Source organism: Sapajus apella, unplaced genomic scaffold (genome assembly GCF_009761245.1).
Source record: "Sapajus apella isolate SASKATOON/1434 unplaced genomic scaffold, GSC_monkey_1.0 scaffold106, whole genome shotgun sequence".
Lineage (NCBI taxonomy): Eukaryota > Metazoa > Chordata > Mammalia > Primates > Cebidae > Sapajus > Sapajus apella.
In genome coordinates, this window is record NW_022437046.1 from 2231966 (window position 1) to 2371641 (window position 139676).

Sequence of the window (139676 nt, forward strand, 5' to 3'; positions counted from 1 at the left end):
GTGCTAGCCCTGGTCCATACAGGCTCCCAACTGCTGGAAGTATGGACTGGCACAGCAACATCAGGGTTGTACAGAGGGAAGCATGGCTGGGGGGAGGGGGTACCCAGAGTGTGGCCATGACCCAGTCCAAGGAGTCAGGAAAGACCTCTCTGAGGAGGGAACATCTGAGGTAGGTGTCGAGGGCTGAGTGGGAACTTGGCAAGCAGAAGTGGGGAGCACTTTAATGCAGCCCCGGTATGCTCTATGCATATCCAGTCGTGTCAGCCTCATGCTGGGCTCTGCCCTGGGCAGACAGAGGACCGGAGCGGAGGACACATGCCCTCGATTGTGTGAAAGCTGAGAAAAGGGGAGCTGTGCCTCAGTCACCCTCCAGACAAGGGCAAGAGTTGGTCAGATGCTCCAGGCTGTGGGAGGTCAGTGGAGGGAGCAATAGCGTGGAGCTTCTTAGAAGAGGCAGGAGGCTGCCGCTGGGCACAGTGGCTCGTGTCTGTAATCCCAGGACTTTGGGAGGCCAAGGCGGGCGGATCACCTGAGGTCAGGAGTTCAAGATGAGCCTGACCAGCATGGAGAAACTCTGTCTCCACTAAACCTACGAAATTAGCTGGTGGCACATGCCTGTAATACCAGCTACTCGGGAGGCTGAGGCAGGAGAATCGCTTGAACCCGGGAAGTGGTGGTTGCAGTGAGCTGAGATTGTGCCATTGCACTCCAGCCTGGGCAACAAAAGCGATACTCCGTCTCAAAAAAAGAAAAAGAAGAAGAGGCAGGGGGCCAAGTGTTCATGTGCTCGTGCCTGTAATCTCAGCACTTTGGGAGGCCAAGGCAGGAGGAATGCTTGAGCCCAGGAGTTTGAGACCAGCCTGGACAATACAGTAAGACCCTGTCTCTGCAAAAAAATTAAAATATTACCCTGGTATGGTGGTGTGTGCCTGTAGTACTAGCTACTCAGGAGGCTGAGGCACTGAGTTCAAGGTTACAGTGAGCTAGGATCATGCCAGTGCATTCCAGCCTGAGCAACAGAGGGAGACCCTGTCTCTAAAAAAATTAAAATAAGCCAGGAGTGGTGGCTCATGCCTGTAATCCCAGTTCTTTGGAAGGCCAAGGCGGACGGATCCCTTGAGGTCAGAAGTTTGAGACCAGCCTGGCCAATATGGCAAAACCTCTTCTCTACTAAAAAATACAAAAATTAGCTGGGTGTAGTGGCAGGCGCCTGTAGCCCATGCTACTTCTGAGGCTGAAGCCCAGGAATCACATGAACCTGGAGGGGGAGGTTGCAGTGAGCTGAGATTGCACCACTGCACTCCAGCCTGGGTGACAGAGCAAGACTTTGTCTCAAAAAAAGAGAGAGAGGAGAGAGACAGAGAGAGAGAGATTGGCTGTAAAGCAACAGCGAGTTTCAATTAAATGGGGGATGGGCAGGCTGGGGTGGGGCCTGGGTGTGTGGAAGGGGGCGGCCAGGAAAAGAGCTGGATAGGGCCAGAGCAGTCAATGCAAGGATGAGCCCCAGATCCCTCTCCTTCATCCACCTCTTCAAATGTGGTTCTTTCAACTGTGGGGTATCTTCTGTATCTAGGGTACCTCCACCAGGCCCCAAAGTGAGGGGAAACAGCCATTCAACATTGCTTCATTCTAAACGGAGGAGCCAGCAGCTTGAGAGCCTCAGGGCCATGAGGAGGCTCCTTTGTGGAGGTCCCATGGCTGGAAATCTGCTGACTGGTTTCATGACAGACTGTTCCGCTGTGTTCCACTCCTGCCCTCTCAGGCCCATCGTTCTGACCTGTGGGTACCCAGAAAGCTGCCTTGAGGCCATCTCATAAGGAGGCAGGTCAAACACAGATCTGAGCCTTAAAAAGCCTTGGAAAGGCATCTTTACCAAAGGTCCCTGGAGGAGACAGCAAACTGGAATTGTAGCACGCAAGACCCCACACCCAGCTGGGCGCAGTGGCTCACGCCTGTAATCCCAGCACTTTGGGAGGTCAAGGTGGGCGGATCACAAGGTCAGGAGTTCGAGACCAGCCTGACCAACATGGTGAAACCCTGTCTCTACTAAAAATACAAAAATTAGCTGGGCATGGTGGCTCGGGTCTATAGTTTCAGCTATTTAGGTGGCTGAGGCAGGAGAGCCACTTGAACCAGGGAGGCAGAGGTTTGCAGTGAGCTGAGATCACGCCACTGCACCCCAGCCTGGGGACAGAGAGATACTTCTGCCCCGACACTCTCCACCAAATCCTCTTCCCCTCTGAGAACCGCCCCTCGGCCACTCCTTTGCAGCTCCTCATTCTCTCTGCCGTTTTTTCTCATTTCTCCTCCCTGACTCCTCCCCATCACTTCTCCTCCAGTCCTTGTGCCCTCCTCCCAGATCTGATTTTCTCATGTAGAACAATCTAGCCTGCCCTTGGCTGCTGGTGCACCACACAGACCCTGTAAGCCAAGAACAAGCCCTGGCTAACAGTCTTTTTAGAAGGCAAAGCATGGAGGGGAAAGACTGTATAGTTTATGCAATATTTTTCCTTTAGCTCCACCTAGTCCCCAAGGCTACTGGGCAGTAGGGTCATTTAGAGAGGGGCATTGGAGGAGTTAACTCCATGGTAATGTCACAGGTGTGCTTGCAGCTGGCTGAGGAAGTGGGAAAACCAGGCCCAACCCACCCTGGGAAGCCATTCAAAGTTTCCTTGCTAGAGAGGCAGACCATTTGGACAGAAGGAACTTTGACTCATAACCACAGTGAGAGTGGCGTGCGTTAGAAGACAGAGGCTGGTTTCCGTTCCCTGTACGGTGCCCTGCCATGCCAAGCAGGACACATAGGACCCACCTTGCATCTAGCTCCAAGTCTCAGACCAATCTTCTCAGTTGCCTGGGATGGGGGCTAGGGGATAGTGAGAGCAAGGGCAGAGGACAGGGCCTCTGCCCATAGCCCACCTGAGCCCCTGTAGAGAGTCCCAGATGACTGTCCCAGCCGACTTCCAAGAGCTGTGACCCTTTGGTTAGTCTTCCAGGAGTGGAAATTGTGACCCACAGGTAAATTCCATTTCAAGCTTCCCTTTGTGAGGCTGACTAGCATGGAAGGTGCAGACTCCAGAGCCAGATCATCCGGGTATGTGTCCTGGCTCTACCATTTACTAGCTCTGTTATGCTTGGCAAGTTATTTATTTCTATTTATTTATTTATTTTTGAGACAGAGTTTTGTTATTGTTGTCCAGGCTAGAGCACAATGGCGTGATCTCAGCTCACTGCAAACCTCTACTTCCTGGATTCTAGTGATTCTCCTGCCTCAGCCTCCCAAGTAGCTGGGATTACAGGCACCTGCCACCATGCCCGGGTATTTTTTATATTTTGGTAATGACGGGGTTTCACCATGTTGCTCAGGCTGGTCTCGAACTCCTGACCTCAGGCGATCCTCCTGCCTTGGCCTCCCAAAGTGCTGGGATTACAGGCGTGAGCCACCATGTCTGGCCTGGGCAAGTTATTTCACCTCTTTGTGCCTCATTATTATTCCCATAACATTATTATAAATGTCTATCTTTTTAAAGCCACTAGTTTTTTGGGGCCTTTGTTACCCACAGCCAAAACTAATACCTTTATTTGGGTTCCATCCTGAGATGGTGGACCTTAGGGGCAGGCCAGGCAGTGACCTGGACTGAGGAGGGGCAGGGCCTAGGCTGTGGTGGGAGCAAGGAGTCAACAAAATCTAGGGACACCCGGGAAGGCTTCTTAGAAAAGATGCAGATCCTGGGGAACAGTGAGCCCCAAAGTGGCTTGAGCTTGAAGGGGTAGATGGGCATTGTGGGAGAGAGAGTGGGAAAAGGGGAGGAGTTTTGGGAATTCCAACATTAGGGAGCTGAGGAGAAGGAGCCAGAGATGTGGACGGCAGCGGCCGGGGGTCTTTGAATGGTGGAGGCATGAGGGGGAGTGGAGTTTCTGAATGGTGGTGGCATGAGGGGGAGTGGAGTTTCTGAATGGTGGTGGCATGAGGGGGAGTGGAGTTTCTGAATGGTGGTGGCATGAGGGGGAGTGGAGTTTCTGAGTGGTGCTGGCGTGAGAAGAGTGGAGTTAGTGAGTGAGGGAGAGGCTTGAGGGAAGGAAGTGGGGGTGGGAGGTAGAGGAGAGAAGAGAGAGGAAGATTCCAAGAAAGGCCAGGCCCAGGGACGGAGCTTCCAGGATAAAGCTGTTGCTGAGAGTTGGCTGGTGGCAGCTGAGGACAGAGGCGGCGGTGGGGTGGGGGGTGGGGAGGTAGGAGCAAGGATTGGGAAACTAGAAAGTCGGGAATCAGGGCCAGCCTTGGGGAAATTTCCATTCCAAAAAGGAAAAGCCCAGGAGCATTTGATCTGTCCTAGCAATGGACACAGCTGGCCTCTTCCTCCCTCACTCATTTGTTCAACGAACATTGGCTGGTGTTTCTGAGATGAGCTCTGATCCAGACCCTAGTATGGGGAAAGAATCCAAACAGTTTGGGGTGCAGATGAGGAAACAGTTCATCCAGTAAACAATACTTACTAAGCACCTCCTATGTGCCAAGCACCATGCTGGGCCCTCATGGAGGAGACAGGTAATAATGAAACACATGCATACCTGGATCATTACGGCTGGGGAGGAGAGCTCAGATCATAAAGAGGACCCAGGCAAGGAAGGTCTCACTAGGAAGATGATGAGCTCCTGGAATGGTCCATGGCCAAGAAATGCTAAATACCAGAGGGGCCCTGACCTAGCTGAGGGGCAGAAAAGATTTCTTAGTGAGGCCTGGAGCCTCAGAAGGCCTCAGAAGGCATTAGCTCAGTGCAGAAGGGCTGCAGCAGAGTCTGTGACTTTGACCAAGCACCTTCACTCCTCTGAGCCTCTGTTTCCTTACCTGTAAAATACTAGAGCTTCCTAAGCCACCAGGGGTATCAAGGGTTAGAAAAGTTAAAGCAGAAATTTCATAAAGTACTAAACATACTATAAACCAATAAAAAAATGGGCAAGAGGCACAAATAGGCACTTCATATAAAAGGAAACAAAGATGATCAGAAAACATAGAAGAGAAATTAGATCCTAGCTTGACAATGCCTCCTAATGTTGAATCAGTTGCCAGCCCTGTGCCTAAGCATTTCTGTCCATGTGTACCTGGAGTCATGCACAATGCTCAGCAAACACCTGTAAACACCCAAATGTGCATCAGCAGAACAGTGGATCAATACGCTGTGATATATTCACACATTGAAATAGTCCAAATGGCCAGAATGGACTATATGGGCATGTGACAATATGGGTAAATCTTAGCAGTATGACATTAAGAAAAAAGAAGTAATAACAAATTATGTACAGCAAAATGCCACCCCCCTTTTTTTGAGACAGTCTTGCTCTGTTGCCCAGGCTGGAGTGCAGTGGTGCAGTCTTGGCTTACTGCAACCTCCACCTCCTGGGTTCAAGCGATTCTCCTGTCTCGGCCTCCCAAGAAGCTGGGATTACAGACATGCACCACCACACCCAGCTAATTTTTGTATTTTTAGTAGAGACAGGGTTTCACCATGTTGGCCAGGCTCATCTTGAACTCCTGGCCTCAAGCAATCCACCTGCCTCAGCCTCCCAAAGTGTTGGGATTACAGGCGTGAGCCACCACGTCCAGCAGGATGCTCTTTTAAAAAGTTAAGAACAACTAAAATGAAAATATATAGTTTGAAGGAATATGTAGATGCAATAGAACCATATAAAAAGGAAAGCAAGAGAATGCTGAACACAAGATTTGAGATGATTTTCTGTGTGGTGGGACAGCAGGAGGATGGGGGAAGAAGAACCATATAATAAGAAGTGAATTATTATAAAGGTCCTACTTGTATTGTTTTGCTTCTTGGAGAAAGCCAATTAAATAACTGATAAGATTATATCAGGAACAAAATATAAAAAATCAAATCCTATGTGCTTAAGGTCTAATTATATAGGAAAAAGGGCAATCTCAGATAGTTTCTCTTTAGCTTTGGAATGGAGTCAGAGGAGTGAGATTTCCCCCTAAGACAGTTCCTTCATGGAGCTCATTGCTTCTTGGGGTCCCCACACTAGTCATTTATCTCCCTCTTAAGTACAGTTACTCCTTGACTTACAATGTGGTTACATCCCAATAAACCCATTGAAAATATCATAAGTCAAAAAGTCATTTAATACACCTAGCCTACATCAGAGCTTAGCCTAACCCACCTTAAACAGGCTCAGAATGTGTCCATAGCCTAGAGTTGGGCAAAAATCATCTAACACAAAGCCTATTTTATAATAAAATGCTAAGTATCTCATGTAATTCATTGAATACTGAAAGTGAAAAACAGAACGGTTGCATGTGTGTTTAAAGTATAGTTTCTACTGGATGTACATACCTTTTGCATCATCATAAAGTCAAAAAATCATTAAGTTGAAACCTCATGAGCTGGGGACCATCTGTACCTGAAGCCTCATTGGCCATGAGGTGTAACCTTCAAAACCTTCCCATCTTGATTCTCCAAGGGATTCCATGGTCCTCGCCTCACTAGATCACCATGACTCACTGGGTAGATGGGCTATTGTTTTCATTACCCTTTCATAGATGAGGAGCTTGGGGTCCAGAGAAAAGGAAGTGAACACTGGAAACTGAGCTTCAAAACCCCAGCAGAGTGTTTCTCCGGTGCCCAGTGCTCCCAGCTTCCTACCAGATAAGTCTTCTTGGAGCTAAAAATTGCCATACATAATTACCAAGCACCATAAAGATTCCAGAACCCCTCTGTTCATGGAAGATAACTTTGTCTTATCCTGGATCATAAGGAGCTGGGTGGGGGTGGAGGATTCATGAAACACTGGAAGCAACCAAGCCACTCTCAGATTAGGTGAGCTTCCCTTTGGACAGAGACTCAGTCTAGATCCTTCCCTCCCCACCAAGAGGATTCCTGAGCCAAAGGCCCCAGCCAGTTCACCTCAAGGCCAAGCCACAGGACTCTGGGACCCCGTTACCTGAACCTCCACTCCTCTCTATCCATTTGCCCATCTGTGATATGGGATAAAGGATTCTCTCCCAGAAGTAACAGGGAGGTGGAAAAGTACAAATTTCAGTTGGTAGGAGTCATTATTATGGGGACAGAGAGTGACTCCTGGAATGAGAGTCCTGTCCCCCATCCCTCCACAACTCACCCCTCCCCAACTCACCCCACAACACATACCAAAACATGCCCCAAAGAGTAGAAAGAAAATACTAAAGGAGGTGAGAGTCTGACATCAAATGCCAGAGTCAGAGAGGGCACCCTTGGGGAAACATGACCCACTCCTCACTTTTCAGACACAGGCAAGTGCCGGGATTTACTCAAGGTCACAGAGTAAGGCAGAGCTGACAGGCACAGGCCTTTTTTTTATCAGTTTCCTAGAGTAGACGGAGAGATTGACTCCTTGGCCCCCTGGAGGAAGAGCTGAGATGAGGTTGAGGTGGGGAACTCCCTGGATGCTAATCTCAACTCAGAGAGGAATGGTTTTTCTCGCTACAGAGAGATATTTCACAACCCAAGAGGCTGCCCAGAGGGTGGAGAGTGGCCTCCTCATTCTGGGGATATATGAGTAGCAAGCAGGTTCTGGGTGTCTCGGCTGAGTCCTCCCTCTCTCATTCAGTAGTCCGGCAATCCTTGGGTGTCTACCAGCCTTTTCTACCCTCCTGCCTGCCCCTCTCCTCTGAACCCCACCTCTCAGCCTAGTTGGCCCAGCTACAGTCTCCTTGGCTGGACCGGGTGGCAGTGGGATTGGCTGGGTAATGCACAGACTGCTGACTTAACCATGTGTCCCTGAGGCCTTGCTACTGGGGATTGGAGGGGCCAGGGCAGTTTGACCAGGACTGAAGAAGGCTGGGCAGGGTTGGAGGGGCATGGGTCAGACCAGGTTATCCTCTGTTCCTGGGGAGAGTGAGCTCAGGCCGAAGGAGGAGAAGAAGGTGACTGGGGGCTCAAAGGAGTGAGAACCTCCTATAGAGGAGCATGGTGTTTGAAGCCCCTAAAATCTGAATTTTAGCAGGAGCTCCTATTTCCTGACTTGCATAGTGGTCAAAGTTACTTCTCCTTCATGGCCCACAGGGAAGGGCTAATAATATCTATTCCCGGCCGGGCGCGGTGGCTCACGCCTGTAATCCCAGCACTTTGGGAGGCCGAGGCGGGTGGATCATGAGATCAAGAGATCGAGACCATCCTGGTCAACATGGTGAAACCCCGTCTCTACTAAAAAATACAAAAAATTAGCTGGGCATGGTGGCTCGTGCCTGTAATCCAGGCTACTCAGGAGGCTGAGGCAGGAGAATTGCCTGAACCCAGGAGGCGGAGGTTGCGGTGAGCCGAGATCGCGCCATTGCACTCCAGCCTGGGAAACAAGAGCGAAACTCCGCCGCAAAAAAAAAAAAAAAAATAAATAAAATAAAATCTATTCCCAAGGGTGGTTTGTGGATTAAAAAAAATAAGTGAAATAACATTGCCCACACATCATAGGTACACCACACATTTTCATTTGTTCCTTCATTCATATATAGGGTCATGCATTTGAGTTGTGGAGTTAGGATGAATGGGATCTAGAGGTAGGTTGGGGTGGGGAAAGGGATGATGCCCCAATACCCAGAACACTGCGAGACGCGCCATAAGGGGGCAGGAGCGGGAGGGGAGCTCAAGCGAGGGATCAGCGTGAAGCCGGAGAAACAACCTACACTTTCCCTGCCAGGAAGGTAGAGCAGCTGCAGGGAAGAGTATAGGTTTGGCAGTGGGAAGTCAAGGGCGTTCCCGTCAAAGCTCCTTTTGTGTGTAAGGCCTAAAGAGGAGCAGTGCGCTTTGCGAAGGTCTGAAAAAGACTAAGGGGATTAGGTAACGACTGAAACGAAGTTTTCCTAACTCCCCGCTTTTTTGAGGATGGGGTGCTGCTTTATCTGTCCAGGACTCCGTGCGTTGGGAAAATCAGACCGCGAGGGGGCGCAAGAGCCGCGTACTCAGGAGCCCGGAGGAAAGGGGCTCCGGGATCCAGGCGGAAAGTCCAGAAGCGCAGCCAGGCGGCGGGGGCAGGTGGGAGGCGTGGCAGCTGGAAGAGTAGGGGTGGGGGCGCGGTCATGAAGGGTGGGACTTTGGGAGCGGCGTTGGGCGGGTTGGAGGCTGATCGGAGCTGGACTGGCGGCATGGAGGAGGGACGGGCGGGACGTTTGGGAGCCAGATGGGGGGGCAAGGGCGTGGCTTCAAGCGAATTCGTCGCAGAGGGCGCGCGGGGAGGGGGGGGGGAGCGACCGGCCCTCTAGTCCGCCCACCGCTCCGAGTCTCCGGCTGTAGCCGAGTCCCACCCCTTTCCCGGCCCAGAGAGTGTGCGTCTGCGTGCACCTGAGTGTCAGTGTGTACGAAAGTTTGTGGGTCCGACGTTGCCATGTTGGAGCCCCTCGGGCAGGAGGTGTTTCCGCGCGGAAGCGGCTGGCCCGCGGTGGGCGCGGCGCCCTGGCTACGAGTCTGCGGAGCTGAGCACGCTCAGCGGATGCGTATATCTCAGCGAGTCCCCGGGGCAGCTCGGCCCGCTGGGCTCCGGAGGGTCGCCCCAGCTTGCAAGTCCTCCAGCAGGCTTTTTCTTCTTCGGCTCCTCCCCGATTCCCTCCCACCAGCGGGTTCCCAGGCTCGCGCACACCCGGAGCCCACCCCCTCTTTTGGGCGCGAGGCCCCGCCCCCCGCCCCCTTTCCTCTGCCGCAAAGTTTATTTGCAACAAAAGGGTGCCAGGAGTGCGCAGCCAAGTGGGAGGGAGCGGGAGCCGGAGCGGGAGAGCGAGGCCGCTAGGCGGGCGGGCGCAGAGTCGAGGAACCGAGCGCTGGGATCCCGCCCAGGCGGAGCCGCGGTGTCCCTGGTCGCTGCGGCCGCGGCGAAGGCTGGGCCTAGGGGTCGGAGCTGAGGCGGGAGGGGCCGCCGGGGATGGAGACGTTGCGGCTGGTGGCCACAGAAACTTGAGCCGCGGCAGGGAAACCTCTGCTCGGGTCTCTGCGCCCTCCTCCCACACCCCCGCGCGCTGCTTTGGGCGCGGGCCGCTGCGCTCCTAAGGAGCGGGGGCGCAGGGGGGGGTTGGCCGCGGCTCCCCGAGGCCAGCCCCCCCGGAGTGAGTGCCGCCACCATGGCGGACGGGGCACCCCGGCCCCAGCTTTACCGCAGCGTCTCGTTCAAGCTGCTGGAGCGCTGGAGCGGCGGCCCCGGGCCAAGGGAGAAGGACACGGACACCCCCGGCTTGCGGCGCCGCGCCTCGTGCCGGCCGACCACGGCTGTGCCGGACCAGCCCTCTCGGCGCGTGTCCAAGCTGGCGTCGGGGCCCCCGGCAGCCCCCGCGCAGCCGCGCCCGCTCCGCAGCCTCTCGCCGTCGGTGCGCCAGCTCTCCCGGCGCTTTGACGCGCCGCGTCTGGACGACGGCTGTGCTGGGGCCCGGGACGGGGGCGTCTTCCCCGGGGCCACGGAAGAAGCGGTCGAGGGCGCCGCTCGAGGGGCCTGGCCCAGCGTCACCGAGATGCGCAAGCTCTTCGGCGGTCCTGGCTCCAGGAGGCCCAGCGCCGACTCTGAGGCCTCGGGAACGCCCAGCCCCGACGGTGCCGCGTGGGAGCCTCTGTCTCGGGAGTCGCGACAGCCACCGACACCACCTCCACGGACATGCTTCCCCTTGGCGGGTCTGCGTTCGGCGCGGCCACTGCCCGGGCCGGGGACCGAAGGGAGGCTACTCCGGCAGCAGCAGCAACAGGAGCGGGCGCAGCGTCCAGCGGATGGTTTACATTCTTGGCATATCTTCTCCCAACCGCAGGCCGGGGCCCGGGCCTCCTGCTCCTCCTCCTCCTCCATCGCCTCCTCCTATCCTGTCAGCCGCAGCCGCGCTGCCAGCTCCAGCGAGGAGGAAGAGGAGGGCCCGCCGCAGCCGCCTGGGGCCCAGAGTCCGGCCTACCACGGCGGCCACTCCTCGGGCAGTGACGACGACCGAGACGGTGAGGGCAGCCACCGCTGGGGAGGGAGGCCGGGGCTCAGGCCTGGAAGCTCCCTATTGGATCAGGACTGCAGGCCTGACAGTGATGGGTTAAATCTGAGCAGCATGGACTCAACAGGGGGAGCCGGGAGCCCCCAACCCCCTACATCTACAAGAGTCCCTAGGGAAGAAGGACTCCGGGAGTGGGGTAGTGGCTCTCCGCCCTACGTCCCAAGTCCCCAGGAGGGACTTCGGCCTACGTCTGACTCTGTGGGAGGAGCTTTCCGCGTGGCCAAGGTGAGCTTTCCCTCATACCTGGTCAGCCCCGCAGGCTCCCGCGGCAGCAGCCGTTATTCCAGCACGGAGACCCTCAAGGATGATGACCTCTGGTCTAGCAGGGGTTCCGGGGGCTGGAGCGTGTGCCGCTCCCCTAGCTTTGGAGCTGGGGAAGGGCTTCTGCGGCCTCAGGCTCGAACTCGTGCCAAGGGACTTGGGGGCACCACTAGGGCATTGAGGGATGGAGGATTTGAGCCGGAAAAGAATCGTCAGCGGAAGTCCCTGTCAAATCCAGATATTGCCTCAGAGACCCTGACGCTTCTCAGTTTCTTGCGCTCAGATCTTTCAGAGCTGAGGGTCCGAAAACCTGGTGGGAGCTCCGGGGACCATGAAAGCAGCCCCCTAGATGGCAGAGACTCAGCATCCGCAGGTGGCCCCGTGGGGCAACTTGGACCCATACCGGTCCCAGCCCCAGCATCACCTGGCACGCGCCCCACACTCAAGGACTTGACAGCCACCCTGCGGAGAGCAAAGTCATTCACCTGCTCCGAGAAGCCCATGGCCCGCCGCCTGCCCCGTGCCAGTGCCCTGAAGCCCAGCTCCTCCGAGCTCCTTCTGGCAGGCTCTGGTGCTGAGGAGGATCCACTGCCCCTCATCATCCAAGACCAGTATGTGCAGGAGGCCCGCCAGGTTTTTGAGAAGATCCGGCGCATGGGTGCCCAGCAGGATGATGGAAGCGATGTCCCCCCTAAAAGCCCTGACTGGTCAGGGGACGTCACCCGAGGACAGCGGTCCCAGGAGGAGCTCTCGGGCCCTGAGTCCAGTCTGACGGATGAGGGCATTGGGGCGGACCCTGAGCCCCTTGTTGCAGCCTTTTGCGGCCTGGGTACCACAGGGATGTGGCGACCCCTTTCCTCATCCTCGGCCCAGACGAACCACCATGGCCCTGGAACTGAGGACAGTCTGGGTGGGTGGGCCCTGGTGTCCCCTGAGACCCCTCCCACACCAGGTGCCCTCCGCCGCCGACGAAAAGTCCCACCTTCAGGTTCTGGTGGGAGTGAATTGAGCAATGGGGAGGCAGGTGAGGCCTACAGGTCCCTGAGTGACCCAATTCCTCAGCGCCACCGGGCTGCCACCTCTGAGGAGCCCACTGGGTTCTCTGTGGACAGCAACCTCCTGGGCTCACTGAGCCCCAAGACAGGGCTCCCTGCAACCTCAGCCATTGATGATGGCTTGACCAGCGGTCACAGTGACTGGTCTGTGGGCAGTGAAGACAGCAAGGGCTATCAGGAGGTTATTCAGAGCATAGTTCAGGGGCCTGGCACCCTGGGGCATGTGGTGGACGACAGGGTTGCTGGCAAAGCCCCCAAGAAGAAATCCCTGAGTGACCCTAGCCGCCGTGGGGAGCTGGCTGGGCCTGGATTTGAGGGCCCTGGAGGGGAGCCCATCCGAGAAGTTGAGCCAGTGCTGCCTCCATCCAGCAGTGAGCCCATCCTTGTGGAGCAGCGGGCAGAGCCAGAACAGCTGGGTGCTGCCAGGAGCCGGGCACAGTCTGAGAGGGCTCTACCCGAGGTTCTGCCTCCCCCCACCGCTGCCCACCGAAACTTTCACTTTGACCCCAAGCTGGCTGACATTCTGTCCCCAAGGCTAATCCGCCGAGGCTCCAAGAAGCGCCCAGCTCGAAGTAGTCACCAGGAGCTTCGGAGAGATGAGGGCAGTCAGGACCAGACTGGTGGCCTGTCTCGGGCCCGGCCTTCCTCCAAACACGTTCGCCACGCCAGTGTGCCCGCCACCTTCATGCCTATTGTGGTGCCTGAGACACCAACTTCTGTCGCCCCCCCTGTGGCTGTGCCAGAGCCCATGGGCTTCCCTGCCCGAGCCCATCCCACGTTGCAGGCACCATCGCTTGAGGACGTCACCAAGCAGTACATGCTGAACCTGCACTCGGGCGAGGTCCCTGCCCCAGTGCCAGTGGACATGCCCTGCTCGCCTCTGGCTGTACCCCCCTCTGCTGAGGCCAAGGCCCCTGAGGCAGCTCGGCCTCCAGATGAGCCTGCCCCTGCCAGCAAGTGCAGCAAGCCACAGGTGGTGAGTCCTTTGTGGGGAACCTTCAGGATGGGGCCAAAGGAGGGCTGTGGACGCCGACTTCACTGGGAGTCTTTTGCATTGTACTCACTGGGTAGGTGCCCAGGTGCTTTTCTGGTCCTGAAACTGCCCATGCAGTTTTAAGAGTGTTAATGACACAGGGTCCTGTCTACTCCAGCCCTGTAGAAGTGTCAGTTTTCTGCTGGTGCTAATGGCAGAGGTGCTCCTCTGCTCCAGGTGTTCTGGGTGGTTCTTATCTTGTCCTTTGGATGTTTCTCAGGGACTGGTTTTGGAGATCCCTGTGTGGGTGCTTGTTGGAGGAATGAGTGTGATGGTATCCAGCACAGGCTCAGTCCTTTCTCTGAGGCTTGCTGCTCTGTTGGCCAGACCTTTGATAGGAAATTTGGCTCAGGGGCTACGGTGGACATGGGTTTGCTCTTCCTCGTGTGGCTTTCCTATGACAGGTCATAACATAGATGTGTTCCTGGACCTGGGAGAATTGCGGAGGTACAAGGCTTTACTTTACGGAGTAGCAGAGGGGGCTCGGGGTTCTTACCGCAGTTCTGTTCTGGCTGTGTGACATTGGCCTCTCTCTGTGACTTAACCTCCCCATCTGTAAAATCAGAGGAGGTGGGTGGACAAGTGGTGCCTTGTTTCCATTCAGCTGGCACTGCGCAGGTTTGGGGGAGCCTATGGGTTTCAGCTGGGGACTCTTGGGGCCTGAGTTCTGCCAGAATCTCTTCACATAAAAGCTTCTAGATGGGGGACTTCTAGGGGAGGATAGAGGTAGGGTGGGGGGGTTGCAGAGGCTGAGCAGCCAGGGCCCTTTGGAGAGGTCAGGGGTGGTTCTGGGCCCCATATTCAGTGCCACCTGTATGGGTCCAGGGCGGGGGGGCAGTCCTTGTTTCCCTATCCTGTCTCCTTGCATCTTTTCCCCACTCTACCCCCTCCCTGGTGACTCTGAGATGTACCCCTTTTCTGCCAGACCCCCGACCCTGGGGGCTCACTCTCCCTGAGACCCTTCCTTCTACTTTCTGGCTTCAGCTATCCCTGGAGTTTAGGCTGTGGATTCAGATGGGATCCAGATGGCATATGCCCTGGCATCTGGGCTGGGAGCTAGATTCCAGGCTCTGGATTCTGGGCTAAGCTCAGGGATGGCCAGCGGTTATTTCATCTGTGGCCTGTACTCCCACTGCGCTCCCTGACTGTGAGAAGCCTGGAAGCTATAAACCCTGGACTGATTTGGTCAGTCCTGTTCCCAGCGCTCTCACAGCCCCTCTGAACTTCTTTTCTCTTTGTTTCTCTCTCCTTGTCTCCAGTTCCCCTTGGTCCTGGCTCTGGAGTTTCTCCTAGAGGCTGTGGAGAGAGTCAGCAGGCAGGGAGTGAGGAGCAGGGGTTTTGAACCTTTCCTTCCTTCTGAGTCCTAGCAAGGGCAGCTCAGGTGCCCCTGAACTCCAGTACTGGTTCTGTCTTTGGAAGGTGGGGGAGGGGAGGGAGAGAGCAGGGCTGGCTCTTGTCAGGGGTCTCCTCCCCGGTCTCCTGTTCCATATAATTATCTTTTGTGGAAGCCTTGAAGGCTCAAATGTGGGAGAGGACAGGAATAAACCATGGGACTCAGTGAGACTGAAGGTGGGTCAGGGGTGCTCCTAAGAAGCGGCTTTGGGACCCAGAGAGGAGGTGGGAAATTACAGAACTGGCCCCACCTCCCTTCACATTCACGTCTACACCCCCTAACCCCTTTCTGGAGCTCTAAGACAGGACAGATGTGCTGTAACATGGGCTTCTCCCTGCCGTGAACAGAGGCCTCTGATCTCCAAGCCTTTGCCCACTCCAGGCCTCTCACTTTTCCAGGCCCAGCTTGATGTCCTCTTAGGGGGAGGGAACTGGTGAGTCTGTCATTAGAAGAGTAGGGTGTTTGCCTTGCTCTTCTAATCGTTACGCGGTCTAGGATCCATCACATCCCGGCTTTGTGCCTCACTTTCCCCTTCCGTAAAATGAGGGTAATGGCTTCTGCCTGGCAGGCTCTCGTATGGTGAGTGGGTGGTGTGATCATTCCCTCCCTGGTAGCAAGAAAAAAGAAAAATGCAGGCTGCACTGCCCAGCTGCTTCTCAGCCACCAGGCTTGGCTTCTGAATACAGGGCTTGGTCCTCCGGGGCCTCAGTATAACCTGGTGGACTGCAGTCGGCTCCAAAAAGATCCATCATCCTCCAATTTCCCACCTCCTCATAAAGCCTGGAAGTTCTCTCATCTGCTAGCTTGAACCCCTCCTGCTGTCCCCTTCCTTCTGGCTCTGGGAAGATGGGGAGCAGCTGTCTATCCACCCACTCCTGGTGGCCTCTGTTGAGGAGACAATGTTCCCTTGTTCCAAGCCTGAGGCTCCAGTCACGCTCCCTGGGCCATGGGTGGAGATGGTGTGATATGGACTCCAGAATAAAAAGAGACGGGAGGAGCTGTCATTCTTTGCTTCTGACAGTCCCTGGGGGCTGAGAGGACCCCCGCCCCTCACCAGACTCTGGGGGAATCCCACACCCTTAGGTCTATATTCACGCTGTATGTGGCGTTGCCCCCTTTGCTGGGAGGTGGGAGGCCTGGTACCAGGCCTTGCTCAGCCTCTGACTCACTCAGACCTGGACAGAGTCATCTTTGGCCCTCAGTTTTCCCATCTTTGGCCCTCAGTACAGTGGGAGGTTAGACTGCCTGGTCTGTGAGGCTCAGAAGGAGGGAGTCTGTGAGGCTCAGAGGAGGGACTCAGCCTATAGGGGGTATCAAGTGAAATGGGAGGAGCCAGAGGTGTGGCTGGAGGGGAGAGGAAGGCAGCTATCTGCAATAGCTGTGTGAACCCAGGAGCACAGGCAGTAAGGGATCGCTCATTTATTCTAGGAACGCGTGTGTATGTGCTGGGAGGTGAGGAGGCAGAACTGTCTGGTCTCCCTGCCCCGCCCCTCCCACACCCTTGTTACCTCCACCGAGGCCCACCGTAGCCTGGTTGGTCAACAACACTTCTTGTGAGGGAGGCTTCCCCCACCCCAGCCCCAAGTGCAGAATCTTGCAGTCCCACCTTCTGCCCTCAGGTCCCTGGTACCTGTTTGACACATGCTACAACTGTAGCCCGAAGCAGGGAGTGACTTGTCTCTCAGCATCATAGGCGGATGACTCACAGAACTTTTTTTTTTTTTTTTTTTTGAGACAGTTTCGCTCTTGTTGCCTGGTATGGGGTGCAATGGCGCAATCTGGACTCACCCTAGCCTCTGCCTCTCGAGTTCAAGTGATTCTCCTGCCTCAGCCTCTCAAGTAGCTGGGATTACAAGGCATGTGCCACCACATCCGGCTAATTTTGTATTTTTAGTAGAGACAGGGTTTCTTCATGTTGGTCAGGCTGGTCTTGAACCCCTGACCTCAGGTGATCCGCCCACCTCAACCTCCCAAAGTGCTGGGATTACAGGCATGAGCCACCTGCGCCCAACAACTCACAAAACTTTAACATATTAGAATAGCAGTAACCATGGCCAACATTTATCAAGTGCTTACTATATGTCAGATACTGTCTGTTTCATTCTTCAACTGTGAAAACTGTTGATATCTTACAGTGCAGACTTAGACCCAAAGATTGTTGAATTCACCCTAAATCCTAGCATATCAATGTCTTAGAGGTGAAGGGACCCAAGGGGATTGGCCTGCCATCTGAGTAGGGGGGACAAGTCAGGGACAGTTGGGGTGTCACCTCCATATCCCCAGCAGCCTGAACACTTTCATAGTTAGTGGTTATTTAATTCACCAGGGCCTGGGGTTGGGATGGGAAGAACTTTGAGACCCAGAAAGGGAGAATGCTAGTTCTAAGGTCACACAGCAAGGCTGGGCAGAGCCAGCCCCAGGCACCAGAACCCTGGCCTTGTTCCTCTCCACTCAGATCTACTCCCTACCTGGCCAGCTCCCTGCCTTACTGGCCAGCTCCCTGCCTTACTGATGAAGGTCTAGCAACAGCTCTTCTAGTCACCCTTCTCTGTCCCCCCTTGGTGGGGAACCCCCAGGGGTAGGGCTTCTTTCCTTCCCCTTCCTGGCTCTTTGTGTGATTTTTCCATGGACTGGTTCTGGGGGGAGGGGAGAAGGCGATTAGGACACTTGGAATTCTGAGCGGTACCAAATATCTATAATTAAATGTCTTGTCACCAACGGGAGGGGGAGGACAGGCAGAAGGGCAGTCCCTTTCCTCTGTTTATTCCACATGTCTCCTCCCAACTCCTTCCTAAGGGCCCTGAGCTCTTGTGGGAAACGCTGTCCAGGAATGAGTCCTCCCCAGCAAGGAAGGGTTGGGGGATGGACTAGAGTTGAGTCTGACATTTTCCAGCCCCACGTTTCCAGGACCAGCTGGGTTTGGGAGGCAGAGAGGCTGTTGCTACTCCTGTCCCCAGCCCCCTCTCTCCATGTAGGGACTTGCCTCTCCTGCTTCCCTCCCTCCCTCCCATCTGTGATCTCTCTGGCTACACATTGCTGCCCCACAGTGGGGTGGAGGCACCCCCAGGCTTTCTGGGAGCTCTGAGACACTCAGAGAGTTTAGGATCTAGAAGCTGACTCAAAGGGGCTTAGGATGTTGAGGGACTAGCCTGGGAACTGGGTGGGGGCTTCCAGAAGAGGCTTTGCCTGAGCTTCACCTTGAACACTGGCAGAGAGGGGCTCCATGAAGAGGGCACAGCTTGAGCAGAGGCTAGGAGATGGAAAGGAATATGGCAGGTTGTATGCAGAAAGAGTTTGTTTCGGAGATTTGGGTTGCCTTTGATAAGGTAACACATTCATCCATTGAACAAATACTGTATGAGCAATGAGACATGTCAGGCACTCCTCTAGGCCTGGGAATACAGCAGCAAACAAAACAAAGGCCTGCCCTTGTAGAGCTTCCAGACGAGGGAGGAGGCCTGTCTGTAAATGGAGACATTCTGTGTCAGGGAGTGGTAGGGGCTGGTAGAAAAATAAAGCAGGATAAGGGAGTAGAGAATGATAAGGTGGGGGTACGTTAGATCAAGAGGCTGGGAATGCCTGTCAGAGGAGGTGACATTTGAGCAGAGGCCTGGAAGAAGTGAGGGAGCAGGTCAGGTGGCTGAGGAGAACAGCATTGTGAACAGAGAGGAACAGCAGGTGCAAAGGCATTGAGGTGTTTGAGAAACAGTCAAGACGACTGTATGGATGGAGCAGAGAAATAGGAGATCAAAGGTGGGTGAGGGTGAGGAAGATCATGTAGACCAATAGGAGGACTTCAGCACATGCTCTAAGTGAGATGGGACAGGCACTGTTGGAAGGTTCTGGTAGAACAGTGGCCTGGTCTTACTTATGTGTTCACAGGTCTGCTCTGGCTGCTCCATGGGGGTAGATTGCAGGGAGTCAGGTGGAGGCTGTGAGGCCAGTCAGAAGGTTACTGGGATAATCTGGACAAGAGATGATGGTGGCTTGGGCCCGGGCAGAGATGGTGGGGTGGTGGGTTTCTGCTGCAGCCCCAGGGGCTTCTCAAGGGCCTGGACCACGACGTTCAAGGTGAACACAGAGCTGTAACTGCTTGCATGGCTGGGCAGTGTGTGAGGGGTCACTTAAGGTGGGGAGGGGGAGTTTGACAAAGTCTCCAGAGTAAATTGGGCTTTGAGCTACATGGCCACCCCTCGAAGACCCACATTGGCTTGGCTGAAAGGCTAGGAGAGTGGAGCCGCCACAGGGCCCCCGTGAGGCAGGTGACAGGGCCATATCCCACTGGTGTCTCCTCTGCAGCCACCACCATGACACCCATCTAGCTCCAGCATGCATGTCTCCTGGGACAGGGAGCTCACGCCTTCCCCAACCCCCAAGGCAGCCCCATCTCTCCCATCTGATCCTCCAGCTAGGTGGGCATTGCCGTGGCTCCAATAGTCTGATAAAGAAGCAGGCCCAGAGTGAGCAGGGTCTGCCCAAGGCCCCAAAGCTCGCGTATGGGATTTGGCTCCAGGTGTCCTGACTCCCAGAGCATACATCGGCCCCACAGAGTTCCCACTAAGCAGAGTTGGCAGGGATGGTGGTGGCAGGGTGGGGGAAGGGGGAGCCCATGTTTCCCAGAAAGGCTTGAAGCCCTGGTGTACTTACTGGGAAATGTGCCCAGGCAGCCTGGCGCCTTGCTGGCAGGCCCTGAAATGGGGGCCCTGGTCCCCTGGGAAGCAGGAGCCTATTGGAGCTGATGTCTCCCCATGGGAGTTGATTCCTTCCCCCCGCCCCAGTGTCCTCCCTTTAATTCTTACCTTCCAGGGTCTCTGGGGCATTCTGGGGATTGGGGGAGACAGATGCAAAGGAAAACTGTCAGGCTGCTGGCTCTGTGCAGCGTGAGCCTCAGTCCATGAGATGCAGGGGTTTGGGGCCCCAACCAGGGTGCCTGAGCACCTGGAGGGACTTCAAGGATCCCACCCTCCAGTAGCTCAAGGGTTCACTAGGGACAGCCTGGTGGATATGTGTATAAATGTATTCACATGGACCTCTGCATGAGGAGTCAGGAGACCTGGGGTCCAGCTTTGCCTCGCCACCATTCTGGTGTGAGGCCTTCAATAAGTTCTGTCCCCTCTCAGAGCCATAGAGCTTTCCATGCTCTTGAGCACCAGGATAAACCTCCTCCCAGGGCTGTTGGGAAAGGACCCAGTCTGAGGAGGATCTCAGCTGCAGAATGCAGTGCTGGCAGGGAGAGACCCACCGCCCCACTAGGCTGCTGAGAAGGCAAGTTCAGAGTGGTGCCGGGACTCAGGCCTGGGTCTGCCGCCAACTTGCTTTCCCCACCACTGGCTTCTGCTCTGGGATCCCCCCACCCCCAGATGGGGTCTTTCTCCACACTTGTGGCAGGCTGTGGTGCTCACTCTGGGGCCTGTCCAGAAGTGTGGTGTTACAGCTGATGGGACAGTAAAACTTCTTCTGGGCCAGGTGTGGTGGCTCACCCCTGTAATCCCAGCACTTTGGGAGGCTGAGGTGAGAGGATTGCATGAGCCCAGGAGTTCGAGACCAGCATGAGCAACACAGGGAGACCTTGTCTCTACTAAAAATGAAAAGCATGTGTGTGGTGCAGATCTGTGGTCCCAGCTACTTGAGAGGCTGAGGTGGGAGGAGGGCTTGAGCCCAGCAGGTTGAGGCTGCAGTGAGCTGTGATTGCCCAACTGCACTCTAGCCTGGGCAACAGTGAGACTGTCTCAAAACAAAAAGCAAAAACCAAACAAACAAAACCTCCTCTGGTTTCTTTCCAGTGGGGCTTGGAGAAGTGGCCAGACAGGAACAGGATGAGAGGGGTGTGCAGAGCGCAACTGAGGTAGGCAGACCTGTGCTGATTGCAGAGGTCTGGGTCAGCCGATGAGTGATGTATTAGTGTCCTGTTGCTGTGGTAGCAAACCACACACATCCAGTGGCTGAAGGCAACACAGATCTCTTACTCTGCAATCTGGAGGTCAGAAGTCTGAAGGATTTCACTGGGCTAAGATCCAGGTGCTGACACGCCTGCCCACATCTGGAGGCCCAGGGAAGATCAACGCCCTTGCCTTTACCAGCCTCTCGTGGCTGCCAGCACTCCTCAGCCTGTGGCCCCTTCCCCCATCTTCCCCAGCATCTTCAAATCTCTTGATTACCCTGTACCTCTTTCCTCCCTCTTTAAGAACCCTTGTGATTCATTGGGCCCACCTGATAATTTGATAATCTTCCCCTCTCAGAATCCTAAGTTACACCTGCAAAGTCCCTGCTGCCAGAAAAGGTAACATTCGCAGGTTCTAGGGATTAGAATGGGGATGTAATGGCAGCAGCATCATTCTGCCTACTGCACAGATAGGCAAAGGATCAGGATGTTGGCTTCTGAGATTTGGAGTCCCCCGCTGGTGCTGCTCCTGGGGCAGAACTTTTGAACTCAGGCCCACTGTATTTAACTTGCCATTTCTTTCCCTTTTCATTTGTCATTCGTTCATTTAGCAGTCAATCATTGAGCCCTGTGTTGGGCAGTGGGGACACACAGGGAAAGCTTGGACACCATCCCTGCTTGCTAGGAGCTTTCACCAAGGGTCCTAGCGCCCTGAGTTGGGTGAGGTCCAGAGGTAGGCAGAGCCTAGGCCTGGTGGGGCAGGGACAGAAGTGCCAATGTGTTCCTGGGGCCAGGCCTGGCTTCCAGAGGTGGCAGGCCCTAGTTTTGCTGACTAGAAGTGGGATGAGGCAGCTCCCAAGAAGGGTGGTTGATCGAAGAGTTTAAAGCCAGGGCAAGGAGGGAAGGTGGGGGCCTAGGGAGGAGGCAGGATCATGTCTCTGCTAGGCTGCCCCAGCTGAGGACAGAACTGAGAGCCCGATGGCAGAAGGAAAGAAGCTCTGTCACCCCATGTGCTGGGAGTTCCACGTAGGGATTGGTGTCCTTGGTGCTGTCTGATCAGAGTACCTGTCAGGTCCCTTCATCCCTGAGAGGCCTAGGGAGGCTTCAGGGAGGTGGCAGGTGGAAGGTGAAGGGTGCTGTCCAGAATGCCTTCTGCCTGCATGCTGGTTTTCAGACCCAGGCAAGTACTTACTTACTCCCCTGTGGCTGTAGTCGATGGGGGTATCCCCTAATTCCACAGAGGATTATTGTTAAGATTATTTTTAATTAAAAAAATTTTTTTTAATTATTTATTTATTTTTTGAGATGGTGTCTTGATCTGTCACCAGGCTGGAGTACAGTGGCGCAACGGCAGCTTACTGCAACCTCCACCTCCCGGGTTCAAGCAATTCCCCTGCCTCAGCCTCCTGAGTAGCCCAGATTACAGGCTCAGGCCACTACTCCCAGCTAACTTTTTGTATTTTAGTAGAGACAGGGTTTCACCATGTTGGCCAGGATGGTCTCGAACTCCTGACCTCATGATTCGTCCTCCTCAGCCTCCCAAAGTGCTGGAATTACAGGTGTGAGCCACCATGCCCAGCCTATTTTTTATTTTTTGAGATAGGGTCTCACTCTGTCATTCAGGCTAGAGTGCAGAGGGTCGATCACAGCTCACTGCAGCCTTGACTTCCTGGACTCAAGCAATCCCTCCCACCTCAACTTCCCAAGGAGCTGGGACCACAGGAGTGCACCATCATGCCTGGCCAATTTTTTTTTTATTTTTAGTAGAGACAAGGCCTCACTATGTTGTCCAGGCTGGTCTCGAACTCCCGAGCACAAGTAATCGTCCTGCCTTGGCCTCTCAAAGTGCTGGGATGACGGACGAGAGCCACTGCGCCCAACGACTGCTGAGATTAAGTGAGAGCATGCCAAGAGGGCTTGGCACACAGTAAGTGCTCAAAAAATGTTAGTTCCTCCCCTCATGACAGATACTAAGGTTTTATGATTCTAAGATTCTTGGCTGCTGGGCATCTCTTTCCAGCTGTGAAGCAGAAGACAAAGCTTGAGACTGGAGGGCAGGTTGGGGCCTGGCTACACCCACATAGAGTCAGTGGCTCCAAGCCTGGTTCTCCAGAGGTGGGGAGGAGGGAGAAACCGGGGCTGGAGGCTGAGCCACATGCCTGCTGTCCTTGCTCCTCTCTCCAGCTCTCACTCTACTTTTGTTGCCACCAGCCCCACCCTGGGACATGTCCAGGATAGCTCAGCACACATGGTGGGGAGAGCAGAGCAAAAGCCCTCTCTGCTCAAAGCCGCCCCTCAGTTGGAAGTGGCCTGTGAGGTGGGGCTCAGGGAGTCAGTGTCTGTGTGCCTGGTGAGCTTTGGGGTCAGACTGATGAGGGTTAAAATCACAACTGATTCTGACTCCCTTTGCTGGGTGATATTAACAAGAGCCATTGGATCCCAACTCTGAGCCTTAGTTTCCTGCTCTGTAAAATGGGGGCACTAAGGAGTTATGAGGGGCAAAGAGAGAAGGCTTGTGGAGTGCTCAGCCCAGGACGCTGGCTCCAGACAGCTCTCAGAAATGTGGCCACTTAGTGTGTGCTTTTGAGATTGTCACTCAAGAGGCAAGAATCCTGTGGTTTCAAGATGAAGGATTCTGGGTTCTTTTCCAAGAGCCCAGACCTCTTAACTTGATTTTATTTGTGATTTTGAGACTGTGACTTCTTGGTTCTGACGTCCTGTGGTCCTGAGACTGGGGTCGGGAGAGGCGTGGCAGGTCAGGGGCCAGTGGGAGTGCAGTGGGAGCAGTGTGATGGAGGGGCCAGCTGAGGGAGCAAACACAAGGTTGGTGTCTGCTTCCTGTTTATTGGTTCCCAGGGGGTGAGCAGGCCCAGCTCCCGTGCAGTGCTGTGGAGCAGGAAGGAGGGGAGGCAGGGTTCCTGGCTGCCAGCCAGCCCCACAGCTGGGCCTCAAGGGACTGCTGGGACCCTACTCCCCAACCCCCTGGACAAACATTCAGTCCTTTCCCAGGACAGGGCACTGGAGGTTAAGGAGCAGATGTGGAAGGGAAGGGGTGGATGGATGGGGAGGGATGCCTTCCCCCAATAAAGGTCCCGATAGCTCCAGCTTTCTTAGCTGCCTGCATTACTGAGGTCTTGCCACAGGTTTCTTGCTATCCCCCATCTTTCCCTGTCTCCCTGGAGTGGGGCCTGGTGATGAGATGTCCAACTTGGCAGGCCAAAAGGGCAGGAGAAAGAAGAAAAGGGCCAGGGACTTTCATGCCAGAACTGTCTACCTGGAAAGACCCTTAGAAACCAGCCATGTTTTCTAGCCTTCCTCACGCCTGCATCATTCAGATGGGGAAACTGAGGCCCAGCAAGGGGCCTTGCCCAAGGCCACACAGTAGTGGACCAGAGCCAGAAATCCTCCCCACACATGTCACCATTGCTCCAGCCTCGCACTGTGGAAGGGGCTGCTGAGAATTCTCAAGAAGAGCAGTGATATGGTTCATCTGACATTTTAGGGAAGTTGTCTGAACCAGGGCAGAAAAGGGAAGCCCCTGTATGTGTCTGACGCCTAGAGGGGCAGGGAGGTCTCAGTTTGACCAGAGCACCTGAGGAGAGGCTCTGTGTGGGCAGGAGCCAGGCTAATAGCCTCAAGTGCTGAGTTACACAGCATGGGCAGAGGGGAACCATGGGAGTGGAAGGGCAGGGAGCACTGCCAGCTTTGCACATCACAGCATCCTCTGGTTGTGAGGTGATGATCTGACTTGAGGGTCCAGGAACGTGAGGTGCCTGAGCTTAGGGAGCATAGGATATGGAGCTGGCAAGGGGAGAACTGACTGGGAAGACAATTTGGAGGTAGAATCTGGGGATCTGAATTTAGGTTCAGGGGCTCTATCAGAAACGGTGTTGGAGGAGCAGAACTCACTTCTCATCTGGGAAGAACTTTCCTCTGCATTCTGAAAGAGTGAGGTGGTTGTGAGCCCTGCCTCTGTGCCCAGTAAGCCTCCGCCTGACCTGAAACCCTCTGCTCCAGTGGAAGTGCCCTGCCACTGAGGGGGGTCCCTGCAGAGCAGCAGAGCTCCAGGCCGCACCTGCAGCCCGGCCCTCCTGGGAGAGGCCTGATGGAGCGAGTGTGGAAGGGAATGAAGAAGCAGGCTTGGGCTGACTTGCTGGCTCTAACCCAAAATAAGTCCCTCTGCCTTGATTTCCCCATTGGTGAAGTCGTCCACAGTCCCAACAGAGCTCTAGAATATGCAGCTTTCAGGAACTGGGGGAGAGGAACTGGTTGGTCCACAGGCAGGCATTCTTGCCAGCAGCCCTCGTGGCCGGTCCTGTAGTCAGAGACAAAGAATCTTGTGATATTTGTACCCAAGATCCTGAGACCAGTGCTATTCTGCAGCCCCGCAGACCTGGAGGCCTTCCTGAGGAAGAGGAGGGCCACAGTGTAGGGAGAGGAGTGCCTCCTGAGGGGGGCCTGAGCAGAGCCTGCTTTCCCCATCAGATGCCTGTGCACTCTGGGAGCTCCTGCTGCTCCTGGGCCCCTCCTCCCCTCCAGCCTGGACCCGCCACTTCCAGGCTTCTCCCCAAGGCCAGCGGGGGCGTTGCCTGGGGCGGGTGAGGAATTTCCGAAAGATGGCTAAATTCAGCCCCAGCTAAAAATAGTACCGGGCCTGGCCCCAAGGCTGGTGGAGGAGTAGGAGAAGGCGGGCTGGCCTGCTCCATCTCATCACCTGGACGCAGGCCTGGGTAGTGGAGGGCCTCTGCTGGCCTCCTGGGCAATGCGTCTGTCTTTGTTCCAGCCACTCGCACCAGGCTTTCCTCTGACAGGGGCTTCTTGCTTTCTTCTCTCTTCCCGTCCTTTGCCCTGCTCTCCTCCCTGGGTCTTGCCCCTCTGCCTGTCTCTCGTCTCCTCTGACCGTCTGTGTCACCCTGCCTCCCTTTAGAGAGCCAGACAGAGACCCCTGGCCAGGGAGTGGCCTTTGGAAAAGGGCCGTGTAGGGCGGAGCCCCCTCCGCTTCCCAGCCCATATGTCCAGAACTACCTCTGTCCCAGGATAAGCTGTGATTGCAGCTCCTCTCTGCTTCGGGGGTAATAGACCTTTAAGGCTCTGGGGTGTGGAGATGTGGGTGGGAGCCCCCAGTTCGCGCTGTGACCCAATGCTTGGCTCTGGTCAGGTGGATCCACCCATGCCAAGCCCTCCTGTTCCTGGCACAAGGTGGAGCCTCAGCACACATTTATTAAATAAATAATGTGGGGGAGGCTGGAGGAGGACAGCTGAGCCCTGCCCTGGGGGAGTGCCCAGGCTCCCCTCAGCTCCCCTCCCCACCCATGCCTATGCCTAGCCCAGTGTTTCTGCTGCCCTGCGGACCAGGCAGGTGGAAGCTGGCAGATGGGCAAAGGGTGCTGTCCCAAGTCGGCACTGATTGGGGGTGGGTTGGAAGCAGACATGGGCCCAGAGAGGGTGAGGGTGCTTAGCTCAGATCACAGAGCTTAGAAAGAGGTGGTATTCCAACCAGGACAGTCTCACTGGGTGGAGTTCAGACTCAGATGGTCTGACTCGAACCCGTGCCTAGGCCCCTGCCTTTCAGGCCTGCCTGAGTGGGGGGCAGGGCCATCACCAAGGTGGGCATAGGAGGAAAGGCTGGATTTTGCTTTGGACATAGTGATACTACTGGATTCGCAGTCGATAGTCTGAGTCCCAGGAACCAGCACATAGTAGTTGCTCAGTAAATATTAGTTGAATGGCTCAGTTCCACTTGAGGGGCCCTATGGGGAGTGGGAGGAGGTGACAGGCACAGAAGGAATGAGTGTTTCCTCCTTTCATGGGCCCTGAGACCCTTCTCTTGGTGCTGGAAAGCAGCTGAGGTGGGTGTTGGGCTTTCTGCTGGCAGAGATAACTCAGCCCAGGAGTTTGGGAAGGTACAGAGATGGGCCACAGGCAGGGAGGGGAAGGGGAGACAGGCAGTGTGGCGCAGTCCCATCTGTAGTATCTGGAAAGCAGATCTCTTGGGCCATGGCCGGCGTGACTCAAATGAAGACCAAAAAAACCTTCCATATTTGGACAAAGAGCCCAGAGAGGCCCAGACCCGCAGCCAGCCCAAGGCTCCCCAACCCCCAGCCTCCTGCCCTGACTCCCTCTGGGCCCCTAGCCCTGAGCCCTGTCCCATGAGTTTAACGCTTGGGCCTCAGTCATCAGGTCGCGTCCTGTGTGGCCAGGCCTGGGCTGTGGGTGCTGGGGAAGAAATTTTCTTGCAGGGCTGGGCCTTGTGCTTGCGCTGGAAATGTAGAGAGGAGCCCTGGGGAAGCCTGCAGGCTGGAGGTGGACACACTGAAACCAACAATTCCCACACTGTGGGGTAAGCTGACAGCAAACCCACACCCATCTCAACACAGGCAGACTCTGAGGAGCACAGCATATAGGCATTGTACACACACACACACACACACACACACACACACACACACACACACACTTTTCAATCTGTGCAGCTATCAGGAGTGAGGACTGAGCCTGAGACCTTCCCTGGAGCAACCTTTGATGACAGCAACGTTGGAGTCAATTGGGGCAGCCAGATGTTAACAAGTAATATAAACAGGCATTATCCATCTGGAGAGATGTGAACAGAGCAATTTGCTCCTGTACCACCCTCTGAGTGTCCAGCAAGGGGTGCGGCTGGGCAGTGGATGCCAGAGCCCGGTGAGTGGGGAGAGGGCTTAGGCCTTTTCCTGCCTGGGATCAGACGTTGCTCCCATGGGGACGCCCAGCCATTTGACTGAGAACTGGTGTGTTCACCGTCATTGTAGATTGACTGAGTGCTGACTGCACAGCTGCTCCTAACTTTTCTAACAAGTTCTGGATAATTAACTCTGAAGTAAGCTCTGAGTGGTGGGTTGGGGGAACCCAGGGGAACCTTTAAAATTCAATTGCACTTTGGCCCACTGGTACCTGTATATGCAGGGTTAGCATGGGGGCTGCAGGGTGAAGGAGAAGGGGTTCCTGAGAACTGGGGGTCAGAGGAGGCCAAAAAGGGTGAGGGCAGGGGAGGCTAACTTAGGGCGGTGGCTGGAATATTGAAGGACTAGTGGGGCCTTGACAGGCAGAAATGAGCCAGGGCCCTTCAGGCAGAGAGAACTGCTAAGGTAGAGGCCTGTGATGGAGTAGTCCTGGTGTGTCTGGGTTACCATGAAAGCTCCCTGGTTCTCGAGAGGTCAGGTGGGCCCTGGAGCGTCCTAAAGGCCAGACCTCAAAGCCTGGGCTTGATCCTAGAGTGGTAATTTCCAAGCTTTTAAAAATAGTGAAACTTGGCTGGGTGTGGTGGCTCACACCTGTAATCCCAGCAATTGGGAGGCCGAGGCAGGCAGATCACCTAAGGTCGGGAGTTCAAGACTAGCCTGGTCAACGTGGTGAAACCCCGACTGTACTAAAAATACAAAAATTAGCTGGGCAGCTACTCGGGAGGCTGAGGCAGGAGAATCACTTGAACCCAGGAGGTGGAGGTTGCAGTGCACTGAGATCGCACCATTGCGCTCTAGCCTGGGCACCAAGAATAAAACTCCATCTCAAAAAAATTAAGTAAATAAATAAAATAAAAATAGTGGAACCTTTTCTTCTGGAGGAATCTTGACACAGAAGTATAAAGCAGGCTGATCTCATTGATTTAAGTGAAAGTAGGGGCATGTCTGCCCCCTGGAGCTCATCTTCATGTACTTCCATGGAGCCCCCAGGGACTTAGTCAGGAAATCTCTGTTGTGGGCAGAGGGAAGCCCTTCCTGTTGGGAAGTGTTAGAGTGGGACAAGCTTCTCCCTTCAGCGTCTCTGCAGGCTCAGAAGGGCAACCAGCCAGGCTCCCTGGGCAGGGGCAAACTCTGTCGGGGGCCAGGTCTCCAGAAGCAACCAGGCTGATGGAGCACACTGCCCATCCTTGGTGCTCCTAAGAGCAGGCAGCACCCTCCACCTGGGACCTGGAGCTGGCTGGATCACAGTTGATCAGGAGCACAACCTGTTGGAGTGGTGGGAAGATCCTGCCTGCCCACCGCTGCCACCTGGAAGGACACAGGTCCTTTGGAGGGAGGTAGGAGCTGACAACCAGCTATGCTCCCAGAATGTGCACCCTGTCTCAGCCCAGCTCAGTCACACTGACAGGGAACAGGCAGGAGCACATTCCTTAGAAGCCCAGGAGTCCTTCTGACTCCTGTAGGGTGAGTGAGTTAGGTTAGAATCAGGAATGAGTTCCCTAGAGTTTGGAGTGTGTAAAAGGAAGAGTGTGAACAAGTGTTGGCGGGAGAAAGACTGAGCTCTGAGGCTGGCAGGTCTAAGGCCCTGCAGGACCTAGGCCTTGCCCTGCTTGTTACCAGCCTGCCTGGCCCACCATACAGCCTAGGCTCCCACTTCTTTGGCCACCAAAAATATAGGATGAGTAGGAAATTGCCAAACATAAACATAGGAAGCTCCACCTGGTAGAGACCAGCATATGCAAAGGCCTAGGGCATAAGAATGTGATGGGCTGGAGGAACTGCTATGGCCAGAACATGGTGCAGCCAGAGCGTGGTAATGGTGGGGAAATTTGATGCCGGTGGGTCAGCAAGGGCCTGCTCATTGAGGTGTCTGGGTACAAGTACTTGATCTTATATCCAGCTGAGTTGGTATAATGGTGAGAATAGACTGAGGCCAGATGGCTTTGGTTCAAATCCTGCTCTTCCTCTTAACTTTGTGGGTAGTCCTGGGTAATTATTCATGGTAAAAGCTAAGTACTAACAAGTTAGTACTTAGCCCCTCTGTGGCTCAGTGTATGCACCTGTAAAATGGAGATGATGATGGTGGCACCTATTATAGAGTTATTGTGAGAATTTAAGGTGATAATGTCTGTGGTGGCTGGGCTGGACCACAGGCCACTGGGGATTAGTGGGAAGCCATGAAACAAGTTGGAAGGGAGGGAGGGAGCTGACCTAGCTGGCTGAGGAAGAGCCTCAGGGATGGAGAGAAGGGGATGGGGTCACTGAGAGTAGCTTAGATGGTCTTCCTTGGTAGGGGGATGAGCTGAGTTCCCTGAGGGAGGCTTGGAGTTCCCCACGGGCAGTTTCCAAAGGAAAGGAGTGGGGCTGTGCAGGAGGGATGGGACTCTGTGGGCTGGGGGCTTTGCGGGATTTTTGCTAGCAGAAATCCCCACCCTGTTTTAAACTTGCCCATCACCGACTCTGGAGCAGCTGGTCTGTGTTCCTCGCCATACAGATGGGGGCCCAGAGAGGGACAGGATTGCCAGTCACCCAGTGACTTCTGACCCCAGGGCCTTTCTCCAGGCTGGGTATTCATTTTGAAGCTCAAAGCCCAGCGCTGAGGTTGCTCTACCTAAGGCAGGGGTGGGGGGTTTGACTTGAAGGAGGAATTGGACAGTTCTCTGCAGAAAGGGCGCTGGAATGCTAGACCCCTCTCTGAATGTGAGGTGGGCAGGGAGGGCTTCCTGGAGGAACACCACATGTGAGACTGGAACCGTCCCAGAGGAGACCAATGTGGAAATGGAAGAGGGAAAGCAAAGACGAAGCCTCCAAACTTGGGGCCCCAAGGCAGTGCCCCATGTTCTTCTGTGGAGTCTTCGTTCAATGGGAACCACCTTGGAAACTGGTCCTGTATGTAGGCTGGGAACACAGGCGGTGCCCCACCTTGAGGAGGCAGACACAGACTCAGACAGGAGCATCAGGCCTGTGTCATCAGGGCATGGTCCTGGGGCAGAGGTACTCTGAGGCGAGGGGAGCCCAGAAGGTCTAGGAGAGAGAGTCCTAGAGGGAGCCGGGAGAGGCAGGATGGAGAAGGAAGATGAGGGGTGCAAAAGCTGTTCAGAGATGAGAAATGAGGCTGGAGTGGGCAGCAGGGGCCTGATTACAAGGTGGATTTAAAAAAAAATTAAATCTATATATTTAATATTTTGAATCGATGATATATTCACATGGTTAGGAAAATTCCAAAAGGATAGAAAGTCTCCTTCCCACCTGGCTGCCTATTTTCTACCCTGCCTGACCCCAGGCACCCAGCTAATAGTGTCTTTGTGAATCCTTCTATCTGCAAACACTAACAAATTCATCATCTATTCCCTTCTTCCACACGATGGTAGCACATCACTCTGCCCCTTTGCCCCTAGCTCATTACCCTTAATATCATTTGCAGGTCTTGCCCTATTGGTACTTTGAGAGCTTCCATATTGTTTTTTGTTTTTTGTGTTTTGTGTTTTTTTTTGTTTTGTTTTGTTTTTGTTTTTTTTTTTTTTTTTGAGACAGAGTCTCATTCTGTCACCCAGGCTGGAGTGCAATGGCATGATCTCAACTCACTGCAACCTCCATCTCCCGGGTTCAAGCGATTCTCCTGCTTCAGCCTCCTGAGTAGCTGGGATTACAGGTGTGCGCCACCATGCCTAGCTAATTTTTTTTTTTTTTTTTTTTTGAGACGGAGTTTCGCTCTTGTTACCCAGGCTGGAGTGCAATGGCGCGATCTTGGCTCACGGCAACCTCCGCCTCCCAGGTTCAGGCAATTCTCCTGCCTCAGCCTCCTGAGTAGCTGGGATTACAGGCATGCGCCACCATGCCCAGCTAATGTTTTGTATTTTTAGTAGAGACGGGGTTTCACCATGTTGACCAGGATGGTCTCGATCTCTTGACCTTGTGATCCACCCGCCTCGGACTCCCAAAGTGCTGGGATTACAGGCGTGAGCCACCGCGCCCGGCCTAATTTTGGTATTTTTAGTAGAGATGGGGTTTCACCATGTTGGCCAGGCTGGTCCCAAACTCCTACCCTCAGGTGATCCACCTGCTTCAGCCTCCCAAAGTGCTGGGATTACAGGCCTGAGCCACCGCGCCCCGCCTCATATTCTTTTTTGTACTGTATGGTGTACCATCGTGCAGAATACCAAACTGTATGCAACCACTTCTTGATGGATATTTAGGCTTTTTTCAGTCTTTTGCTGTTACAAACAGTGCTGCAGTGAACAAGCATGTTCGTAGGTCATTTCTTAGGAGTGGAATTGCTGGGATAGAGGGTAAACGTGATTCTCATTTTGCTGCTGTCCATGGGGTTCCACCATCAGCAGTAGGTACGAGGCCCATTTCCCTGCAATCCCGCCAACTCAGACCTTTGGATATTTCCCCAATCTGATAGGTCTCAGTGTGTTTTAATTTGTATTTATCTTATGAGTAAGATTGAGCATCTTTTTCTGTCTCCAAGAGACATGTGGATTCCTGTTGCTGTAAATGGCTTTGTCTATTTTTCTGTTGGTTTGTTGGCCTTTTGTTTTCATCAGTTTCTAGGAACCTTTTAAATATTAGCCAAGTTAGTTCTTTGTCTGGCATATGAGTTGCAAATATTTTTTCCTGATTTGTCACTTGACTTTTGACTTTGTTTATATTTTTACCATGCAGAAGGTTTTGTTGTTATGTGGTCTAATTTATCAAGCTTTTATTTTATAGCTTCTGGATTTGGAGTCATAGTTAGAAAGGCCTTTCCCACTCCAAGGTTATAAAGCAATTCTCTCCTATTTTTTCTCTGGCGTCTGAAGTTTTCTTGTTCTGTTTTACATTTAAATCTTTGATCTGTTTGGAATTTATCCTGGTGTGTAGTGTGAGTTATGGCTGCAACTCTGTTTTTTTCCCTGATGGTTGGTTTTAAGGTAAGGAATGGCTTGGTCAGAATTGGTGTATCTTTCTAGGGTGGGTGTGAAGGTCAGCTGAGGGGATCGAGGCTGTGGCTGTTGAGGGGCAGTGACAGAGAGATGAACAGAAGGGCCTGGAGTGGCACCAGAGAACTTGCTGGGCACTGGAAGGTGGCACAACATTCTCATAATCCTCGTCTGTGCTGTGTGACTTTGGGCAAGTCCCATCCCCTCTCTGGGCCTAAAGTGTCATAGCTGGAAGAGGCCCTGGACATCACCCTGATCTCAGGGCTGACTGTGAGGGAGGAGGAAGCCAGCAAGAGGGGGCTGTCCTGGAGGTGGAAGCAGAGAGGAAGACCGTGGAGCTAGCACCCACTCAGGTTTGGCCCAAGTGGCTGGAGAGCTGGCAGCAGAATTCACTGTGTTCCTGGAATGGGCAGACAGGAAGGTGGAGAGGGGTAGGCACCCATTTAGAAATACCCACTGCAGCCTGGCACAGCAGGTGGGGGTAGTGGCAGACCCTCTGCCAGCCCTCTGGATCCAGGAAAGTCAGGGGTTTCTGAGGGTGGGCATATAATCTGCTATCTCAGCACTGTGGGCCCAGCCATTACCATTCTTGGGGGTCCTCTTCTCCTTACCGTGAGGCAGGCACCCCTGTCCTCTCCTTTAGCAAAATAGGGAAGCCAGAGTGGACAGACCACATCCCCCAGAACCTAGTCCTGCTGCTACCCTGGACTTGCTGTGTGACCTTGGGTTGAGTCCCTGTTCCCTGGGGTCCCTATCCATCAAAGGGGGAACGTGGCCTTGTCCTGGCTGGCTCCCATACCCCTAGCCCTTACCCACATCTTGATTTGGATTAGAGGTAGAAAGAGAAATCTTAAGGCCCATGCCTCTCCCTCTTTTACAGATGGGGAAACTGAGATCATGGAGGGGACCCTGGATCCCTGCATTGCTCTTCTTGGCTTTCCTGGGCCCCTGGACCGTCCTCCCTGCCCCTAGCATAGCCTATACCAGCTCCCCACCCCCACTCCTGGGCCCCAGTGGTCAAATTCCAGGACTGCCATTGCCATGGCAACAGCCAGCTCACAGGGCCCCTCCTCTGGGGTTCTCCACCAGGCCTGTTGTCCAGGGAGAAGGCAGAGAGGGCCCCCCTCCCCTGGGGGCCTGGAGGGTTGGGGGTGGGGTGGGAGGAGGTCAGACTCAGCTGGCTTCTCATTTGTTTTCCAAAGGAGAAAATGGAAAAGGCAAAAAGTGCTGCCAACAAATGCTACTCTGTTGTCCCCGGAGAGAGAAAGGGATAGAGGTGTCACCTGGGCTGGGGACAAGAGAGCCACCCAGAAAACCTCTCCCAGCTCTCACCTGGAGAATCACCCCACAGAAGCGTCAGAGCCCAAAGGATTTTTGAATAGGAGGTGGAGGAAGATCCTCCCCAAGGTCATTGCTGTCCAATTCTAAGGCTACCCAGACACTGAGGGGTCCAGCCCACCTTGGCTTTATCTTAAGCAGACATGCCCATAGTGGAAGGAGCTACAATGGCACCATTGGAGGGGTGAGCTCCTCGGCCCTGCGGATATGCCAGCGAGGGCTGCCAGGGAGGCCTGCCCTGGGAAGAGGGTTCTTCAGCCATCCGCTGACCCCTGAGGGGACCTGACCTCTGAGACTGTGGTTGTTCGTAACAGCCAATATTTATTGAATGCTCTCTTTGTTCCAGGCACTGTGCGAAGTAAGCCCTGTATATTCTCTACTTCATAGATGAGGAAACTGAGGCACAGATGGCGGTTTCCTGGAGGTCGGGCAGCCATCAATGGAGAGTGGTCTCTGGCTCTACCCACCTTTGTCCAGGTCCCCTGCCCACTGTTAATGTTCTGGTGTATTTCCCTCTAGGCTTTTTCTCCGAGAGAGAGAGAGAGAGAGAGAGAGAGAGAGAGAGAGAGTTTTAAATAACATTGACATGGTACAGAATATATGCTTCTTGCTTCTCTCATTTGATACTATACCCAAATACTTTTCCATAGCATTTCAAAGATCTCAGTAAGTGCATGAGTCACTGGGCCCTCCTGTGGTTGGACCTTGAGGTTGTCGCCAGTTTTCCCTGCTGTGAAAAAGGCCAAGTGGCTGTTCTTCTCATTCTGGGAGGCTGGGCTGTCTCAAGGTCACTCCCTTAGGCGAGAAGGTGTCCCTCTCTCCTGGTTCCTAGAAAACCCCACACCTCTTCTTTCTGGGGTCCCTGGGGGGCTGGGAATCCTGTCTGCTTGAGAGACCTTGAGCAAGATACTTAAGAGCAAGGTACTTAACTGTGCTCATCATCCTCTTATGTAAAATAGGGTAATAATAGGGCCTACCCAGGAGGCTTATTGTGAGATTAAAATAATACCTGTGGAGCACTTAGTAAGCAGCACAGAGGAATCCTCAGGAGATCTTCTCCTCCTGGTTTATGCTTTTGCTCTCTTCCAGTCCTCAGGCCCAGCGAGGTTGTGTGACTTGCCCACAGTCCCACAGCAGGTCAGTGGCAGCATGGAGATTTGAGTCCCTGTCCCACCAACCTCTGTCTTGAGAACCTGAGTAAGCATGGCTTCTCACTGAGCTGAGCCTTGCTTTCCCATGGAACAGTTCATGAAATTAGGCCCTGGAAGTGTTTTGTAAACTCTAAGGTACTAGGTGGTGCTGCTATTGTCAATAACCACAAGACTAGAAAGGCCTTGAGTTTTGAAGGCTACAACTCCGTAAGTTCAGAGGAGGGGAGCGGGCAGGTCTGTGCTACCAGAAAGACTTCCTGGCGGTGGTGGTCTTGGTCCTGGGCCTCAGGAGAGTAGACCCCAGGTTTGGCTGAGGCTGACCTTCAGCTGTGAATCTTATCTACTGTGCACACTTGAATGGGCGCGTGCGTGCACACACACACATGTACATGTGTGACTATGGCTATCCAGGCATTAAGGCTGGTCACCATTGGTGGATAAATTCAGTAAGGACTAAAAGCCCAAGCTGTTGGTCAGTCAGAGGCAAAGACCACTTCTTCCAGAGGCTAGGGTGGAGGGATCGTTGAGTGGGCATGGTCACTGCCCATGGGCATCCTGACCACCCTACACTTGCCTGATGTGATGGGAAGGGGCTTCCCTTGGTGCTGGATTATGGTAGGGACCCAGGCCCAGGGCTGGAGTGACTGACTGATGGGCAGAACTTACTCTTCCCTCAGCGTGTCACCTGGGTCCTGGGACAGAGTGAGAGCAGCAGAGGTAGCGGCTACAGTGCAACCCAACTGGTTGGTCCTCTCTGGGCAAGCTACAGTGGAAGAGCTCCAAAAGCCTGGTCTGTTCTGGTCTGGTTCTAGCCCAGCTGACTGCCTGCCACCCTTGGGGTCATGAGACATTTCCTCTTTGAGCCTCAATGCCCGTATATGAAATGCATAGAAATGATCCCTTCTCTGCTTCCCTCCTTCAAGAGAGGACTGAACATGGACATTCTTTTTTTTTTCTTGAGACAGAGCCTTGTTCTGTTGCCAGGCGCCAGGCTGGAGTGCAGTGGCACGATCTCAGCTCACTGCAACCTCCGCCTCCCGGGTTCAAGCAATTCTCCTGCCTCAGCCTCCTGAGTAGCTGGGACTACAGGCACATGCCACCACGCCCAGCTAATTTTTGTATTTTTAGTAGAGACGGGGTTTCACCATGTTGGCCAGAAAGGCCTCGTTCTCTTGACCTCGTGATCCGCCTGCCTCGGCCTCCCAAAGTGCTGGGATTAGAGGCATGAGCCACCGTGCCTGGCCTGAACATGGATGGACATTCTAAACTAATCAGTGCACATTCATTAACACTGATACTTGCTTTCATTCAGCCACAAATTAACAAATGTGAACTGAGCACTTACTATGGGCCAGCCTCTGTTGTTGGCATGGAAACTGCTGGAACAAGGCAGAAATGTGCCCTCCCTGTTGGAACTCACAGATTTTGTTATATGTCCCTTGGTACCTGGGCAGCTTGCCTGAGTGCAAGCCTGGCACATAGTAGGTCTTTCAATATGCCAAAAAGGAGGCTGCTGATTGGGGAATTAACACCAGGCAGTTTGCTCAGTGCCCTGGTCTGTCGTGGGGATAGGTCAGGGAGGATGGAGGATTTAAAAGAAACTTCCTGGAAGAGGCAGAGCATAAAAGTTAGATGGCGCTTGAACAGGGCCAAGAGCAAGGAGGGCAGCCCAGGCAGAGGAGCAGCCTACACAAAAGTGGCAAGGTGGGGAGGAGGCTGGAGTTGGACAGTGGTGAGGTCACCTGGCCTGGCTGGAGGGGAGCCTGGGAGGTCACACATGTAGGCTGCTGAGGGATGATTGCACCTTAAGCTTCCCTAGGCCTCTGGTGACATGAATAGAATTTCTGGAACTGTGGTAAGTGGGGAAGACAGCCTCTTTTGGCTATGGGGTTTGAGAGCCCCCAGGATTTATCTTCAGCCAAGGCAGACCCTGGCCCCCTCCTCCCTGCGTCAGCTCCCTGGGGCTCTGGCTGAGGCTGGCCTGGCCTTTCCCAGGGTGCCTGGCCCACGGCCTAGTGAGTCATCTTCTGCGCCAGAGGCAGGACACCCCATCCCACCAACAACACAAGACTGCAGCCCTTCCCCCTGCCCCTGGGTCTGAGGGAGGGAGGGAACAAGAGGGGCTGGAAACAGACCCTGGATAACTTCCGTTCCCACGATCCCAGCCTCCTGCAGGCTCGGGAGCTGGGCGGAGGAGAGGGAAGGGATCCCTGCTTTCCAGTGCTCTGTGCAGGTCAAGAATCAGACGCTGAACTGTGGTGGTGCTGGGCCACACGGACCTGATTCCCTAACCACTGGTCTGGTGCTGAGCCAGCTTTAGACATTTTGAATGAAATCACTTTTGGAGCTGGGAGAGGAGGGCCCTGGAGGTCATCTCATTCACAGGTTTTAAGCCAGTGCTGGGACCACAGGGCAGGCCAGTATGTAGGCAGAAGTGTGCATAGGGGCAGGTGGTACATTTCCTGGGAGCCCCTAAAGCAGGGGTTGCTAGATTTAGCAAGTCCTACCTACCCTAAGGCCCCATGGGATTCCCATGGGGTCCTCCTTGACTGCCAAGGGCAGGGCAACCTGCCCCCCTCAGAAACAGATGTGGGGCCCAGAAGATCTGGGTTCTGGTTTCTCCGCCTGTAAAATGGGGGTGACAGTCCCAGCCTCTTGAGGATGGTCACATTCAGAGTTTTTGAGCTCCTCAGATGTTTTTCACATCTGTTGGGGCTCTGTCTATCCATCTACCCCTTAACCCCCACCACCTGCTTCCGGTTATTATCTGTGATGTTAAGAAACTTTTCCTTCCCAGCCTGGAAGGTCCAGCTGTATCTTCTTGAAATTGGGAGGGAGAGGGGTGGATCTCAGAGAAGAAAGAAAGGGAAAAAAACCACATTAAAAAAACAACCACGAGTTAAAATTCAAACCACATGCACCACAGCTCCTGCCATGTGGGCCTCTGCTGTCACCTGTGGGCGTCTGGTGGAAGTGCAATTCTTGGGGCTTCAGCTTCCTCCCTGGAGCCTTAGGCTTGATCCTGACGCCTGAAATCAGAGAGGAAGGTCAAACTGTCCATCCCTGAGCATGACCTTACCTCCACCACCTCTGCCAGGAAGGCTGGTGGGGAATTTAGAATCCATCTGCACCTTCCCTCCTCCCCCATTTGTTTACAGAGGGGGAAACTGAATCCCAGAGTGGAGAGGAATTTGGCAGAAGTTGCAAAGCAAGACAGTCAATAGATAAGTATTGTGCACCTACTGTATGTCAAGAGACCTGGTCTCTGGTTTTATGGATCCTCTGGTTGTGGGGAGCAGGGAGCAGACATTGAGACCATCCTATTTCCATTTAACTCCCAGCCATCCATGGAATATAGACCCCACCTTCTCATTCAAGGTGCTCTGGGCTTGGCTTGACTCCTTGTTAATGCACTCTGTGACCCTGGTGAGGTCACTCAGTTTCTCTGATATGCCAGTTACTTGGAGTCAAATCCCAGTTTTGCCACATCCTGACTTCATAACCTCAGGCAAGTTGCGTTGCTTCCTGGAGCCTTTGTTTCCTTATCTGTAAAGTGGCAATAACAGGAATACATAACTCAGAGGATTGCTGTGAGGACTAAATGAGATAATGCATGAGAAACAGCACCTTACTAAACACTGGGCAGCTGTAGATGTGATCTCCCACCACAGATACGGGGAGCACACCTCATTCCAGGTCTAGGAGAGGGCTGGGAGCACAGTGGGTAGGGGAGTCCCTTCTGGGCTAAGAGTGCACCAGCAAGGTTCAGCAGCTGGAATTTGGGCCTGAGTCCCAGCACAAGGAGTGAGGGCTGCCACCTCTATCCTCCTTTCAGCCAGCAGGGACAGTTTCTGGAAGGAGTGGTGAGGTTGGAGTCCCAGCTAGACCCCTCTGGGCCAATAGGTGAAATCTAGCCTGTGCAGAAATAATCCCCTTCCTTCATTTCTCCAGTCAGCATATAAGGGACCCTGCGTTCACAGTTCATCTGTTCCACTTACTGGCTGTGTGACCATGGCTCCTCTACCTCCCTGATCTTCGGTTTTCTCAGCTAGGCAGTTCTCACTGAGAGTCATGCAATTGTGGTCAGATAGTGCTGGGCTGGAATTACCTTGAAGGCATCCTTACTCACGAATTGGTGATTCATGCTGGCATTTGGCTGGACATCATCTGGCTTGTCAGCTGACATACCTACACATGGCCCCTGCATGTGGCCTGCGCTTCCCCACAACGTGGAGGCTGGGTTTCAAGGATGAGTAAGCCAAGAGAGCAAGATGGCAGTACATAACATTTTTATGACCTAGCTTTGGATGTCACATAGTATTGCTTCTGCTGTGCTCTATGGTCAAGGCAGTCACAAAGCTCTACCCAGCTTCAAAGGGAGAGGACCTGGACCTCATCACTCTGTGGGAAGAGTCAATGCCACATTGTAAGAAGAGCATGTGGGCTGGGCATGGTGGCTCCCGCCTATAATCCCAGCACTTTGGGAGGCTGAGGCAGGAGGATTGCTTGAGCCCAGGAGTGCAATGCCAGGTTGGGTAACATAGCAAGACCTAATCTCTAAAAAATCTTTTAAAATTAGCTGAGCATAGTGCTGCCCACCTGTACCCCCATCACTCAGGATGCTGAGGTGGGAAGATCGCTTGAGCCCAGGAGTTTGAGGTTACAGTGAACTGTCACACCCCTACACTGCAGCCTGGGTAACAGAGCAAAACCCTGTCTCAAAAAAAAAAAAAAAAAGCATGTGAGATGACAGCTATTTTCTTTTTTTTTTTTTTTTTCCGAGACGGAGTTTCGCTCTTGTTACCCAGGCTAGAGTGCAATGGCGCGATCTCGGCTCACCGCAACCTCCGCCTCCTGGGTTCAGGCAATTCTCCTGCCTCAGCCTCCTGAGTAGCTGGGATTACAGGCACGCGCCACCATGCCCAGCTAATTTTTTGTAGTTTTAGTAGAGACGGGGTTTCACCATGTTGACCAGGATGGTCTCGATCTCTTGACCTCGTGATCCACCCGCCTCGGCCTCCCAAAGTGCTGGGATTACAGGCTTGAGCCACCGCGCCCGGCTTGACAGCTATTTTCAAAACATGCAATCTACCACACCCACTGGGGGTGATTATGAGGAAAACAGTTTATTGCAGCTTTGACATTCCAGGGCTCAAGTGATGTTCCTGCTTCAGCCTCCCGCATAGCTGGGACCACAGGTGCTTGCCACTAGGCCAAGATTTTTTTTTTTTTTTTTTTTTTTTTTTTTTTGGTATTTTTTGTAGGGATGGGGTCTTCCTATATTGCTCAGGCTGGTCTCAAACTCCTGGGCTCAAGTGATCCTCCTGCCTCAGCCTTCCAAAGTGCTGGGATTACAAGCATGAGCCACTGTGCCCAGCTACTTTTGTTTATTATTGAAGTGACCCCTTCACTTTCCATCTCTGCCATTGAACCCCATGGACCATCACCCTCACACCAATCGTGCAGTCACATGTCCACATAAGACCCTGACGGGCACACAGAGACATGGAGGAGTCCACACAGAGAGGACACAGGTCGTGTCACTCATAATCCCACCCCAGGTGCACACACAGACCCACCTAAGCAGGGCAGTGTCCTCACAGCAGGAAGGTCCAGTGGCTCTAAGGAGCTCTCCTTCCCCTTCCCAAAGCACATTCCCCGGAATTATGGAGCCCACCCTGAGCAGCCAGTCCCCAGGGAGCCCTGTGGCTTGGACACTTCCCTTCCAGATGCCTAGGAGGCCTGGGAACTCTGTGGAGCCTTGAGAGGCTCTTCCTTCCAGAAGGGAGGGTCTTTAGGGAACAGGACCTGACCAGGGAAGGCAGGGGAAAGAGAGGAGAGAAGAGAAGGTAGGGGGACGGGAAGAAGATAGAGTCCTCAAATAGGAACAGATGGAGAGACTGAGGCCCCAAGAAGTGAAGTGTCTTGCCCGAGCAAGGTCACTTCCCCAGTAAGTGGCAGAGCCAGGATTTGGGCTTGAGTTCTCTGGCTCCAGAGCCTGCCTTCTTAATCTCTCTACACCAAGAAGTCCCCCTTTTGGAACTTTCATCTTGATGAACTGGGCACCCAAGGAAGGCAGCGGCTGTCAGGGAAATGGATAGCCCATTAGGTTGGGAACATCCTGTACCAGCCCCATGCTTGTGGACTTTGGTGGGGTCAGGAGCATCAGACAGTCTGTCTGGGCCATTTGCCAGGGCTGAGTTCCCAGGGAAGAGGATCTTCTTTGACTCTCGCATTACCTGTGGATGGCATTTTGTTTACCACCTAAACCTTCAGGAAACTCCATGTCACTATCTTGGAACAAAGGAGGCTGAAGAAAGGTAGCCACCACACCAGGTAGGTGGGAGTGGGGAGAGCCGAGCTATGTGCACCAGGCCAGGGGAGGTGGAGAGGGGCTCTCCCTACTGAGGAGGGGGTACAGTTTAGCAGCTAGGGCCCTGGAGGTGGCTGGTAGACCTGGATTCTACTTCTTACCAACCAGGTGACCTCTCTGAGCCTCGGTTTCCTGGTTTGTAAGAAGGGAGAGCAGTAATAATAGAGTTTTTGATGTAGGGCTGCTGTGGGCATTAAAGGAGCCAGGATGTGCAAAGCAATGGTAGGGTGCCTGGCCCCTGAGAACTGTCCAAACAACATTAGTGGTGGGGGCAATTCTGAGATTATGGGCTCCCCAGTGTTCTAGTTTGGGCAGCTCTGGGGCCCAGGCACTCTCTTGACATCAAGATTTAATAGGGTTATGCCTCCACCCGCAGGAGCCTGATGAGGCCTGCTGCCCCAGAACCGGCATTTCTCTTCACCACCTGCATCATGCTTGTCATTTCTTTCTCAATTCCTGTCTTCTTGTGTAGACTGTGGTGCCCAGGAGGGCACAGGCCTCTTTCCTTACCTTTAAATCCCCAGCACTGTGCTTGGCATCTAGTAGGTGCTCAATAAGTATTTATTGAACAAGTCAGCCAATGAATAAAATAAAAATGCAATTAATTACTCATCCATTAAACCATGTATCTATGCATTCGTTCATGTATTCATGACTGTCATTGATCTGCTCATCCATCAATTTATTATTTATTCATCTATCATGATTCCTTCCTTTCATTTGTTCAGCATTGCTGGTTATCCATTCATTTGGCTGTTCATCCCTATGTCTAGCCTTTCTCATCATTGGTCCCATTTGGTCCAGAACCAGCTGCAGGACCAGGTGGCTCCCAGGTGGACCGTACCCAGATACAGGAGTGTCTGGAGGCAGGTAGTCAGGGTATTGGGATTCCCGCAGAGATGGGAAAGTTGTCAACAGATTGGGCAAAAGTAGGGAGGGTTAGGTGCTCCCCAGGACTGGTATAGAAAGGCGGTCCCACAGAGCTGGGCCCTCAGCCTGCCTCTCCTGGAGTGAGATGGTACTTATGTAGAGCAGAGCCCTTTTTCCACCTTTGTCTTGCCTTCCCTGACTAAGGAGACAGGTGAGAGTGTGGCTCTTTCATGGGAGAAGAGGTGTTTGCGGTGGGGTGTGGAGCATGGAGAGGAGGGCTGGGTAGGCCTTCACCAAGCACCTTGTACACTTAAAAAAACTCTCCTGAGCCACACTCACTCTATACAATTGCACATACTCCAAAGGAAAATAAAATCAGCACCCACAACAGGAGCTCAGAGGAACAACAGGACCATACCTGCACAGGGGTGCCTTGGCCCACATGTTGCCCTCACCCCCTACCCCAGCTGACCTCATCCTGAAGGGCTCTGATGCCTGTGCTGTTATGGGGCCCTCCCTGGAAACCCTGACTCAGCGACCAACCCATATGCTCCTGTTCCTTCTCTGCTTCCCTTCACCTCCCCACCTCACCAGTCCCCCTCCATTGCCAAGACAACAGGCTTAGATTTCATTAGCCATCCTTAATGAAGCAGCAGCAGCATCAGCAGCAAGCAGTGCCTTTGGCACCAAGTCCCACCCCCTTCTTGGGGAGAGGGCTCCTCAGTGAACTCTGCTTTCTGGGCACTCATATGCCTCTCGATTTCTTGATCTCAGGGCCTTGTTCATGCCATGCCTCCTCCAGGAAGCCCTTCCTGAATACTTGCCCCTCAAGCAGCAGTGACTCCCTCTGCTGAGCCCTATGAGAGAAGCCTGTGTGTTGTCTGGGAGCTCCTGGAGCCAAAAAGGGTGGACTGATCTCTGCAGGGCCCCATCTCACTAAAGCTAGTGAGGGAATGGATGCACCTCTCTAAATCCTGAGCCACACACTGCCTCTCAGCCACTCAGAGAAAGCTGATGCCCAGGGTCGTGTAGCTTGAGATAGGGTTAGATGGGGGACGAGGTGCCCTGAGAGAAAGCCAGATGTGGGTTAGGCATCCTTCCTCAGTGACCAAGCAGTGGGGCCAGAGGTGGGGCCCTCAGACCACCGTCTGCATGTGCTGTGGGACCTGGATGTCTGGACTGGATCAAGGGCCTGTCCATCCTCCCTTTCAAGCCACCACTCAGTCAATTGGTCTGGCTGTTCCAGACCCCCTGCATGCCCAGCCCGGGGAGAAGGAAGAGGAGGAGCAGGCTCCACCTGCAGGGAAGCCCACAATCCCTCCAGTTGGGAAGGTAAGAGGCAGAGAGCTGTTTAGGCTGGTCTGCCTCTCAGTCGGTAACTGCTGGGCGTGTGGGGAGGAGGGAGGAGGAATTACTGGGGGCTTGCTTATTAAGCCAGCCTGTACTGTGTTCACAGTGTCTTGGCTTACAAAAGGGACAAGGACACTGCCCTCAGGAAGCATATAGCCTCCTGGGAGAAGATGGGCCTCAATCTAGTAATTGCTTAAATGTGTATTTAGGAACTGCAATACATGGTTAAGGTGTGGAAAACCGAGAGGCTTTAAGAGCAGAGACCAGATGCACATGACCTAATCTGAGGATCAGGGAGGGCTTCCCTGAGGAGGTGACATTTGCACTGAAACTAGTCTTTAAGGAAAAGAAAAAGGATTCCTAGGTGAGGGAAAAGGCATGGGCCAAGACCCTGAGGCAGGAGAGAGCATGGTCAGTTTCTGGAAGTTAAAACGGAAGTGGCTGGAGCACATCAAGCAAGGAGGTGAGAGGAGCGGACAGATGGGCCTGGCTTGAGCAATAGGGTCAGGATGTCCATTGTACGGGAACCCGGGGAAAGCAGGTTTGGGAGAGGGAGTCAGCTGGGAGCTTGGTGAGTGTGAGAGCGCTCAGCACAATAAAGGCATGAAGTCTCCCAGGGCTGAGGCACAGCTGCAGGGCGCCTCAGAGACTCCCCTGCCCCCGCATCTTGTGGGGTGGGAGCTGGTGCAAAACCAGGTTGCTTGTCCCCACCCCTCAGTCCAGATTAAGTGAGTCTGGGATAAGTTCTGCTGTCACTCTGGGCTTTGAAGCAGCAGGCTGTGAGGATCCTGCTTGGAGACAGTCTAGAGGTACATAGTCTAGGGATGGGAGCATAGTCTAGGGTTGAGGCGGATGGGCAGGGACAGGACTAGAACCCTCCAAGATGGTTCCAGGTATAGGACACAGGGCAAGCTGCGTTGGCGCAGTGGTAGAGATGATTCGAGGTGGGTCCTTTGATTGATAGTGGCTCTCCTTCAGGCCCAAGAGTGCCTCCCTTGGGTGGAAGACCAGGGATGTGTATGTGTGCACATCTCTCAATGTCCAACCCTGGACACAGTGCCTGTTTCTGCCTGGCAATAGTTGTGTGAACACAGAAGCACTTGTCTGGGTGCAAGGAAGGGTCATGTTCGTGTGTGTCAGGGTTCAGGTCTGTAAGGTACTGTGTTCATGTGGGTACACTTGGCCCTGACCCCCTGGTGCATAGGGGTCCAGGCCCGAGGGCAGGTTTCGATGAACGTGGCCTATTCTGCCTAGGTGTGTTTGTGTCCCTGTATGTGACCTGTGCTCCGTGGCTCCTCGGTGGGAAGCTGCTTTCAGCGTGTGCCCGCGCTGGGTACAGGTGTGGACAGAAAGTACATGTCGCCGCTTTTGTTCACGGGTGTGCACCGACTCCTGTCCTGGGGTGAGGAATGGGTCCGCGAGCGGATGCCGCCGCGTGGGGGAAGGGGCAGGTGCGAGGGCAGCCCCGAGCGGGCTGGGGGAGATGGGGCGGCGCGGAGAGGGCGGGGACCCTCCTCCCAACAGCGGCGCTGCGCGCGCCTGGCTCGCCAGGCGCACTCCCAGCGCGGGGGAGGCAACAGCGCCACCGCCTGCCGGGCCGCAGCGCTCAGATCGACGCTGGCACTGACCACCGCGACTGCCGCCGCTGCCAGGCTGGGTCCCTAGGGGCGAGGGTGGGAGGGAGCCCCTGACTCCACGCCGACCCCCGCCCTCGCCGCCACCCCGGCGCCCCCGCCCCGGCGGCGGGCCGGCCGCATGCTACAGATGGTGAAGACCCTGGCCCAGTTCACCATCGCGCTGGAAGACATGCGCGATCTGGGCCCAGCCGCCGCCTCCGGGGAGCCCACCGGGGGCAGCAGCGCTGACGCCGAGGAGCCTGGGGAGGCCCAGGTAAGGGGAGGGGGAGGGGCAGCCAGGGACCTGGGCCGTGGCCTAGAACTCAGCCAACCCAGGAGACAGCGGGGATGGGGTAGGGGGAGGGGAGCCATGGGGCGCGGGGGGCTCTCTGTGATGGGGGATGGAGACCAGGAGATTTAAGGTGAAGAACCTGGCAGGCGGTGGTGTGGCTGGCAGGGCGCTGAGGGTCAAGGCCTGGTGGCACTCCGCTTGCAGAGCGGGTCCCTGTAGAAGCCGAGGCTGTTGCTAGGGGTATCCTGGGTCCACAGGCTCAAAAAGGAGAGGTTTTCCCAGCCCTCCTCTTAGGCTTGAGGTGGCCCCGGGTGTATGTGTGTGCTGGGAGGTAGCCCTTGTTGCTCCCCACTGCCATCCTCTCGCTGCTGCTGGGCCTACTGGCCCTTGGAGGAGTCGTGCTGCGGTGGGACCAGCAGCCTCCGGTTCCCAACGGTGTGCGTCCCCCTGGGGGAAGGGAGGCGTCCTGGGGCCGTTTCCCTGTCTTTGTGTGTCTCCTGGCCTGGACTCTGTGCCATGCTCCCGGCCCCAGTGGGGGCTGTAATTCTGTCCCCTCCCCATACTGGGCTGTGTCTCTCCACAGCCCAAAGTCTCTGTGCTGGCCTGCCTGGCTTTCAGCTGCATGACCTGGCTGTGTTTGGTGTCTGTGCCGGGTGGTTTGCTTTATGGCGTCTCTGTGTGTGTATCTGTCTTCACACTGTGCACATCAGGGTCTCAGTCTTTGGGTTGTGCTGCTCCAGACATCCCAGGAGCGGCCCCCTCTGTCTTCCTGCTGTATCCCCCAGTGCCCACCTTAGTGCCTGGCATCGAGAAGGGATGGGGCTGGCAAGGGATGAGGGGCGCTGTGGGGAAGCTGGGCCTGCAGGGTTGTCCCACCCAGAACAGGTGGGCCTGCTGTTCAGGCTGACAGCTGCACTGTCTGCCTCCCACCTCCCCTGTCCACCCCCCAGCCCTGCACACTACACCCATGTCTGGGCACGTGTGGAGGGCTGCTCGTGAAGTGACAGGGAGCTGGCCTTGTTTTCAGTGTCTACCTGACAGCTGAGTGACAGGCTGCTGTGCTCTGCTGCAGGGAGGAAGCTGGGAGAGGCGGGCATTGCAGCGTCAGCCCCCCCCCCCCCCCGTGTCACCCCAGCCTCCCGGCATCAGGCCCAGTGCCAGCCCTGCCTCTCAGGAAGCCTCCCTGACCATGACCCTTGTGGTGCCTGCTGGGCCTGACAGGGCCGTGGTGTGGGTGGGGGAGGGTGGCTGAGGGGCCCAGGGCCGAGTCTGGCCTGGCCCCACTGTCAGGGAGCTCCCCATGCCATCTCACTGAGGTGGAGGAAGGGTGGGCACTGGTGACCTGCGGCTTGTGGACAGAGCTGCTCCACCCTACTGTTGCCCTACCTTCACGGTGTTGGGAGGGAGGGATTATTAGTTCCATTTCATGGAAGAGAATGTGGAAACAGGGCCATTAGGTGACCACCACAGCCACACAGCCACTAAGGGCAGCCCTGGGGACCCTGTGGCCCATGGCTGCCCAGTCTAGGTGAGAACTCTGGAGGCTGAGCCCCTAAGAGTCATGAAGTAGCTGAAGAGACCCTGGTCCTTGCTGTGCCACTCACTGGCTGTGTGACCTTGAACAAGTCATGTCACCTTTCCTACATGACTCCTCACCTGTGCAGTGGAAGTGGCAACACCTGTGTCACAGAACTGAGTGTGAGGCTGAAGTGAGGCCATGTCTGTGGGGCGCTGAGATGTCCCTGGCATGGGGTAGGGCAGGATAGGTATCTGGGCCTGTCTTCAGGAGGCCTTCCTGGCCCCCCCTGCTCTCCCAAGCTCTCCATCCCACAGTGAGCCTGGCTCCCACTGCCTCCTTCTGGAAGCTCCTCTGGTTTTTTAGAGGCCACAGGAGCACCAAAGATGGATGGTTTGCTTGTCTCCGGAGGCTCTGAGGTGCCTTCCCACCTGTCAGAGCCCAGGGCTGGCAAGGGTGGGCTGGCAAGGATGGGGAGAGCCGGCCTCCCCTTCCTCCCTGCACCAGGGGACATCATTCACACCCCCGCTACTGAGTTCCTAGCATTGGAGCCCACTTTTCTGAGTGTGCTTCATTATAGGACACTGTGGGGGACAGACCTTGCCCCTGAGTCCCTAGTCAGAAGGTGAGGGATCTGGGGTTGGGCATGCCAAAGCAAAGGGGAGCAGTGGCTGGGTCAGGCAAGCTGGAGAGGCCTGGGCTCAGGTCCACTAAGACATGGGCCGTGGGCATGGCAGTGACCAGGGCAGCCCCACTGGTTGAGTCCCTACCCTGAGGGACTAGAGGTGGGGACTAAAGGGATGCCACAGACGTGGACACCCGGGCATTGCCTCCTGCACAGCGTCTGCTCGAACCAGCAGGCCTTGATGGCAGGAGCCCGAGATAGGGTCTGCAGATGCTCAGGCCAAACCAAGACCTGGGAGGGGAGTGGAGAGAGGAGAATAACCCAGAGATTTGGGGCTTGGAGGAGTTAGGGGCCTTGACCAGGATCACTCTAGGGCCTTAGAGAAGTCAGTGAGGATGCTTGGAGTGGAGTCTCTGCCAGAGAAGGGAAGTTGTTGGGGCTGGTGCTATCTGGAAAGGCTTCCTGGAAGTGGGGGTGTCAGGGGAGAGGTGTAGGGACTAGTGGAGAGGAGCAGCAGGTAAGCTCAGTTCCAGGGGCTGAACACAAAGAACGCCCCCTAGACAGGGATGAGGACCCCTGTGCCTGGGGGTATGGGTGCAGAGGCTATGTGACTCCTTGGGGGCTCGGTAATTCAGGTCATCAGATCATAGGATGGAGGCATCGGTGTCTGGGTTTCCTTTTTCCCCTCCCTAACATGAAGAGAATAATAACATCTACCTCACAAGGTGGCCAAGATTATTGAATAATACATCATGCTTAGAACAGTGCCTGGCGCATAGGGGGGCTTAATGTTTTTAAATGAGAAAATTGGGATCCATCCTTGTCTGAGAGTGGCTGAGCCCTGACACCCCCCAGCTCTGTGACCTTCAGCACTGACTTCCCCTCTCTGGTCCACAGTGTCTTCCTCTGCAGCAGGGCGATGGTGTCTACTCTTAGGGATGATGGGCAGCCCAGCTGGGTGGGCATGTCCCCATAGCACTGAGCCTGAAGGTGGGGTCTTCAGAGTTGGCAGCTTGAGTTGGTGCTGGCCTGGAGGCATCATTCTTTGCAAATGTGAAAGGTTATTGATTTTTTAAAGAACTTTGTTCAAGAGCCGTCAGAGGAGCCAAGAAGTGGGTGGGTGGGTGGGGCGGGGGTGGAGGAGTGAGGGCTAATCGTGCGAGGCCATGTGTTTGAAGTACAAGTGCGGGGCAGGGGGTGCAGCTGAGCAAATGCCTGGCAGAGTGGAGGGCCTGGGGGCCTCGGAGGAAGAGCCAGGAGCACTGGGCAGCAGGAGGGAAGGGGCAGGAGGGTAGGGAGAGGGTGTGGGCGGGTTCTCTGGGTGCCACATGGCTGTTGGTGATGGGGTCTGAAGGGACCAAGACCCCTGTTCACCCTCTGCTCCTGTCCCCACAGGACATGCGGAAGCACGTGGCCATGACCCTGCTGGACACAGAGCAGTCATATGTGGAGTCGCTGCGCACCCTGATGCAGGTGGGGCTTGGGCCCACTCCCCTGAGAATGGCCTTTCTGCACCTAGGAGGCTGTCAGATGGGTGTGAGCAAACCCCTTTCATGGACAAAGGGCCGAGGCCAGAGAGCTGTGTCCCTGGCACCCATTGCCTTTCTATGCAGAACCTCCCAACAACATGGTCATCCCGGAGAAGGAGGAAGCCCCCTCCTGGGCAGGAGAGAATGCAGAGGGGCCAGGCCACCCCAGGGCAGGTGTCCCTAACCCCACTGTTCTTCCCCATCCCCCTAGCAGCCCTGACCCTGAGCTTAGATCTGTGAACTCCCTCTGGTGTCCCTCTCCATTATATTCACAGACTGGGAATATGAGTTGAATAGAGTTCAGTGTTGAGCACCTGCTGTGTGCAGGCCCTGTTCCAGGTGCAGGAGGCACAGTGATGAATAAGAGAGCCTGGCACATAGTGGGCACTAAGTGAATGCCCACTATGGAATGAATGCTCTGCCACAGGAGCTCACTGTTCTTCTGAGGACACTCTAGAAACATCAAGAGGCACCCACCAGGCCTGGGGTCAGGGAGGTTCCCTGGAGGAGGTGCTCACCCCCACCAAGACCTGTCTTCTCAGCAGCAGGAATGGCACCTTGCAAAGCCAAGTGAGGCCTGGCACATTCAGAGGTCCACGTGGCCAGCACAGAGCACAATGCACTGGTCCTATAGCATTGCTGTCAGAGTCGGCAGAGGCCACACTGTGGGGGCCTGGAACACCAGCAGAGGGCTTTGAGCAGGGGAGGTGTGTGGCCTGTTTCATGCTTCATGAAGTCTGTCTGACTGCTGGGAAGGTGGGTGGCAGAAGAGGAGGTCAAGGCCATTGAGATCAGGCAAGGATAGAGGTTATAGGAAAGGGGTGCTGGGGACAGGCACTCAGGAGGTGGACTGGTCAGGCCAGACTCAGTAACTGGTTGGATGTTGTGAGCAAGGTGGGAAAGCCCAAGGTGATGTCTGGGCTCCTGGCCTTGGAAAGGTGGAGCACAGGGGAGAAGCACCTGTGCACTTGCTGGGGCAAGGTGGTGAGTTCAGGCCCAGACATGAACCTGGAAAGCCCCATGGCCTGGATGCACACATAGCCTGGGGCCGGATAGAGTGTGGACCTTAGCAGAAGTGGGCCCTGGCAGTCACCTTTGAGGATGAATTTGCCCAAGCCACCTGGGCAGAGTGACAGCAAAGGGTAAAGGTAGAACCTTTACCTTTTGGAAACATTCAGAGCATTCTTACACTCATTCATTCATTCAATCACTCCACAAACCCGCAGTAAGCCCCTGCTGTGCTCCAGGCAGTGTTTTCTGTGCAGGGGCATGAGTGGTCAGGGCCTGTCGCCTGGAGCTCAGTCTACAACAGAGACCGACAGTGACCAGCCAGATATCACACACAGTGACACGTGGTGATGTGAAAGTGGGCACACAGAGTACGTACACACAACAGGGATACGCCTTAAAAGGAGGGAAATTCTGACATCCTACAAAACGGATGAGCCTGGAAGACACAATGCCAAGTGAAAGAAGCCAGTCTCAAAGGACAGGCACTGTCTGATTTCACTTGCGTGAGGTTCCTGGGGTAGTCAGACTCAGAGATGGAAGGTAGGGTGGTGGGTGCCGGGGGCTGGGTAGGAGGGAATGGGGAGTTACTATTTAATGGGTACAGGGTTGCAGTTTTACAGGATAAAAAGAGTTTTGGAGCTGGATGGTCACATAGTGTGAATGCATTTAATATCATTGAACTATACCCTTAAAATGGTTAAAATGGTAAATTTTATATTGTATATATTTTACTATAAAAATATATTGCTTTTGCTTGTTGTTTTTAAAAAGTGCATGGGGAGATGAGAACACAAAAGGGGGCCTGCCCTGGTGTTGGGGTCAGGAAGGGCTTCCCTGGGGCTGGGGTATTTAGCTGAGACCTGAAGGGTGGGTAGATTTTGGCAGAGCCTAGAGGGATGGCTCCCGGCAGAAGGTGTGTCAGGGACAAAGGCCAGGAAGCTGGAAGGAACCTAGACCAGCGGAGAACCAGAGGTGGCCGGGTGGCTGCAGGAAGGAAGGCTGCTGGGCATGGAGCTGGGCTTTCCTGTGCATGCAAGGGAGCCATGGGAGGGACGCAGCCAGAATGCCAGGCAGGAGGTCTGAGGGGGTCCCTTGGTAATAGTTGGAGGCATTAGGGTCAAACAGTCCAGGGTTGTAAGTCACTTGCATCCTCACTGGGGGATACTAGCCTAATCACCTCACTTCTCTGAGCCTCAAGTTTGCCTGCAAAATGTAGCTGATCTACCTATCTCCCAGCAAGATTTAAAGGTGATGACACTGGCTGGGCGCAGTGGCTCATACCTGTAGTCCCAGCACTTTTAGGTCAGGAGTTCAAAACCAGCCTGGCCAACATGGTGAAACCTCATCTCTACTAGAAAAACAAAAATCAGCCGGGTGTGGTGGCAGGTGCCTGTAATCCCAGCTCCTTGGGAGGCTGAGGTAGGAGAATCTCTTGAACCTGGGAGGCGGAGGTTGCAGTGAGCCAAGATTGTGAGCCACCACACTCCAGCCTGGGTGACAGAGTGAGACTCTGTCTCAAAAAAAAAAACAAAAAAAAAGGTGATGATGCCATCCATGCCTGTTCACAGGCAGGAGGCGAGATTGGTGGAGAACTAGGAGCAGGCAGGGCCTGGGCATGTCTTTTTACCTCTGCAGAACCTCCGAGACCCATGCAGGGCTGCACTCAGAAAAGGGTGCAGGACCTGTGGGCGGAGGAAGCCAGAGTGTTGGGTGAGCAAGGTGGAGGTGGACAGGAAGGTGTCATGTGAAGCTGAGGACCATCCCTGGAGGCAGCCCTGGAATGTGGGAGGAGGACTGAGGTCTGGCTCCAGGTCAGGATCATGACTCTAGAGCCAAGCCACCAGCGTTCAAACGTGGCTCCACTTCATGGCCAGCTGTGTGACCTGGAGCATGTCACATGACCAGTCTCCACCTCAGTTTCCTCATCTGTGGAGAGGGGATAATAATAGACCTGCCTTGAGTGCAGATTATTAGAGAGGTATGTATATAATTTAGCATACTGCCTGCAGCTCTGCAAGCATGGTAAAAAGTTGCATTTAATCTTTGTATTAACCTTGTGAGGCAGATATTATATTATTATTAATACGAAGAAACTTGCCCAGGGTCATCTGTCTAGTGAATGCTATTAGTTGACATTCACTGAGTCAGGCACTGTTCCTGTTCCACTGTGTGCCAGGCACTGTTCTGAATGCTTTAAAACAGTGAGTTAATTCATATAAACCGGACGATAAACCCCATTTTACAGATGATGAAACTGAGACACAGAGAAGTAAAGCCACTTGTCCAAGGTCACAGAGTTAGGAAGTGCTACAATCCTGGGTTGAAATCCTGTCATTGTGGCTCTGGGTCCTCCCTGTCACCCACTAGTATACACTGCCTGGAGCACAGTGGTATTCAAATTGAGATTAGATTCCATAGCCCCGGTGTTAACTTCCAGTGATCACTGCCATCACTAATTGATAAGTGTTGTTCCTGCAGGCCAGGTGTTCAAAGTGAACAAAGAAGTTAAATAGAAGTTAGGAGTCAGAAGGAAGGGAGGGTTTGAAACTAGGTCCTAGGGCTACACCCCTTCCTCAGCGTCACCTTCAGCCTGTAAGCCTATTTTCAACTCTCAACACTTGAAGCTAACAAATGCCCCTTTCCCTCAGCACCCTGACCAGGCCCCCTCCCCTTGGGACCCTGATCCCTCTCCTCTTTTCGGTAGCACTCACTGTCTTCAGCATGCTGTATAGTAATTTACATATTTATTGTGCTTCTTTCCTGCCTCTTGCCACTCATGAGTCAGCCCCAGAGGGGGTCTCTGCAGTGAGGTGCCCCAGTGCTGAGCTTTGGTGAGTTAATAGGGCATTGACTTATGGCAGGTTCTGTATTGGGCTCTCAGCCATTGTTTTTCCTTTCCTCCTGATGTGTGCCCGCTTCTGTGTGGGTAACCGGGACCCCAAGGTGAGTGGTTTAGCTGCTGCCCCTCCTCCTAGTGGGCATCAGGCCCTAACCCAGCCCAGGAGCTGGCTCACCTGTGTGTGGGAGACTGCCTGCCTATCTCCTCACTGTCATCCCGGCCTTTTCAGAATCCCCAGCCAAGAGAGAGGATTCTGTTGAGCTTTACTTTCTCAAGCCTGTTTTACAAAACAAGCCAGATTTTTAAAAATGTTTAATATAAATGTTATTGCAACATCACATATGCTTTTTCAAATAACACCCTCCTGTTTCTTTGGCCTGCAGTTACAGTGTGGGGCCAGTAGAGGGCCACCTCTCCACATGCGCACTGGTCCCTGAGCTGGGCTCTTCCAGCTAGGGGAATATCACTGCATGTAGGGAGTTTTAGTCACAGACTGGCCAGCAGATATGAAAACTGTAAAACAGCGTTCAGGGAGTGTCACTAAGAGCCTCCAGTAACTTCCCATGTGGTCTCGTGGTCTCCCACGACCCCCCTTGCTTTATCTTCACAGCATTATCGCCTTTTAACTGACTAGGAGATTTCCACACGTCATCCATTCTGAGACTCACTGTCTTCATATTTTAACATTCCTAAATCAGGGTTCATTCTATAATTGCTAGCATATCATAATTTAATTGGCAACGAGTTTTTCTTAAAAATAAAATAATGGCCAGGCGCGGTGGCTCACACCTGTAATACCCGCACTTTGGGAGGCCTAGGTGGGCAGATTACTTGAGATCAGGAGTTTGAGACCAGCCTGGCCAACATGGTGAAACTCTGTCTCTACTAAAAATGTAAAAAATTAGTGGCGCACACCTGTAATCCCAGCTACTCGGGAGGCTGAGTCAGGTGAATTGCTTGAACCCAGGAGGCTGAGGTTGCAGTGAGCTGAGATCGCACCACTGCACTCCAGCCTGGGTGACAGAGCAAGACTCCGTCATGAGATGAGATGAGTTGAAATGTTTCTTAGATTTGATGAAATACGATTTTTTAAAAAATTTCTTTCATTTGTGTGTTTCATCAGACTAGATCCTAAGATCTATCAGGACAGGCATCATGGTCTTTCTTATTCGCTGCTGTCTCCCAGTTCTTAGAACAGTGCCTGGTACATAGTAAGTGCTCAGTAAATCTTTGCTGAGTTAGGGGTGGGAGGTCTTTCAGGGAGCCCCATCTAGCTTTCCTTATTCCAAGCTGTTTGTTCATGCATTAAACCTCTCCTAAGCGCCCTTGCTCCCTCCTGGGCTCAGCAGTGAGGGCATGGGCTTAGGTTTTCACATCTCCCTCCTGGAGCAGCTGGTCTCATGAGGGAGATATGGGAAGCAGGGCACTGAGCTGCAGGCCCGGGTGATTCTGTGTGCACTCACACAGGGGCCCTGTGTAGGTGGGGTGGGGGCCGACATCTCTGAGGGAGCACGCACTGACCCTGTGGGTCCTTCAGGGCTACATGCAGCCACTGAAGCAGCCAGAGAATTCCGTGCTCTGTGACCCTTCACTGGTGGACGAGATCTTCGACCAGATCCCTGAGCTCCTGGAGCACCACGAGCAATTTCTAGAGCAGGTTCGGCACTGCGTGCAGACCTGGCATGCCCAGCAGAAGGTGGGAGCTCTGCTCGTCCAGTCGGTGAGTGACCCCGCCGCTTCCAGCCCCCACAAGCACAGGCCCTCCTGGAAGGGCCTGGATGTGGCCATGGACCCCCCCCCACTCCCCCCGCACCTGGATACTGACACTGTTCCCAGATCTGGTCCCAGAATTTGGCTCGATGTTAGCACTTATCCCAGCCCCTGAGTGGACCTGAACTTGGACACTCCCCCCCATCCCAGAGCTTAGCCAGACTCTGGCACAGACTCTGACCCCAGCCAGACACTGACTCTGATCCTGGACCCTACCCCACCCCCGGTTGGCACTGATGTGAACCTAATCCTGACCCCAAGCTGGTGCTGATGCTCACTCACACCTCAGATGGATGCTGGTACTGACCTCCACCCCATCTTTACTGGAACCAAAATAACCGTCCTGGTCCTGACCCCAGACTTGGGTAGGATGTTGATGTTGGCTGAGTCTTGACTTTTTCTCCATCAAATATTTTCATCATAATAGCATACCTGTCTGCTAGGCATTATTCTAAATGCGTTGTATCTATAACAGCCCTAGTAGGAGAGTTCAGTGATTACCCTGATTCTAAAGTTGGTGACTAAGACGTAGAGAGATTATTAACCTGATGAAAGTTACAGTTAGGAAGTGGTAGAGGATTCAACTCCAGGAACCCAGTTTCAGTGCCCAGGCTTCCCCCATACTGCCTCTCACCACAGGCCAGATTTCCACTGTACACTTGACAAGCTCCCACAACAGTGAGTGAGACCTTAGAAAAGGTATTGACTTCAGAATTCAAAAAGAACATCAAAAGCAAAACCAATAAGCCTTTAATTAAATGCCTGTAAAATATAGCATGCCATTTTCATTCATTGTTAAATGTAGTATTTATAAGAATTTAATTACATTTGAAAAGCTTCCAATTCAGTTTTATTTTGCCAGAATTCCCAAGAATACACCATGGTGACTGGTAAATCATAGCCAAATGCAAACTAAATGTTTCCCATAGCCACATAATTTCAAAAGCAAAATTGTAACAATTCTTCCAAAAATTTTAGAAGTGAAAAATTATATCTTTTTCTGTGGGATGTGAGTGTTTCAGTATATTTGCTCTGCTGTGGGGTGGGGCCTTGAACCGTCTTAGAATGTCCCTGCTGACCTGGAAACAGATGGGACCAGACAGGCGTGATGGGGCCCCAGCTTGGATTGAGTGCTGATGTCTCCAGCCCATCGTCACCCTTAGTGTCACTAAGCTTAGCCGCCTGCCTGGACCTTGATGCTGACCGTGGACTATGGCGGAAGCCCTGGGGCCCCAGGGACGGGTCAGCACAGGATGCTTCATCCCAAGATAGGAGTGGTTGGTGAGGGCTGTCTTCCTTCCTTCACTGCTTCATGCCTGCCCTGTTGTGTCCAGAGGCAGGGACAGGTGACACCTTAGAAAGACAGGACTCTGGCCAGGCACGGTGGCGCACACCTGTCATCCCAGTACTTTCGGAGGCCGAGGCAGGTGGATCATGAGGTCAGGAGTTGGAGACCAGCCTGACCAACATGGTGAAACCCTGTCTGTACTAAAATACAAAAATTACCCAGGTGTGGTGGCGCGCACCTGCAATCCCAGCTACTTGGGAGGCTGAGGCAGGAGAATCGCTTGAACCCGGAAGGCAGAGGTTGCAGTGACCCAAGATCGTGCCACTGCACTCCAGCCTGGGTGACAGAGTGAGACTCCATCTCAAAAAGAAAAAAAAAAAAGAGACAGGACTCCAAGGGGGACAGAAACACCACTAAAGTGGTCACGTAGCTTATCCACGATACGGTTGAGATGGAAACCCAGGTGTGCTGGTTCCCAGACAAGGCTTCTTACCAATAACCTCCTATTTAGTCCACCATCAGCATCCAGCAGGTGTTAGCCACCAGCTGTAAGCAGTGAGGGGTGGAAGACAGCCCTGCCCTGAGCTGGGCTTTATACTGTGAGTGGGATGGGAGGACTTGTAGGAGATCAGGAGAAGCCAGAGGCCAGTGTAGCATCAGACAGAGCTCTAGTCAGGGAAAGGAGTACTGCTGAGAGGAGGCAGAACTGGAACACAGCCCTGAGGTGGGGCGAGATGTGGATGAGGAAGGGCATTCCTGGTCGGGGGATGGAATGAGCAAAGGCCAAGTGGCTAGAACAGTCTGTCACTCAGAGAACGGGGAAAGGGAGACCTGCCTGGCTGGATTTTGTGAGGTTGCCCAGTTGGAAATGAGAGAACCAGGTCTGAGCTCACAGGATACATTCAGGTCTACATATATACATACATGAACAGTCATGCCCAGATAAGATGAGCACTCGTGTATACCTGTGTACACATGCACATATGCCTAAACACAATCACACTTAGAGCCACAAGACACATGCCTGATCCTGTAGAGACGGTATCATTTCTAGTTGGAGGGAAAAGATGGTGACTTTTGAATCAATGAAAACTAGGACAGGGTGAGTTGGGGTGAGGGACACCTTGAGGGTCCCCAACTTGCCTCCTCCTCCACAGTTCTCCAAGGATGTCCTGGTAAACATCTATTCCGCCTATATCGATAACTTCCTCAATGCGAAGGATGCGGTGCGTGTGGCTAAGGAGGCGAGGCCAGCCTTTCTCAAGTTCCTGGAGGTACCGTGGGCTAGGGCAGGGAGATGGAGGTGACTCTTGCCTTGGGCCAGCTTTGAGGGCCCCAGGAATTCCCAGCGTGGGCACCATAGCCTCAGCCAGTGGGCCAGCCTCTGCTCTCAGGCTGAGCTGGAGGGGCTTGCTGGGGACCTGTTCCTGGACATAGTCTTCCTGGTAGGCCATTCCTCACACAGTGACCATCCATCCACCCCACTTTGGGTTTCAGCAAAGCATGCGTGAGAACAAGGAGAAGCAGGCGCTGTCTGACCTCATGATCAAGCCCGTGCAGCGGATCCCACGCTATGAGCTTCTGGTGAAGGTGGGCATGGAGCTGGGTGGGCAAATGGGCAAGGCCTGGAAGCATGGGGCGATACAAGGAGGTCTGAGGCCCCTGCCTGGTTGAGCCTGACGTCAGGGTCCACAGGGGTCAGGTAGGAAAGAAAGTCCTCTTTGGTGTCTATCCATAGTCCCTCCTGCTTCAGCAGTCTAGGACCCCAAGGGTAGCTAAGCAGGCAGGTCTGGTCCCCATTCCCACCCCAGGACCTCCTGAAGCATACACCTGAGGACCACCCAGACCACCCACTCCTGCTGGAGGCACAGCGAAACATCAAGCAGGTGGCTGAGCGCATCAACAAGGGTGTGCGGAGTGCCGAGGAGGCAGAGCGGCACGCCCGTGTGCTGCAGGAGATAGAGGCTCACATCGAGGGCATGGAGGATGTGCGTGTGCCCCACCCCGCCCCGCCCACACCTGTGTCCACTTGTGGCCACCTGGAATCGTGGCTGTGTCCATGTCCGGAACCACAGTGTGTTTGCATCCGTGTCTGCCATGTATCTACCTGTCTGTGTTCTTCCACGTCTGTCTCTGACCTTGGGTCCCGTGGCCTGGCAGCACAAGGGTGTTGGGAGGGTGGGCAGCATGCTGCTTCCATTGGTCTGGCCCATAGAGTGGGGCTGAGGGGTCACTGGGATGTGTGGAGGGGATAGGGATTAATAACTGGCCTTTATAAGACTCCTTGTCCCTCCTGTTCCACAGCTCCAGGCCCCTATGCGGCGGTTCCTGAGACAGGAGATGGTCATTGAAGTGGTAAGAAGTGTCCCAGTGTCTGCCCAGCTGTTCCCATGTCCTCACTTTGTCCTCTCTTCTGCTCACACCCTCTACCCGCAGGTCTCCCTGCTCTTTACCCCGAGGGGAGCCCTGGTTGAGTCCCCGCTCTGCTCTGACTCTCTGGGCAGCTGAGGAAGAGCCCTTACTCTCCCTGGGTTCCAGTGTTCCCTTGGGTACTGTGGGCAGGTGGGTGGGCCTCTGGACTGTGTCCACCCAGCCTGAATTCTGCCTTGGGTTCCACAGAAGGCGATCAGTGGCAAGAAGGACCGATCCCTCTTCCTGTTCACGGACCTCATCGTCTGCACCACTCTGAAGCGAAAGTCAGGCTCCCTGCGGCGCAGCTCCATGAGCCTGTGAGTGGCTGGAGTGGGGTTAGGGTGGTGCCAGCAGGGGGAGCATTTGTCCCTCTCTGAGCCCCACTCCCCGGCCCTGGCCAGAGCGCCCCATTGGCTCTCCGCAGGTACACGGCAGCCAGTGTCATTGACACAGCCAGCAAGTACAAGATGCTATGGAAGCTGCCGCTGGAAGACGCAGACATCATCAAAGGTGAGTTTGATGCTAGGGGTTCTAAGTGTTGGGGTCTTCCTCTGAGAAGCCCTCCTGGAGGGTCTGAGCTGCAGCCAGTGTGGCTGCCTGTGCAGCTGTTTTTCCACTTTCAGGCCTGGCTTTCTCATCCAGTACAAGGGGGCACCCACAGAGCCAGACAATCTGTCTATGCACGCCGCCTTCCAGCTGAGCAGGGACCTAGGCTGGCAGTGGGGGCTGGGTGGGGGTGGTTCACAGAGAGCAGCGTCACTGTAATTGGCCATTGATTCATCTGTGCAAACCCATTTGAGTGCCTAATATTAGATGATGTTGCTCTGTCTGGTTCGGTGGTTTTGCACACGGGGAACAGACACTCGTTTGAGTTACTGCAAGCAAAGGGTCGATTGGAGCCATCCATGTTGTTTGGGCTGAGACTGTCGGGAGCTGAGGCAGCTTCCAGGAGCCACTCCTCCTGCGGCGTCTGTCTTTCTCCCCCTCTTGCTGAGTTGGCCCTGTTCTCACTGCTCTTAGCTTTCTCCGCTTCCTCCTAACTCCCATGATCAGACCAAGGCTGGCTCCAGGCTCAGCTGGAGGGGAGCTCACCTGGAGTTGGCCCTCAGGGTAATGGAGGGGCTCGCCTGGCTCCTTGGTGAGCCCAGGCCTGCCCCACTATGCAGGAGTACCAGCTGATTATTACTGTAATTGGTCTAAGTCAATAGAATCACCACTTTTAAGCTAGGTGCCCACTCATGGTCCAGGCAGCTGTGGGCAAGAGTTGGGCAGGGTCATATGAAAGAAAATATGGCTGCCTAGGTGGTAAGGGTTGGGGTGGGACAGTTACTTCAAAAAGAGATCGGCTTCGTCTCTTCAGGCTGCTCTAACAAAAATACCACAGACTGGGCAGTTTATAACAAGGAATGAATTGCTCATAGGTTGGGAGGCTGGGAAGGCCAAGATCAGGGGCCCATGCCTCACAGAGGGTACCTTCTATGTGTCCTCACTTGGTGGAAGGGGCGAACAAGCTCCTCAGTCCCCTTTATCAGGGCACAAATCTCATTCACAATGGCTCCGCTCTCATGATCAGGTCACCTCTCAAAGGTCAACCTTTTTTTTTTTTTTTTTTTTGAGACAGAGTCTTGCTCTGTCGCCCAGACTGGAGTGCTTAATCTCGGCTCACTGGCACTTCTGCCTCCCGGGTTCAAGCGATTTTCCTGGCTCAGCCTCCCAAGTAGCTGGGACATGTACCATCACACCTGGCTAATTTTTGTATTTTTAGTAGAGACAGGGTTTCACCATGTTGGCCAGGCTGGTCTCAAACTCCTGACCTCAGGTGATCCATCCACTTGGGCCACCTCCCAAAAGTCCACGTCTTAATACCAACACACTCAGAATTCTATTTCAAACTGTGAGTGTTGAGGGGACACAAACATTCAGGCAACAGCAGAGCTGTTCCCAGCCTCGGCCTGGCAGGAAACCCTACTGCCATCCACTCAGCACACACTCATCTTCCCGTAGACATGTTGAGACTTCTCTGAGCCTCCCTGTCCAGCGTGATTCCATCTTACAGTTCCCAAGTGTGCCCTTCCCTCCTAAGCAGGCTGCCTCTTGCCGCCACGGGGTTCCTGGTCACAGGGCCATTTCAGACAGGACTTGCCAGTCTCAGGATCCATGTCTCTAGTGCTGTCATGACCCATCCAGCACTCTTACCATTCTGCAACGTGTGGTACAAATACTAAATGTATATACACCAATAACACACTCAGTAAACTAAATCGGAGGAAAACAGGAAAAGAAACTCATTTAGGAAAAAGCAAAAAGAAATTTCTTTTCCCTTGATTTCAAGATGCATTTGTCCTGGCCCAAGGGCAGAGGGACAGCTTCATTTATGGACCACTGGTCCAGGGTGTGTGTCCCAAGCCTTGGGTTGGGGGTGGCAGGCCGTCTGCAGGACTAGCGGCTTGGCAATGTTCAGGTATGGGATAGGACCACAGAAATCCAGAGCTCTGAACATTGCCCCCTCCTTTGTGGGGGATGAGTCTCTTGGTCAGCACATTTGACTGCCTGGGGCTCTGCGTGCTCTGCCACCGCCCCCATGGGAGGCTGCAGCACCGAAGCAGTTCCGTGTCAGCCGGAGCCTGTGTATCACAGAGCCAGCCACCGTTTCATACTCCGTGCTCTCCCAGGAATTCTCCATGGGCCTGATATTCTGCGCCGCGTGGCTCTGAATCAGGCCCAGAGCCCAGCTCGCAGGCCTAGGGTTCCTCTGGGAGCTGCCTATTAACTTTGTTCCCGAGAGCCTGGGGTTTCTATGCTCTTAGTGTGTCAGGCCTCTCCCCATGCCCAGCTGCAGGCTGTGCATTGAGGGAAAGAGAGTCGGCCCCAGCTTGACCTTGTCTGTCTCTGTATCTATCCATGGCCTTCCTCTGTTCCTACTAGGGGCATCCCAAGCCACCAATCGGGAGAACATCCAGAAGGCCATCAGCCGTCTTGATGAGGACCTCACCATCCTGGGCCAAATGAGCAAGCTCTCTGAGAGCCTGGGTTTCCCCCACCAGGTCTGTGTCCTCTGCCTGTGGCTGGGGAGCCAGGGGCTGGGGGACTCTTGACCCTATCTGAGGGAGAGACAGCCCTGACATTTCCCTGAGGGAAGAGATGTCCCTTCCCCTCACCTGAAGGGAAAAATTGCAGCCTCCCCGAATATGGGGGAAGTAACATGCTCCAGGTCTGAGGGTGGAGACATAGCTGCATCCCCATCCAAGGGTAACAGAGGGCCCATCCCTCATCTGTCAGAGGAATCTAGGCCCCCTCTTGGTCTGAGGGAGGAGATAGTCCCACTCACTGTCTGAGGAGAGAGGCAGGTCCCCACACATTCTCAAGGGCAGGTGCAGGCTGCAGTGAGATGCTGGGGCCTGAGGCCTGGGCCCTCCTCCTCACAGAGCCTGGACGACGTGCTGCGGGACCTCTCGGCTGCCATGCACCGGGACCTGTCCGAGAAGCAGGCGCTGTGCTACGCACTTTCCTTCCCTCCAACCAAGCTGGAGCTGTGTGCCACTCGGCCAGAAGGCACCGACTCATACATCTTTGAGTTTCCCCACCCTGACGCCCGCCTTGGCTTTGAACAGGCATTCGATGAGGCCAAGAGGAAGCTGGGTAAGCCAAGGCACATGCTGGCCCTCTCCTAGAGCCTCCAGGCAGGAGGTCAGAGCCATTTCTCGGCTTTCTGTGACTTCAGGAGCCAGAACCACAGTGCCCTGTGCACCAGCTCCACCTGGTGGGGAGGGGGGACCGAGGCTTCTGCAGTGAAACATCAGAATGAATAATAGCTGTGGCCTTCCTGGCAGGGAGAGGATTCCATGGATAGGGTCTCACTGTCTGCTGGGCCTGTCCCATAGTGGGCAGAGATAGCCAAGACCCTCCCCATACTCTCCCTACACACACTCTGAGCAGGGCTGGATCAGGGGAAGCTATTGATCAGGGTTCTTGGCTTAGAAGATCCATAGAGATCTCTGGGTCTAACCCCAAGACAATACACATGGGAAGAGATTGAGGCCAGGAGCAACTGCCTTATTCTAGTGTGGCTGGGATCAGACCTCCCCTAGAGAGACGCTGAGGGAGCAAGGGAGGAAGGAGAATGCGGCAAGGGCAGGACCAGGGCGAGATGGGATACTATGTTAAGCAGGGTCTCTCTGTCCGTCCATCTCCACTACAGCATCCAGCAAAAGCTGTCTAGACCCTGAGTTCCTGAAGGCCATCCCCATCATGAAAACCCGCAGTGGCATGCAGGTATGTCTGCATCTGGGTCACATGGGTGCATGTTTTCAAAGTCAGCAGGTGTTCATGAATTTTTGTTTTGTGTATGACATTGTGTAGATGCCTTGAACATTGCTGTTGTTCCTTATGTCTTGGAGAATTCAGCTGTCTGTGTGTGGATGCTGCATATGTATTACATGTATATGGGTATGCTTCATGCATGTCTGTATCTGTGCATGTGAACAAAGGCTATATGGATGTTGGGAAGTTGCTTCATTTTTGTGCTTGTATGAGCTGCATACATATGTACAGAGATTACCAGCATCACATTTTATATGCATGTATCCACTATTACAGCCGGGGATATGTGTGTGTACATGTAGGCATGATGCCTGTATCCCATAGGCATGAGTGCATTTGACGTGTAGAGGGTCACGTGGGCACGGCACGGTGGCTTACATCTCTAATTCCAATACTTTGTGAGGGCAAGTTTGGAGGATCGCATGAACCCAAAAGTTCAAGACCAGGCTAGGCAAGACCCTATCTCTACAAAAAATTTAAAAATTACCCACATGTGGTGGCGCGCCCCTATAGTCCCAGTTACTCAGGAGGCTGAGGTGGGATGATTGCTTGAGCCGGGGAGGTCAAGGTTGCAGTAAGCCATGGTCACACCACTGCATTCCAGTCTGGGTGACAGAGCAAGAACCTATCACACACACAAAAAAGTGTCCTGTGCCACGTGTACGTGTACACCTGTAAAGGGGTAAAGGGGTATATAGGGGCATCCATACACACCCATGCAGGCCCGCCTCCCTTCATTCTGCTGGGGTTTCCCAGGAGTGGGGAAAGTTGGCAGCAGTTCCTCCATTCACCTCCTGTACACTGGTGCCTCCTGCAGTTCTCCTGCGCGGCCCCCACCCTGAACAGCTGCCCGGAGCCCTCGCCTGAGGTGTGGGTGTGCAACAGCGATGGCTACGTGGGCCAGGTGTGCCTGCTGAGCCTGCGCGCCGAGCCAGACGTGGAGGCCTGCATTGCCGTCTGCTCCGCCCGCATCCTTTGCATCGGGGCGGTGCCCGGGCTGCAGCGTCGCTGCCACCGGTGAGGCCTGGGTGGCGGGGTGGACGGCACCCCGGGCCCGGGAGATCCAGACCCTGTCCCAGCACAGGGTGAGGCCGCCCCGGTGCTGTTGTGGGCGGGGTCGGTGGGCGTGTCCGCTAGCAGGGCCACGTCTGGCTCGTAGCAGCTCTCATCCTCACTGCCTCTTCTCGCAGGGAGCCTCCTCCATCGCTGAGGTGTCCTCCAGAGACGGCACAGGAGCCCGCCGGGCCAGAACTGGATGTCGAGGCCGCGGCAGATGAGGAAGCCGCGACGCTCACGGAGCCAGGGCCGCAGCCCTGCCTTCATATCTCCATTGCAGGCTCGGGCTTGGAGATGGCTCAGGGCCCCACCGAGGGTGACCCCCGCCCAGAGCTGGTGCCCTTTGACAGTGACTCTGATGATGAGTCTTCGCCCAGCCCCTCGGGGACGCTGCAGAGCCAGGCCAGCCGGTCCACCATCTCCTCCAGCTTTGGCAGTGAGCTTTGGCCATCTCCTCCAACTTGGCGCTGGCAGGCAGGGTGGACTGCCCAGAGGAGGGGGCGAGGAGGGACTAGTGTAGGGAAAGGCATGGCGTCAGACCTCAGGATTTTAGCACACAGAACAGTGATGGCAGGGGCTGTGACACCGAGGACCGAGAGGACGGTGGGACAGTCAGGCAGGATTATGAAGACCCTGGAGCACTCACCTAAGGAAGATAGGGCTGGTGGAGTGGGGACCCTCCACCCTCCAGTGTGGCCGCTGGGTCCAAGGGGCCAGGCGAGATCAAGGATTCTGTTGTGCTGAGCTGTCAGTGAGCAGGGCAGCAGGCCAGAGCAGATGCAGAGGCCTTGGGAATGGGGAGGACAGCTTTGAGAGGCCTTCTGGAGGGGCATGGCCAAGAGGGATGCATGGCCTAGAAAGATACCAGGTCCCAGGCCTGGCGGAGGGGGATGAAGACAGAGATCTTTGTCTCCCTCAGATGAGGAGACCCCGAGTTCCAAGGAGGCCACAGCAGAGACTACCAGCTCAGAGGAGGAGCAGGAGCCTGGCTTCCTGCCACTGTCTGGTTCCTTCGGGCCTGGCGGTCCCTGTGGCACCAGCCCAATGGATGGGAGAGCCCTTCGCCGCTCCAGCCGAGGCTCCTTCACCCGGGGCAGCCTTGAGGACCTGCTGAGTGTCGACCCTGAGGCCTACCAGAGCTCCGTGTGGCTGGGCACTGAGGATGGCTGGTAGGGATAGGGGAGGGACTGGGGACACAGTGCCAGCACCCTGAGCTCCCTGCTCAGGAAATCATGTGGTTCCCTGAAATCATGTGGCAGGAGGGCTTTGGGTCGTACCTCAGGGATGCTGGTGGGTCTGACAACCCCCGGGAGGCTGTGGGACCTCAGTTCCTCGGGAAGGCACCTGGTGTTGAAGACATGGTGCTAGGGGCCGAGAGGTGGAGGGATGACTCCAGGGGCTGGTGTGCCCCAAGCATTTGTCCCAGGTGCACACCCCGATCCACAGTGTCCACGTGTACCAGTCCTCTGACAGCATCCGTGACCGAAGGAACAGCATGAAGCTCCAGCATGCGGCCTCTGTAACCTGCATCTTGTAAGGCCCCAGGGTGGCCCTTCCTGTCTAGACTTTTCTCAGCCACATGTGCAGGCCTCCTTTTTTTCACCTGGGCCCCCTGCTCTACTGTCCCTCCTCTCTGTGGCAGCTGGAAGCCAGAGGGCTAGCCCTAGGCTAGCTGTGCCTCTTACACACTGTATAAGCTCGGGAAAGTCACTCCCTTTTCTTACCCTCAGGCAACCCGCACCTGGAGAACAAGGGGTGGGAAGAGGTGGCTGTAGCCATCCTATCTGTGGTTCCCCTAGCCCTGGGTGACCCACTGGCTACCTGAACTCCCTTACTCCTTCTTTTTCCTACCCAGGTATCTGAATAACAAGGTGTTTGTGTCTCTGGCCAATGGAGAGCTTGTGGTTTACCAAAGGGAAGCAGGTGAGTATCTGCCTTCCACTACACCCTTCCCCTATCCCCTTACTGGTGTTGGGGCCCTGTCCTGGAGATGTGGCTTTAGGCAACTCCCAGGCCCTCTCTGGGCCTTGGTGTTCTTGCTTATAAAGGGGAATGTTAACATCTCCTTTCAGGGGAGACTGAAGCTCAAGTTTAAAACGAGTGAATTTCCTGTTTTCTCTACCCCACTCCAGGCCATTTCTGGGACCCCCAGAACTTCAAATCAGTGACCGTGGGCGCCCAGGGGAGCCCCATCACCAAGTTGGTGTCTGTGGGTGGGCGGCTGTGGTGTGGCTGCCAGAACCGAGTCCTTGTCCTGAGCCCTGACACGCTGCAGCTGGAGGTAGCAGAGGGTGGGGGGATGGAATTGGTGCTGTGGGATGAGCTGGGCCCTTGTGAGAGGGAGATGAGACTATGGTTCGGGCGTAAACAGTATCCAGCAGAGGGCTGGGGCCTTCCTCTGACCACAGAGTGATGCTGGCCAGTCCCTGCCCTTCTCCGATCCTCATTTCTTCTCTACAGTAAAGTGTCCCATGTACATTAGGAATCTTATTCATCCTCCTGCCCACCCTATCTCTCAACTCAGGTTTTGGGGTTCTTTGGGGTTCTTTAGGGATAGGACAGGGATCCGTCCTGATATCAACATCCATTAGCATTAGACTCTGTCATATAGTCCTGGCCTCACTTGCACACATGTCAGAAGTATCCAGGGGCAATGGTTTCCCTTAATTTCACTCTCACTTATTCCACTGTTGGCTGGGCAGGAGTCCAAAGCCCTGGGTTCAGGCCCCAGCTCTGTGACTGACTTGCTGTGTGACCACTTTCCCTTCTAGGCTTCAGCTTCCCCACCTGTCCAGGGGGAGGCCAGTGACTGATTCAAAAACTCTTTAAGCATTGAAGTTCTCTGATCCTTAAATCACTCAAGCTTAATGGGGAAAAAGCACCTCCATTATAATTCCTGAGAATTAGGAGGCGCTGGTGAAACCAAGCTTTGAAAGGTTAATCGTGCAGACCAAGGACCAACGCTAGTGTGAGCTGTGAGGGATGGACACTGGTGAAGCTCCAGGCCAGGGCGGGCCAAGGAAGGCAGGCCTGCCAGTGACCCATCTTCTCCCCCCCACCCTGCCCCCCCGCCTTCCCCAGCACACGTTTTACGTGGGGCAGGATTCAAGCCGCAGCGTGGCTTGCATGGTGGACTCCAGCCTGGGCGTGTGGGTGACATTAAAAGGTAGTGCCCACGTGTGTCTCTACCATCCAGACACCTTTGAGCAGCTGGCAGAAGTAGACGTCACCCCTCCCGTGCACAGGATGCTGGCAGGTACTGACCTTAAACTACCACAGCACCCCCCCTGGCACCTTTCTGCCCCATTGTAGAGGAGGCTGAGCCAGGGCTAGCATTCGGCCCCAGCTCTGGTTCTGTCTCCCACCCCAGGCTCAGATGCCATCATCCGGCAGCACAAGGCTGCCTGTCTGCGAATCACAGCGCTGCTGGTGTGTGAAGAGCTGCTGTGGGTGGGCACCAGTGCCGGTGTCGTGCTTACTATGCCCACCTCGCCCAGTACAGTCAGCTGCCCACGGGCGCCACTCAGTCCTGCAGGCCTTGGCCAGGGACACACCGGCCATGTCCGCTTCTTGGCTGCAGTCCAGCTGCCGGATGGCTTCAACCTGCTCTGCCCAACCCCACCACCTCCCCCAGACACAGGTGGGTCAGTGCATCATATCCCAAGCCAGGGATCGTGGACCTGCCAGAAGAGCTTTCGAGAAGGAGAAAAAGTGTCACATAGAGCTAGAGGTGGCATATATGACAGGAAATAGGCCATGGAAGTCCCCAAATGAAATCTAGGAGAGTACGTGTGTGTGTGTGTGTGTGTGTACGCACGCACGCATGCACACCTGCATGTGTTGTGTGTATATAAAGTTCTGTCCAGAGAAATGTCATCTGAGACAGGAAGGGGACTATAAGCTAAGAGGTAGAATATGTCACAAACAGAATATGTATATAGAAAATATGTCCAGTTGTATATATTTCCTGTATACATCAGGAAATAACACAGGACTAGAAATGATATACAGGGCAGGAAGTGGAATCAGGAAGCGATGCACAGAGCAGGAAATAGAAATAGCACCAGAAAACAACATAGAAGGGCACTAGCACAGGAAATGGACTGTGAGAACTAGAAAGTGAAACAGCAGCCAGACGCAGTGGCTCACTTGTAATCTCAGCGCTTTGGGAGGCGGAGGTGGGCGGATCACAAGGTCAGGAGATTGAGACCATCCTGGCTCACATGGTGAAACCCCGTTTCTACTAAAAATACAAAAAATTAGCCGGGTATGGTAACGCGAGCCTGTAATCCCAGCTACTCAGGAGGCTGAGGCAGGAGAATAGCTTGAACCCGGGAGGCAGAGGTTGCAATGAGCCGAGATCGTGCCACTGCACTCCAGTCTGGGCGACAGAGCGTGATTTCCGTCTCAAAAAAGAAGAAGAAACAGTAGGGTGCCAGACGTAGTAGCTCAAGCCTGTGATCCCTGCTCTTTGGGAGGACGAGGATCATTTGAGCCTAGGAGTTCACATCAGCATGGGCAACATGGTGAGAATCCCACCTCTACCAAAAATACAAAAATTAACCAGGCGTGGTGGCACACACCTGTGGTTCCAGCTGCTCAGGAGGCTGAGGTGGGAGATTGACCTGAACCCTGGGAAGTCGAGGCTATAGTCAGCAGAGGTTGTACCACTTAACTCTAGCCTGGGTGACAGAGTGAAACCTTGCCTCAAAAACAAAAATAAAAATATGGCCAGGCGTGGTGGCTCACACCTGTAATCCCAGCACTTTGAGAGGTTGAGGCGGGTGGATCACCTGAGGTCAGGAGTTTGAGACCAGCCTGGCCAACGTGGTAAAACCTCATCTCTACTAAAAATACAAAAACTAGCTGGGCGTGGCAGCAGGTGCGTTTAATCCCAGCTACCTGGAAGGATGAGGCAGGAGAATCACTTGAACCTGGGAGGCGGAGGTTGCAGTGAGCCAAGAATGTACCATTGCACTCCAGCCTGGGCAACAAGAGCGAAATTCCATCTCAAAAAAAAATAAATAAAGTGAAACAGCAGGAAATGAGGTACATCGGGAGGTCACAACCAGAAGAGTTTTGCTTTGGCAGGGCAATAAATGATATTCCCAAGAGGAAGTAGCCCTAGAAATCAGGAAGCAATAAAGCCTCAGTCAGTTGTCTGGGCTCGGAGAAGACTTAAGCTACCTGGGAAAGGGCTGTTGGAAGTAGGAGGCTTATTTAACTATAATGCAGAGGACATTACATGCAGTAAACAAGAGAGATAAAAAGTGACATTTTACATGCCACTTGTAAAATGAAAATAATCGAAAATGGTGTCACCTTGGGAAGTTATGTCACTCTTTACTAAGAGATTACAGATGGGACATAAAAAGTCTGGCTGCTAAGAAGTGAGCATTTCTTTTTAAATAAGTTCCTAGCTAACAGAAAGTGGGATTCCCCCATAGGAAGTGTGTATGTCTTCCTTCCTGTCTTCCGGGGTGCGGGAGTTCAGGCCTTGATTGGACAGTGAAGCCTCCATTCGCCCCCAGGCTGACAGATCCTCCCCTCTGCCCCCAGGCCCTGAGAAGCTACCGTTACTGGAGCACCGGGACTCCCCTCGGCACCGAGGCCTCACCTCGGCCAGGCCTAAAATGCTGGTTATCAGTGGAGGTGATGGCTATGAGGACTTCCGACTCAGCAGTGGGGGCGGCAGCAGCAGTGAGACTGTGGGCCGAGATGACAGCACAAACCACCTCCTCCTATGGAGGGTGTGAGCCTGTCTGCCATGGCCCAGCACTCACCTGCCCACCTGCCCTCAGCCCGCTTGCCTCTTTGTAGCCCACATGCAGACTTTGACCAGGAGTGTCCGGCCAGGGGCACACGTGCCTGCGTGGGCTCTGCCTCATCTTCACAGAAGCATTCCCGATGGAACGCCCACTGGCCAGCCAGGCCACGGCTTCTCCTGACCCTCTGGCTGCCCCAGTGCTCCCAGTCATGATTGGGTGGGGGACATGTGGGCTGACCAGGACCTCTGACCCTGGAGCTTCTACCAAAGACACAGCTGGGTCTGGACCCCACGGGGCTGGGGAGGGCCATGTGCAATATTTGGAGGGTTTTCTGGTGGGCAGCAGGAAAGTTGGGGAACTCCCCATGTACAGTATTTATGTTCCTTTTTAGATGTGTACCTTCCCAAGCACTTATTTATGCAGTGACCTGGTGACCTGGGGTGAGGGTGATTTGAGGAAACGTCATGAGGAAAAGAAACCTATTCCTGCCCTGGGGACTACCCTGGGACTCTAACCAAGCCTTCCTGGAGGGACCCACGCACCCCTGAGCCCCATTCCGTTCATACATACACACACGCATGTACGCACACTGCATGTCCAAGGCCCTAAACACTGCCTATTGACGTAAACTTTCCAGGGCCCCATCCTGATTGGCCTGCCTTCAGTCCTCTAGATCAAGACACTATTAGGGGTTAGTGATTGCCATCTGGGAACCTCCCAGGCTTTGTCATTACCCAGTTTGTTGGTGGTGCCTTTAGTGGTTCCCTAATTTGGGAACACAGATTTGGGGCCTTGGACAAGACTTTCTCTCAGGTAGGAGAAATGGGCCCGTGATCTCCTCATAGTCGCCCTGCTTCCGTGTCTCATGCACTGGCACATGTGGTCACCTTGGAGGGCAGATCTAGGAGCCCCTCACTCTGACCACTGAATCCCTCTTCACACCCCTCCTGCCAAGGGAAGCCCCTTCAGGAAGGAACCCCCAAAGCTGAGGGGCCAGATGTAGCCTCTTCAACAGAGAAAGCTCCCACTTGAGAGTAGCCTCTGACCCCCCACTGGACTGCAGGGAGCCACTCTGGCCCTCAGCCCGCTCACTTCTTCAGCTAAAACTCCAAAGGTTTGGTTTCAGATGGGGTTTGTTTTGTTCTGTTCGGTTTTGGTTTTCTTTGGGGTGGGTGGGTCATTGCGGTCTTAGATTATGTTTCTCTTGCTACCAAACAGTCATGTATTAACTCTCTTTGGATGATGAAGTTTAAGGAGTCAATAAATAGAAACACCAAATGACTGCACTGGTGGCCACAGTGGCCTCCTGTCAGCAACTCAGGGCTCAGTCTCTGGCCACATGGGCCTGCCAACATCCACACACTTGGGAAGAAGGGAGGCCCTGGAGATGCAGAAGAGTGCTGGACGGTGAGGTGCCACAATTTTCTGTTACCCTGGGCAGGTGTCTGGACTGCAGTTTTCTCATCAGGAAAATAAAGGGGTTGTACTAGACCAGTGCTTTGTAACCAGGGCTACATGGCAGAATCCCTTGCAGATGACATATATAAATGTGGAAACATGGTACATAAGTTATTTTCATATCAATCAAGAGCTGAGTCAGTGGGCCTGGATGGAGCTTGGGAATCTGAAGCTGATATGCTGCAGGTAAAGAGCCATGCCGCTGGTGAACCTGTCTGTGGCTCCTCCAGCAAACAATGTTCTCCAGCAAAGCCTCACAGCTGGAGAAACCTGATGAAGGCCAAGGCCCTGCTCCAGTCCTCCAAAGGCTTTGGAGCAAGGGTAGAATCCAAGTCTGTCTGATTTCTGGTCCAAAGAGGTCTGTCATTAAATCAGACACAAGAACACATAGGCCCAGCAACATGGGGCCATCTGTGCAAGGACGAAGAGCCCTCCACACCAGGGTGCACCTGCGGAACTTGAGGTGGCCACCATTAGAAAAGGGCACATCATGCCTCAGCTCTGCTACACGTGTGAACATTTCCAGCCTAGTTGACTGACTTTTGAGTCAGCCCCAGAAGAAGCATGCAAGCTCATACTCTGAGAACTGGCAGCACACCTCTCAGGGGTCTGCCGAGTCCTCAACACCACAGGACGGGCATGGACCATCTCCCTGCAGCATCATTTTACTGGGGATATCTGGGGAGGAAGGGATTCTATTAAGCACAGACGTATTATGGAGCAGGAGGCATCATTCATGTGGAATTTATAATGAAACAAAGCATTAGAAGGAACACAGGCTGTGAAGCTGGACAGACCTTGTTTGAGATCTTGACTTTGCCACTAACTAGCTATGTGCCTATGGCAAGTTGTATCCCCTCTGAGCCTCCATTTCCTCACCTATGAAATGGGGCTGATAATCCCTTCCTGCACAGGACTGCTGCTTGGCGTGCACAGGTCTTTGGATTGCAAGGAAGAGATTCATTGTGCCTGTCACCTAGAAGGGTGCTTATTAGTGGAGACGTGAACTGGCAGCAAGGAGCTGTCACAGGGCACAGTGGCCCAGACATCAGAGCTGCATCTCGGGACATCTGGCCTCTCCACCTTGAGTCTCCAGTTCCTCCCACACTGCCAGTCAGCTGCTGTTCCACTGCTTTCCTGCTTCTGCTGCCTCAGGGGCTCTGCCTCTGCACAGAGGCCCCTGGGCAGACTTCAGTTTTAGCACAAGGTACCCAAGGCCAGATTCTCACCACTTCCCCCACTCAAGTGCCTCAGTAAGAATGGGCTTGGCCCAGCCCACTATTATTTAGAGGGCCACATTCCAGGGTACTGGCCAGCCTGTGGGCAGGGAGGCCCTGGAATGAGCATCAGGCCTCAGGCCCCCTGCCCAGGGGAGGCTTCTGGAAGGATTAGCTCCTCTGAAGCACTGGTTCTTTAGTCTGGGATGTGCATTATAATCATGAGGGCCCGGGCCAATCCCAAACCAATGAAATCTGAACTCTGAGGGTGGGACCCAGGTATCTATATATTTTTTAGACACCCTTTTTTTTTTTCTTTTTCATCCAGTAATGGCTACAAGCAATAGAAACCTTTAGTTGAAGTATAACATTTATACAAAAAAGGACACAAACCATTAGTGTGCAGCGTGATGAGTATTCACAAAGTGAATACACCCAGGTAAAGGAACAGAAAATCTCATCATCCCAGAAGCTCCCCTTAGACCTCCTTCCAGGCCACCCTCCAGAGGTAACCACCCAGCTTCTGACACCATGGTCTAGTTTTGCCAGCCAAGGTAGAGAACTACTACTTTAAAGGGTATGACTATGGTTAGCTACTGGTGTTGGGGAAAGAGGGGCTTGGATTGATGTTAAGAGAGAACGGAACACCAGCCTGGCCAACATGGCAAAAACCCATCTCTGCAAAAAATACAAAAGTTAGCCAGGTATGATGGCATGCACCTGTAGTCACAGCTACTCAGGAGGCTGAGGCAGGGAATCGCTTTAACCCAGGAGGCCAAGGTTGCAGTGAGCTGAGATTGTGCCAGGGCACTCCAACCTGGTTGACAGAGACTCTTGTCTCAAAAAAAAAAAAAAAGAAGGAACAGCTTGAACCAAGGCAAGGAGGGGTAGAGAAGCCTGGTGCAGACCCAGGTGGATGGGGAAAGAAGCAAAGGCAGAGGAGGCCAGATTGGGAGCTCCATGAGCATGGGATTTTCTTTGTTTCATTCTCGGGCCTGGCACAGTGCTTGACACACAGTAGATGCTCAGTAAATATTTGTTGAATTAAATCTGGAGAATTCAGGTGAGAACCAACTCTAGGTCTTGAATGCTACGAAACAGTAAACCCCAGCTTCCACTTAGTGTTTGCTGCAAGCCAGGAGCATAGATCTTGAATCCTCACAATGGTCCTGGGAGGTTGGTACCATTATTACCCTCCTTTTCAGATGAGGAAACTGAGGCTCAGAGAGGTTAGATGCCTTCCTCAAGGTCACTTACCCAGTAACTGGTAGAACCTGGAATCTGCTCAGTTCTCTGTGTCTCATGGAAGAGGGAAGCCAGGTGCCTGGTGTGGCTGGAGAGACAGCCTGAGCAGCCAGAGCCACACGCAGTCACTCATAAGGCTGGACTAGTGTTCCTTAGACCAGCCTTGGGAAGAGAATCCAGATCCCAGATGAGTGAGGAGAGTCCCATCTCCTCTTCAAGGGAGTTCTGCAGGTAGTCCCTTGGGTTAGGGACAGAGGGCAGGGTTTAGCTAGACCATCTTCCTTATGGAAAAGATGAGGGACAGAGAGGGACAGGGACTTACCTGAGGCCACACAGAAAGGCAGCATTGAGGCAAGGGTAGCTGGGAAGGAGATCCCAGGCAGGAAGGTTTCCTGTGGTCAGAAAAGCTAGGAAATGCCCCTTAAAGCCAGGGAAGGCAGAAGGTTAGATTAGCTGGCCTCTAGGGGTCCCATCAGATACCTCAAACCAGCCTCAGCACTTGGCTGGTCCAGAGGGCTCAGTGGAGAGAGAGCAATTCTGTCTTAAGGTCCTACCTTAAACCTTCCGGGCAGGGCCTGGGGAGGGGATGGGGGACCCCAGGGCATGAACTCAAGCTCCAGTCCCGGCCTCTCTGCACTGTGTGATGGTAAGCAAGTGTCTGTCCCTCCCTGGACCTGGATGACTTCTGTGAGTCCTTCACGTCTTCTGTGTGCCTGCCAAACACCAAGTCTGTGTCCTTATAGACTTTAAGCTACAGTCCAGGTTGCAGGAAGCAGCAAGGGGAAGTCTATTTTAGGCCCAATTATAGCCAGTGAAGATCCCTGCCTGGCAAAGGCAAGTGAGCTGGCATCCCAAGCTGCGTCAGGGGTAGTTTGCTGGGCTGGACTGGGGAGGGAGATAGTGAGCAGGCATCGGGGATAAATTGGGGCAGAGCCCTTGCTGCCCAGGGCAAACACTGCACCAAGGAAAGGGAGAGGCAAGGGAGCTCCTGAGTCCAGCAGCCTGAAAGAAGCTGGTGCCCCCAATATGAGGTCTCAACAGATCCTCATAACATGCTTGAATGGGTGAGTTCTCACTCAGAAAGGTGAAGTCATTTGCCTAAGGTCACACAGCCTGGCAATGGCAGAACTGGGACTTAATCATTATCTATGTGACACCAAAGCCTATATTCTTCCATTTCCCTCTAGATTTCTCTTCTCCAGGCTCCTGAACCTAGATGCTTCAGCAAGTCACCTGCCTCCCTGGGCCTGGCTTGCACTCCCTAGCTCTTGGCCTGCTCATGTTCTGGGCCCAGAGGGTAACTGGACTGCAAGTCTCACCCTGACAGTACCCAGGGTCCCCACCAGCTCTACTGTCTGCAGTTCATGGCTCTGGGTTCCTCTCTCAGACTCACCATGGGACCAAGAAGACCCCAAACCTGCCTCCCTGAGCACCAGTCAGATGGGCAATAGAGCCTGGGATGGATAGAACTGAGAGTGCTGGGCCTCCCTCATCAAGGAGCCAGTGAGGCAGGCATCAAGGGCTTGACACCTCAACGCTAGTGGGATTCCAGGTTGAACTTGGTCCTCAGACCTAAACAGCACCCCCGCTCAGCTTCTGCCCTGGCCCCAGGCTGAGCCCCATCCTGGCCTGCTAGACCCAGTTTCTCCTTAGACTGAGCCCACCCTCCCCTGGAGCTAAGGCACAAACACCAGGCAGCAGCCCATCTTCTTAGGGTTAGGACTTGGCCCACTGGGGGTGAGCCTAGGGTGGAGCATTGAAATTTAAGTCTGAGCCTTCTGCTCCTCCAGGCTTGTACTGTATGTACTTCCTTTTGGAATTCCAGCACAACCAGCAGGGTGGCACCACTACGTCTGGTCCATGACCCCAAGGCAGTCATCTACTCAGATCCTCTGCATACAACCACACTGTGTTGGTTCTGATCCTGTGACCCAGGATCCCCACCCTAGGCAGGGCCTGGCTGGGACATGGCACCTGTGCCCCTGCCTCTGGTCTCCATCACAGCTCATCCCAGTTTACTGGGACCTTGTGCTGTGTACCTACAATGAGGTGCAGACGTTCTCTGGGCCCACTTGCCCAGCCGTACCACGTGAAGCTCAACAAGATCGTCTCTGAGGTCCCTGAGCTCAAGGATTCCAGTGCTGACTCCATGGGTTCATTTGAGATGCCAAGATTTTAGAAAGCCTGTGATTCTGAGAGTCCTTTGTTCTCAAGCCTGTGGTTCTCCAAGCTCCATAAACAGCAAGTCTAAATCTTTCCTGTGGCTTCCACAATTCCTTCCCTGTCTACTTACTGTGGAGCAACCCAGATGCTCGTAGATTCTCAGGGAGGGGCCCAGCTCACAGTGGTTTCAGGGTCAGAGCTGGCTGCAGAAGGAGGTGGCCCATCCACCCAGCAGTAAATAATAATTAGGCTCTCTCTTAACCTGGGGGTTGCAGGGGCAGGAAGTGTTTGCGATGTGGCCCTGGGAGACCTACTCTATGGAGCTGTAGCCAGGGCAGCCAGGTAGCCCCTCCCATGGAGAACTGAAATGATCTTTAGGCAACATGTCTGGCACCCTAGTTTTCAGATGAGGGAACTGAGTTGGGGGTGGATTTGATCAAAACCTCACAGAGAGATGGTGGTAGAGAGGGGCCTGGACGTCTCTAGAATGTCTGATTAATATAGCCAGTGCTCCTTAACCAAAAAGATTTCCCCATTTAGTTTACTGATTAAGACAAGGTCTCACACTGTCACCCAGGCTGGAGTGCAGTGGCAGGATCGCAGCTCACTGCAGCCTCAACTTCCTGGGCTCAGGTGATTGGCCCACATATTTTTGTAGAAACTGGGCTTCATCATGTTGCCCAGGCTGGCCTCGAACTCTGGGCTAAGCGATCCTCCCACCTCAGCTTTCCAAAGTGCTAGGATTACAGGCATGAGCCACCACACCTGGCCTTCCCCATTTGGTTTATTGAGTAGCACCTGAAATTGCCAGCATTTGAACTCTAGAACTTAGAGCTGAATTGTAGATGGTCCCCTTACAAAGAAAACTTTTCCAGGAGTGGAGGACATTCTGGCTGCTCTGGCCCCCCATAGGCTGGGATGTGGGACCCTGGAATAATCCCTACCCCAACCCCAGAGGTCTCCACTGACACATGAGGGTGCTGATGTCATGATCCTGACATCAATGACCTGCAGCTCCTTATGCCCTTCCCCCACAGCCTGGGCATGGCCCAGGAAAATGGAAACTCATCCCCTGCCCCCCTCCCCATGCGGTGTCCAGTTCTCCTCCTGGAATCTCCTGGACCCTGGGGACCTGACCTTTCCCGTCTCCTAGTCCCTGGGCTCAGATTCTATGACTGTTTAGAACCCCACCTCCAGCCATCTATCCCCAGCAGACTTATTTACCTTCCTTCCTCCACCTGTCATGGGCTGTGATCCTGACCCCAGCCAGGCCTCTGGCCCAGCACTAGGCCCTCCCTGGCGTCTCAGTCTCCCATCTGCCCTGCTGTCCCGGGAGGGCCTCCTGAGATCCCCTGAATGGTGCTAAGAGGGGGAATGGGCCACTGAGCTGCTGCCTCCAGTCCTGGCACACCCTGTAGCACAACTCCAGGGGACACGATTCAGAGTCGGAATACAGTGTGAATAGGGCCTGGAGTTTGTGATGACTGGGGCTGGGAACTGGCAGGGTGGAATGGCTGTAGTAGGGAGGGCAGCACTGAGTCACCTGTCCTGCTGGAGGGAAACAGTAACTACCCTGGCAGAGAGAAGCGGTGCAGTGAGTGGGGAGTGGAGGCAGGAAACCCCTCCCGGAGTATTTCACTGGGCCTTGAAGGATGCGCAGGAGCCCACCAGGTGGGCGTCCTTTATAGACTCACCTTCACGAGGCCTTTGCTCGCCAATTAGGGTTTCTAGGGTGGGGCCTCGGCCTCGTCAACAAGGCAAAGTGAGGTTATTCTTCCTTGCCACCGACTGGCAGGAGGAAGATGAGGCCCAGCAAGGGGCAGAAGGTGGCTCTAGTTACACTGGCAATGGTGAAAGGACCCAGAGGAGTATCGAAGTCTCCAGTCTCTTTATCTTGCTTCGCACAACCCCTCCTTTCTTGGTTCGGAGCCCTGAAGAGGCAGATCCAAGGGGCTTTCTGGGCCCCGCCGCCCAGTCCCGCGCAGCCCCCTGCAGTTCCGGGGAGCGCGAGAGAGGGCGACCTAGTGCAGCGCGGCCCGGCGGGAGAACGGCGAGCCCCTCCGCGGCTCGGGGTGAGGCGGGGCGCAGCCTGGGCTCTGACGTCGGGGGCGGGGCCGGCGGCCTCCGCGCGGGGGCAGGGCTGCGCACCTTCCCGGCCCCGCTGGCGATTCATTCAAAAGGCGCGCAGGCTGCGCGGCCGCCCGGGCGCTTGCCGAGCCGGGTGGGGACGCGGAGTTGAACGGGGAACCGAGCGGGAGCTGCCGAGGCGCGGCCAGGTAAGGAGGGCTCGCGGAGCCCCCATCCACAGTCCGTTCCCCGCGGCCGGGCCACAGTCGGGATGCCGACCCGAGTGGCACCCCCTGCCTCCCCGCGTCTCTGAGGAAGTTCGCGGGCGCGGCGGATGCCGCAGCCCGGCCGCTAGCACCCCCCTCCCCGCCTCCTGTCCCGGCGCCTTCCGCGCACAGGCCCCCGCCAGTCTCAGAGCCGCGGGACCTGCGGGTCCTCCGGCCGCGACTCCGGGCCGGACCTGCGCGGTGGCTGTCAGGGGTCGCGCAGGGAAGCAGCGGAACTTGCGGTGTGAGGGGCAGGCGGGGCCCGGAGCCGCCCCCGGTCCGGGAAACTTGGACCAAGACCAGGTTGGGGTGCGGACTGGACAGCGGCTCCTCGGCGCGGCTGCGGCGCGGGGCGGCCGAGGGGGGGTCAGGACTGTGTCAGCCCGTGACTGTGGGTGACACTGCGCGTGAGGCGGCCTGGCCAGGCGAACGTGTGGTTGGGACACTGGGCGGTGACGCCGGGCCGAGCGGACGACACAGAGGGGCTCTGTGTGTGGGAGACAGGCAGCGTGTGTGCGTGTGTTGTGTGTGAGGGAGAGACCCGGGGTCACTTGGGTCACGGAGTGCATGGCCTGGGGCGCGACAAGCGCAGGGCCTGGGCGACCCGTTACTGTGAGTGTGAAATAGAGGGAGAGGAGCCCAAGTGACTGAGAACGAGCCGGGCTCGCTGGCGCCATGGTGTGCGTGTAGGGTCAAGTGGTGTCAGGTGTGTGTGCGCCTAGGGTGATGATGAGTAAGAGGCAGGAGGAGGAGGGACGGGACGCGGGGCGGCGGGGGGGGGCGGGGGGCGGAATGAGGAAGTTGGGGAGCCAGGAGACAAGGGTCTCTCCAGGGCTGTCCCCACGAGGGCTCCCCTCAGGAGTTCAGTGAGGAGATGGACCCTGGCAGAGGGAGAGAGGTGAGGCTGGGCAACATCTGGTGGGGTGGCCCAGCTGGCAGCAGGGGAGAGGTCCTATGGTAGTCTCAGCGCCTCCCCCACCTGCTCCCACACACTCACATATTGAAGTCCCTACACCTGACAAAGCTCTGCCTCTGTGTAACCTGTATTTTCAGTGGGCCCAGGCACAATCTTGCTCTCAAACCCAACCCCTACCCCCTCGGCTCAGGCCTCAGTCTCTCCAGCTGCACACTGAGGTGCTGGGCTTTGAATGGACTGTGAATCATCCCTTTGGGATCCTCTATTGTTTTTGGGTCAACCGTCTGTGTTCTCCCCTCCCTTCAGGCAGAAAGACTGCAGTGTGTGTGTGTGTGTGTTGGGGTGGGGAGGGGGGGTGGCAGGCTTCTGCTAGGGACACAGTGGCCAAGGGGCTGCAGATAGGTTTGGAAGCACAGTCTTCTCCAAAGCTGGTCCAGGAAATGTTAGCCTTCCACCCAAAGGCTTCCCAGTCCTCTGTCATGAAATGGATCCATAGGCAATGAGGATCCCCAAATCTGTAGACATTTACTTCTCTGCCTAGGTGTGTTCTTTTCTTCACTTCCTTGGGTCGGGGGAGAGGGGACAGAAACTTGTTTCCCTGGAGTGGTCTCTGGTCTGGGAGGCTAAGTTCTTGCTAGAGAGCTAGAGTGGGGCCCCTTCGCCATCTGGGCAAGACCCTTCTGAGGCCCCACTCCCATACGAAGGTCTGTGGAGTTCATGCAGGGTGGGTGGAAGCTGGGCTTCCTAGTTTAGGAGTGGGTGGCGCTTGCTTTAGGATCTGGAAGTTCTGTCTTCTGCTGTCATCTTCTGAAAATGCTGATTGCATTATAGTGGTGGGGGACAGGGCTGGGGACAGTGTCAGTCACTGTTGTGAACACCTCATGGTGTTCTGTCTTGTTGAATCTTCCTAGTGATTCTGAGATGTAATGACTTTGTTTCAGAGAAAGGAACTGAGGCTCAGAGAAGCAAAGGGACTTGGCCAAGGTCATACAGAGTCAGGACAGTGCCAGGACTGGAATTTGGGTCTTCTGACCCCAGAGCCCTGTGAGATGCTGGGAGAGAGGATCACCCACCTTCCTAATAACTGCTCATGGCTTTCCTGGGCTTCTGTGTCTCAAACTTGGGCTAGTAGGCGTGGCCTTGCCAGGGTTCTAAGTATGATGTGTGTGTACACACATGCCTGGAACATTGGGGATGGACAGGTTACATGGTCTTCCTGTTCCTCCCCAGACCTCACTCCCAACCAAACATCACCAGAAAGACCTGTCCCCTGCCTTTTAGACCCTGCACCTGGTTTTGGGAGTGTTCTCATGGCTTTGAAGAGTATATGGAGTTAGTAACAATTGAGAGTCCCAGGTGACCTTCACCGTACTTGAGAGACCCCTATCCCCTTCTTTGCAGTTGCTCTAGAGGAATTTCCCCAAATCCATCTGCATATTGTGGTGGGGAGCAGACAGCCAGTGACCTTGAGCTGGTCCGTACTCTCTCGGGCAGAAAGAGTAGAGGAAACTGTCCCTGCTCAGTTTGTCTCTCTGGGCCTCGGTTTCCCTGTTCTTCCCAGAGACCCCTTTTGGCTCTGACCACTGTTGTCACTTGGCCAAGAACTAGAACTAGGGGTCAGGGTGTCCCCCTGGTCCTCTCTGCAGTGACTGGAGCTGTGCTTCTTGGGGCTGATGAAAATAGCTGTTGTGGTCTCTAGGGGCTGAGCCCGAGTTATTTCCACTCCCAGCAAAGAGGTGGAAATAGCTTAGGGTCTGGGAGGGGGAGTGAGAGGGGAAGGGTTAACTTCTCTTTATCCCAGCCTTGAAGGAGGGCCCCCAGCCTCAGCCTGTGCCCTGGCCAAGCCAAACCTTTCTGGGAACTTGGGCCTCTGGGGATGACAGTGGGGCCAGGCTGGGTTTCCACTTGTGGCCACAGTTGGGACTGCCGGAGGCAGGGGTCTGTGTCTGGCCAAGGACGGGAGACATTGAGGGCCGGTCAACACCTGCCCCTACTTATAGGGTCAGGCCCAGTCTCATTTTACAGAGGGAGAGACTGAGGCTCTGAGAATTCAGGGACTTAGCCAAGGTCTCCAAGAACTCTCACCCTCCAGACCAGGTACCTGAGTTCACCGTTCTGTGCCCGCACTTTCCCTGGCGGCTGGAGGTCGGCCAGCACTGGAAGCAGGCCCAAGACGCACCTTCCCAGTGTTGGCCTGCCTCATACTCCAGCTCTGGCCTTGCTATCCCTGCCGGGGCTCTGGTTCCAGCTTCTCTGCTTCCACGTCAGCTCTTCTACACACTGCCAGAGTGACCTCTCTAAAGTAACTCTTGCTTCTCGCCTACAAGTATAGTTCAGACTCCTCACCTGCATTGAAGCCTTTCCTTCCAAGGCCTTTCAGAATTTACATCTTCACCCTTGCCTCTCCCTGCCAGATGCCTTGTCTACCTTGCCTTTGCTTCCCTCTTTCTAGAACCCTCTTGGCCATCCAGGGAATAACCCCAGCTCCACCTCATCTGAAGAGGAAATTAAACTCTCTTCATTGTTGTGGCCACCTGCTGGGTGCCTTCCCTTATTGCTGCGGAATCGGCACAGGTGCGGGGCATCTATGGGCACCACATGCTCAGCCAGGTGGGGTCAGTGTGGCCAGCAGCCTGCACCCTCCAGCTGCTGTCTCTGTGCTGGCAAAGCCTCTTCCTGAGGAAGTGCAGCCGCCTTAGGATCCTGGCACCTGTGTGCTGGGAGGCACCAGGAGGTTTGCACCCAGGTCTCTGGTGCTCACCATGGCCTGAGGCAGAATGTGTGCTGGGGATTGGGGGCAAAGACGCAAGGCCACTCCTATGGGTAGGGGGCAAGTGTGGTGCTTGTCATGATCCTGGACATCCTAAGCCAGTAGAGGAAACTGTCCCTGCTCAGGCCCTGCTGTGCACCAGGCCCTGAGCCCAGCATTTCCTGACAACAGCACTGACCCAGGCCCTCTCCCTTCCAAGTTGGTATGGGGGAATCTGGACTCGGAACAGAGGGAGCAGCCCTAGGCTGAGTCATGCGGCTGCTCATGTTGGAGTCAGGCACTCCAGCTCTTGCTCAGTCCCCAACCTGATCTCCAGGCAGGAGGTGAGGGTTGAGGGGCTTGTCTGACAATTCTAACATCAGTTTCCCAAGAAGGGTCAGGCTGGTCAGCACCTGGTCTGGCTGGGTGGGAGCTGACTCCCTCTGTTACGGGGCTAGCCCTTCTGCCAGGTCAGCAGGAGAGAGGATCTGAGAGGAAGGGGTTTTGCCTGAGATCACCCAGCAGGGTGTGTCTGGCCCCATTCCCCACTTAGAGTTGATGAGGGAGCAGGGATGTGGTCTCTGGACAGAGAGAACACCCACTGTGTGCTGAGCTCGTGTCTGTCTGGGCCTAGGCTTGGTGCTGCTGAGTGGGACTGGGGTGGCAGAGAGGACAGGAGCTGATGCTGCATCCTTACTCTGTGCCCATCCCTGGGATTAGGGCCTGTGAGGCTGTCACATCCTCAGCCTTATACTCCTGGGGGTCATCATTTCCTCCAGTCACAGGCAGGGAAACCCAGGCCCAGAGAGAGGAGGTACTTGCCAGGCCCCCGTGTCACTGGGATCCAAACCAAGGTCTGCTGGCCTTGAAGGCCAGAGTTCTTTCCTAGGCCACCCTGGGAAAGATGAAAGCTCTATAAATAAACTGCCCATGTGGCTGTGAGCAACTGCCCTGGCTAGTTGTCACAGACGGAGGGAGACAGCAGGGACCTCTACGGCTAGTGAGAGGCGGGGTCTGAGTGTGTGGGTGGAAAGAGTAGTAGGGGGCTCCCAAGGAAGGACCTGCGCTTAACCCAGGGCATCCCCTGTGAGGAGGAGCAGTGAGAGCGGAGGACCCTGGCCACCCACACCACCAGCCTTCTGCTTGCCCAGCCTCCTCCAAGCACCCACTCCCTCCCTCCCTCCCTCCCTCAAAGAGCCTCACCCCTTCTAGAGAGGTCCAGGGAGACTGAAAACTGATGGCCAGGGGGAGGGGGAGCCTGGACAGGACCCTCTAGACAGGGAGCCTGCGGAGGCTTCCTGCAGGAGGGGGTGCCTGGCCCAAGGCCTGATTATAAGAGCCCCTGTTGCTTGTGAACTCTTGAGTCCCTCCATCCACCACACCACGAAGTCAGCTGCACAGGTGTCACTGGGAGACAAGCTTGAGAAGGTGGGGCTGGGTTCCTGACTGCTGAGCTACCCTTTACCTTCCTGACCATGGCCTTGGCTGGTGTGGAAGCAGGTAGATGCAGGCCTGTACAGGGGCTGGGACATGAGCACGCAGGGCCCTCCCAGAGAGGCTGAGGCCCCTGCACTTGTGCTGCCAGGATTTACATGGAGTTCCCCAAAGCACTCTTGCACCACCCAAACCTCTGAGTGAGCTTGGCTGGCTGCTGCTTGGTCTTGAGCTTGGGTTCCTCTGGCCCTCGTGGGGCTGTGTTGAGAGCCCTTAGCATCCCACGAGGCAGGGACTAGCACCCCTGTTTGCAGAGGAAGACCCTGAAGCTGAGAGGGTAAGTAACCTGCCCAAGGCCACAGATCCACAAAGTGACAGAGCCAGAGTCTGAACCCAGGTGGACTGCTCCAAACTCGTCTCCTCCCTGCCCATGCGCTGACCCCAGTCCTCAGCATACTCTGCTGGGTAGGGCTTCACCTGGGATGGCCATGGGGGGCCTCTTTCCCAGCACCCCAGGTCTGGGGAAAGTTGGAGAATGGGACACACCAGGGCTGTCCCTCCTAAATCTTCTGCCCAGGTCTTCCAGGTCATGGTAACTGGGGGGCAGGTCCTGTGCTGAGCACATTAGGGACTCGGGATCAGGTTTATGGGTGGGGCAGGAGGCAAAGGTGGCTTCTTGGAGGAAGTAGCAGAGCATAAGCCAGGGCTGCAGTGAGGTGTCCTTCAGCCCTCCCAGACCCATTGCTGTCCTGTCTTAGGGCCAGGTTTGGCAACGCAGGGCTGTCCCTGGTGCTGAGAGGTTGATGATGGTGGACTAGAAGCAGCGGAGATACCAGGTCTGCGTTGCACAGGCAAGAGCCGCCTGCCAGTTGCCCCTATTCCAGGGTATGTAAACCTCATCTCCTTCAACATGAAGTCATTACACTTCGCCTCTCTGATTCTCAGTTTCTTCTGTGTGAAGCATGGAACCCTGTCTTGGAGGGAGGGGTTCAGTGAGACCCAGCTTGGAGTGGGAAGGGGACAGGGCAGTGGTGTGCTCAGTGAGGAAGGTTAGGGAGCCCCCCCCTCTGCCCAAGACAACTGTCTGATCTCAGACATCCCTCTTCTAGCCCTATACTCGGCCCAGGAAGTGGGGTGAGGATTGTGCCTGTACCATACCCAGACTGGGAGGAGCTGGATGGGCCAGATATGGCCACCTCAGCCCTTTTCTTGGCCTCAAGGGGCCAATTTACCCCCCTCAGCCTCAGCCCCACCTCATCCGCCTGATCCACTGAAGCCCAGGGGCAGCCAGGAGGTCTGAGTTGCAGAACCGTGCCCAGCTTCTGGGGGTGCGGCTGAGGGTGGGCTGGGGAGCAGCTGCTGCCTAGCCATGAAGTGGTATAGGATTAGGGGTCTAGGATTTGAGGGGTGCATACCCCAGCGTGGTCACCTGGGAGCTCATGGCTGCCAGGGCTGTGGGGAGGGCGGGAGTGGGGCATTCTCACTGAGTGGCCCTGGGCCAGCCTCCACTCATCTCTGGGCTCCCAGCAGCAGCCGTAGTGAGCTGGGGCTCTGCCCTGGGACCTCTTCCTCCCCGCTCTGGGAATTCCCAGACTTCCCCGGTCTTCTTGCCTCTTCAGTTCCCAGCTCCCTTTCCTGCCAGAGCTGGCACAGACTAGAATATGCAAATGAGTATAGATGTAGGCAACTCCTAGAGGCCCCATGGGCTGGCAGTGCAGACAGCACCTTCTGCTGGGGCCCACCTGGGTCCTTAGTAACAGACCCTCGATTGAGCCACCTACTGGGTGCTACTAGCTTCCTAGCCGCCACCATCAGTTTGGCAAACACTACAAGGACATTTATGTGCCAGGTCCTGGGCTAAGTTACAGGGTGAAAGGAGGCAGAAAGAGACAGTCCTGGGCTCCATTCCTCCTCCTCCTCTTACTGGCTGTGTGACCCCTGCAAGTGACCTCCCCTGACCTCAGTTTGCCCAGCTGGGCAGTAGAAATGCTCACCTCTCCGGCGAGGAAAGGCAGCAACCCAGGACGAGGGCCCGGCCTGCACAGGGCCGGGTCGGTTCCTTTCCCCTGAGTGTGGAGGAGGGAAAGCCACCCAGTGTGGGCACTGCTCTACTTCAGCCCCAGTTGCCAGGGAACCGCTGGGCTCCTTGCTAACCTGGATTTCTCTGTTGATGGGTGGCCTTTGTCTTCCTGCTTTGGGTGTGGCCACCGCCAAGGGAGACCTGTGTCCAGCTGTGTTTCCAGGCAACCCCTAGCCTCTGGAGGCCAGAGGGAGGTCCACAGGCTCAGGATCCACTGTCTGGGAAGCAGAGTAGCTGCCTCCCAACCTGCCGTGCTCCAGGTGGGTGCTGGCCCCCACCTCCTTCTCCCTTGGCAGACAACCCAAACTGTTCCTTCTTCTCCCTCCCCCAGCTTAACCCTTCCAGGCTCCCATAGGCCCCAGGGGGAAGTGGAGGCTTTTTGGCAGGCAGCTGAGCCTTGGTGTGACCTGAGCACTGCCCACCAACCTTCCCAGACTCCTCCCGTCTCCTGCACCCTCCCACCCTCCAGATCCCCACCAGGGGGAACCCAGTACCACCTGTGTACTAGGCTGTGTGCCAGGCACTGAATGTAAAAAGGCGTGTGCCCTTCCCCTCAGTCCACACGTAGGGAAACTGAGGCACAGCGAAGTGTGGGGAATGCTTAGTCTGTGCCAGGCCTGTGCGGAGTATGTAATGTGATTCTCTCCTTTCAGCCTCGCTACAGCCCTCTGTAGGTGGGCCACGGAGCCAGTGCACGACAGAGCAGAGCAGGACTATACCCCACACTTTGTATCCCCAAGTTAGCCCGAAGGTTCAGATCTGGGTTCTAGCCCATCCCTGCCTCTCGGCTCCTTCCCCTTCAGCCTGCTCTCTGGCCCTCCTTGCTTGGCATAGCTGGGCCCTCTACCGAGAGCGCCTTTTCTGCCTCCTCCCCCAGATCAGCTCATACCAGTCCAACTCAGCCCTGGGCATGGAGGGGGCAGCTTGTGGTGAGAAAGGGGCTGGGTAACGGGATCTGTATGGTACCATGAATGCTGAGGGGGAGGTGGGGGTGGGGGAGCTTCCAGGAGGAAGTGACTTTGAGCTGAGCTCTAAGGAAGAGTGAGTACTGGCCAAGCGATGCGGGGAGAGCTGACAGCAGGTACAGTGTGCTGTGCTGTGAGGGTGGAAAGCAGCTCAGTGTGGCAGGCTGGTGGGTGGGAGAGGTTGGCGGGGCATGTCAGGACGCCATCCTGAGGGTGGTGGGAGCTGGCCCAGGGCCAGGGCCAGAACTGGGTGTCAGGATACCTAGGCTTCAGGGTGGGGCTGAGCTGGAGGCCAGGGATGGGGCAAAGGGGCAGGAGCAATGTGCACAGGCCCTGGGAGAGCTTAGGGACAGTAGGGAAGGGGAGGGCCCTGCCTAGGGGAGGGGGAGTGGTGTGGCAGGGCCCTGGTGACTCCAGTGAGCTTCAGTTCTGGGAAAGGGGAAGCTGCTTGTGGCCTGGGCACAGCTTCCTCTTTCTTTGAGGCCTCCGGGGCTGCACCTCCCTGGGGCTCCACCGCCTCTGGTCGCCACCACGGTCCGGGGCCCTCAGCCTGAGGCCCTGGTCATGGCCTTGGCTAGTTGGCTTTCCTCCAGGGAATTTCTGGTTCTAATTGTTTGGGCATTTTTTTGGAGGGCTGAGTCTGAGGAAGCCCTCCCCACCTCATGAGCCTGTTTGGAGGCCTCCCGCTTCAGACATGGGGCTGGGTGTGGAGTTTTGTGGCAAATAAAACAGACATTGCTGCCCTCACCCCTGTCTGGTGGGGGAGCAAGGAATAAACAAGTAAGCAAACAAATACTTAATCACAGCCCTCCGCCAGCAGGGCAGAGGAGAAGGGCTGTGGAGGAGGAACTCCCATGACCTACTTTAGCTTCATTGCCTCCTTTAAACCCCGTGACTGGCTGGGCACAGCAGCTCACACCTGGTATCCCAGCACTTTGAGAGGCCAAGGCGAGAGGATCACTTGAGCCCAAGAATTGGAGACCAGCCTGGGCAACCAACCCTGTCTGGAAACAATAAATTTAAAAATTTAGCCAGGGGCAGTGGGGCATGCCTGCAGTCCCAGTTACTCAAGAGGCTGAAGCAGGAGGATTGATTAAAAGTTCAGAGTTGCAGTGAGCTGTGATCATGCTACTGTACTCCATCATGGATGGCAGAACAAGATACTGTCTAAGAAAAACAGAACAAATCCCCCAGAAAACCTCACGACAGCCTTGCCATGGGAGACGGACCATGAACATCCCCATCTTCTAAATGTGGAAACTGAGACCCAGTGACCTGAAGGTCCCACAGGGAGTTGGTGGCAGTAGAGACTGGGCCCCAGGCTAGGAGACTTGCTGGAGGAGTGGCCTCTAAGCTGAGTTCCGTCTCTGCTCTGCACCTCCCCCTAACCACATGGGGCCTCTCCTCCCCATCCAGTGTAGCTCGGTGTGGGTGTGGCTCTCCTCTGTCAGGTATCCCAGGCTCTGGGGCTTCACTGACTGCCCAGCCTTCAGGATGAGGCAGAGGCAGATATGGGGGTCTTCACAAATCCCCTCCCAGCTGAGGGGCTTCCATCTGAACTTGTTTTTTGGTCACAGATGCAGGCCTGTTTTAGACCGTCGAGGCCTCCTGGGGCAGGGGGTGGGGGTGCTGAGCAGCAGGTGTGGACATGTGTGCGCGCCAGGCCTTTCTGCCTGACTGGGCAAGTCCAGCGGGGGCTCAGTCTGGGCTGAGTGGGAGCCAGGCAGCCAGACTAGAGTAAGTACTGGTTTGGGGTAATGAGAAGGTGCTTAATTAGAAGGCGCAAGGCCCTAGGTGGCAGTGTCTGTGCGTGTGCTGGAGTGGGCCCTCGCTGACTTTGAGTCTGGGCCGTTGGACCCTGCTTTCCTCCTGGAAGGTTCTAGATCACACAGCATCTGTCTGCAGATGAGCAGCTGCTCCCTGTGGGCTCAGGACGCCTAGCAGGTGCGACCCAGGGTCGGGGGTGGTTCTAAGGCTCTCTGCTGTGGTCAATTTGCCTCTTTTCACCCCTGCTTCAGCCCTCTGGGCCTATCTTGGAGACATGGAGGGGTGCTGGAGCTGGGGACTGGGCTGTCAGGTTGGTCACAGTTCCCCTGGGCTCTGTACTACACAGTCAGGCTTAGTGGGGAAGTGAAGCCTGAGGACTCGGGGCTTGTGGTCAGGTCTGTGGGTTAGATCCCTCAGAGGACAGGGGAGGGGCCATGGGAAAACAGACTTGAGGTGGGAGCTGGGCACCTGCAAGGGGACCAGACACTTTGGGACAGAAACTGGAAGGAAGACTTGCCACCAAATTTGAGGCAGTACTAGGGACACTCCCCAAATGGCCTGGGGGTGCCATCTGTTGGGTGTTGACTGCCAGGTGTGTCCTCCACCCTACACTGTGGCCCTGCCTTCTCCTGTCCCTGGCTTCCCCTGAGCTGGCCTGGGACCCAGAGTGGCTGCTGGTGACCTGGAGAGTCCCGAGATGATGTGACCGTGCCACCTCCCTCCCGAGTGTAACTCAAAGCCTGGGCCCCTCCGAGTTCTGCTGAGAGGGAGGGTGGGTGGACAGATCAGCTTCCTGTGCTGCTATTCTAGGTGGGAAGGCCGGGCAGGCTTCAGGGAGAGGGCTCTGAGTGACCTGGAACCTACCACAGGCAGCGCTTTCTCACCTCACCGGGCTTGGAGTCAGCTGGGGGCCTCAGCCTGTGGGGTCCCTGAGCCAGTGGCTGGGTTCCCAAACTGCCCCTGGGCTTAAGAGGCTGCGTGTGCCCTGAGGAGCGCAGCTTCCCTCCTCGTGCGCCTGAAGCCAGGCCTCCAGGAGGTCCACAGCAGACTTCCTGGCTCTGCCACTGTCCTTCCTGCTTTCTGATGTGAGTCCTTCGTCCTGCAGTGTCTGCCTCATCCACTGGCTAGAGGTTTCTCCAGTGCAGGCTGCTGTCTGGGCCTGGGGGCCTCAGCCTCAGACCGGTAGGCTGCGGAGCCACAAGGGATATTTCTCTGAAGTATCACACACTGCACTCCCACTCTGCTTTATTTTGTTTCTTGGCATTTACCACCAGCTGGTGGGGGCACCTCTCTGTGCTTGCAGTTAGTCTCCTCTGGGGTGGAGCTCCCTGAAAACAGGGATCCTGTCTGTCTTGTTTATACCGATTTCCCCAGTGCCTGCACGCAGTAGGTGTTGGAGAAATGACAAAAACCGAACGCTGGCTGCTGTGACCACCGCAGCCCCATAGGTCTGCCCGGGGCAGAACTGTGACCAGACATGTCCCAGCCTCAAGGGTGGAGTCAGCCTTCCTGGAAGAGGTGTGGACCGTGGCCATGTGGAAGGACCAGGACCTAGATGGGATAGGGAGCTGTGGGAGCTGGACCCACTTTGGGGAAAGTTTCTAGAGAAGCTTCTGATAAGAGAGGCCTTTGTGTTGAGTTTTGAAGGGTTGAGGGAAAAGGCCTTCCTTGGAGCAGAACCCGTGGGAGTGAAGGCAGAGGCCAGGCGTGCTTGCAGACCTGTGAGGAGGAGGAGGGGGTGAGGGAGCCTGAGCCTGGAGCACTGGGCTGGAGTGTGGAGTCTGGGCTCCAAGGGCATTGCGGGGAGGGCTCCTGGCTGGGGTGTTGTGTGTTGGTTGCAACCCTGTCATCATCACCACAGGCCGTCACATGTGCTTCCTTCCCCTGCTGGTGCCTTGGGTCACCTGGCAGTTTAAGGAAGGGAAGGAAGCCCATCCTCCTCTGAGAAGCCTCCCAGCCTGCAGAGGCTTCCTTCTGCCTTCCCATCTGACCCCCAAGGGTGAGGCAGCCCCCTCTGCCCGGGCATGTGCCTAGGGATATGGAGCAGACCTACCTGGGCCCTGCCTGCTCAGCAGTACCTTGCCCGCTCCCCATAAGTCCTGTCATCCTGGAAGTGGTGCTGAGGGGACAGCAGCTGCCTGCCTGTCCCTGCCACTCCGCCGAGCCTCCTCTCCATCTGCCCTAGGCCAGTGACTGCTGGGAGCCTGAGGATGATACCACACCTGCTGTGCCGGTCCCTGTCCTGCTTCCTTATGGTGAGTTGGAGATGGACCCTGGGAAGGAGAAAAACCACACCCTCAGCGCTGCAGCTCTCCAGCAAGAGGGTGCAGACACTCCCCAGGAACCCCTTGCCAGGACAGGGCTCATTTACTCAGCTGCTGAAGAATCTGAGGCAGTCAGACCCTGGGAAGCACCTCCAGGCCCACCCAGGTTTGTCAGGGAGATGGAGAAGGAAGGACTTGCAGGCATTTATTGGTGAGGCAGGCATGGCTGAGGGCAAGTTGTCTGTTGGTGGGCTGGATGAGAACAGAGCCCAGCTTGGAGGGTAGCCTGGGTGCCAAGAAGAAATTGGGCAAAGGAGTCCTCGGATGTAGAATCTGAGGGCCATAGTACCTCAGGTGCTGGGGTTCAAGATCTATATTGGTCTGGGGGGTCCCAGATTCCAAGTCCCAGATCATAGGCTCAGGCCAGCTGCCCAGAGCTACAGCAGAGTCTGCATCACAGACTTGAAGCATCTTGGGATCTGCTCCGGGGCCTGTCTTTCTGCTGTGATGCTGGAAGCTCAGAGAGGGTGAGACTTGGCCTTGTGCCTTGCCAAGGGTTGTTCCGTGTATAGGAGGCCTTCCAGCCTTAGCAGGTGCTCTGGGAGCCCGTCTGGGGTCTGAGGAGGTCCCCATTCCATCTCCAGGGCAGCTGATGGTGGCCCCATCCGGTCTAGGCTGAATTGGAGGACTGAGGTCTCCTCCAAGAGTGATTCGGGAGAGACAGGTCATTCCTAAGAATGGGAAGCAGAGGGAGCGCCTAGCGAAATGGGCTGGGGACACACACTGAGAAGATGGAGCTTGCTTTTGGGATATGTCTCCTCTTTGGGTGTGGGTGTGAATGGAGTGGCCTTGCCTCGAAGGGAAGTCACGGAGAAGGATGTGGTCCTGGAGACTTCGCTGAGGGGAGGGCCCGGAATAGGAAGCACCACCTGCGGACTTGGCTCCAGGGATGATAAATGAGGCTGGTTAATGACGTGCCCAGCTGTGATGAGGGCAGGGATGGACCCAAGGCCGCAGGAAGCGGAACAGAATACGAGAGAGGATTCGGAAGCATTTCCTCTTCATTGTTCTGGTGGTGTTTGGGGCTTTCCAGCACTTTGCAAAGGCGGATGTGGCTCTGTCCTTGCCCAGGTACTGGCCATGCAGCAGGTCTGGGACAGGACAGAGTTTTCCTCGAAGTGTGAGGGATTGAGGTTAGAAGAGTATGTCCCTGAACCCGGGTGGGGTAGCCCTGGGTGGTCAGTGGTCCCCACCACTGGGGTTTCAGGAAATAGGTGGGGGATAGATGACCCCAGAGACCCCAGCACCGTCTACCCCTCAGTGCCTCCTGTTCTTCCAGCTGCTACCCTGGCCTCTGGCCACCCTGACTTCAACAACCCTTTGGCAGTGCCCACCTGGGGAGGAGCCTGACCTGGTGAGCATTGCCCTGCCCTCCTGCCTGTCCTGGGAAGGCCCTGAGGACCAGGGGCAGAGTCGCTGGCCTGACCCCCCAAGGGTCCTCAGCTTGGCTACTGGCCGTGTTCTCACCCTTTACCTCCCACAGGACCCGGGGCAGGACACATTATGTAGGCCCTGTCCCCCAGGCACCTTCTCAGCTGCATGGGGCTCCAGCCCATGCCAGCCCCATGCCCGCTGCAGCCTTCGGAGGAGGCTGGAGGCTCAGGTGGGCACAGCGACTCGAGATACACTCTGTGGAGACTGCCGGCCTGGGTAAGCCAAGGGGAGTGCAGGGAGGGCTCCTGGCTGGGTGTCCAGGACCCTGGATCCTGGGGTTCCAGCCTTACTGTACCCTGAGCAGGCCTTGGTCTTCCCATCTGTGAAATGGGAGGGGGCAGGACCAGTGAGGGTGGCTGGAAGGAGGGAATCCAGCCTCTCCTAAGGACAGTGTTTGGGGGAACTTCCTGGGCCTCAGTGGCATCTTCCTTCCTCACAGATGGTTTGGGCCTTGGGGGATCCCCCATGTTCCATGTCAACCGTGTTCCTGGGCACCTCTGGGTACTCGTGGCTGTGATGGTGAGTGGCAGGCTGGGGCTAGGGTTGGTGTGGGGGTATGTGCAGGAGGGGGCCAGTGAGCTGGAGCCCAGCAGCCTCTGCAGTGTTCATGTGGGGGCAGTGGGGTTCTTCTCCCAGTCCAGGGCAGGGCGTGTAGCCAGAGGGTGTCCAGCAGGGCACAGCCAGCCACTCCCCTGGCTGTGTCTGCCCACTATGCTTCCAAGTGGCAGAGAGCTTCCTGCAGGTGGCAGTCACAGCTGGTGGCTGGGGACTCACATGCTGACCTGTCCCCTGTCCCCGTGCCCTCAGAGACTCATGCCAACCAAGTGCAGTGGCTCACGCCTGTAATCTCAACACTTTGTGGGGCCAAGGCGGGAGAATCACTTTGAGACCAGCTTGGGCAACATAACAAGACCATGTCTGCAAAAAATCAAAATAAAAAATTAGCTGGGCATGGTGGTGCCACTCAGAAGGCTGAGGCAAGAGGATTGCTTGAGCCCATGATTTCCATGCTATAGTGAGCTGTGATCACGCTGCTGCACTCCAGCCTGGGCCACAGAGCAAGACTGCCTAAAAAAAACACCCATGCAGATGAGTGAGTGCACGCACACACTCACATGCGCATACCTCCTCCTGCCGCTGTGTCACCCTGAGGCACTGATTCATGGCAAGGCCACTGGCAAATCCACGTCCCTGTGCCCAGGCATGCACCCCGTGTGCCATCTCTTCCCCTGAGCCCAGCATGAGCGGAGGGTGGGGCTGGGTGTCTGGCCATCCTGAGGAGGCCTTGTTCAGGATGATGCTTCGAAGTCCAGAAAGGAAAACAGCAGGGCAGCAGGTTGACCTTTGCATCCCCAGCATGGCAGGGAGTAGGCTGCCCTGGGCGCATCAGCTCTCCTGCAGCCCCGGCTGACTCGGGCCCCGGGCCCCTGTCTCTCTGTGTCTGTGTCGCTCTTGCCTCTGTCTTGCCTCCATCATCTGTGCTGCTCAGAGTGGGGGCGGCGGGCCCGACGTGGCGTGGAGGTGGCAGCAGGGGCCAGCGGCGGTGGTGAGATGCGGCAGCCTGGGAATGGCACCCGGGCGGGTGGCCCAGAGGAGACAGCCGCCCAGTACGCCGTCATCGCCATCGTGCCTGTCTTCTGCCTCATGGGGCTGCTGGGCATCCTGGTGTGCAATCTCCTCAAGCGGAAGGGCTACCACTGTACGGCGCACAAGGAGGTCGGGCCCGGCCCTGGAGGTGGAGGCAGTGGTGAGGCCCGACTGGGGTCCAGGTGGGGAGGACAGCAGGCATGAGCCCAGCCCCAGTTCCACTTGGGGCCTGCCAGCAGAACCCTGCCTAGCCTCGGGACTGAGTGGGAGAGGCCTGGGAGGTGACAGCTGCAGACTGACAAAATGGGAGGAAGGATGAGGGGACAAGGTGTGGCCATGGGGGCGGAGCAGAGGTGGCACAGCTGAGCAGGTGGCTTCAGCAGGATCCCACCCTGCGTGAAGCCTTGCCTAGATGTGGGGATCTGAACTCTTTGGAGGCCACAGTTGTGTGTGTGGTTCCAGGGTCAGATGGCCTTGGAGGTACTCAAGGTGACCTCTGACCTCTGGCCTGGAGGGGGAGGTGTGCCCTGTGTCAGGAGGGCTGGCAGGACAGCTGTCCTGTCCTGGGCAGGAGCCACAAGGGGCTCAGGTTTCGGTTTTAGGCTGTGGTTTGAGTTACAGGGCCTGGAACCGGAGGGACAGGCGTGTGCCACCACCCCCACCCCCAGGCCCCTTTCCTTCTTCCCCACACCACCACTCCCTGCAGGGCAGGGGCCCACGTGCACTCACCCTGCCCTGGGCCCACGGGAGCCTGTGGCCACGTCATTGAATGAAATGGCATCTCCCATGCCAGCACCCTGGGCTGTTGGGCTGGTATGGGAGCCGGAGCCCCTTCTAACTCCTGACACTGGGGGCAGCAGGGGGACAGGAGCATTGGGCCGGCAAGAAGGAAGGTGGTGACTCAGGGCCATTTTGCCTGAGACTGTACTTGTCTTCCTAGAGACCTCCTTTAACTGCTGTCTGCTGTCTGGGTGCAAGTCCCAGAAGCTCTGTTTGTTGTTGGATCCAGGGTTGATCATTGTGGCCCATTCTCAGACCCTTGAGATTTGAGCCCAAAGCTGACTAGGGGCTCGCAGTTAAATTGTTACACAGACCGGGCACGGTACAGAGAGGCCGTGGAATGGCAGTTTGCTATAGATTTGGGGAGTTTTGGGTAGGGAGATGGCCCACAGCTCCTTCAGGCTGAGGAGGAGATAGTACAGGCCCAGAAGAAGCTGACGTGCCCTGCCCCTCATTTCAGTGACTGGAGTTCACATGGCCCTGAAGCCTCTATGCACTCGGGCTGTTGGGTGCAGGAAGCAGTGGTGTAGAGTCGTGAAGGTGATATGGGCTTCTCTGAGCCTGGATCCCGCATTTGCAGGGCTCTGGGAGACTTGTCACCTGAACACACACACACAGGGCCCTCAAGAAGGCCAGGGTTGCCCTCTGCTGGCAGACTATGGTATAGCTCGGGAGCATGGCATCCCCCTCTTCCTGAGGATCAGGGCCCTTCTCTTCCCCAGGAATCAATCCTGCCTACCGGGCTGAGGACGCCAATGAGGACACCATTGGGGTCCTGGTGCGCCTGATCACAGAGAAGAAAGGTGAGGAGAAGGTTTGACTCCATCGCAGTGCTCAGGAGAGGAGGGTTTCCTCCAGGAACCTGTGAGGCAGCCACAAGGGGGCAGAGCCCTGTCTTGCTCTGCCCTCCCTACCGGGGTGCCTCGAGCAGCCTGGCACTCTATGACTCAGGAGTGTACGCCTCTGCCTCCCGTTCTTGCCTGATGAAGTGGGAGGAAAAGACACACAGTCTAGGCTGGGATGGGTGGTATGGAGGGGTGGGAGGTTTCCTGCTGGGGCAGGGGGTAGGGGGCGTGTCCCGTATGGCCAGAGCCGGGGTCTGACCACAGCTGCCCACAGAGAATGCCGCGGCCCTGGAGGAGCTGCTGAAAGAGTACCACAGCAAACAGCTGGTGCAGACGAGCCACAGGCCTGTGTCCAAGTGAGTCGGCTGGTGGGAGACGATGGGGCCAAAATTCACATTAGCCAGACTGCCTCCTGGGGGTCTCCTGCTTGGGTCTCCCTCCTCATGTAACCCTGTTTCCTCCACTGCCTGCTGGGGTCTCCTGCCCCTGGCCTGGCCTGTGGCCACTTGTGCCTGTGCCCCCTACAGGCTGCCGCCAGCGCCCCCGAATGTGCCGCATATCTGCCCGCACCGCCACCACCTCCACACCGTACAGGGCCTGGCCTCGCTCTCTGGCCCCTGCTGCTCCCGTTGTAGCCAGAAGAAGTGGCCTGAGGTGCTGCTGTCCCCTGAGGCTGCAGCTGCCACTGCTCCTGCTCCCAGCCTTCTGCCTAACCCGACCAGGGTTCCCAAGGCTGGGGCCAAGGCAGGACGCCAGGGCGAGATCACCATCTTGTCTGTGGGCAGGTGAGGTGGGCACAGACGCAGCAGGGGCAGGTAAAGACGTGACAGCCTTGGGGGCCGGGAGGAGGAGGCAGGGCCCCATCTCAGGCCCTGAGCAGCCTGCTCAGCGGGAGCCCTGTCCTTAATACGTCTCTCTGAGAAATGGGGGTGGCCAGAGAGGTCAGGACTTCCCAGCTGTGTGGTGTCTCACATGGAGCCCTTGTGTCCCTAGGGCAGCATCTTGGCCCCTGTGGCACCTGGGCCTCTCAGGCTCAGGCTTTGGTCCATGAATTTCTTGTGTGACCCTGGGCAGGTCCTGCCTTTTCCGTGCCTGGGGATCCCCGCTAATGGGGATGATTGCCACACTCTCCTCACAGGTTCCGTGTGGCTCGAATTCCTGAGCAGCGGACAAGTTCAATGGTGTCTGAGGTGAAGACCATCACGGAGGCTGGACCTTTTGGGGGTGATCTTCCTGACTCCCCGCAACCTGGCCTCCCTGCTGAGCAGCAGGCACTGCTAGGAAGCGGCAGAAGCCATACTAAGTGGCTGAAGCCCCCAGCAGAGAACAAGGCCGAGGTGAGGGCCAAAGAGAAAGGTATCTGTTGGCAGCTGGGCCAACCCTGACCAAAGATGGGGCAGGGGTGGAAGTGTGGCAGGCCCTGGGCAGGGGTCATGTTCCTGGAGCTGAAAGCCAGCCCCTGACTCAGCTTTGACCCCTCACCCCTGTCCACCAGGAGAACCGCTATGTGGTCCGGCTAAGTGAGAGCAACCTGGTCATCTGAGGGGCGGTCTAGTCTGAGGACACTGCAGCCCTGCCCTGGGAGGTTCCAAAGGCTTCCTAGAGGAGGTGGAGCTGCAGCTAGGACTGTGAGGACCAAGAAGCAATGGCCCAGCAGACAACACAGCAAAGACCAAGGCCTGGAGGTGGGAGTGTCCGCCCCAGCAAGGAGGCAGGTGGCTGGTGGGCACTGTGTGCAGGAGCGGACTGAGCCCTGCCCCTAGCCCTGCTGCCAGGTTGTTCCCCTGCAGGATGCCCTGGCCCCTGTGCCTTCCCTGGCTAGATCCTAGGAGCCCATGGGAATCTCTGTGTCACCAGAGGGCTGGGCTTGGCAGAGGGGAGGGGCTGTGCCTGTCACCCCTGGCCCCATGCCTTGGTAATTAGCCATGCCCTTGCCTCCGTCCAGGGCCCTAGGGCAGATGTGCCTCCCCCTCCTCTTCCGGCAGGTACTGTAAAGGGAAGGGGCAACAAGAAGTTCTGGGATGGGGGAATGAGTCCCTGGGTTCTAATCTTGGGCCATCTGTGGCCATTGTCAGGTCCATTTTTCTGACTGTGAAGTGGGGAGAGACGTCTTAGTATCCATGGCCTCTCCAGCTCTTTGTAGGTTCTGGTCTGGGTTGTGGGGACTGGGGAGCTGGGCTCTACCACCCCTCCTATGAGTAGCTTTATCCAGCCCCGTTTTTGCTGCTTCCAGGGCCTCCACCTTCAAGGCCCCACGGGGCTGTCCATCCATGGCTCTCCCTAAGGAAGGGGCTTAATGCATGTGCCTGTCCCCCTCCGACCCAGCTGTTTTTAATGAAACCAAAAAAAAAACAGACTTGATCCCGGCAGGACTGTGGTGCAGAGCCCCAGCCTGCCCACCAGCCCCAAGGTCTCAGGAGCTTTAGGGAGAAGAGTGTTGGCAGGGCTGGAGCGCACCTCGGGCCTCCGTGGTTTCTGCGTCCCTGTGGTGCCAGTGCCTCTGGGCAGTGCAGGTGGCTGCTGGGCCCAGCCACGACCTCCACTGTGGCTCAGCAACCTAGTTATTTTATTTATGTGGGGCCATGCAGGCGTGGGCCCACTGCTTGTCCGTCCTGTTTCTCTTATTTATTGAAACTCGCTGTTGCCCTATCCTTGTGTCTCCATCCCCTTCCATTTGTTGAATAATAAAAGGTGGGAAAGTGCTGTCACGAGGAGCTCCTTTTCTCTGCCCTTCCCAGCTTGTCTACCTGTTCCACGTGTGCCTGTCAAGCCCTCTCTCTCCTGTGCTGGGCACTGTGACCGGCTGCCTTCCCCTCGCAGCTCCCGTGCCTCGGCAGTGGGGAAAGCAGGCCCAGAGGAGAGCCCTCACCTCATCTGGTTCTCACCAAAGCTCCTAGCTATAGGCAGGGCTGTCCCACAGAAATAGCATGAGCCACATATGTGACTTTAAATTTTCTGACAACCATATTTCAAAAAGTAAAAAAGCAGGTGAATTTAATTTTATATTTAACCCAGTCTATCCAAAATATTTTCATTTCAATATAAAATCAGTATAAAAATTGTGAATGAGCTTTTTTGCTTTTGCCTTGAAATCTGGAGTGTATCTGACACATCTTGATTAGAACTCGAATATTTTAAGGGTTCCGTAGCCACACGGCCAGTGCAGCATCGGGGAGTGTAGCTGTGTGGAGCCCCGGAGGTGAATGAGCATGAGGAAGACACGTGGGCCAGGGAATGTGTTCCACTGAGAGGGACAGCATAGCAAAGCCCGGCACCAACACATGGTGGGCACCTCAGCCTTAGGCCAAGATGCTGGGGAACCTCCGAAGCATTCAGCTCCTGCCTGGCATGTGTGGAGAGGAGAGGAGCCACAGGAGCAGGTGCCACACCCAGGCAAGAGATGGAGAGTCTCCATTGAAGATTCCTAGGGCAAGCTTCCAACCTGGCCCACAGGCCGCATGTGGCCCAGGACAGCTTTGAATAGGGCCTAACACAAATTCATAAACTTTCTTAAAACATTGAGATTGTTTTTGCTTTTCCTTTTCAGTTCATCAGCTATTGGTAGTGTTAATGTGTGGCCCAAGACAATTCTTGCACTGTGGCCCAGAGAAACCAAAAGATTGGACACCCCTGTGCCAGGGTTTGGTAATGGGAAATGGGTCAGGGGCTTAGGGCCAGCTGGGTGGGACAACAGGAGCAGTCCTGGGGGCACCTGTGACACAGCCATGGAGGACGTCCTGCAGCATCTAGATGTGAAGGCCCGGAGCTCTCAGGAGACAGACCTGGAGACAAGAAGGCCTACAGGCACTCAGGTGGGTGTTTTGACCAGGACTGGGCTAGGAGGAAACATGGCCTGGGGACAGGGCTGGGGGCAGATGCCTGGGCTCCTGCTGCCCCAGCATGGCCGCCCCATAGCTGCCCTGTGCAGGCCCTACAGAGAAGGCACTGCCAGGGAGGCAGGAAGGAAACCAGGGAGGACAGTGTCCTGGCAGCCAGGGGAGGGGGTGGGAGCAGGGTAGGCTGCAAGGCCAGGTGCTGCTGGGGGTGGGGACTGCTGTGCGCCCTGGTGAGTGGCACAGGAACTTGGTGGGATTCGTCTCAAGGGAGGGGTGAGACCAGGGCCAGGTCCAGGTGGATTGAGGGAGACGGCTCCCTGCCGAAACCTGACACAGGCCATGGCTGGGTGGGGCCTTATGCTCTGGGGAGAGATGATTTTTAGTTAATTTGGGGTTTTATTGGTGTTTGGTGTGTTGTTTAAAGATGGAATAGAGGGACACTTTTAAACTAATGGCCTCAAGGAGAAGCTGAAGAACAAGAGTGACACTTGTTGGCACCTAGGGAGGTGTGGAGAGGACCAGCCTCTGGGGGTCCCAGGCCTGCACAGGCCATGCTGGGGCTGCAGGAGGCTTGGCTTCACAGAGGGCAGAGGCCTTTCTCCTGAGCAGAAGCCATGTTGGGGGCCTGGCCTAGTGGCTGCAGAGAAAACTGCGTCGGGCAGATGTGCTTTGGGATTCAACATCTCCTTGGGTACCTAGGGTGCAGGCTTCTCTCTCTGAGGCTTCTCAAGTGGGCAGGAAGGGGAGAGAACACTTCTGAGGATCTTGATGTTTTACCTGTACCAGGAGAGGGGACAGAGACTGGACATCAGGAAGGATGTTCTGGAACAGCAAAGGATGCCAAAGTGTAGGACAGGGTGTGCGTTGTAGGGGACTAGCAGGCATCACCAGTGTACCCAAGGAAGTATTTCCAGTGGCTACCAGAGTGTACTTGGAGTCCCTGTTTACTGGCTGTTCAGCCCCACCTCGGTCTGGCGTCTCCTCGGCGTCCTTCCCGCTGGGCTGTGGGGTTTGGATACCCTCTCTGCACCCTGCCCGTCCCTCCTGGGGAGAGGCACATACACATGCAAGCCCAGGGTGCTGAGGCTGAGTACAGGCTTCCAGGCCAGGGCTTATAAGTGCCATGCTCCCCTCCAGACTCCCCTCCCCAATTTTCTGCTTGCTTGAAAGGTGTGGCCCTGGTCTGTCTTTCTTCACCTGTCCCTTGGGGTGTTGAGGCTAGCTTGCAAGAGTGGGATGAAGAGCTGAGGCCTCAAGTAGGAGTGTGTCTGATGCCATTGGTCTTCAGGGCCCACACCCTCACCTGGAAGCTTTTCTGGCTTGCTCCATCCAAATCCTTCAAGTTTTGTCAGCTCTTGAGCTCAAGAGGCCCACGCAGAGGTGGGAGCTAGAGGACAGGGTGGGGTTCTGGGCTGACCAGTGAGGGGTAGAGTTCTGAGCTTGACCTCTGTGCTCCATCCCTCTTCCCCATGAGCTGGAATGGTAGGGGCTGGGACCCATGTCTCTACCTCCCTTCCTGCTTCTGGCCCTCAGCTCTGCCACTATGGCCTGGAGCTAGGCCTCTAGAAGAAAATCCCTTCCTGCACCAGAGAAACCGACTATGGTGACACAGCCCCGACAATGCTTGTGGCCAGAGCTGTCCCCTTGGACACGGTAGGTGGGTTTCATATTGGGTTAAGGACCGTAAGGGAGGCTGGGTGGAGGCACAGGATGAGATCTGGTGAGAAGCATTAGAGAGTAAGGAGGTCTAAGTTTTCATTTCAGTTGCCATGTGAGCCAAGCTATTTGGCCTGTTTCCTCTCTGGGTGAGGAGGCTAAGTTCTTAGAGGTATAACTATGGGCACATGGAGCATGAGCTGTATGGACCTGGCCCTGGGAAGAAATGGTAGACGGATAACCCAGGGAGAGAAGCCTGGGCCTGGACTAGGCAATGGCTTTACCCAGAAGGGGGAGATAAGAGGTTCAGTGTTTAGAGGGCAAAACTGACAGCACTTGATGGGACTGCTTTGGATGAAGGCGCCAGAGCCTCCCTCAACTGTCCTTTTTCTGTAACCACAAACCACCAAGTCCCCCTTTGTCTCCCATCTGACAAATCTACCTTTTAAGAAAGCTCAGGGGACCGGGTTCAGTGGCTCACACCTGTAATCCCAGCACTTTGGGAGGCTGAAGCAGGCAGATCACTTGAGCCCAAGAGTTCAAGACCAGCTTGGGCAAAATGGTAAAACCCCATCTCTTAAAAAAAAAAAGGCCGGGCGCGGTGTCTCAAGCCTGTAATCCCAGCACTTTGGGAGGCCGAGGCCGGTGGATCACGAGGTCAAGAGATCGAGACCATCCTGGTCAACATGGTGAAACCCCGTCTCTACCAAAAATACAAAAAATTAGCTGGGCATGGTGGTGCGTGCCTGTAATCCCAGCTGCTCAGGAGGCTGAGGCAGGAGAATTGCCTGAACCCAGGAGGCGGAGGTTGCAGTGAGCCGAGATCGCGCCATTGCACTCCAGCCTGGGTAACAAGAGTGAAACTCCATCTCAAAAAAAAAAAAAGGCAAAAATTAGCTGGGATTAGTGGTGTGTACTTGTAGTCCCAGCTACATAGGAAGCTGAGGTGGGAGGATCACTTGAGCCCACGAGGTAGAGGTTGCAGAGAGCTGAGATTGTGCCACTGCACTGCGGCCTGGTGAGACTGTCTTAAAAAAAAAACCTCAGGCCTTGATGGGCAGAACATGGGGCTTGGTGCGTGGGCTATGGAGCCAGACCAAGTGCCAAATGTGAGTTCTAACTCTGCCCCTCACCAGCTCTGTACCCTCGGCCAACGTACTTACCCTCCTCAGCTTGCCCATCTAAGATGGCACCAACAGGGCTCACCTCACATGTGTTGTGAGGACTGTATGCCTTAACAAATATGAGCAGCAGGCGTCAGCCACACAGTAGGCACTCGATAGATGTAAGCTTTATTGAGCAGACAGCTCAATTGGTTTCAACTCTGAATGGCCTCACTGTGCTTCCACATCACACACTTAGGGTAGGTGCAGAAGTTGCCACTTCATAGCTCCCCAGCAGCTGTAAAGTGGGTCCACCCTTAAGGCAGACCCCTGTCAGATGAGCTATGAGATGTACCTTAGGTATTTCTTGACGCTGAGAACAAGTTTAGCATCAACTTGGGGAGAAGCCCAACGGACTCACTGTCCCGGGGACAGTCCTCTGTGCCTCCCTCCCCAAGAACCACTCAGTCTAATCACCTAAGACTTTTTTTTGGGAAACTTTTTTTTTAATAGTTATTGAGTGTTCTACAGCTTACAGTAAATATCATAGTTACAAATTCTTGGCTTCAATCTTTCAGAGTGATCACTGTCTGATCTTCAAAACATAAAATCCCAAAAGAATCCAAAACAACAAAACAAAACCAGATTTACACTTCATACACACAAGCGAGGCCATGGGGCTTTCCAATCTTTACACTCTGGAGTGTGTTTTGAAAACACCTATAAATTCTTTGATCAAACTACTTGGAAGACACTGGTCAAAGGTTTATTATTATTATTTTAAATGTTTTATTTCTTTTTAAAATGTGAGTTCCAATAAAATTTAAAAATTAGATTCCAACCTGTAGATTAAAATGAATTAAAAAATACAAAATCATATACAACGCTCTCTTCACAGGGATGTTACATGCCATGAGAACAGGTTTCTCTGTCATGTGATATGAAACAGGGAAGCAGATGCCCTGAAGTCAGGATGGGGACAGGCCCTTGGGCCTTTAGAGATCATTACAGACAACTCTAAGTTGCTAGAGGCCTGGCCTTGCCTCCCCCTGGGTAAGGAGGAGCTTGAGTCACACCATAGATCCAGACTATCTGGCTGACCCCAGGAGGTCGTCTCTGGGACAGTCCCCACTCTTAGTCTCTTGACTCTTAGGCCTGAGGAGAAAGGCTGGGGTCTGGAGATGCTGGTCTTGCTGGGGTGAGGCCCAAAGCTGATTTCAGCCATTTCATTCCTATGGGCTGGTACGTCTCTGCAAAGCCGTTATATATGTTCTCTTCAGGAAGGAAATGGGTAGAGAACCTCACTACCATAGCAAGGATACACAGGGACTATCCATGTGGCCATAGGGAAACAAGTACTGTCTTTTCCCTTTCTGGCTTTGTGGCAGCCAGTCCCTACTCCTGTGTGCCTCAGTTGGCCTTTGGGTTGGACTCAACAGCATGCACAACAGAAGACATCCACTGGAGAAACTGAGGGTCTGGGACCCCAGTCTGGCTTAGGCAGGGCTGGCCATGGAGTGTTGAAGCTGGCCTGCCAGGAATTTTGAAGGCTGGACCCTAGAACTATATAATGCTTAATCTAAGAAACAAGGAGTTTTCTAGGAGAGGGGCAGACGGATGAGTACGGGACAAACCCTGCAGCCCACCTGGCATGCCTGCCTGCGTGCTCAGAGGTTCTGGTGTGGAATCCCATCAGTTAGTCTGGCCGTTTTTCTTCAGCTCTGTGGGTGGTCCCACTGGCCCATTCTACTACTGTGCCCTCCAGATCCCCAAGCTTGGCAAGCAGCTGGGGCTGCACAGCCAGTAGTGATTTGGGAGAATATAGGATAGAAAAGCAGACTTCCATATATTTTCATTAAACTGCAATTGAAGAAGAATTATGATATAGATGCTGATAGAAAGCTCACAGGGCCCAGAATGGGGCTCATTGCCTCTGGCCACAGAACAGAGCTGAGGAATTGGATATGGAGGCTCTGGGGCTGGCTTAGCCAGTGCCTCACTGGAAACATGGATGAGTCCTATCTGTATGATGAGCCAAAACTTGTCCTACTTTTCTACTTTAGGTGATTCCTTTCTGAAGCCCATCAGAACAAAACAAGGCCTTCAAAAGGACCCCCAGATCTCTGGGAGCGAGGTACCTCAAATTTGCAACAATTTGGGTGGCCAGGGGTAAGGATGCACAGAGTCTGGTTCTGTTCCTCACCCAGGGGAAAAGCAAGCCGAGGGACCTCAGTCCACATGCTTTTGGCCAAGTCTACGCCACATCTGCTTGAAGTACCAAATCACTGGGTCTGGACAGTGGGCATGCTCTCAGGTTAGGAAGGCAGGTGTGCAGGCTTACCAAGGACATGGGCCTCTCAACAGAAAGATGCCTCAAGCTGTCCTTGAACATGTCTTCGGTCCTGGCCACTGTGACCCCCAAACTGTTTTGTCCAAGATAGGCCTTTAATTTGCAAATTCTTGTTGTCTTTGTGCTGCCAGCTAGATGTGCCTCTGTGTCCCCAGGACCCATTACAGGTCCTGGCCCAAAGCAGTTCATACAAATCTGCTCAGCTCAGAGGACTAGGCTTCCCTGGTCTCCGTAAGTATAGGTAGCCCCTCCCTTCATGCTTGCCAAGACGCCCAGCAGGTGGCAGCAGAAAGAGCAGAGGGTCTGAAGAATCACAAGCTGTGTAACCCTTTAGCAAGTCTCAAGCCTTCTGAGCCTTAGTTTTCTTCATCTATAAAATGGGGGACTTTGGCAACCAATGTCAAAGCACTTTGCATACCAAAAAAAGCTCCGGACAGGTGTGTCCCTACTAAATATTCAGGAAAGGGGATATACATTTTAGGGTCATTTGCCAGGTAAGAAAGAACAGCAACTGTCCTATCTCATGAGGAAGAAATTAAATATGCATTTTTTTTCAAAACACGGCAAATGATTGTTTCAGGCTTTCACTATTTGCAGGCAATCCAGCTCCCACACTCAAACTTCCTTGGCTCCAGGCCAGTGAGGAGACAGTATCAGGTAGAAGTAGAGGAATTCAAAAGGGTTGGCTGGTGACTGGAACCATCTGTACCCCTGATCCTGGCCACAGGTGTTGCACCTGGGGAGAGGCAGTGGCATGAGGAGAAAGGGGTTTGCATGCTGGTGCCAGTGCTGTGGCTGTCAGGTGGGCACATCCCTTGTCCTCTTTCTTGCCTGCCTGCCTTCAATGGGAGGGCCCTTCCAGCTCTTTTTGTCTAGCTTGACTACCATGCCATCTAGAATCTTTGGAGGACACCTATGGTACCGCCCACCAGATCTCTGTGACCTTATCAGTTAACTCTGCCCATCCTACCAGAGGCACATGACTGTCCCCTCTGCTGGGCTCAGTCCCTTTGCAGTGACTCCCCAAGCTTGGCCAGGCTTGTGAATCTCCATCACAGCAAGAGGGCTGAGGCTGGCTGAACTGGGGCTCATACTGAAAAAGGGGTGCTGGACCTGGGCTCTTCCAGACCACAGCCTTTCAGTGCCTTATTTTCACCTTGGGGCCTCCCTTTGCTCTTGAATTACATGGTACGGGCGAAGATAGGGCACAGAGCATAGATGCTTCAGTATGTGAGCCTGGTGGGGATCAGATGGTGGGGATCAGATGGAGGGGAATAAGATAGCAGACAGACTGGGAGTCAAGTGGCTGTGTCACTTATTAGCAAGTCACTTGACTTTTCCAAGCCTTGATTTTCTTAAGGATCAAATTGGAGAAATCTCTATCTCATAGGGTTAAGCCAGAATAATGTATGTTAAACTGCTCTGTGAATTGTGAGGTCCAGTTGTTAGTTTTACTTACTGGTATAGAAAGAAAAAAAAAGTTACACGGTCATTCCTAGGTCTCCTCTTCTTCCTTTCTCCTGTCTGTGGTTCCACCCCAGCCCAAATAGAGGCAGCAGGGTTCTGGGAAGCCTGGCGGATACCAGCATTCTGCTGACTGTGGGCCTGTTCCCTTCCATAACCTGTTTCCTCATCTGTCAATTGACTGTAATAACTCTGACCCTGTCAGAGTGAGTACATGAAAGGCTGTGAAGTGCTTTGAACTCTGATGCACCTGACAAATGCAAAGGTTTCTATTATCATCAATATCATTATTATTTTGGCATTTTTCAAACACATGACATAATCTAGAACAACCTTCTCCCACCTTTACAAAACCAAAGCCGGTAGGAGGAGTATCTGCAAAAAGTGAATTAACACTGGAAAACTTTGTTATTTTAAAGTGAAACCTCATCAGCACCCCAGAACAGATAATTCAGAACAGCTGGATTTTTTCTTACTGGTCCTAAAGTTCCTTGGAAGCCCAGGAAGGTAGGCCCCCAAACTCCTGGCTCTAGGCCAAGGATGCTGATGGGCTTTGCCCTTCTGGGAATGGCTAGACAGCTTCTAAGCTTCCAACCCAAGGGTTTCCTGATTTTTCCCTCCGTTAGGGAGACATGGGAAGTAGGGGTAAGGGTATGTCCAACTTTGCATGAATTTAAAATGAAAACGGTTTTTTAAAGTCCCAAATGTTGTCAGTGATCCCATTTTATACAGTAAAATATTCATGCCCCACCCCCAGAGGGACTGCTGGCCCAGCCAAGTGCTGGGTGCCAGAGGCTGCTGCTGAGCAATCCAGGCTCCTGGCTGAGACTAGCAGGGACGTCCTTGTCCCAGAGATCCCTCTTCTCCCAGATGAGCCTGTCTCCTGGGCCTCATTCTTGTCCTCCTCTCCTGATGACTCCCATTCTCTTCTTCCTCTTCCTTTCCCTCTCCTCTCGGGATGAGGAGTTACTGTCCTAAAAGCAGAGCATCTCCTTTTCAGCCAGCCTACCTGCTCCTTCTCCTGCAGGTAGAGTCAGGTACAAGATGAAAGTTCCAGATGTCTTCACAGAATTTCCAAGTGCTGTTTCTTCATTTGCAATTTCTGTTCCTGCCATCTGTCCCCATGTGGCCTCTGCCCAGTCTTTAACCCCTGCCTTTGGAGTCCATGGAGGAAAAGAGCAGAAATAGGAGCCCAGAGACCATTCCAGAGCTTACCAGGTATGGGCGCTGCTGACTTAATTTTTACAAAACCAAGCCAATCCATCCCTAGGTAAATTTTTGTAGGCAATGCCACTAGGTAGGAAGGCTGCATTTAATGCTAATTTACTGTGAGGTCTAGGGAAGTTCTTTCTTCTTCTCTGGGCCTCAGTTTCCTCATCTGCCAAATAGGGGAGTGGATGAGATGATTGCTAAGGTCCCTTCAGTTCCATGAGTCTATGAAATGTTTATTGCTATTGCTTTTCCTTCACTATCCTGACCTTCAGAGCTGCCAGCACCCACCTGGAATGTGGTTCCTTCACTTGGGCCATGAATGGCACAGGTAACCAAGAGCTTGGCCTGCCTGCAAGCTCTACGGACAGACAGGTGAGTCCTGGCACTGGGAAGGGCAAAAGGAAAGGGAGAGAAATGCCCTAGGTTCTCACTCCGATCAGGAGGAAGCTCCTCATCAGAGTGGGTCCGTGACAGCTCAGAGGCCGAAGTCTGGATTACACAGGGCATCTGGCCTTCCAAGGCCCCGGGATGCTGGGATCCCACCACCCTGCCACTGCTTGGCAGGTCTAAGGTCAAAATCACCTTTTGAGGAAGTGCCAGGTCAGTGAACATCACTGTGCAAATCAGAAGGTCCAGGGCCAGATGCTTTGGCTAGAGACCTTTCAAACCAAAGCCATGAGGCAAGCACCGCTCCTCCCTTCCCTCCCCTTCCCCACAGTGCCCTCCCTCCCCCCACCCTCCCCCAAATTCTAAAGACTTTTTCCCCAGATTCTCAGCCTGGGCTATTAAGCTGCTAATAACACTCCTACGTACTCAGGCGGTTTTGTTCTCGGTCTGTTGCAATGGTTCTCAGGAGACATTTCATTTGTGTTCAGGACATGGGAATGTCCTGAACTAATCTTAAGAAAAAACAAGAACACTCCCTCAGAGATGTAGCCTCCTCAACAGCTCTGAATTCCTACCCCAGACCACATCTATTTATGCTCTTCAAATGGAATCAAGCCTTCAGATGAACCATTGCAATAAACCCTGCTCTGCTTGCCTCTAGACCGGGATCCCCAGGGACAGGACACTCAGGGAAGAGCGTAGAGGACATGACCTGGTCAGGTAAGAGGAAGGGGGTAGAGCTGGAAGGGCAGCGGCTAAGAGGGGGACAGGGGCAGAGAGGCAGGAGATTAGAAAAAGCAGCTTTTACAGAAACCAAAAATCAAAATCAAAACCATTAAAGATGCATAAAGTGACCCTTGCACTTCCGTTGTCTCTTGCAAATAGAGGTGGTGCTGCTAGGGAACTGCTCCAGCACCTGTGTAAGACTTGAGTAGTTGCATACAATGTGTGACTCCAGATCTGCGGAGGGAAAGGGGAAAGAAACTGTGATATTCCAGAGGCCACTTTAGGAAACCTCTGGGCCCCCTCCCTCAACTTGGGAGCCCTTCATGGGGCCTCTGTGCCTTCCTAGTGAAGCTGCCCACTTCCCACCAGTGGAACTTGTGCTCTGGTGCCAAGAGCCCTGGAGAAGGTGTGGGGAGGACAGATGATGTGGTGGGCCAGAGGATTTCAAAGGGATATCCCTAGAGGCCCTATGGTTCACTGTCACTGCCTCATGAGCTGCTGAGGTGACTAAGGAAGCCAGTGGTCTGGGTCAACCCAAAGCCTCCAACTGGCTCCAACCAAAGCTCTAACATGATTTAGGTAAGATTTCATTTGAAGAATGGGGCCCACAGTTAAAAGAAGTCTGAAGACCGTAAGGTAAATGGCACAGAATTTGGTACTACAAAACTGACATTGAAGCCTTAGCTTAATTTTTGTTGGCTAAGTGATACTGAACGACATAGTTATCTGTAAAATAGAGCTAATGATCCTTATTTCACAGAGCAACTGTAAGGATTATGAGATAACATAAGCAAAGGGATAGCAATTATGATTTCTGTTGTTACTTAGATTTCTACAAGCAGTCAACAGAACTCATAGCTATTAAGAGTGGTATTATGGACCCTGGAGCAGGAAAGCAAGGTCACTTGACAACTGTTACCTGCCCCAGCTGACACCTGTGCTCCAGACCCAGGCCAAGGGCTTTGAGGCAGTTCCTGTACGTATCCCCCTCCCACCTCTCTCCCCCTGGCTGAACTCACTTGGATGGGCTGCAGGCTTTACCAGTGTGGGGGCACGTAGCTGTACGCAGGGGTTCCTTGGGCCCTGTATGTTGGCATGGAGACAGGGTGTGCCCCAATCGCTGTGTGCTGGGGTGTAGTCAGCAGGGTACCTGAGCATCCAGAGAGAGAAGAGTAACCTGATGAGGTTGCACCAGACACAGGAATGAAGAGGATGAAGCTATAGTCTTTGGCATGACTGCTCCCTCTGCCCAAATCTCCCATCTCCCGCACCTTCCTGATGCACTGCTGTCTGCCCTTCTCCACCTCACCAGGCTTCACCTCCTTAAGGCAATCTTTTCTGATGCTTGAGGACAGAATCACTATTCCAAGTCCTCCTTTTCCCTTTTTTTTTTTTTAGATGGAACCTCGCCCTCTTGCCCAGGCTAGAGTGCAATGGTGTGATCTCAGCTCACCGCAGCCTCTGCCTCCTGAGTTCAAGCGATTCTCCCACCTCAGCCTCCTGAACAGCTGGAATTACAGGTGCACATCACCATGCCCAGCTAATTTTTGTATCTTTAGTAGAGAGGGGTTTTCGCCATGTTGGCCAGGCTGGTCTCAAACTCCTGACCTCAAGTGATCCACCTGCCGCAGCCTCCCAAAGTGCTGGGATTACAGGCGTGAGCCACCATGCCTGGCCTTTCTTTTACTTTTGTGTGTCTTACTGCACAATCATACTGAACAGTAACTGATGTCTTGTATTTCCCACACTAACCTGGGTGTTCCTTAAGGACAGGGTTCTGGTCTGATCTATTGGTATCTGGTTCCCAGGACCCGAACAACAAGGCTGGTACCAAGTAGATATCCAACAGTTTGCTGCCTTGATCTGGGGAGTGAGAGGCCTCAACCATACCCTTACGTTAGGGGCAGAATAAAATCCAAATGCTCACTCCGCCCCTTGTACTTCTTATCTCAGATGGTAGCCTAGCTGGTTCTTTAAAAGTTGGGTCTCTAGGCCATGCATAATGGCTTATGCCTGTTACCCTAGTACTTTGGGAGTCAGAGATGAGTGGATGCCTTAAGCCCAAGAGTTCAAGACCAGCCTGGGCAATATGGTGAAACCCCACCTCTACAAAAACCACAAAAATTAGCTGGCTGTGGTGGCACATGCCTGTGGCCCCAGCTACTTGGGAGGCTGAGGTGGGAAGATCACTTTAGCCCAGCAGATCAAGACTCCAGTGGACTAAGATCGTGCCACTGCACTCCAGCCTGGGTGACAAAGCAAGACCCTATCTCAAAAAGAAAAAAGGATCCTTGGGGACTTCTGCTTCTCTCATCCCTCAAAATGATTATAATTATTGCACAGGTCCTTAAGCTCCTGCCTAATAAAGAATATTGTCCCTGTGTCCCTCTTTTTTGGAGCCCCTGCTGTTACTGGAGTGTTAGTATCTCTCCTCCCTAAACTACACTGACAGCCTCCTCACTGACCTACTTGCTTCCAGCTCACCCCTTCTAATCCTGCCTCTACTCTGCTTAATGTTTAAACTTAATGGTGTCCCTGCCTGCCCTGCCTGACCCCCTTTGTGCGCAATAGAGGTACCACAAGGTATTCAAGACTTTCCACCTTCTTATCCTTGCCAGCGATCCAGCCACCTTCCAACTCCAAGCTCCTATTTCCTAAGGGCCTTGGCTCCATGGCTCCATTCCTCCATTCTATGAACATGCCATCATCATGTTCTTTCTGCACCACTCTTTCCTCTTTCAATTCTCTAGTTAGCCTGTTTTCACCCTTTAAGGCCTAGCTTGATATGCCCTTCTTGGTGAAATCTTCGTCATCCCTGTAGACAAACTTAGAGGCTCCTTCCTCTGGGTTCCCATGCCCGCCCCCACCCCCCCACCACAGGATCTCTTGTGCTATGCTGCAGTCGATTCCATGACTGTGCTCTCCGCTTCGTTGTGAGTTCCTAGAGGAAAGGGATGGCCAGTGATGCAGATGCTGCCCTCACCTGCTGACATTGCCATGGTGGTGCCTGCCACCATGCCCATGGCCACGCCGTTGGTCCTGGGGGCGGCAACAGGAGCCGGGTAGATAGCAGAGGGAATGCTGTTGGGCTGGACGACCGTGGTGTGGTGGATGACATGAGGCTGGGCAGCGTACACCGGCTGTGTGTAGTAGGCTCCCTGGGGGAAAGAGGCTGAGGTCACATAAGCATTTGGAGAGGTAGGTGGGATATGGAGAGAACAGCACTGGCTGAAAGATGCAAGGTCCGGCCCCCAGCTGGGGCTCTGCTTGTCTTACTATGGGACTGTGGTCAGTGCAATGCTGGGGTTATTTAAAAAATAAGGCTCTAGGCTGTGAGAGTGATCTAGCTGTGACATCTGTCACCCTAGTGATCGCCAGGGTTGATTCAGCTGATCTGGCTGGCTAGGTGGGTGTCCCCTTCCTCCCTCACCGCTCCATGTGCGTCCCTCCTGAAGCTGCATGCTCTGTCAAAGAGGACGACCATCCCCTGATAGAGGAGGACCAGTCTTCAATCAAGGGTACATGAGTAGCTGCACTTCCCTGCTAGAAATAAGGCTCTAATTCTGTCCTGCCTTGCCCCTAAGGCTGCTATGATGATCTAATGGGTTAAGAGCTCTACTCCCTTAACCCCGGTTTTAGCATTTTAACATGTTTTATCTTATTGCAATGAACTTTTACAAGCTGCCTAAAATTTAAAGGTAGGAACGAACAATAATCGCATGCTTGCTATTACCAAGCATGTGAACAGGGCTGGTAAACTCTAGAACACATACACTGAAGGATAATTAGTATCATACTGGTACAAGTGCTAGCATTTTATGTTGAAAACAAAATGGCAACTGGGCGCAGTGGCTCATGTCTGCAATCCCAGCACTTTGGGAGGCCAAGGCGGGTGGATCACTTGAGGTCAGGAGTTCAAGAGCAGCCTGGCCAGCATGGTGAAACCCCATCTCTACTAAAAATTAAAAAAAAAATAAAAAAATGAGCCAGGCATGGTGATGCGTGCCTGTAGTCCCAGCAACCTGGGAGGCTGAGGCAGAATGGCTTGAACTCGGGAGGTGAAGGCTGTAGCAAGCCGAGATTGTGCCACTGCACTCCAGCCTGGGCGACAGCAAGACTTGTCTCCACACCCCAAAACACCAAAAAAAAAAAAAAAAAAAAAAAAAAGCATAAATGGATAGCATTTCCCTTTAGGTAGAAAAGGTAAGGATGAAGACAGTGGTCCAAGGTGACTCCCAATTCCTGCTGCCACAATCCACTGGCCCACTGACTTCCAGGGGGAGTAAACTGGAGTCCCTGAGATCATCTTAATTCAGAAATCTTCAAATGTTTCTACTAAATGAGAAAAATATCTCAAGCCTCTTAAGTTTTGCCTTCTACTCTAAAATACAGCTGTTTTTTAAACTTCTCACCACATACTTCCTATAGAGTTGTCACTCCAGAAGAATGTGTCATGGGTGTGCTAGAGCCCCATATGGTCCCCTGTCTCATACCAATCCTGGAAAGCATATGTCCTCCAGCTGAAGGAGCCCAGAAAGGGCCATCAGGCACAGAGTAACTTGCCCAAGGTCACAGAGGACACTGGTGACAGAGCCTGTGTACTTTCCTCCTCCCCACTCAGTTCACAGACTTGATCAAGGAAGGGCAGATGTGGGGATTAGAAAAGACCAAGACATTGAGGTCTCATCTTGACCAACTAATAGCTCATGGTGTAACCCTGGACACGTCATTCCCCTCTTTGGGTCTCAGTTTCCCCGCTTGTTTAACAAAGGAGCTGAGCTAGAAAATCTCTGAGGGCCCTTGTACTCTGATGTTCTGGGGTCTGTTAATCTAAATGACTTCATGCTTCACCCCTCTAGGGGCTGAGGTGGAATGAGGGAGTAAGCAGACTGCAGGAATATTGCTTCAGTCGTACAACAGGTATGGTTAGCCAGAGCCATAAACCCTCCTCTCCTCCCTCACTTCCTCGCCCTACCCCACCACACTGCACCCAGGCTGGAGGCTCCTCTACCTGCAGAAGAGGTGGCTTTGACATGTACCTACCTGGGCATACAGATTCTGCTGGGGGTAGGCACTTCTGATTGGATACATGGCCGTCTGATAGGGGTTGGGTGATGGGGAGTAGGGGGGTGGAGCAGTATTACTCTGGGTCGGTGGGACCTTGTATGGTGTCCCCGCAGTATATCCTGTACCAAGGCAATAAGAGAGACTTCCAGTTAGTTGGCAGAAGAGCACTGCTAGAAGGCAGCAGGTTCCAGTCACGACTCCCCAGACAAAGATGGGCTGAATCCAGGCTGGAAACAGAGATAAGAACAAACAGAACAGAGCTCTACCCAGAAAGCCCTGACCCCAGAGGCAGCTCCCTCAGTCCTGGTGCACAGGGCTGCATGATGTTTCTGGGCATCTTTTCTTTCTCTGGGTCTCAGGGCTCTTATCTATAAAATAAGAGGCTAGAACCAGATGGTCCCTTTCAGCTCTGACAGCCTGGGATTTGGAGCTGTGCGGAGTGGACAGGTGCAGAGAGATGGAAGCCCTCAACCCACTTGCTCTTTATTGCTACTCTACCTTCTTGCTTTTGTCTTCTCATGCAGCATGCAGGGTATCTTTTTGCTGCGCTCTCTCTCTCTCGCTCTGTTTCTTTTTCTCCTTATCTCTCTCTCTTCTTAGACTTCCCTCCATCATGTTCCCCTTCCTCCCTACCAAGTTTGAAGGTGAAAACCCCATACAAAACACCATCCAGAGATCCTCATCTTCTGGGATGCTGAAAAACTGCTCTACAGAGTTGGCTTTCCTTCTCTCCTGGGGTCTAGGGAAAGATTACCTCTATCTGAAAAGACATGAAGTCAGAGATCACAAAGATTCACATCAGCCTGGAACCTGGGCCATGTCTGTCACTCACCAGGATGGACAAAAAGCTAGGACTGAGAAGTCAGGCCCCAAGAAGCTCACAATCGGCCATGCAAATAAATTGTGCTGCCTTTGAATCCTCCGGAAAAGAGTGATAGATCCTTTGTTCACAGAAAAAAAACCTTGAAACATGAGTCATAAAAGGAAACAAGACTGTCTCCTTTTAGAATCACAAAATGGAATTATTCTATGGAACCCAAGTGATCAAGTGACCCCAACCCTAGCACTTTACACAAGGGGATCCTGGGCTCAGAAAAGGCAAGTCTTTTTAATAACTTCTCCTGAAGACTCTAAACTCTTCTAAGTTGAAGAGACAGTACCAGGGGACCTACGCTTTGAAACCCTGCTGGGGAGGTGCTGAGGTGGCTTCTTTTCTGTGGTTACATCTTGGGTAGGTCTAGCTGACCTCACTGGGCTTTAGCTCTTTCACCTATAACATTCGCGCCAAGGACCCTTTCAGCTCCAAGGTGCTGTTTCTATTACACAAGAAGAGACTGGGGGCAGAGTGGAGGGAGTGCTTTGTTGGAAGAGAAGACATCTAGTCTTCAGTCCTGGCTTTCCCCCTAATTTTTGGTGACAACTGTCAAGTCTTTGGGCCTTAGTTTCTTATTTTGTAAAATCAGGTGGCTAACAATGAAGATCTCTTCCTAAATAAAAATTCCATGCTTCTAAAGATCTGGGTCTCTTCTACCCTAACCCCAAGTAAAAGAAAGCTGCCACATGGTCACAAATCTCTCTCAGTCCACATCACACCTCTTTGGCTTGGCATCCCCCTGCCCGAGGACTCAAGAGGATATGAGAGCTGCTGCTGCTGCCACAAAAGTTGAGCTTTCCCTGGATTCATGTCATTTATGTTTCCACCTGCAGATCCATAGATTTTTCCATAGTTTTGTGGTCTAATATGCTTGGGAAATAAGTAGCGATGAGGATAGAGTGGAAAGGATATATGAAAGAAAGGGAAGTATGTTAAAAAGTAGAAACTAACTGGCAGTGGGACTGTGAGATGAGTGATGATTCTAGAGCAGATTTCTCAAAGTTTCTAGATTATGGAGCTCATCTTGAAATGCGGTCATAGGAGGAGAAGCAGACACTGGGGGAAGACAGGGAGTCTAGCTTTGCAGATGTCTAGAAGGAACCATCTGATGTGTATGGAGACACAATTTACATATCTATAAAACAAAGGGGTTTTATAGATAAACTGGAGATAGACATTTCCCAAATGTAGATAACAGATTATAGATTCCAAGGGATCTTAATAGTTGTTTTTGCCAAAGAAAAGGAAAGAGAGTTCTGTAGTCCCATATGTTTGTGAGGTCGCAATGTGAAATAGGGGGAAACAGTCATGATTTTTTTTAAAAATTCCATGACCCCGAGAAGTTTTTAAAACAATAGAGTGAGCTGGATATCATGGCTGTCACCTATAATCCCAGCACTTTGGGAGGCCAAGGCAGGAGAAGCACTTGAGACCAGGGTTCAACACCAGCCTGGGTAACAGACCACATCTCTAAAAAAAGAAAAAAAACGTAGCCAGGCAAAGTGGCTGGTGTAGTCCCCAGCTACTTGGGAGGCTGAGGCATGAGGATGGTTTGGGCCCAGGAGTCTGAGGTGTAGTGAGCCCTGATCACACCACTGTACTCCAGCTTGAGTGACAGAGCAAGACCCTGTCTCTTAAAAAACAAAAGGTGGGAGGTGAACTGTGAATCTCTAAGATGGGAATACGTGCGAGACTGTATTTCCCAAATTAATTTTAACACGGAATCTTTTATTCACACCATAAACATTTAAAACAATTAGCCAGCTGTGGTGGCTCACGCCTGTAACCCCAGCACTTTGGGAGACTGAGGTGGGCAGATCACAAGGTCAAGAGATCGAGACCACCCTGGCCAACATGGTGAAACCCCATCTCTATTAAAAATACAAAAAAATTAGCTGGGCGTGGTGGCGTATGCCTGTAGTCTCAGCTACTTGGGAAGCTGAGGCAGAAAAATCACTTGAACTCAGGAGGAGGAGGTTGCAGTGAGCTGAGATCATGCCACTGCACTCCAGCAGCCTGGCGACAGAGTGAGACTCCATCTCAAAAAAAAATAAAAGAGTTAAATTTCAGCCATGTTTTTTGTAATTGGCGGCTTGTTTTGGTAACAAAGTTTTATTGTAACATATCTACAACCATTCATTTACATATTGACTAAGGTTTCTTTCCTGCTACAATGGTAGTTACTGACAGAGACCATTCGGCCTTTTGAAAAGCCTAAATATTTGGCCCTTTACAGGAATGTTTGCTGACCCCTGATTTAAAAGGAATATATCAAGGTGTAGAGAATCCTAGCAGAGTTGAAAGCATCCCTTTTCTAAGCAGGAGAGAACATCCCTGAACCAGAAGATGCCTGTTTCTGAAAGCTCTGCAGCACAGAGAAGTGGTTATGAGCAGTCTAGGTACTGACTGTCTAGGTCCAAACCCCCAGCTCTGCGACTTAATAGCTGTAGGATACATCAGTCTCCTTGTGTATAATATGGGAACAGTGATGGTATCTACTTCATAGGATTCCTGTGATAAATACATTAATTGTTAAGTAAAAAGCACTTAGAATAGTACCTGACAGAAGCACTTTATAAAGATTAGCTATTGTGATTTCTTCTCTCTCACTTTATAGGGAGACAGTAAGCTCCTGTCCCAAGGGTATGCAGGCAGAGCCTGGTCTGAAAGACGAAAGCTAAACTATGACTACTATGGTCTGTCCCGGCTTGGAACACAAGACTCCAGGATTGTAAGATTATAAAATGTTATGGTTTAAAATGCCATGATTTTGTGATTCTTTAAAGTTAACAGGTCAACGATGCTGATGACTTTCCTTTATACTTCTGGAGAATATGCTCTGGAATTTTTATCTTCTGTGGGGAAGCTGCATTACCTATTCTATGCCGCAAGCACAGCCATATTACAAAGTGGTAAGACTATCCCTCTGAGGAAAATCAAAAAGCTCTAAGAGACCGCAGTAGAATTTGGTTTTCACATCTAAGAATAACCTTGCTGGAGGATGTTTCCCTTTCTTTATGTTATGAAATGAGAGACACACATACTTAGAATACAAATAAGTAGCCAAAACACCCTTGGCAGCCAGAGAGATGATGCTGCAGAAGAAGGCCTTGCTTGTTTGTCCAGACAGTCTGAGATGGGAGAAGCAGAACTGCAGAGCTGGAAGAGACCTCAGAGATCATTAAGACCAGCATAAACACTTCACAGATGAGATCATGAGTAGCTGCTGAGACAGACAGCTGCTTGTGGGGATCTAAGACTCGGTGCTACTTCCTCTAACCACAGTGGTTCTCAAGGTTACCATTTGTCAGGAGGATCTTCAGGAGGCTGCAGAAACTGCCTGAGGGCCCTCATCCTAGGCTCTGTCAGTAAGTCAGGTCAATTCCTCTCTAAGGGAATTTCCTCATTTGGACTACAGTATCAGAGAACCTTTCTAGTGCTGACATTCTAAGTCTGTGAGTATTTGAGAAGACTTATGAGGAAATCATTGCGGAGGACTTTCCACAATATACTGGTGGTCCTGTCATTAGTCCTGAGGAACGCTGAAAATTCCCCTGGAGCTATAGCCAGAGCTTGGGTAACAGAAAAATCAGGGTTTATTACTTTATGCATCTAAGTAAAAGAAGCTGTTGAGCTTGTGGCAAAAAAATAAAAAATTTAAAAAAAAAAATCATAGATTTTGCCCAAATGAACTTAGACTCAATTCACTCACTGGAGGCCTGGCTATCCTGAGAGGAATTCTAAGCCTAAAGGTCGCAGAATTAAGACTTTGGAATGTTGTGCTTGAAGGACATTGGAGGTTTATATTCAATTTTCTTCCTTTCAGAGAAAGAACCTGGAGCCCAGGAGGACAGATTTTCCCCAAATTGTATAGCACATCAGTACACAGCTGGGCCCAAAGTTCAGGGCTCACCATGCCCTAGGCAGAGCTCTTGCTGAGTTAAAGTCTCTGTAGTCCAATCTTGGGCATTTAATATACTGGCCTTTGTTGTCCGCATTTCACTAAAGGCAATATCATGAGAGAAAAAAGGAATTCCATCACTAGAAGTCCCAGTTCTGCCTTATAGAAGAGGCTTTGTTTATGATGTCCTATTCTTTCTCTTAGGTTCCTAACCATAATTTCAGAATCCATCAAATGGGATAATAAAAAAAGTATGTATATTAGCAAGATAAAACCTTTTCAGCCCTTTCTGCAATCCTTTTTCACTGCCATAAATCTTTTTCGGTTGTAGAACCCCTACCACCTTCAAGGGCATTGATCCTCGAATCACGGATGCCTTTTAGACTAATCGGTTTATTGATCATCAGATTTATATGTCTGGACAAAACAAAGCTCTATGTCTGAATCTTGTTTGACCCCTAAGCTCCTTGTTGGTAGCCAAGTAAGACAGTGATGAATAAGTAGGCGACCTAATTACAAACAGGCTTAGCAAGTGTTGGTGAAATTGAATTGAATTTGTCAAAGTGTCCTGAATTTTCTGTGGTACTAGAAGCCACAAAATCTGAATGCTGGGAGGAATCTTTATGGGTATGGGAGGGCCAGTCAACCCCAACTGCATTAAAAAATGGTACAAGTTTTTACATTACTTTCTTAAAAGAGAGGGGTCGGCCAGGCATGGTAGCTGATACCTATAATCCTGGCACTTTGTGAGACTGAGTTGGGAGGAGAGCTTGAGCCCAGGAGTTTGAGACCAGCCTAGGCAATGTGGCAAAACCCCATCTCTACAAAAAATAAAAAAAAATTAGCTGGGCATTGTGGTCCCAGCTACATGGGAGGCTGTCGTGGGAGGATTACTTGAGCCTAGGAGTTTGAGACTGCAACGTAACATGAATGTGCCACTGGACTCCAGTATGAGTGACAAGAGCAAGACCTTTACTCAAAAAAGGTCATCAATCGGGGTTATATTTTGGTTCTTTTCAAGGACTGTGATAGACTGTCTGGGAGGAAACGGTTATGGCTGCTGGACACTTAATGGGACTTCAGGAAGATTTCAACATAGTAGAACGCAAGGCCTTCTGTTACTCAGACTTTGTAACTGTGGAAAAGGTTGCCTCTTTTTGGAGATGGTTTGTTGGCCAGCCACTGTTAAGGGCAACTTGAGAGGAGAGCCCTGTTGTGGTGGAAGACACTGAGTACACATCATCTTGCTGAGAGAATAAGAAGTCTAACTGCAAGAAAGAACCTTGGAGATAATTTAGTTCAGTTCCTTCATTTTGCAGTTTGAAAAATCAAGGTCCAATGCATGGACATGAATTATCCAAGGTTACACAGAACCAGTCTAGAATTCAATGCTTTGGGCTTCCACTCCAGGCCATTTTGTGCTACACTACTGTAGCTGTGCCTGTATGCATCTATATCCAGATATTTAGATGTCAGAGAGAATATGTATATCCCTATTTATATATGTATATAATCTTATGTATGTTCATTCATTCTACCTGAGGTATCTGGAAAAACTCCTTATGGCTGACATACCTCTTAAAGAGTAAAATCAATCTCATGAAAAAGGTCAGTAACAGAATCTTAATCTGGGTGGTATCTTTTTCTAGCTGTGCTGCTTACTAGCTGGGTGGCATTGGACCTATTACCTTTCTGAGCCTCATCTTTCAAACTGGGATGGAAATCCACCCAAATAACTTAGGACAAGTATAATGTAGATTAAATGAGAGGGTGATCATGAAACTATATTCTACAAAAGGTGAGTTATGTTGTATGAACATAAACTGATGTTGACATCTAGGGGCAATGAAAACTAAGGAGAAAATGACTTTGGATGTTGATATGGTTTAGAGGTTTGTTTCCTTCAACTCTTATACTGAAACGTAACCTCCAGTGTTGGAGATGGGGCCTGGTGGGAGGTATTGGATCATAGGGGTGGATCCCTCATGATGGCTTAGCACTATCCCCTTGCCGATGAGTGAACTGTGATTATTTAGAGTGTGGCACCTTCCCAGCCCCTTGTGCCCTCTATTACCACGTGATATCCTGGCTTCCCCTTTTGCCTTCCGTCTTGACTGTAAGCTTCCTGAGGCCCTCACCAGAAGCTAAGCAGAAGTTGGTACCATGCTTGCACAGCCTGCAGAACTGTGAGCCAATTAAACCTCTTTTCTTTATGAATTACCCAGCCTCAGGTATTTCTTTATAACAACGCAAGAACAGACTAACACAGATGTTTTAAAGAAAAGAAAAAAATACAATGCATTATTCTGTTCTACTTACTTAGTGCCTTAATAATTTGTGGAACCACAGATTATCAGGCCTTGTCTGGAACATCCCTGGGAGGGCTTGTCCAGTCCCTGCTGGCACAACTTAAGAGATAAGTTCTCACCACATCCAAAGTCAGTCATACCTCTATTGAACAGCTCTGACAAGACACAAAGGTCGTCTTAGATGGCGTCAAGATGCCACTCAGTAATTTCTAAACATTGGTCCTCATATTCCCAGTGGAACCACTTTGTGTTAAAAATTAGATGTGAAGGTGACAGTATCAGTTACTCTACTGAGCCTCAGGATGAATATGACCAGTCAGACTGGCTAGCTGGTTTCTGGCCTCCCTGAAGACTCCTTGTACACACCGTGGTCCTGTAGTGCAGCTTCCACTAGGACACTGTTTCTCATACAGGGGGCAATTTTGTCCCATAGGGGATATTTAGCAATGTTTATAAACATTTTTGGTTGTCACAATGAGGCTTTGCTACTGGCATTTAGGGTAGAGGCCAGGGATGCTCTTAAACCTCCTATAATGCCCAGGACAGTGCCCTGACAACAAAGAATTACGTGGCTTAGATGTCAATAGTGCTAAGGTTAAGAAGCCCTGTGCTGGGGACAAGCCCTGTCTGTCCAAAGACCGACAGACCTTCAAAATGTACCCTCTGTCCTTTCCCCCTGAAATGCAGTAACAGTCCTTCCCCAGTCAACTTGCTGGCCAGGTGAGTATTTCCTTCTCCCTCCCTCAGTGCTTTGTGTCTCCCCAAAGCTGGGTGCATGATCAAAGAGGATGACCTTTCCTGAATAAGGAGGGCCAATTTTTTGCCTGGGTAAAAGAACCTCTTAAAACAGTATTTATCTCATAAATGTCATTTTTAAAAGCTCCCTTTCCTTTCTTCCTAAGAAACAAATCAGTCCCAACCAAGGGGAACAAGGAAAGGAGACAGGCTGTATTTACTGAAAGCCGCAGAGGATGCTTGGTAAGTTCGGTTCTCGGTCCCGGTGTCCACTGGGAGGTGGAAGGTGCCTTCAGTGCCACAGGAAGACGAGTTCTGTGGCCAGGCCTGTTTCATCAGCAGAGTTGCTTAAGGGAAGACACAAGAATGGCATTAGGCAGAAATAAGAAGTGGCCACCACCAATCACAGACACAAAGCAAGGGTCTTGTGCTGGACAAAAACACACAACCCAAGGAGCCTGTTCAGACACACAGGATGGCTCAGCCTTTCCGAAATGGGTAAGTGGGTTGGGAGGAGTGCTGATGTATGTTTCCAAATGATTTGAAATCAAGAAAATCTGAAGTTATACTAAAAGAGTCAGGATTTTCTACCTACTACTAAAATCACAAAGATGCCCATGAATACCACCTCCTACTACCTAACATTGTGGCCTAAGGCCCTGGTATATTGCTCAGCCACTTTCTCATTAATGTGTAGCAACTTGGGAGCCTTTGTGTGTTGACCAGATCAACTGAGCACTCTTTATTTTCTGAAATACCATCTGGAGGTATATTTATAAGCTGCTTTCAAAGACAGGCCCACAAAAAATTACGCATTACATGAACCTTGCTGGACTGCCATCTCCTCTGAAGGGACTGAGTTGTGGCTGTGGCAGCTTAAAAGGCACTGGGCACTGTGCCGCACTAAACCTAGTTAGCCAGTGGGGCACTCCTTGCTAATAACTCTTCTCCTGAGGCCAGACAGACATAATTCTTGCATACCCCTGAATATCTTCTGCTGAGGTGTTACTGGGTGCCCCACCTGGGATATCTCCTCATTAATTAGAGATGGTCCTTTGGGCCATTAAGAAAGCAAATATCAAATTTGGGGTAGGTATGAAATATAGATGAGGCCAGTTTAAGATCTGCAGAGACTTCCCAGGCTGATTCAAAGCCCAGCTAGAGATATTTGAAGGATGATACTTCATATGTTTTAGAAGTGTGGTGTGACTCAAAAAACTTACCTTCGTGGTATCCTGAGGGGAAAGAGAAAAGAAACAGATTTCCAAAGGGGGACTTGCCTAACTTTTTAAGATATTTTCCTTGTTATAATTTCAAACACTAGAGGGGAAACATTCTTGACTCAAATTTCTGTTTATGGTAAAAAGAATAACTTTAGCAACATCTTTTCCACTCAAAGTCTTGGGGGGGCATGGATATGGGGTTTTATATAGCCTATTAGCAGAAGGTGGGGCTGCATTGGCAATACTTAAAATATTTAACTGAGAGGCTAAGACAGGGTGTTATGAGAAGAAAGTATGCCTATACACTCTCTAATTCCACCAGGACAAGGATATTCTACCTCCAGAGAGATCCTGTAACCCCTTCTGCCCATTCAGGTAACAGGTAATACCTCTGATTCCTTTGATCTCAGAAGTACTGGGGCCAGAGAAGGTCAGGGACTGTGCTGTTTTTGTTGAAGCAAGGCTACAAGTATGGCTATTGTAGGCTGACTCTGCGTTTGCATTAATGGCCCGCAATAGATACAGCAGATGCTGACCAATGAGAAAGAAATCATGGGCAGGAAAGTCACACTAAAAGGAGAATTCTGGTAAGAGAAATGGAGACCCAGCAGAACTCCATGTAGAGCCCAGGGCCTTTCCTGGTCATCGAGACATGGCTCTGCAGACAATGAAGGAGGAGGAGAGTCCATTTTAAACAATCATTTTGTATTTCTTTTCTTTGGGGAGTGGGAAACAGGAGAGGGATAAAGAATCCAATTAGTGTTAACATATCTTTATCAAGATGTCTCCAAATTTAGTCTGCCATACATGTGGCTGGAAAGCAGTGGCCACTCCCAAAACAACTCTTAAAAAGTAAAACATACAGCTCTGAAAAGTCAGATGTAGCAAGCCCATTCCCTCAAAACCCCACAGGAACGCCACCAGGGGACAGAAGTCCTGAATTTGGCTGTAGGGATTTAGAGAATTTGGAGGTTCTAGTACATTCCAATTTTTTCCTCCAAGTGGTATATACTTTACCATAATTTTCATAATAAGCCAAAAGTCTGACATTAGCCTGAAGGACTGTGTGACAATTAAAGTTAGTAAGTCAAACTAACTTAACTTACTCTTCATAAAAGAGTAAATCACTCTTTTGTCCAAAGAGCGACTGAGGTCTACACTGCACTCAGCACTGAGGGGAGCGCCACGGTGGAAGGGAACACACGTGGGTCACAGTCACTGCACACAAGGTACTTATGGTCTAGCTGGGGATGCAACACAGCCACACGCCAACCAAGGAGTGAACAAGACAGCATGATACACAATAAAATAATGTTCCAGGTTAACCAAGAAAGAAGCAAGTGCGACTGTGCCTTTGATTACTATGTCTTTTCCAACTGATGACGTGAACTATACTATATGTTTTTCTGAATAAAAATACTTTTCTGTATTTTTTCCTGGTTTCATCATAAAGAAAACAAATTAGTGTATTCTGTACTTCTCTGTATATTTGAATCCTTGTAATTTAAATAACTAGATAAATGTGAAAACAAATCAAAAAACAAATATTAGCTGTCAACTTGACCTCATTAGTTAGTTGTACCGTGTGATCGAACTCCTGGTACACAATTCTGAAGTTACGCATTCTGTTGGTGGGAGTGATTCAGAGCTCAGTTGAGGGATGAAGACAATTCCAACTGAAGCTTTTAGAGGCATGGTGATAGAGGAGGCTGCTCTGAACAGCATGCCTGCCCTTGGGTGCCTGAAAAGTACCACTTCCTAGAGATGTTTTGTATTTTGAATTGAGTGGTAGTTAAATATAGGCATATACATATGTAAAAACATTACTAAGCTATATACACTTAAGATTAGTGTACTTGGCTGGGTGCAGTGGCTCACGCCTGTAATCCCAGCACTTTGGAGGCCGAGGTGTGTGGATCACGAGGTCATGAGCTCGAGACCAGCCTGACCAACATGGTGAAACCTGTCTCTACTAAAAAACACAAAAATTAGCCAGGTGTGGTGGCATGCACTTGTAATCCCAGCTACTCAGGAGGCTGAGGCAGGAGAATTGCTTGAACCGGGGAGGTGGAGGTTGCAGTGAGCCAAGATTTGCACCACTGCACTCCAGCCTGAGTGAAAGAGTGAGACTCCATCTTAAAAAAAAAAAAAGAGAGAGATTAGTGTGCTTTATATACTTTACTGTATGTGTGTTATACCTCAATGAAATGAGAGAGAGAGAGAACCCTTGGCAGTGAAGGGCCGTGGGCCCAGTCACAGCATGCAGCCCACATCCAGGTGCTGGGTTGTTCACTTCCCTGGATACGGGGCCCTCACGCCCTCTGACACTTGAACAATCTGTTAAGCACATTTACAAGAAAGAGAGGCAGCAAGGGACCATCATCCTGAACAATGTACTGAGTCAGGAAATCTGAGTTGTAGCCTGGGCTCTGCCACTTATTAGCTGTGGGACCTTGGGCAAGTCACTTAACCTTTCTAAGCTTCAGATTTGTTGTCTCATAAAATGGCAATAATCATCACTCCTTGATTGCTTCGTAGTACTGATGTGAGGGTCAAAAGTAAAGTGTCACCCAGTCTTATAGTTTCTAGTTCTGGTTTCTGTCCACTCTTCCATTTCCAAAGTTGTAGGCTACAGCTCTAATTGAAGCTCTCATCATCTCTCATCTTAACTACTGCAACTGCTTCCTCATGTTAAATCTGCTTCCTCCAATTTTCAAGCTGCATTCAGAGCCATATACCTAAGACTGAAACCTAATCACAAAACCCCCTTTCTTGAAAACATTCCATGGTTTTCCACTAACTATAGGCTAAAGTTTGAACTCCTGTATAGCATTCAATGCCCCATCATGATCATCTCGTCCTGAAGACCTTTCTAGACTCTCTCATTGTTCTCAATCTCCAGCCCACACTACAGCAACAGAAACTGCTTATAATTCCCAGAATATGCCAGGGAGCCTCACATCTCCATGTTTTGTCTACACTGCTACCTCTTGTGGTATGTCTTTCCCCAGACTCCATCTGGTAATACTGATTAATCCATCAATCATGAGCTGAAGACTCACACCTACTATAAAGTCTTTCCTTCCCCCACCCCTTAACCACAGCCCTGTGATTCTTGGAAGAATCTCAATCCCTGTGATTCTTGGAAGCACCTGTACTTGATGACATGTCTTCTCTCCACTAAACTCTGAGCTCCTTGAGAACATGCCCCTTGTCTTACTAGACTTTGTATCTTCAAAGGGCCAGCTGAGGGCCTGCACAGAATTTTGTAAAGTGAAGAGCTCCAACCGTATTCTGTATGCAGATCTATTTCAGATGCTATAACTGGAAGGGGAAGCATGAGAGCTTCTCTGACTTTTTATGGACCCTTCTGTTCAGGTTCATATATCCTGAGGCGAACAAAAAATGACTACATGAGAAACAGGTCTGTGACTAACAAAATTGAAGTAATAAAATTATAAGAGGACAGGGTATTAGTATTTAAAGGGACTTCGGAGATCATGTGAAATTAAACATTTTATCTATGGCCTGGAGACATTAGTAAATTGCCCAAGATCACACAGCCCACAGCTGTGGCAAGGAGAAATTTCACAGCTCATCTCCTGACAGATGCGCAACACACAAATTCAATTTCCAGCATCCAAATAATTCAAGGTTAAAAGTTGAGAAAGGGTACAGAGATTTTATAAAAACATTTTCCTGAGCAGCCCAGGTGAGGGTGGTGAAAGTTGCAAGCCCTTCCCATGGTCCCTTCCTGTCTATGACAAAAAGGTCCTAGTCAAGTTATACTGCTGGGACCCTCACAGGTGCCCAGAAGTTCCTGTGGTGCCTTGGGCCTGGAGTCCACACTGTCCAGAGAACCCAGTTCTGGTCCCTCACTTATTAGCCCCCTCGCCCCCCACCTCTCACCATCTTCTGGGAAAATGAGCCCAGAGCTCAAGTTCTGGGCTGATGGAACAGATTGTATCTAAAGTCAACCAAGGCTTCAAACATGTCAGACTGCCGATGGAGATGGAAAATCTGATCCTGGGGCAGACTAGTTTTTTGGGTTCTAATAGGCATAATCCAGGTACTCCTTCACAGAGGCTGCCACAAAGCCAACTGAGGAGCCGCATGCAGGCCCTGGAATTTTTGTTGATTTGTTTGAATTCGGCAGCCAGGTTAGGGTGAGAGATGCTTTTTAATGCCATGATCCTTTGCTGCTGCCCTAGGGATGGTTCATGTGTGTCTCCAACCCATGATTTTTGCACCATCAGACATGTTCCTGCATGCTTTAGGAACTGCTGCTGAGCCACCTGGGGGGAGCCCAAGCCTAGGGGATGGGATTTGGGTAGGAGAGGAGAGGGGATCTACCATTGTTATGAGATAACACATTCATAGGCTGTAATACAGATGAGGAAAAATAGCTTTCCTACCATAAGCTGAATGCAGGAACTGAAACTCTGTTGGATAGAAATGTTAGTTGAAATTACCACTAAGAATTTGTGCAAAGTTGTATACATTGCAGTTACATAAACAGACTTTGTTTTGCGATAGCAGTTTCTCCCCCTCCCCCCCAGCTTCACAAACACAGTAAGTAAAGAAGGTGTGAAGCACCTTTACCGTAGAAAGGGTGACAGACTTGTCATCTGGGAAAGTTCATTCACTGGAGTGAGCCCCTCCCCGGACGCCATAGTGTCTTCCAGGCAGCTGACCCAAAGCTGCCTGGATGTGAACAAGCCCAAGTTCCTGCTTTTTGCTTGTCTGTTATAAGATTACATTTCAGTTCTCCCAAGAACTGCAGAGGGATTTCACATATGACAGAGACTTTGTGTTAGAGGAAGTGAAGGTTCAGAGACAATATCACCATCTTTGATGTCTAAAGAGCTGTCTGTAAAACCCCTGAGAGATAGGAGCAATGCAGAGGCACACCAACCCTGAAGTCTCTGGGTCACTGTGGTGCTATAGAAGGAGCACAGGTTGTGGGGTTAGACAAGTTGGGTTTGAATCCCAGCTAAACTGCTTTTTTATGGAGACAGGGTCTCACTCTGTTGCCCAGGCTAGAAAGCAGTGGTGCAATGACAGCTAAATGCAGCCCCCAGCTCCTGGGCTCAAGTGATCCTTCTGTCTCAGCCTCCTGAGTAGCTGGAACTACAGGTACATGCCACCAAGCCATCTATTTTTCTTTTCTTTAATTTTTTTGTAGAGATAGGGTCTCATCATGTTGCCCAGGCTGGTCCTGACCTTTGGCCTCAAGCCATCCTCCTGTCTTGCCCTCCCAAATCTACTGCTTTTTAGCTGCATAACTTTGGGCAACTTATTTATCCCGTTTGAGCCAAGTTGAAGACAGGAAGCTCTAACTCACAAGACTAAGGTAAAAATGAAGGTTTGTAACATGATTTGCACAGGGCTTGGAACAGGGCAGCTGTTCAGAAAGCACAAATTCTTTTTCTCTATCCTCCCCCAAGTTTGTTGTATGTAAAATGGGAATAATGTATTTGTACTTTATAGGGATGCTGTGAAATCAAATGAGATAATACAGGAAAATGTTGTGTCAACAGATTCCATGAGGAGGTTATTTTATTTTTATCTGTATTAGTTAACCTGTTTATCCTTCCCATCATTTATTTTCAAGCCAGATTACCACTAATAGATCCCTAGATTCTGAAAACCAAATCTTGATTGACTCCTACCTCTTGCGGGACCAAAGAGTTCCTAAATAAGATCCCTGACATCATTAAGAGCTTGGGAAAAAGCTCCAAATGCCCACATTGCTTTCAGAACCACTGAAAAGAGTGAAATGCTTCCCTGCATCCTAGACAGATAACATCTTAGGTACTCAGAGCTGCTAAAAATAGCGCGCGTGCTCTCTCTTTCTCTCTCTCAAGCAACTTCTTGTTCTCCTTAAAGCAGCAGAAAAAAATTTAAACCTAAGAGCCTGGTTCCTTCTGAAGGTACCTCCTCTGCATCACAAATGGCTGGCTCTGGCAGGAAGGTGAGAGTAATCTAAATGATCCTTTCTGACCTTCAGCTAGCTTCTCCATGGTAGGAAGTCCCCCCTAGTAAGGAAATCTGCACTGTGAATCCAGAGGCCAGCATTCCAAAATATGCTCTGTGTGTGTGTGTTTGTGTGTGTGTGTATGTGTGTGTGTAACTCAAAAGGGAAAGAAAGGGAAGGGGATCTTCCCACGGTCACACCAAAATCAGAAGCAAAGTTAGTGCTACAACCTAAGTCTTTCAACTCTGAGTTTGGGGTCTTCAAATACAATAACACCACCCTCTCTTGTGGATTTTGTGAGTTTTTGAGAAAATAGTCTGGGTGACATTAGTAGAAATAAGTTGACTTTTAAAAGCAAAATTAGGGAAAATCAAGTTAGATGAGGGCTTATTTTTATTTTAAAATTAAAATTGAATATATATGCCAAGATGTACTGAATTTCTTTTCTTCCCCTACAGTTTCAGTCTCCTCCTATCTGCACTCCTTTCCCTCTTTAGCCAGTGTAATGCCTTAATTTCTCTCTGGCCCACTGATGCAACTACAATGTAGCAGTTAAGAGCTCATGCAGACACAGTGTTAGGGTGCTAGGCCTTGGATCTTTGGGTTAGTTATGTAACTTCTCCAAGTTTTGGTTTTCCCATTTGGAAAATGGGGATAATAAGAATACCAACTTCAAAAGTTTATTGCTGTGTAAAACAAGCTAATATCCATAAAGAACTTCAAATAGTCTTGAACACATAGAAAACATTCAATAAGCAGTAGCTATTTATTCCATATCTTTCCACTTATTGGTAAACGGATCCTAAAACAATCCCACAATCTATCACCAGAAGTGCTGAACATTGTGAGAAAACAGCCCAGTTCTGGGGATGAGAGCCTGGACAAATGCACAGCCTTCACCATTCAGGTGGGCCCCGAATGTCACCCTGCTCTGTTATCTTTTGGTAGTTTCCAGTCCTACTCCTTCCTATGAGGCTCTCACACCCTGACCTTCCTAGTTAAGAACCCTCCCTTTACCCCTGCTGCCCTCTGTAGCAGCAAATCAAGGTCATTAGATGAGAACTCTCCACTTTCCATTGGGCAATTTATTTAAGCACATCTACCTCTGACCTTTCCTTTAGTGGGAGAGGAAGAGTTGCCCTCCTGCATGAGGCACCCTGTCTCCATCTGCCACTCAACTTCACAAACCAGAGAAGAGAACTGAGCTCCAGATTTCCCACCCCTACACCAGCCTCTGTGGCGGCCTGGCTCTGGCACCGCTTCTCCTGCATCTCTGACTTATCCTCTCCACTTGCCCCTTCCTATCAGTCCTTAACTTTGCTCATATCTGAGAAAACCCGCCTTCAACCCTACGTTCACTTCTAGTCAGTGTCCTTTTGTTTTTCCTTTCCTGGTAGCTAAGCTTCAGGTAAGAATAGGCTATATATGCTAAATCTACTTGTTCACTCCTGATTCACTGCACTCTGGTTTCTAGCCTCACCACTTCACTAACAATGCTTCCAGTGAGGTCCCTGGTGGCCTCCAGACTATAAAGACAATGAATCTTCTTCACTCCTGATCTTACTTGATCTTCTGCAACAACTCATTTTGTTTTAGACTGGGAACAGTTTACAAAGTCAATTCACAGATCTAATAGCACTTAAATTTAAATCATTTATATATCATGATATACATGATAATTGAAGCCTTTGTAGTTAAGATAGAAATTATCCAATTTGATTATCAGAATTTCTGTAGCTTTTATTGTTTTTGCCTTCTATTATAGATCTTGGAGAAAATATTATATATCATATTGACTAAAAGTAAATATAAAACCAATGCAGAGATACTATTATAGAATTTTAGCCCATGCATCACTGCTCCCTTCATAAGCGCTCCAAAGGCAGTGACTACAGCTTCCTCAAGTTTGAATCATCTACATGGTCTTCCAAAATATCTTAAGCATAACAGGGTGGGTCAAAATGTCTGTGGAACATCTATGTAAACACCTTAGGGGATACCATCACCTATTTACCTAAAATAGTTCTTGTTTGCCCAAAAAAGAGGGGCTATCTGATAACTTCATAGTGTGTGTGCATAATTATGATATGATTCCTACTTAGAGATGGGGGAAATGAGATTCAGATAGATCAGGTGACTTTAAGGTTGCTAATCTAGGAAATGACAGTGAGGACTCAAACCTAGGTCTTCAGACAACCTATATTTTTTTCTCCTTTAAGTGTGCCCCAAGAAAGATATTGACAGTAGAATAAGCACTACATTGGGAGAAAAAGGCACAGGACAAGAGTCAGGAGATCTGCCAAAGATTCTAGTCCATATGCTGCTGCTGACTCACTGGGTATGTTCGGACAAAACACTGTTTTTTGGTTCTCCTTTGTCAAGAGAAGAGGTTGACTGGGGGATCTCTAAGGTCTTTGGAAGCTTACTAATTCTATAATGATAACTGCTAAACAAGAAAATGTGGGGTATGGCTGGGTGCGGTGGCTCACACCTGTAATCCCGGCACTTTGGGAGGCTGAAGCAAGTGGATCACAAGGTCAGGAGTTCAAGACCAGACTGGCCAACATGGTGAAACCCTGTCTCTACTAAAAAATACAAAAATTAGCTAGGCATGGTGGTTTGTGCCTGTAATCCCAGCTACCTGGGAGGCTGAGGTAGGGGAACTGCTTGAAACAGGACCCGGGAGGCGGAGGTTGCAGTGAGCCGAGAATGCACCACTGCACTCCGCGAGACTCCATCTCAAAAAAAAAAAAGAAAGAAAGAAAATGTGGGGTATTATCAAGACATTCAAGGCCTCTCCAAATCTCGCCCTTGCATATCTATAGTTCAGATTCATCTAGCCGCTTATAGTTTATGCTGCAACCACTCCCCTACTTCTGTGTTCTTCACAGTGTCCTGTTCGCCCATCTCTAAGCCTCTGCCCATGCTCTACTCTACCCGGAATGCCCACTCTCCTTTGTGTGCTTAAAGAATAGCTTCTACTTCTCCTTCAAGTCTCTATTGTTACCCACTCTCTGAAGCCTCCCCTACACTTTTTTTTTTTTTTCTTGAGACAGAGTTTCACTCTTGTTGCCCAGGCTGGAATGCAATGCAGCAATCTCGGCTCGCCACAACCTCTGCCTCTCAGGTTCAAGCTATTCTCCTGCCTCAGCCTCCCGAGTAGCCGGGATTACAGGCATGTGCCACCATGCCTGGCTAATTTGTTTTGTATTTTTAGTAGAGATGGGGTTTCTCCATGTTGGTCAGACTGGTCTCAAACTCCCAACCTCAGGTGATCCGCCTGCCTCGGCCTTCCAAAGTGCTGAGATTACAGGCATGAGCCACAGCACCCAACCAAGCTTCCCCTATACTTTCCCCCCAGGCAGACTGTTGTTCCCTCCTCCTCCCCTTATATGTATTCCTTTTACAATACTTAGCACATTAGCACTGCAATGAGTTTACATGCCAGGCTCCCCAATGTGACTGTAAGCTACTTCAGACAGGCAAAGATGGCATCTTTCAATTTTTGTATCTCAGTATCGAAGACATTCAACAAATACTTGTTGAGTAAAAGGAACTTACATAAAACCATCCATAACCCTGAGGCAGGTAGTCACATTGGATCTCAGAGAGGTGAGGTGACTTGGCCAAGGCCTTACAACTAGTGAGTCAGGTAATCAGGATTCAAACCCAGGACTTTCTAACCACAGAGCCTATACCCTGCTGTTGAGTATTAGAGTACCAGCTGAGCATGAGGGTTAAGATCAGAACTAAGACCTCTGCAGTGCTCCAAGCCCAAAAAACCTTTTCAACATTTTCAAACCCATTTCAACCTCAATCCAAGGATTGTTGGGCCTTTATTATTTTTGAAAACCCAGCAGCTTATCTCAGCTTGAAAACCAGCTCTTTACCTTCTGGTGGCAAGAGTGTGTGTGTGTGTGTGTCCCAAGGAGAGTAAGAGAGTGTGAGAAAGAGAGAGAGAGAGAGAGCGAGCGAGTGCGTTTGTGTGTGTGTGTGTGTGTGTGTGTGTGTGTCAAGAGCGTGTGTGTGTGTGTGTGTGTGTGTGTCCCAAGGAGAGTAAGTGTGTGTGTGTGTCAAGAGCGTGTGTGTGTGTCCCAAGGAGAAGAGAGGGAGAGAGAGTGTGTCTGTGTGTGTGTGTCCCAAGGAAAGTGAGTGAGAGAGAGAGAGAGAGAGAGAGAGAGACAGTGTGCGTGTGTGTGTGTGTGTGTGTGTGCCCCCGTCCGTCCGTCCCAATGGCAGCCTCAGGGAAAACTGAGCAAAGAATGAATTTAGACATTGCTTGGGGAGCAGAAAATGTTCTATGAGGAAGATGCAGGTCTCAGACATTCCAGCACAGGATTGATGAGCCAACCTTAAGTCCCAGAGAGAATGGAGAAGATTCTATTCCTGCCCCCACCCTGAGGCTGATCTGTCTCAGTTCCCAGAGGGGGGACTCCCAGGAAAATCAAGCCTGGACAGGCTGGGCCTGGAGCAATTAAGAACAGGAAAAGGCCAGCAGGTGGTTTTGTTTTTCCAAATAGATTCCCCCTTCCCCATTCACCACTGCTGTCCCTATTTTCTCCTTACCTGGAGCATAACTGGGACTATTGGTGGGGTAGAGGCTGGGATTGTAGGCAGGGGCCGCTGCTGGATAGGCTGTGGGGTAACCTACAGACAGATAAGAAAGCTTATTAGTTAGGCAAAAAAAAAAAAAAAAAAAAAAGCAGATTTTTGAAAAAATAGAATTCAAGTCCTAGGCTTGGCATCCAGTCTCTCCATGGGCTATTTCAGACAGTATATGTGACCAGCTTTCAGCCTCTCAAGAAAAAAGTTACCAAAACCAAAATCCTAATATGTACAGACTTTCTGGTCTATTTTTAAAAACTGATACAAGAAATATGTCCGCATGCTCACCATAAAAAAAATATGGAAGCAACATTGAAATTTACACTTTTTATGTTCAAGTTTACTTTCATATTCCTGCCACAACATCACTCTCCTCCCCAGAGGTAACACCATTAACAGTTTAACATCTATCTTTCCAGGTAGCTTTGTATAATTTTTATACACATATATTCAGTGCTGTGCTGGTAAATACATAACAACTGGCTCGAAGGGGTTGGAAATAGGAGCTGCTTTGCACCATTTGACAACTGAGATGGCATAAATGTTTCCACCATGACCAATCTGATGCTACCAACTTCACTGAATGAATAGTTTGGAAGAGGTGCCCATGATCAGCTCTCAAGAGCTTACACAAACCAGATCCAGCCCACCGCAGTATATTATATGCAGTTTGGGGGATTTTTTGAAACTTTTTTATAATGGTAAAATATGTATAATATAAAATTTGCAATTTTAACCATTTTAAAATGTATAATTCAGTGACATTAATGACATTTACAATGTTATGCAATTATCACCACTACTTATTTCCAAGAAATTTTCATCACCCCAAACAGAAACTCTGTAACCATTAACAGTAACTCCTCATCCCCTAACACCCACCATGGTAACCTCTAATCTACTTTCTGTCTCTCTGAATTTGCCTGTTTTAGGTATTTTATATAAGTGGAATCATACACTATTTGTCCTTTTGTGTCTGGCTTCTTTCACTTAGCATAATGTGTTTAAGGTTTATCCAAGTTGTAGCATGTACCAAAACTTCCTTCTTCCTTATGGCTGAATAATATTCTACTGTGTATATATGCCACATTTTTTTAATCCAGTCATCTGTTGAGGGACGCCTAGGTTGTTTCCACCTTTTGGCTACTGTGAATAATGGTATAATAAACAATGACATTAAGTACCTGTTTTCAAAAATCTTTGAGATATACAGCAGTAGTAGAATTGTTGGGTCATACAGTAATTCTATGTTGAGCTTTTTAAGGAACCACAAGACTGTTTTTCACAATGTCTGCACTTTTTTTTTTTTTTTTTTTTTTGAGATGGAGTCTCGCTCTGTTGCCCAGGCTGGAGCACAGTGGTGCGATCTCAACTCACTGTAACCTCTGCCTCCTGGGTTTAAGTGATTCTCCACCTCAGCCTCCCGAATAGCTGGAATTACAGGTACACGCCACCACACCTGACTAATTTTTGTATTTTTAGTAGAGACGGAGTTTCACCATGTTGGTCAGGCTGGTCTTGCACTCCTAACCTCAAGTGATCTACCCGCCTTGGCCTCCCAAAGTACTGGGATTACAGGCATGAGCCACTGTGCCCCGCTAACGTCTGTACTATTTTACATTCCCACCAGCAATGCATCAGAGTTCAAATTTCTCTACATCCTCAACAATGCTTGTTATTTTCTTTTATTATTACTATCATTATAGCCATCTTGTATAGTAAGTGTGAAGTGGGATCTCAGTGTGGTCTTGATTTGCATTTCTTTTTTTTTTTTTTTTTTTTTTTTTTTTGGAGACGGAGTTTCGCTCTTGTTACCCAGGCTGGAGTGCAATGGCGCGATCTCGGCTCACCGCAACCTCCGCCTCCTGGGTTCAAGCAATTCTCCTGCCTCAGCCTCCTGAGTATCTGGGACTACAGGCACGCGCCACCATGCCCAGCTAATTTTTTGTAGTTTTAGTAGAGACGGGGTTTCACCATGTTGACCAGGATGGTCTCGATCTCTTGACCTCGTGATCCACCCACCTCGGCCTCCCAAAGTGCTGGGATTACAGGCTTGAGCCACCGCACCCGGCCGATTTGCATTTCTTTAATGACTAATGATGTTGACCATCTTTTCATGTACTTATTGGCTATCTGTATATCCTCTCTGGATAAATGTCTACCCAAATCATTTTCCCATTTTAAAATACAATTGTTTGTTTATTTTTTAGAGACAGGGTCTTGTTCTATTACCCAGGATGGAGTGTAATGGCAGGATCATAGCTCACTGTAACTTTGAACTCCTGGGCTCAAGTGATCCTCCTGCTTCAGCTTCCTGAATAGCTGGGTCTATAAATGTGTGCTGCCACACCCCGTTTTTTGTTGTTGTTTTTTTTTTTGGTTGTTTGTTTTGTTTTGTTTTTGTAGAGACAGGGTCTCATCATGTTGCCCAGGCTGGTCTCAAACTCCTGGCTTCAAGTGATTTTCCTGCCTTGGCCTCCCAAAGTATTGGGATTACACAGGACATTTTCCCATTTTTTTCATTGGGTGGTTTGTCTTTTTGCTGTTGCATCGTAGAAGTTGTTTATTCTGAATATTAAACCATTATCAGATATATTACTTACAGATACTTTCTCCCATTCTTTGGGTTGTCTTTTTACTTTCTTGATAATGCCTTTCATGCAAAAAAAAAATTCAATTTTAAGTCCAGTTTATCTATTTTTTCTTTTGTTGATTATGCTTTTGGTGTCATATCTAAGAATCCACTGCCAATCAAATGTCATGAAGATTTACTTTTATGTTTTCTTCTAATGGTTTTATGGTTTTGGCTTTTATATTGAGATCACTGATACATTTTGAGTTAATTTTTATATATGACATAAGGTAGGGGTATACATGGTTTTACATTTTACTTTTTTACTTTAACATTATAAATATTTCCTCATGTAATTACATATTCTTCAAAAGGCTTATTTTAATATCTTTATGATATTCCACATGTAGATATATCGTTTAACCATTACCTGTTTTGGTTGTTTGAAAATTTCATTTTTATAATAGCTAACAGACTAAAATAAAACAGACTAACAGACTAAATGAATCTCTGTTTCTTTAGGAATGAATTCTAGAAGTGGAGATCTCTAGGTTAAAGGATGGGCCTATTTTTCTTTTTTGAAGTTGGAGTCTTGCTCTGTCGCCAAGCTAGAGTACAGTGGCGCGATCTGCAACCTCCACCTCCTGGGTTCAAGCGATTCTCCTGTCTCAGCCTCCCGAGTAGTTGGGACTACAGGCGCATGCCACCATACCCAGCTAATTTTTGTATTTTTAGTAGAGACAGGTTTCACCATGTTGACCAGCATGGCCTCTATCTCTTGACCTCGTGATCCACCTGCCTTGGCTTCCCAAAGTCCTGGGATTACAGGCGTGAACCATTGCACCTGGCCGGGTAGGCCTATTTTTAAAGTTCATCAATTCAACAAACAATTTGAGTATCTACTTGGTGCCAGAGACTGATTTAGGGACTTTTGACAGTGAACAAAATGAAGATCCCTGGCCTTGTGGAGTTTATATTCTAAGAGGGTGGGAGAAGGCACCCTTGGATAAATACTAAAGTCTTCAGTGCTATGGAAAAGAGAAAAAGGCCAAAGTAAAGGGCATCAGGAATGCCAAAGTGTTGAAGGTAAGGGCATTGCAATATTGTAAAGAATAATCAGAGTAAGACACATTAAGAAGGTATTATTTTTGCAAAGACTTGAAGGAAATGATAGTGTTAATCAAGCAGATAGCTGGAGGAAGAGTGTTTCAGACAAAACAGTCAGTGCAAAGACCCTAAGTTGACAGCATATAAGACAATGTCGGAGGAACAGCAAAGAGGCCAGTGTGGCTGGAATGGAACAAATGAGGGGGCAGTCATAGCAGAGGAAGTCAGAGAGGTAAAGGGTTGGCCAGTTCATGTAGGACTTTATGGGCCACTGTGAGGACTTAAGACTTTTATTCTGAGTGAAATGAGAAGACCTCACAGAGTTTTCAGTAGAAGAATAACATGCTATGACTTATGTTTGAAAAGAGTCACTCTGATTGATGTGTTGAAAACAGACTATAAGGGGATAGAGAAGCAAAGCAACCTGCTGAGAGGCTACTGCAAGCTCCAACAATAGATGTTGGGACTAAGACCAGGGAAATAGTGGAGGTGAAGAAAAGTGACATGCTAAGAGCCTTCACATACTTTGCCATACTGCTTTCTAGAAAGACCATCAATTTGTACTTGTTCTAGCAGTGTGTAAGTGCCTGTCTCACTGCTCCCTGCAGTTGTTAAATGCTCATTGGCATTTTGACTGACAAGGAAAAGCTGGTTTTAAAAGTCAAAGATTAAATCCCTAAATCCCTAAAAGCTTCTTTGGGATTTGTAAATATTGAAGCTTTAATAATGTATCTTTGTTAATATGCCTTTTCCTAAATCCTTTCCAATTCCAAAGAAAATTCATCTCTTTACCCCCTAATCATTTTCTGATTTTAGAACTGAGGTAGCTAACTTATCACTTAATTAGCAATCTGGAGGTGTGCTACTTCTCAAGAAAAAAGTCAGGGATCTAATCTGGGAAGCCAAGTGATCCAGTTGTATGGCCAAAATCTGTATTCAGCGTCATGTGAGAAATTGTGCAGTCACAGGTAATCACACTCCTGTTCTGTCATTTCAGATGCCTTTCACTTTAGAGGCAATTATAGGATCTTCCTTCAATGTTTCCAAGTGGAATTATTTTTAATTCACTTGAATTTGGCAGACATTATATAATGACAGCATTACAGGGAGCTTTATATAGTCTTCCCTCCCTCCCTTTCCTTCCTTTCTTACTTACTTTTCTTTCCTTCCTTCTCTTCTTTCCTTCCTTACTTCTTTATTTATTAATTACAGGGTCTTGTTCTGTCACCCAGGCTGGAGTTGTCGTGGCACAATCATAGCTCACTTCAATCTTTTTTTTTTTTTTTTTTTTTGAGACAGAGTCTTGCTCTGTCGGCCAGGCTGGAGTGCAGTGGCACAATCTCAGCTCACTGCAACCTCTGTCTCCCCGGCCCAAACAATTCTCCTCCTGCCTCAGCCTCCCAAGTAGCTAGGATTACAGGCATGTGCCAGCATGACCGGCTAATTTTGTATTTGTAGCAGAGATGGAGTTTCACCATGTTGGCCAGGCTGGTCTCAAACTCCTGACCTCAGGTAATCCACCCGCCTCAGCCTCCCAAAGTGCTGGAATTAGAGGCATGAGGAGTCTAGGACTTTTATAACTGTTAATACATTACTTCTGGCCAGGCATGGTGGCTCATGATCCTCCTGAAGTAGGAGGATCACTTGAGCTCAGGATCTCTAGTTTTGTGACACATGACTGTACATTGAGTTGAAGACATACCATGTATATTTCACTCTTTTGCTCATAACAAAGATATTTTCACACTTGCTTTTCTTTTCAGCCTCAAATCAATCCTAATGTGAGTTCTTCCATTTTATAGCTAACCAAATAGAGGTTGAAAGGTAAAGTAACTTTCTGGTTAAGATTATTCAGCAAGTCAGGGGTCAAATTGGGAAGGGAATCCAAAAAGCAACGCCTTTTCCACACCTACCAAATAATTATGACTTTGTCCTTAGAAACAAACCCGGCCCTTTTGTATTCATATTTTTTGAAGGTCAAGAGTGAAGAGATAAATGGACACAAGTTCGCTTTTCTCCTTTATATCCTAAAGGTTGCAGTAGTGATCAGGTGTCCTGGGATTTTGACATGTGCATTTTAATTGCTTTATAGATGTCAATACAATCTAATCCTCTTTTCTTGTTAGTACTAGGATTAGGACTAAAGAGATGTAAAGCTATTTTTTGATTAATATGGAAATTAGAGATTACTTTCAACAGAAATCAGGGGACTATTTCTGAAAATACTTTAGGAGCTAAAAATAGCAGAGTATCAAAAGGCTAGTGGAAGACAAACTCCCTGGCTCAGAAAGACAAAGAGGCTTACTTCTTTGTGAGCAGAATACTTAGGCAGTGACGAAGGTTTAAGTCTGAAGCTCCTAATTAAAAAGAAAACTGCCTTGCCAATGACCCCCTAGGGTGATCAAAACCAAGACAAGACCAAAAAAAAATCTTTATTATATCAAAATAATGAAGAAGAGAGCAAGAGGAAGTGTGTAATTTTGAATCTGTACTATGTTCCGAGCACTGTGCTAGGCACTTCTTTATCTGATTTAATCTCTACCCAAAGTCAACAAAATATATTACTAGTTCCATTTTAGAGATGACGATATTAAGGCTTCTCTTACACAACTAGTAAATAGAGAGCAGAGACAGAACCCAGACCTGCTGAGTGAGACACCGTCCATTCCTACCAACCTCCCTGCCTCTCCTCAAAATGAGTCTACTCAGAGAAAACCTCTGGATTTGGCTGCCATTTACGTTGCCAAGATTCTTTTACTTAAACTTCAAAACCAAGAAAAACAGAAAATTACTCTGGAGAGTCAATTTGGTCAAAGATGGCTGTGTTAAAAAGAAAAAAAAACAACTACTGTTTCCACTCAGTGTTCTAATATAGGTCATGGTTGTGTTATTGAAAAGTATCACAGGTACTGAATTATAGGGTTGGAAGGTGTATTAGAGGTGATAGAGTCCAATTTGTCACTCAGCACAGGAATATCCTTTATAGTAGCACACATGACTGGCAGCATAGTTTCTGCCAGCATACTCTTCTTTTTTCTTTTTTTCTGAGATGGAGTCTTGCTTTGTCACTCAGGCTGGAGCGCAATGGTGAGATCTCGGTTCGCTGCAATCTCTGCCTCCTGGGTTAAAGTGATTCACCTGTCTCACTTTCCTGAGTAGCTGGGATTATAGGCACGTCCCACCACGCACAGCTAATTTTTGTATTGTTAGTAGTGATGGGGTTTTACCACGTTGGCCAGGCTGGTCTCAAGCTCCTGGCCTTTTTCCGCCTGCCTTGGCCTCCCAAAGTGCTGGGATTACAGGCATGAGCCACCATGCCTGGCCACTCTTTTTTTTTTTTTTTTTTTTTTTGGAGACACAGTCTCACTCTGTCACCCAGGCTGGAGTGCAGTGGTGTGATCTAGACTCACTGCAACCTCCACCTCCTGGATTCAAGCCATTCTCTGCCTCAGCCTCCCACAGCATACTCTTCTAACGATGGTACACTCAGAACCTCTTCAGTGAGTCAAAGCACCTACTGGAGAGCTCTGGAAGTAAGAAAATTCTTTACTCTGAGCTAAAAATCTGACCTATTAGGCATTTTTTTTTTTTTTTTTTTTTTTTTTTTTGAGACGGAGTTTTGCTCTTGTTACCCAGGCTGGAGTGCAATGGCGCGATCTCGGCTCACCGCAACCTCCGCCTCCTGGGTTCAGGCAATTCTCCTGCCTCAACCTCCTGAGTAGCTGGGATTACAGGCACGCACCACCATGCCCAGCTAATTTTTTGTATTTTTAGTAGAGACGGGGTTTCACCATGTTGACCAGGATGGTCTCGATCTCTTGATCTCGTGATCCACCCGCCTCGGCCTCCCAAAGTGCTGGGATTACAGGCTTGAGCCACGCGCCCGGCCTATTA

The 139676-nt window shown here is 52.3% G+C and overlaps 3 protein-coding genes and 1 long non-coding RNA gene across 17 annotated transcripts in view; 2 read left to right on the forward strand and 2 right to left on the reverse strand.

Moving 5' to 3' along the window:
- Positions 1-8447: 8447 nt before the first annotated feature.
- LOC116537037 lies at positions 8448-9562 on the reverse strand. The gene is made up of 2 exons (XR_004262927.1): positions 9321-9562; positions 8448-9030 (listed from the first exon to the last, which is right to left on the reverse strand). It is a non-coding gene; the product is annotated as an uncharacterized LOC116537037 (long non-coding RNA).
- Positions 9563-9744: 182 nt separating this feature from the next.
- Positions 9745-70953, forward strand: ARHGEF17 (Rho guanine nucleotide exchange factor 17). 3 transcript variants are annotated; one of them, XM_032258996.1, is made up of 21 exons: positions 9746-13282; positions 48784-48861; positions 54305-54487; positions 56983-57099; positions 57323-57415; positions 57637-57813; positions 58130-58180; positions 58445-58554; positions 58662-58747; positions 61163-61281; positions 61663-61876; positions 62436-62509; positions 63375-63574; positions 63748-64049; positions 64533-64782; positions 65060-65146; positions 65469-65536; positions 65746-65894; positions 66695-66869; positions 66984-67253; positions 69173-70953. In XM_032258996.1, the coding sequence occupies exons 1-21, from the start codon at positions 10091-10093 to the stop codon at positions 69367-69369; spliced, it is 6192 nt and encodes a 2063-aa protein (XP_032114887.1). In that variant the 5' UTR covers positions 9746-10090; the 3' UTR covers positions 69370-70953. The 3 variants fall into 3 exon arrangements, with proteins under 3 accessions (XP_032114889.1, XP_032114887.1, XP_032114888.1); XM_032258998.1 differs by lacking the exon at positions 54305-54487 and having other exon boundaries at positions 9745-13282; XM_032258997.1 differs by lacking the exon at positions 48784-48861.
- A 6555-nt stretch (positions 70954-77508) lies between these two features.
- RELT (RELT TNF receptor) lies at positions 77509-98200 on the forward strand. Of its 6 annotated transcripts, XM_032259006.1 has the most exons (12): positions 77608-77740; positions 85630-85715; positions 89894-89963; positions 91312-91386; positions 91516-91682; positions 91906-91985; positions 92956-93213; positions 94556-94636; positions 94953-95034; positions 95206-95463; positions 95817-96015; positions 96174-97744. In XM_032259006.1, exons 3-12 carry the CDS (start codon positions 89919-89921, stop codon positions 96219-96221), a joined length of 1293 nt encoding a protein of 430 aa, XP_032114897.1. In that variant the 5' UTR covers positions 77608-77740; positions 85630-85715; positions 89894-89918; the 3' UTR covers positions 96222-97744. The 6 variants fall into 6 exon arrangements, with proteins under 6 accessions (XP_032114896.1, XP_032114897.1, XP_032114898.1 ...); XM_032259005.1 differs by lacking the exon at positions 85630-85715 and having other exon boundaries at positions 77509-77740; XM_032259007.1 differs by lacking the exons at positions 77608-77740; positions 85630-85715 and adding an exon at positions 77775-78100 and having other exon boundaries at positions 96174-98200.
- A 3557-nt stretch (positions 98201-101757) lies between these two features.
- The window catches only part of FAM168A (family with sequence similarity 168 member A), a 179039-nt gene continuing 141120 nt past the window's right edge, over positions 101758-139676 (reverse strand). For 5 of the 7 annotated variants that reach the window (XM_032259010.1, XM_032259013.1, XM_032259011.1 and 2 more), the window contains 7 exons: positions 132065-132145; positions 125937-125963; positions 120520-120645; positions 112456-112598; positions 110396-110570; positions 108432-108562; positions 101758-107646 (listed from right to left, as the gene is read on the reverse strand). In XM_032259010.1, coding sequence (XP_032114901.1) covers positions 108450-108562; positions 110396-110570; positions 112456-112598; positions 120520-120645; positions 125937-125963; positions 132065-132145 — 665 coding nt within the window. In that variant the 3' untranslated portion in view covers positions 101758-107646; positions 108432-108449. The remainder of the gene's footprint in view (positions 107647-108431; positions 108563-110395; positions 110571-112455; positions 112599-120519; positions 120646-125936; positions 125964-132064; positions 132146-139676) is intronic. The other 2 variants (XM_032259014.1, XM_032259016.1) reach the window with 2 other exon arrangements.

Excerpts from the sequence above, each read along its gene's own strand:
- RELT (XM_032259003.1), top strand. The coding sequence starts at position 89,186 with ATGTCCCAGCCTCAAGGGTGGAGTCAGCCTTCCTGGAAGAG. Across the intron at positions 91,387-91,515 it reads CTGGGGAGGAGCCTGACCTG|GACCCGGGGCAGGACACATT; the intron begins GTGAGCATTGCC and ends TACCTCCCACAG. Across the intron at positions 94,637-94,952 it reads CCTGATCACAGAGAAGAAAG|AGAATGCCGCGGCCCTGGAG; the intron begins GTGAGGAGAAGG and ends AGCTGCCCACAG.
- ARHGEF17 (XM_032258996.1), top strand. The coding sequence starts at position 10,091 with ATGGCGGACGGGGCACCCCGGCCCCAGCTTTACCGCAGCGTCTCGTTC. Across the intron at positions 64,783-65,059 it reads CTGGGCACTGAGGATGGCTG|TGTCCACGTGTACCAGTCCT; the intron begins GTAGGGATAGGG and ends CCCGATCCACAG. Across the intron at positions 67,254-69,172 it reads ACCACCTCCCCCAGACACAG|GCCCTGAGAAGCTACCGTTA; the intron begins GTGGGTCAGTGC and ends CTCTGCCCCCAG.